Source organism: Atractosteus spatula, chromosome 9 (genome assembly GCF_055471065.1).
Source record: "Atractosteus spatula isolate fAtrSpa1 chromosome 9, fAtrSpa1.hap1, whole genome shotgun sequence".
Lineage (NCBI taxonomy): Eukaryota > Metazoa > Chordata > Actinopteri > Semionotiformes > Lepisosteidae > Atractosteus > Atractosteus spatula.
Genome location: NC_142714.1, coordinates 38,716,537 through 38,860,715, shown reverse-complemented (window position 1 = coordinate 38,860,715; position 144,179 = coordinate 38,716,537). Strand labels below are relative to the sequence as shown.

Genomic DNA, 144,179 nt, shown 5'->3' with positions numbered 1-144,179 from the left:
ATACTCAGCACTCCACCTTACCCAATACATCCATTGGTACAGCCAGGTCTAGGAGTAATCAGCCCTCACTGCAATGCACATACTCCATGTCTTTTCTATGGTTGCTACTTGGCCCCACAAGTCCAGAATATTTAGATGGGAGAGGTATTTAAAGTATATCCTAAAACAGAAGAAAATTGCAAACTGAGCATTAAACCTTTGTTAAAACTGATAGTCGTTGTATATCAGGAGGGGTCAATGACAATGATGACAATATCAGATGACAACATAAAAAGTTTTTTTTCCAAAATCCAAAACAAATATTTTTGACTACTATTTGAAATTATCGTCCTAATTTGTGCATACTTGCCTTTTCCTGATGAATACTGATGATCACTGCCCCAAGCTTCTTGCAACAGTGAGGGAAAGTATTTTTGATCACAAAGACGAAACAAAGTAAACTGAAAACACGAATAAGTTAAAAATAAAAAGGAGGGTTTTGAATGCCTTAAAGGACTGCTGTATTGTAATTTCTGTATTCTGTTGTTTATTTTCTCTTCTCAAAAGAAACAAATAATAAAATCATTTGTATTGTCACGATACCTCTTGGTAATACAGTAACAACATCTTCTTTGATTTCAAGTTTAATGTTCAAATTGCATGTTGTGATTACTTTCAATTTAGAAGCAAATTAAAATCACTGAAGTATCCTGGAACTACAAGGATAAAAAGCGAGGGAAAAGAACCATGTACACTCTTTGAATGAGTGTTCAGTGTGTGATCACCAACATATAATAGGACCAACTATATACACTATTGAAAAAAGGCATAAGCACGAGATCTTTCAGAGTATTTTTGGTTTGTTTTTAATGTGAGATTGCCAATTGGTTTTATACCCTCCCTAATTGCGATTCACTGGGTGTTAATTAATTATGTTCACCATTAGTAATCTTGTACCAGCACCGATGTGATGAAGACAATATGCACACACATACTTGTTTTCAGCTGGCAAACCCACAGCACAAACAGCACAGACGGTGCATCAGAAGGTGCACACAATGTGGCTCTCCCCGATCGCAGAGCAAGCTCACAGGTGTTCAGTTAGCCACAGGGGGTTGGGAGAAAATAAGTAAAGGACTCTTGACTAAGGACTGACCTGAGAGGATACTAGGGCAGTTGTGATTTCACTTCAAGGGGTCCTGAACACTATCAGTTAAAGGGGAAATGCAACTCTAGTTTTATATTTATATCAGGGTTAGAAAAAATCAGCATGGATAAGTGCATTTCAAACCAGAATAACAATATAATGTACACAGTAACTTGTAAAACCTCCAATTTACATCACAAAGTAAACAAAATCTCCATTTATGTTCAGCGTAATGTACTGTGATTCAGAAGGGGCAACAAAAGTAAGGCGGTCCTATTACATTGTAAACAAGCAAGCTTGTGAATACATCTTTTAATCCAATAGAAATATTGCTATCAATTTTCTAGATGGTTTTGCCAACAAATACTACTTATTTGTTAACTGCATGCAGATCACGTTGGAAGATTTCTACAGTGAAATGTCTGCTGCATAAACCTGTATTTATTCATGTGTACATAACATTACATTAGTCATTACAGCAACTAGTGAGCAGGAAGGGCCGCCTCACGTCGCAATGACGACATGGAGGCTTACAGTACTTTCACAAAGTTTACAATTTTGTGTTTAATTTGAAATTTGGCAAATTTTTCTAGGATGTCAGCGAATTTATTTTGTTACCGAGATTTCATAGCTGGTCTGAGAAATGCGGAATGCATTTCCCCTAATTTAGCATGTCTTAGTGAGCTACTCAACTGTACGTGACAGCTGAAGCGTACTTTTTTTTTAATCAATAATTATTCAATCAGCCTCACCTACGACTGCAACTCTTCTACTGCAGGAGGAGAATGAGGACCAGTGCATGCCTTCCTGATCATCATAAAATGACATTTGCCATTTTATTAGAATATGACCACACCAAAAACATATTGCCCAGAAATCACAAACAAAATTCCAATAAAAAAGATTTGTATGTCAGGATGCAAATTTCAACAATTTTAAAAGTCCAAATACTAAGAAATAAAGAAATAGAAAGACTGCATAAGCACTATCCTTTAACTGTGTTTATGTTGTTAAGATGCAACTGGAATACAGCAGGACATCAGTAGGATTTGATCACAACTTATCAGAGGGTAAGAATAAAGATATGTTTTTTATAACAAGCAATACTGCTGTTTTATACTAACTAGAAATTATGCAATTTTCTATAAATCATAGAGTGAGGGAGTAAGTGATATTAAATATACACTCTGCTTAACTGCTTGCTTGATATTTTTAAAGAAGTTTTGCACTTGCTAGCTAAGGGGATAAACAATGTGAATCCCTGGCTCCTGAAATAAGCAAATTGTGCGAGAGAAGTAAAATGTTTCCAACTCTTACTCACTGCTTATAGCAACGTTCCACAGTGCTCTGCAAAATGTTTCTACCTGCTCCACTATTTCAGAACATAAGAAAGGTTACAAACCAGAGGGGGTCATTCGGCCCATCTAGCCCATTTGGCAGTTAGTAGTTAACTGATCAAAGAATGTCATCTAACCATTTCTTAAATAAAATCAGTGTCTGGCTTCAACAATATGGCTGGGTAGCTTGTTCCACACTCCTACAACCCTTTGGGTAAGGATGTGCCTCCTGTTCTCTGTTTGGAAATGCCACTTCTAGTGAGTCATGCATTTAACAGGCTACTGCTCCCTACCAACCCTGAACAACAGACCTCTGCACTCTTTTGTCTAATCTCCAGGTTTTTTTTAACAATCCGATTAGCAGAAAACGCAATAAATGGAACACAAAACAGCAACGCAGGTGCTCACCAAAGACCACAGAAAATCAAACCAAAAGGGAGAAAGGTGGAGCTGGTCAAACAGATTTTGTAAAAAAAAGAACGCATCGGTCCTGGATGATACAGCTTTAGCACTGTTCTTTCTTCTACAAGTATACTCTCTAGAAATGAATGCAACCATGTTTGATAGCGCCATCCTGGTCTTCTACTCTCCTGGAAGAAAAGATTATTTAACGAGTAACCCTCTACGGAGCAGAAAAAGCCTAGGGCTCACTAGTAACACACAAATACAAAAAACACACAAAAAGAACACCACCAGATGTGCAAGAACACAAAGGTATGTGCCTGTTAAATGGTCTACATGCACAATGAGTGCAAGTTTACAATGAATTGTCTAATGTGGTAATCATTTGAAGACAATATAAAAAAAACAATTCTCCTAGACCAAATCCCAGTCAGGGGTGCTATATAACCTTTCTATATTCTCTGCCATTTATAAAGGTGATGGGGAAAGGACTGACCTTAAATATTTGAAACAAATTACAGTACTGCACATAAAGACAAGACTAGTTCACTAGTAGCTTCTGGCATGATAATTAAATCAGCCACTGGACAGGAGGGCACAGCAGTGTCCTGTAGCAGTCAGTAGGCATAAAGGGCTATGTGGAGCTTCAAATACATAAAACAGAGAAACATAAACAGTGAAACATTTCTATTAGGTTCCTACCAATTGTGTGTGCTCCTACCAAGTGTGGCCATTAGGTCTGTACTGAAGACATTTAGTTAAAAACCACTTAACATGGTCAGCTGTCCATGCCTGGCTTTGGCACTGAATGTAGCAATTATGAGCAGCAGCCAGTAAAGTCAATGGTTACTGCCTTAGTTGAAACTACGGGGCAAAAAGTCTCAACTTAAGTGCTCACCTCCTATATTTCTTCCATATTCAGTGAAAATAATCTGCTTTAAAACTGATATACTCACATTTCATCCATTATCCATTTTCTAAATGCTTCTTCCAATTCAGGATCATGGGAGAGCTGGAGCCTATCTTAGAAAGTAACAGCCACAAGGCCGGGTACAATCTATATCGGATACCAGTCCATTGCAAGGCAGACACAGATACAAACACAGACACGCATATACACACACATCTAGGGCCAATTAATCTACCAGTATGTCGTTGGAACGGTTATTTAGCCGACTGTTGTGACTATTGATGACTAAATAAAAAAATTAAAAAAGTTCATTATCTCCCATTTCAATTGGACGCTGCTTCTCACATAACTACAGCATGTAAATGGACTACAGGTTGCATAACATGACTCTGGACCATTTTTCAGTTTAAACAGCAAGACTGCATTAAATACTGTATATGACACATAATAATAATTAATAACTGCTAACACTTATATAGCGCTTTTCTGGACACTCCACTCAAAGCGCTTTACAGGTAATGGGAATTTCCATCTACCACAACAAATGTGCAGCCCCACCTGGATGATGTGACGGCTGCTATAGTGCACCAGAACGCTCACCATACATCAGCTATCAGAGGGAGGAGAGCATAGTAATGAAGCCAATTCATAGATGGGGATTATTAGGAGGCCATGATTGGTAAGAGCCAATGGGAAATTTGGCCAGGACGCCGGGGTTACACCCCTACTCTTTTCGAGAAATGCCCTGGGATTTTTAATGACCACAGAGAGTCAAGACCTCAGTTTTACGTCTTATCTGAAGGACAGCGTTTGTTTACAGTATTGTGTCCCCTTTACTATACTGGGGCATTAGGAACCACATGGACTGCAGGGTGAGCGCCCCCTGCCGGCCCCACTAACACCTCTTCCAGCAGCAACCTTAGTTTTTCCCAGGAGGTCTCCCATCCATGTACTGACCAGGCTCACACCTGCTTAGCTTCAGTTGGTTGCCAATTGTGATTTGCAGAGTGATATGGCTACTGGCCACATCTTTTTTTGATTTCAGTGATTTTCCGTTTTATACTTGCTATATTCTTGTAAATTTATATAAGTCTAAAGAAAAGAGATTAAAGAATTCTGATCGGGTTAATTCCTGGCCTCAAGGAAAAACCGTACACAGGTTAGTCTAACTGAATCCCTTTGGTTGTGAAAAGAGTAGCTTATAAGGAGTTTTTATTCAAAATCCTAAAAGATTGACAAAAGCAACATGAAGGACTACACAAATGGCTCAGGGATCTGTCAGGAATCAGCTTGATGAGATCAATAAGCTGCTAGCTACAAGATCAATAAGGTACTAGCAAGCAAATGAGCAAGATGGGACATTTGGCCTCCTCTTGTTTGTACCTTTCTTATGTACTTAAAACACAGGGAAAAAATATTATCACTAATAGTTTTAACAAGATGTTTTTTCTCTGCATCTTGATAGGCCTTTGTATAGCAAATCATAAACATGGTAATATGTTGATAAACGCTTCTAGGTCAGAATGAAATTCTACTTAAACCAATCTGTAAGTGAGTATTCTAAAGAATTAATTAAACTATGGTATCTCCTGTGGTTTAAAAAACGCTCACATTTTTAGAAGGATTACCATGAACAGTCATGAACCGTTTTCTAATGAACCCAAGAATCATTTTAATTCCACCGTAATTAACCGTCTGTAACTTAAAAAAAACAAAGTTTTTGCAGGTTGCTCCTGGACAGCCACCTTATGATGTGGCTGGCCTTGAAAACAACAGCAAAGTGGGACTGTGAAAAATGCTTCATCTCTTTGTATGCATTTTGAACTCTTACCACAATTTTAAGAGAATTCCAAAACACAAAGCACTGAGCTTTGATCTTCTCAAGGATTTACTCAAAAACACAAGGAAACATGTTTAGTAATTGTGGAAGCAGATAGTAAAGCAATAAATACTTTTTAAACTGTATAGTATGATTTTACTCTGAACCTGCAGTACAGTATATTTGAGGAGGAGGTTAAAGTGATTGACTGAGGTGATTAACACATAAAACTGATGCTCACCTGCAAAACTCAGTATTGATTAATCAGCACTAGGAAGAAATAAATAAAAAAAACAATCCTAATCATATTACATTATCATTTTATTGTATATTACATATAAGATGGCACTAACACAGATGGGATAGAGTTCACATATTAATTTTCATATCATTTTAGTCTCTCCTAGTAAACAATCAAAAAAATATTGTGATGTTTTATAGTCTTCAACGGTGCGTTGGTCAATATATACAGGTCATTTCACCTTCCTTTGGTCTGGTGTACATTATGACACAAATAGTTCCATATCTACGGTTAAAGTCTCCATGTAGGTTTTTAGCAAAAAACATAATTGCACAACACAGCTATATCACTGCTACTGCTATATAACCTCATCTGTCGTGCAAATGTCACGTCTTGTTTAGGGAAAGATCTCCAAATCTGCAACCTTAAGTTTGAACAACCTTTGTTTCAGGGTAAAAGCTTTTGAAACGCTAACGACTGAAATCTATTAATGTAATGCAGGATTCAAAATGGAATGCTGTGTTGTGTACTGTTATCAGGCGTAAGGAAAAGCAGCCCTCTTCTCCACGGGGAGTGCTTTAGTGTGCTAGGGGTTAGTTAGCAGAAAGAAAGAACAGCCTCAGAGGGATTATGTATGGAAAGCAGGAAGGGACAAAAGCCTGACAACCCCATGAAGAATGTAACTGTGCCAGGTGGGAGGAAAGAGAGGACTTCAACAGCAATTTACATTCTAAAGAATAGGCAGCCAAATTCAATGAAGTGTGGCTTGGTCATTCATGGAAAGCACTACTTTACAGTAGAGAATGCACATATAATCATGCGTCAAGAAAAAGGAATGTTAAATCACATTAGGTGCTCAATTAGAAGGTACAAGTGCCTGAGAAGTCAGTGCAGCTGTAGGAAAGCAAGGATTTTCAGCACATTCAACTTTTTGCGAACACCTTCTTACGTAAAGCCACCTTAAAGCACTTTACAAAATGCAGCCAAGATTCACCTGTACATGGATTACAATACAATAAAATTGAATAATTGAATGTTCTTTTGATCCTTTAAAAAGCACACTTTGTGGCATCATACAATAAAACAGAGCCATCACTTAGACACATACTTTAGAAAGCCATAAAAGTAGGTCTCTTTTGTACATGTGTCAAAGCATAAAACTGTTCACCTTATATTTTTTAGAAACATAAAAATATAAAAGGGTAATGCTTTTTAAAACAAAACAAGACACAAAAAAGGTCCAGGGATTAAAATAATCTTCCAACTGCGAAGACATCCAGCATAATACAAAGCACACTTTTGTGCAAACATTGCTCCGATAATGGAGAAAAGTAAATATACAGTATACATATTAAAACACAGCTGTTTTCTTTGCACATTTCTTTAAAAAAGTAACAGTTATGAAATATCCAGTAGATGATCTTGATTTACGTACAAAAGCCTGCAGCTAGTAAAATATTCCCTGTAATGGGAGTCTCATCTTCATTGCCCATCATCAAATGGCAATTATACTAAAGATTTGTGGAGGATCTGTCCAATGGTAACATCTTTCCAGCAATCCATTTTCAAAGTAGCAGTATAATAATCAGGAAATTTGCTTTTGAGAATGCAATAACTTGTTTTTGCCTACTGACCATCCATGAACAAGCACTGTCTACACTATGTAGCTATGATCTACACAATACATTCACAATCACAGCCTGTTAAAGAAGCCACAATGCTGTCTGTAAGGAGTCATCATACAGTATCTCCCTTGGGATTTGACTGATGAGCTATCAGAACTTCCTGTTTTTTTTCCAGCAGCCTTTAAAATCATACTTTGTATCCTTTTAGTTTTTTTCCATGACATTGTCTGTTATACATTGTACATGATATGCAACTGCCAACTGATGATTAAACACATGCAACAAAAATGTTATCTTTGCAAATATCCAATAAATACAGCGTACGTTACCATATGCCCTGAACAAGCAAGCAAAAACATTTTTTAAAAATGAGGAGGGGATCCAGAGTGGCTAAGCTGTCAAATTACTCTGGCAGTGCAAAATCATTCAAGTACCTTCAGGACAAGGTGAGCTGCAGTCAATGAAGAATGAGACAGTGGCCTAGAGCAGCTCTCCTCTGTTGAATGGTCACCCAGAAACCTGGGCTGTACTGTATCTGGAGGTATCACATCTCTTCTGAAACTGAGAAATACAGTACATTTGTAATGCAGAATCTCAGCACATGACAAAGCAATAAGACTGACAGCCCAATACCAGTATTTGAAGCTTTCCTAATCATTCGTTATGTAGTACTGTTACAATCTCTAGTTTGGAAACGCAGCTGAAGTGTAGCAATGATGATGGCACAGCCAAAATTGCATAGAAAGTACAAAGGTGTTTGTTGTGTGGAGCTGTGTTCCACACACAAACACTGTGAAAAATCGCAATTAACCAAAGAAAAAAAACACAAAAACTATATTCACAAGAATATGTACACCGATTACCTTCAAAAAGTATATTGCTGTAGGCAGCTCCTACTAAGAAGTAATACACAAGCTTCCTCCTTTCCAATGGAGCTTTTTTCCTAGCTGAAGCTCCTCCTTCTAGAAGGTTCCATTATAAAGCAGGATGGCCGAGCAGTCTAAGGCTCCGTGTTAAGGTTGCAATTGTCTATAGAGGTGGAGGTTCAAATCCCACTCCTGAAACCATAAGTACCAAGACCTCAGGGGTGAAAAAAGTTTATATCATTACAGTTTCTGAAGCTGTTCTTGAGAACACAACCATAATAAAGACATACACAATATTAATCAAATGAAAGCAAGACTAAATCTGCAGCCTTTAAAATTCCCATTTGCTTATGATCAAACTGGAGCACAGAAACTCAGACATACCGACTACTTTTGATCTGATCTAAATGAAAACTTGTAATCAGAACTTGTAATGACCAAAATCATGCTACACAACCCAAATTACACATTTTTGCATGTATCTAATTTCAAAACTTTTACACTCAATAAAAAAGAGCTTTTGATTGATTTCCTGGTATCTTTAATGTTGTATTTTTTTAAATAAATGCTTTTGGAAGTCATAAGAAGTAAAATGCAAAAATAAATAAATAAAAGACTACCTGGTGACAAAGAAAACAAAAAAAGTGATTTCATTTCCCCTGCAGTATCTTTAGCAGGCTAGCAAATCACTGAGAAAGTTTCAGGGGCCTAACACAGCTGTTTAATTACCCACTTGTGATTACAAATTATGGTATAAAAGGGGAAGTTTAACTGCTGATTATAACATTTAAATTAAAATGCCGACTGTCAGAGGGCTGGAAAACTCCCGAGGAATTTGAGATGAGAGTCAAACAAACACCTCGAAGGAAGAATATTACTGGAGCACCACAGAGGAAAAAAGAATAACCAGATAGATTAATAGAGCAGTGGACAAAAACACAGACACACAAATATACAGACATTTTACAAACAAGCAGATTGTCTGGTAGTCCCAAATGCATCACACTGGCTTTCCAAAAGTATCTGGAATTCCAGCAAAGAGGAATGCTAGTTTTAAATAATATTTAGACAACTGTATTTGCTAGTCTCTGATTTTTTCAGTAAAATATTTCTCAGGGATTTTCTGCCTATATCTTTTATTAGTCTGCATCATATTTTGCAACAGTATCTGTCGGTTATAGGAAGACAGCTTCACCTAAATCAGTCTTATCTTGCTCATACAAAATGCCGGCTGAACACTACTTTCAATGAGAAGAAACCTTTGCTTTTACTGGACAGTTAAGAATTAGCAGAGGGTGAACAAGCAGAAAACAATATAAAGTCCATTGGGCAATAAATGTGGGATTTAGGTTGTGTTAAAAGCTTTTTTTAGAAGTCTAGGGCTACTTTTAAGAAAATGACAGGTTGAGAGACATTCAACAAGTAACTCTAGAGCAATCTTTTGTTCAATGCCAATAAATGCACAGCTTCTTCTCCTATCTCCTCCCCCAAATTGTGACACTAAAGTGAACTGCAGCCTCCCTGCATTAAGAACTGCACTATACAAAAGGCAGTCTGTTATTGGAAAGCACTGCTCTCACAAGGGAACTGACTCCTTCAAATTGCTCCTGGGAGCCGCTCAAAGAATACAGTACATCTATAGCAGAGAAGATTCATAAAATGGAACTTTAAAAAAGGATGATAATTTCATAGTAAAATATAATTGTTTCTTCTGCAGGAAGCCTGTTTCTCATGCTTGCGAATTTCTCCATCAAATCTTTGTATTCAAAATAACATGCTGTCTTTTTAAAAACAAAAGCTACTATCATTAATCAAGTTTTATGTAGCTGATGCAAATCAGTAAAAGTAAAAACATAAACCCATAGCTTCACTAGGAATTAATTAGATGATTATTTTAAAAGGCACTATATACAATTTATTATAGCCATTAAATCAGTAAAGAACTTTAGGTTCTAGAAGGATGATGGTCAATACAACAGCTCATTTAATTGTGGGCCATCATCCACAGTCAATTTAACACAGCATATTATGCAAACAAGTATAAAGCATCACATGCAGGTAACTAGAATATTGAACAACATGAAAAGATCCAAAGAAGTCTTGAACTGACAGAGGTTATTGCAAATTTCATAATTCCTATTATGATAAGAAAGCTTAAAAACTTAAGTACGTCCACAAGCGCATTTATTACTTCAATTTTACTTTTCTACAAAAAAAAAGCACTGGCCAAAGTTCAAAGTTGCACAACCACAGTGGTTCTTGAATTGATGGCTACAGCATGAACTGAGAGAACACAATGAGCTCTGTTTTCAATGTGGAACAGAAAAGGCTTTGTGAAAATTTGATACAGGTATTCAAACTACTGGCAGAAAGTGAAAAAGGGTCATCTAATGAGCTATTCTGAGCTCAGCTAGGACACTGGGACTAGAAGAGACAAATCTAAGTGAAGTGGAAGCATTTTCAGGATAGAACATATAAAGCACTTTTTTATATAAAGAGTTTTGGTATGTGGAACGGTGCCTAATCGTGCTGCAGAAGCCAAACAATCGGATCCTTCCAAAAGCACCATGACAAGATGAGGGCTTTGGGTCAACAAGCTCACTGGAAACAAAAGAGCAGGATGAGCCAATGGCCCCCTCTCATGTGTAAACATTTCATGTTCTTTAATGGTCTAAGAATAATGTCTCCTAAAAGCCCAAAGGTTCCTGAAAATGCTTTCTATAGAGTGCAGTATACTGTATACTATATGCAACTGGCTAAGAAGAAAACAAAATCTGTTGCAACGAGGTATGTAGACCCACCCCCAGCAATCCTCCACACAGCAGGGTCACTGAAACCATGCTTCAACAGAATGCTAATTCTTCAGAATTGCTTTCTTAAGCACAGTTATTTTGTGAAAGCAACAAAAAATTTAACAAGACTGATTAATTAAATCAGAAAAACAACAGAATTAAATATCGGGTCACCAATTCTGATGACTACAGTGCTATGTAGAGTTAAATGCAAAGAATCTCTGTGCTGTTGTATTTGTTTAATATTAGGACAGTTGTGAGTTCTTATTTAGGGAAACTTTCTAAAGCAGAAGCATCACCTTCCATCTTCTGAACACTCATAAGAACATGGAAAAGGTTAAAATGACAAGCTTCATTTGCCGAGAAGCCCTTTTCCTTAAATAAAGATGCAAAATAATTTTCTTCAGCAATTACAGAAAAAAGATTGAAAGTTTGAAAGGAGGAATGGAAGACTGCTTTTGCTGAACAGTCTAAGTGGTTTTGTAGTGGACCAATAATTTTGATGTCTAAGCTGAGTAAGACAAATTGCAGAGATCTCCAGCTCCTGGAGCAGGCAGTTAAGCTTAGCGCTCAAACTATCCCAATGGAGTAGTCTCATTTCCTTCCCTGGGGTCATGAAAAGCAATCAAAGTGTCGAGCCGGCTCACTAGAATCTTACCTTTGTGCCTAATTACTCTGCACAGCAACTCCAAAACCTAAACCTGCATAATGCAGGACAAGACAGCTAAGAGAGACCAGGTCATAAACTAGCAGGAATGTTTCAATACTCCACTTGAATGAAAACTTGATTTGTTACCTGCCTGACTAAAACTGAGTTTTCTGAGCTTGATTCACAGAATTACCATTACTGAAAAGCTCCTGGTGGCATGGTGGCGCAGTGGTTAGCATTGTTGCCGTGCACCACTAGGGCTCTGGGTTCCATTCCAGACCTGGGGTATTAGCTCTGTGGAGGTTGTACGTTCTCCTTTTGTTCGTGCGAGTTTCCTCCAGTGATCTGGTTCTCTCTCACAGTCTAAAAACCGTACTGGTAGGTTAACTGACTTCTGGGAAAACTGGCACAGAAGCCAGACGTTTGAGTCTGTGTGTGCCCTGTGGTGGACTAGCGTCCCATCCAGGGGGTGTGCCACCTTGCACATGTTGCTTGCCAGGATAGGCTCCAACCCCTCCACATCCATTTAGTGGATAAAGTGGTTTGAAAATGGATGGATGGCTAACGAGCTCTAAAGGAGTTGCACTCAAAGTTTTTCCCTCTTTCACTACTGGAGATATGAATTCATCCTAACTCCAAGACATGGCAACTCATCATTGGCTCAGCTGCACCAAAATTACGATCGGAGACACTGATTTAAGGAGAGCAAAACATATTGTCCAGATTGGTTCCACTACTGGTTTTCTGTCTAGCTTTGCGTTTCAACACAGTAAGGTGACAAAGCTTCTCCACCTACTGTATTTAACTGAAAGAAAACATTTCAACCTGTTCCAAACTCAGAAGCAGCCTGACCACTATTTAAGACCAGAGGGAGGCTGCAGCACAGCCTGAGAAGCTAATTGCAATAAAGCGTTAAGCCTGTTTTTCTTCCCCACTTCATTTTTCACTATCATATGTGTATTCAGATCTTAACATCAAATTCCACTAATGTAAAACACCAGAGTGTGAAGGTCAAACTAGGTATTGAAACTGCAGTGTAGAAAATCATGGCAACAAGGTATCTTGTTTTATCTCACCATTTACACTAACGGCTCAAACTAAAGTGTCCATATTAAGTACAGGGGGGAAATACTTTTACTGCAGTTTCAAAAGCATACAGCAATTTCTGAAGTGAAAAGATTTTTTTTATAGACATAAAATACTATCTGCACAATAGCTATATTCTGTTCTCTGCCTGCATTCTGCTTCAGGGCAGTACCTTTATGGCAGATTGTATTTGATCCACAAGCTATTGCTGTCAAAAGTAATCCTGACCCTTTTGTCTATAAATCAAACTTGTGTTGACACATATATAATTAATATGTAGCAATTTTCACTATTATTTTGTAACTTTTTCATTTAATTGTGAAATTTTCTATCCAACCCTACATTACACCCCGTAGGTTTCATTGTTTAAATGATCAAAACATATGAATACTGTAAGGTGAACAGCTCTTAAAACAATACTAGTGGTATAATAAGCAGATGAAGTCTCTGGAGGAGCTGCGGACTTCCATTCAAAGGAGCACAGGTTCAATGAAAAGAGGGACAGGCTTTATAGAAATAAGGGCATTTATCATCACACAGCTGTCCTTCATAATCATGTATGATTCCTTTAAAAATACGGTGCCCTTCACTGCCTCAATGTTAGATTTAACTATTTCTCTCCTAGACTGAAAAACTAGCCTGGTTGTATACCTTGGACAGAATGTTGTATCTCAGCTAACAAAAACTTTCACACTCCTCTTTCACTCTAACACATCAAACTCTAAAAACTCCATCACAAAAAAAAGAGATGTACATTCTTACCCAAATAACCTATTCAATGGAGTTCATGTGAGCTCACTATTGACCCAAAAATTAAATGTACAGTTTTCATGAACTGCATGAAGAATCAAAGTGAAAATAACATTCAAAACTGATGTCTCAGTGAGATGAAGCTGTTTCTTGCATGTACAACGATCAGAAATGAAAGCTGGCCGTTTGTCTAGTCTCAGTCATTGATTTATTAACAGGTTAGTGATCAAAGAACCTTGTCGGGTGGTTTTGTAAAGGATCTCCAGAGAAAATTCTCCCAGAAGATATTGGAAATTTGCTTTAAAGAAATCGAGATCTTATGTCTGTGGATAAACTGAAAGCATTTTTTTTATTTCTGAGAACTATTAATCACTACTTTTCTATCCATCCATTTTCTAGCTGCTTCTTCCAATTTAGCACCACAGAGTAGCATATCCCCGGCAAGCAACAGGCACAAGGCAGGGTACACACTGGATGGGACACTAATCAAATGCAGGGCATGTACACAGACACAAACACAGATGCTCACACCTAAGGTCAATTTTCCCTTGGAGTACTTGGACTACGGGAGAAAACTGGAGCACCCAGAGGAAATCCACTTGAACACTGGAAGCACATGCAAACTCCACATTGATAGCATACAGTACCAGGTGTGAAAATGAACCTACAGCCCCAGTGCTACAAGGCTGCAATGCTAAGCACTGCATCAGCGTGCTGCCCTTTACAATTTTAACCAACAATTCCTAATTACAAACATTTTATAAAAAAAGTACTTGAAAGATAAACTTGACTTAATTATTGCCTCACTTTAAACAATGAGTTTGTCTGTTCCAAAACTCTCCCAACTTGCATTTCACTCTGAATAATCTATGAAATTTAAAATACCTAATAGTATGTATTCAGCAGACTGCATCTGCAATAAGGGGCAAGTTCAGATTGCAATACAGCAAATTTCTGCAGTGCAGTGTATGAGACTATTGCTGTGAGACACACAAACTTTTTGTATGGTTCCCAAAAGACACAAATGGTACATGAATATTTTCCCAACACAAAAAGTTATTCTTGAGACAGGTGCATTGATATATTCTAAAGCATTGTGAAATTGGAGCCAAAAACATAATACATACTATAATATCTAACATTACTTAAAATATAATAGTTTGAAAAAAACACTTCATAACTATGTGTTATCATAAAATCCCTAACTCTGGATTACTCTTTAACCTACCCTGTTTTACTACAGCCTTCTACTTCTGCCTTTAATTATGAAAGGCATCAAAATGTATGATTAGAATAAATAAATCATTCTTGTGTATCTATAGCTTCTCCCACAGGAATCCCATTTGGCTTCAATCACGAAACATAACCCTACTGCCCACACTTATGAAACTGCATAACCATATTTAACCTATCCTTGCCCTACCTAGAGAAGAATTAGGTATGGAGACTTAAGAGCACAGGCTACTGCATCTAACTCCCTACCTTTATAAAACTAAAACAGGGAACCTGTACAGGACTGTGAGATGTCTTCTTATTTCTAAGAAAAATTAATGTTCCAAGTTGTGTTCCCCCACAGTTTATCCTGAAAATTTAGTACACAAAACATTTTAAACTTCCTTGACAGTTTTTCATTTTTTGCCACCAGGCCTTGAATAAACCCCAAACAAAAGTGAATGATCCAATGCCTTGCACTACTTGTATGATGTTCTTTCTTAAATCTTAGAATTAAGAATTCCTTTGAAGCCAGGTAACATTTTAAATCCCATTAACACTGCTCAGAACAAAATATCACGGCATTCATCAAATATATTGAATGAGGTACGAAAATGAATTTTCTGAGCTTCTAGTAATAACATATATGTTTGTAAAATAAACATTAGTATTCCAAGAACCCTTTATTTGTTGTCAAATTTTCGCAACACCAGCATTTGTTAATTATCAGCTGGTTCTACAATACAATTAACCAAACAGGCTCAAATGCTAATTTAAAACATTTTGGTTATGGTTCATGTGGACTTTTGTATTTAGTTGCATTATTTCGTAGCACTTTTAGTTATGTAGATTACATCCACATATACAATATGGAAAATAAGTTGATTTAAAAAAAAAGACAAAGTATGACGCCACAAACACCCTGTAAGACTAATGAATAATACTGCTATTTTCACCCCTCCGAAATAAAATCAATTTATGGATCATAACAATATTGAGTACTGATGGCCATCTAGCAAACCACTTGTATATCATTAGATTTTAAGGAGGATTAATTATTGTATTTCACTTTTCAAATTACTTAGACGGTATTAAAAACAGATGCCCTTCCAGAAAACAGATACATTCTGACAGTATCCAAACCCATCAGACAGACACTGAGGACATTCCCTTCAAAAGGAGGAATATTTCCACTTAACCACAAGAGTGCAAAAAAAGTTAATTATTTTTATACTTACACTTATTCTAACACCTGCGAGCTACATTTTTGAAAACTGTTTGAATTTTACGGAGACATTAACCCATTATAAGAAAGATTTTATATTGCACAAACCCCTGTAAAGCATTTTTAAAATAAGTGGCAGAATGTAACGAATTTTGAAAAGAGCTTTTTTTTCCTAGAACGTGTAAGCTTTACAGTATTGAAAATTAACACCTGCTTTCACTAAAACAGACTTTTTAGTAAAACTTCTGATGATATAAGGGGTGACGACATGCCGTTTTCATAAATAAGACCTCATATCTCCTATCTTATTGTAAATGTTTGCACAGAGCAATTCAGCACTGGATGTTTTTTTTTAAATGACTTGCAGGACCCCTTTATAAATCATGCGCTTATGTGTCAATGCTTCCCGGTATTCTAAGTGAGCTCAACACCCCCACCAATATGGGCTGCTGGTCAGGAAAGGTCTCATTTCCCCCCAGCACCACTCCAGTTTTTCAATCGCTGGGTCACTGTTCTGCACAACATGCTGTGTTCACACAAAACAGGCACTGACAACAAAACCAGTCAACTTTAGTGCAAGGGAAGATGGACCTGCTGCAAGAAACGTCAGCTCCCTTTAATACAGTTCATTTTCTGGAATTTGTACAATGTTATCAAAGTTTCACAGTACGTTAATTTAATGTCTTAGTTTATCATATCATGTCTGTTACTGCTCTTCCTTGTTTGTTTTGAACAAGGATATTATTCACCTCTGGGTTTTACGGAAGTATAGGTATGTAACCACCATAAACTATAAAATGCACTGATTTTCAGACAGAATCACATATTAATGCTGTGGCAAAAACATACTTGTTAATCATGCTCCAACAACATGCTCAATTTCAAAATGCAGCCTAGAGCCACTGAAAGAAAGCATTTGAGGAGAAACTCATTGAGCACAATACTGCAAGAAGATTGAGGAGGATGTCAGCAGCAAGTCAAAGGATTATCCTTCAGTGAACACCATGAAGTCGATGATGAAAAAAGGCTAAGATACCGCATTACACCAAACTCCCTACGACTCAAACAGGTACCCACCCTGCCTGGGCCTTTGAGGCACGAAGTCTTGAAAAAGAAATAGTCTCTCACTTTAAACATCCAGCCCACTCCAAACAGGTTAACATAATGCCCACTAATATCTCCAACAGGTTTCAGTTACTGTAGGTTCAGATAGAGGTAGAGTCAAAGGTCCATACAAACATCAACACTAGAAATAAACAAAATAACCATACTTGTCCAAACAAGCAAATAACGCAGTGTAAGGAGAGCCTAGCCAATACTGCCTGAACTTTATTTTCGCTATTTTTAACACTGGTAAACCTCTAACTGTGTTTTTTTTTAAATTATAAAACAAAAACACGTGAAAACTCCCCCCGTTTTAGCACCAAAACAAGAACAATGGAGTAATTTGTATCCTTTATCAGTGCACTGAGAACTTGGGAGAGTATCACTACTTCTCCTACAACTTATAATCTCTACCGGTAAACGCTATTTTTGCTAAAAGTAACTTTTGCCAACTTAAACGTTTTGTTACTCCAGTTTGTTATTGTAACATTGCACGGCCATACAATTCACAAACAGTAACAGTTATTTACTCTCTTTGCTACGTATTGTATAAACAACATTTAACAGTTATCACAACCACTTCGCTAAAACCATAGAATCAACACCACGTTAATGCAGCATCTACAAAAGGCCAGCACACTAATTAAAGAACCCTGATAACTAGCCCTCGGATTGAACACATGATATACTACAGCAGCAATTAAATTTGGGGAACATGTACCAGAAAACGTGCTCGCTCTGGATTTGTTAAAATACCGCGTTTCCCTCTAAGCAAATGCAAAGACAAATTCTTGCCGTTTTACAAATTCCTGCAACATGGGAACTAAGTGGAAGAGTCTGTAAAATGATCGCTGATGATCAACGTGGTAAAAAAAAACAACACTTTCCCTGTTCTAACGCATAGCAAACATCCAGATGAAAAAAACAAGATAATAAACATCCGTATACACAAGTCATGGGTATCGGCACGTCTACCGCTCCCCAAAAGTCATTCAAGTTTTCCAAGATAACCCCATTATTTGTTTTTTTTTAACGTCCCGTGATTTAAGCGTGTACAGCATGAAATGATACATTCAGCACTTCTCACATTTTGCAACAATTACGGTGATGCACAGTTCACTGAAGTGCTGCATTGCAATCATTAATAATCGCATTCAGAAAAAAAGAAAAGCATGTGAGAACTGCATAGCTGTATCCGAAATTGATGAACGTGCTATGTGTATTGTTACAAGATTTTTTCTTAAAAGGCCTTTTTGTCCGGTGTAGCTGTGGTAGGCATGTATCGTGCTGTAGCCGTAGTACTGTATCTGCAAGCTCTTCCAGAATAAAGCAACCCATACTCTCAATGGCACCGCATTACCCGACTTACCTCTCAATGCACCCAAACTGCGCTCTTTCTCCCTGTCGCCCGGATCCCCCCACCCTCCCCCCTCCTCTTTTCACAAAATGGGAAATTTGTCTTTTTCCTCAACGCAGCCACTTCTCCATGTTTTTTTCCCAGCCTGGACTTCCAGTATCAGCAGGTGGACGCGCCTCTGAAATGATGGAGCCAGAGCTCTTTTCTCCCCCCTACAACTCCATTTTTTTATTTTACGGCATTCTTCATATTCCACGAAACAAACAAGGACTTTAACCGTTTCATTTTTCCATGCGATTCCCACGTTTCAAAGTAGTGTCATGTTTTTTAGACCCCAGATTCCTAATTCATGGCGCCCCTTCGGCTGTTCTCCACCATCTACAACAAGGTGCTTGATGCTGCCATTGTTACGCGTTTCTCTTTTTTTTTGCAGCTGGGTCCCCCCCCCCCCTCTTGATAAACGCACGCTCCCTTCTCTCTTTCCTTCTCTCCGACCTGTCATAAAGAGCGCGCTCACCCCGTGCACGCGGGGCCGCGCATTACATCGGGAACGCGCTCAGCAGAACAGGTGCCTCCTGAACGAGAGCGAGCGAACTTCGCTTGATGCCAAGGCTCACCAGGAATAAGCCTTCCTGTGTGTCTAGGGTGGGGGAGGGCTGTTAAAATGCCGATCTAAGGGCAGACTCAGGGTCACAGCAGCCCTTTGTAAGAAAGATGGTGCTTTGTTTCTAAGTGACCGCTTATGGTGACACTCCATAGTATTACTTGGTGAAATACACCCACATCAATCACTGTAACCGTGACATTTGGGCACACTTTTTAAATGTTTTAAAAGTTACCTTTGTACATGCACATACCTATATAACATATACATGTTAAGGAGTGTATATAGTAGCACACAAAATTATTAACACCTGTGAAATTTATTCACTTAGTCCATTACAAAAAACTGATGGCACTCAGTAATTACCACTAAGTGTGCCTAAAAGCAGTAGAATTTTCATAATAATTTATTGCATTTATAAACTGCCTTTCAAAGTATTCCAGCCCTTCCTATGATGCCCCATTTTATGAAATTAGAAAGTGATGCGTAAATGTTTTTCTGAATAAATTTTAGTGAATTTTGGTTCACGCAGGAAAAAGAACCAGACAACACTCTAGTTTGGCACACAAGTACCTTTTATTAAGCCTCCGTCAGCCAGTTATGGGCAAGGCACACCCTGGACATGGCGCCAGTCTATCACAGGGCAAGTGCAAGCCAATCATACTGTATATGGGGACAATTTGGAGGCCAGAGTAAAGGCCGAGGGGGGAGATGTGGCCCAGACACCGGGATAACTCCCTACACCTATCGAGAAATGCCCAAGGATCTTTAATGACCACAGAGTCAGGACCTTGGTTTAACATCTCATCCAAAAGATGGCACCCACTACAGTATAGTGTCCCCACCACTATACCAGGGCATTAGGACACATATAGGCTCAGCTTAGCTTTAGTGGGTAGCCAATTAAGAGCTGCAAGGTGACATGGCAGATTCTGGTTACACATTAAGGGACAATAACACAGGTAAACACTAAACTGCTGTTTACACAAATGCAATTGGGATTATTTACATTAGCTCTCATGCACCATCCCCTGGCTACAACTTCCAGCCTGCTCTGCAGTGCATGCTCTACCCGGGTGCGCCTCCTTCTCGTCACCCAGCGAGGGCGCTACACTGCCCCCACCTGAGGCTTCCAGCATCTCGCCGACGTCAAACAAACCCCACAGGCTGTACTCATACTCTGCAAGCTGCGGGGGAACCCTGTGTGACCGCCCACTGAGACGCAGTGAAGGCTGGCGACCCGCCAACTCACCGCCACAGGGCAGCTGTGGGCCAGGCTGCTCCCCAGGCTCCTCAGGGGCTTCCCCACCAGTTATCTCCACCCAAGCTCGATAGGGTGCCAGGCAATCCCAGGGCAGGACCACCACTCTCCCCCGCTTTCGCAATTGGACCCTGTAGCAGACCTCGCCCACTGCCCCCAGGACCTCGCTGGGCCCCTCACATGACAGCGCCAGGCTGGAAGGCAGGCCTCCTGCAGCGCAAGTTGTAGTACCTCTTTTGCCAGATTCCCACCTGTGTCAGGTGGGTCCGGGCAAAGCTGTGTACCCAATGCATTCGCTGCTGCAGGTCCCACTCGTAGTCCGGTCCAGCCGGTAGTGCCAGCTCATCCTTTTGGGGGCGAACCAAAGGCCAGGTCCACCGGGGTACACATCTCCCTCCGCAGCATCAGGGACGCTGGAGTGTACCCGGTGGACTCCTGGACCACAGTCCGGTACACCCAGAGCATGAGGGGGAGATGACGGTCTCAGTCCTGCTGTTGCCAGGAGACCAGGGTGGCCAGCTGTATGGAGAGCTCCACCAACCAATCGCTCTGGGGATGTAGCAGGGTGGTCCACGTCTTAGTGATCCCCAGGTGCTGGCACACCCTGGCGAAGACCTGGGATTTTAAATTCCGCCCCTGGTCGCTGTGCAGATCCTCCAGCACTCCCAGCCAGGCAAACATCCCCTCCAGCACAGTGTCAACCACCGTGGGTGTGCTTGGGTTCAGCAGGGCATAGGCCTTAGGCCACTTAGTACAGTAGTCCATTGCCACCAGGACGTAGCGGTTCCCGGCCCTGGTACGTGGAAACAGACCCAAAACGTTCACCCCTACCCACTCCATGGGATCCCTCACCTGATGTTGATGGAGAGGGGACCGGGATCGCTCATGGTGACCCTTCTGTGCCACGCACATCCCAGTGGCACAGCCCCCAATAGAAATGCCCCTGGAGGTGCCGTAGGGTTTTTGTCGAGCTGAAGTTCCCCACTCGGAGCACCACCTCATGGAGCGGCTGCGGCACCACTAGCTGCCACCGGATCTCGCCACTGGAAGGCACCCGCAACCCCTGGTGCAGCACCCCATCCTTCACCTCCAAGGCCTCCCATAGAGAGCAGAGAGCCTTGACGGACTTAGGGTAGGGAGCAAGCTCCTCCTGCATAGGCCGGATCCCCACTGTCCTCCAGCGGAGCACTGGCCCAATGTTGGGGTTCGCCCTCTGCTGCTGCGCCATGTCCGCGAACTCCACCCCCAGTTGCCCCTCCAGGTCCACAGCCGCAGTGTTCGCCTCCGCCCCAATGTGGCCAGCCTCCTCACGCTGCTCCCACTGGGTGCAGTAGTGGCAGTCTGCTGCCTTGCAGAACCAATGCCAGAGAGCGTCTGCATTGTGGTGGCAAGACAGTGAAGTTGTACTCCTGCAGGACCTCAATCTACCACATCTTCTGACCCTTTGGCTCTTTAAAATTTTGCAGCCAGGTAAGGGATGCATGGTAGGTCCTCAACCAGAACCAGGTCCCAAACAGGTATGGCTTGAAGTGGCAGACCGCCTCCACCACCGCCAGCAGCTTGTGACAGGTCACGCAGTAGTTCCGCTTGGCTTTACTCAGGGCCCTAATGTAATACATGACAACCTGCTCCCCATGCAACCCCTCCTGAGCTAACACCACGCCCACCTCCGAGTCCCCAGCATGGGGGCTCCCACCAGAGCCTCACACAGCCGACAGAAGACCGCATCACAGTCTGAGTCCCATATGAATTTATGGCCCTTTTCAGCGAGACGGTGCAGTGGTGCAGTGATGCTGGCGAAGCCCCGGATGAACCTCTAGTAGTACGGTAGAATCTTTGCAACGGTGCCAGGTGACAGCCAGTCCCTCACGGCGGCGACCTTACCTGGGTCCGTAGCCAGCCCTTGCAGTCTGACGATGTGCCCCAGGAAGGACACCTCCCACTGCAGGAGCTTGCATTTCCGGGGGCTCAGCTTAAGGCCGGCGCATCAGATGCACACCAGCAGTATCCAGAGGTTCGGCAGGGCCTGGTCAAAGCCTGGAGCATGGACCAGCAGGTTGTCCAGGTAGACAACACAGCAGCTCATCGGGGTCGACGTCAGCACCCACTCCATCAGCCGCTTGAAGGTCGCCGGGGCATTGCACAGCCCGAACAGCATGACAATGAACTGCCAGAAGCCTTGGCCGATGGAAAAGGCCATCTTCAGGCGAGCATCGGGAGCGAGCGGTACCTCCTAGTAATGTAAATAATCCCAATCACATTTGTGTAAACAGCAGTTTAGTGTTTACCTGTGTTATTGTCCCTTAATGTGGAACCACCCTGAATCTGCATTTACCTCCCTAGTGTATGTGTCAAGCCTGAGTTCGAGTTTGTCTCTGTTGCCCATAGCAGGCTTACGGAGGCTTAATAAAAGGTGGTTGTGTGCCAAACTAGAGTGTTGTCTGGTTTCTTTTTCCTGCACGAACCCGAATTTGCTACAATTGGTGTCAGAAGCAGGGCAGGATGGACAGTGCTTGGCACAGCCTTGCAGACTCCGTCAAACGCCAGCTGGCTCAAAAAAACGAGTGGGCTTGCGGACACCTTTTGGGAGCCAGCGACAGTGACTGCCCAGAGCCAGAGCAACTCCTGGGCACAACCGGTGGCCACAGCCTTTTCAAGGGCTGCCAAGCAGTGGTCAGCCTGGCAGAGCTTAAGCAACTCCCCGGGACTCCCTGCCAGCAGACGCCGCAGAGGGAAGACGCCATCTCCCTGGCGGCCAGCCAGCAAATCCTGCACCTGCCGACGCTGGTACTGCCCGGCCTCTACAACGGGGATGTGCCGTGGGAGACGTACGAAGCGCAGTTCCAGGCTTCAGCGCTGAAAGGGGCCACCTGCTACGCGATGCTGGCGGCGGCTCTCTGGCTGTGCTTTGGGGTGGAGGAGGTAATGCGGGAGAGGTTGGCTTTGTGGTGGCACCAACCAGCGCCACCAATATCAAACCCGAATGTTCAAACTGAAGACATCTAGGGACAAGATAAGTTACAGCAGATGTCATCAAAAACTCAAGCAAAAGAAAAAAAAAGAACCAAATGTATCCAACATTGCAATCTAATTTCTTGTATGGTCTGGAGGAGATCAATGTCTCTTGTTTTGTCCATCTACACAAGAGATCCAAATCACTAGTCCCTCATCTGGCAAAAAGAGCAAGAAAATGAATTGTAATGTGGTCCATCATGTAGTAAACCAGGCAGAGGACCATCTAATTAAAGAAGGTCTATTGATAGAGAGGGTTCTCTTAAATGGACATTCACTCAGGCCTTAGTGGACTTTGAGTGCAATGTGCCTCGTTTCCCTCTCGATAGTGAACCCTGCACAAATACGTCCTGACCAAGATATCTCTGTCTCCTGCATACATGGAGATCAGAAACGTCATCCCGGCGCCAGCCTGAATTTACGGCAAGAGTTTCATTATCAAGGCAACTGTGGTTCCAGGTTTGCTCTACTCTCTCATTCTGGGAAGAAACTTTCCTAAATTCTCCAAGATATTACAGCTACTGGGCATCTCGCCTCAGGATTCTCTACCTATGAAAGACATCACCACAATCCCATGGAAAACAACCAGAAAACCACCTCAACCAGGAAGGGTAGTCTGTGCCATCAGAAAGAGAGTAGGAAAAGGTTTGGCCACCCAGACAGAGTCTAACTCACAGGTCTAAGATTCTCTGAGCTATGGAACCAGACTGACCCTCTCAACATCTGGGAAACAAGACTTATGACTCAACACTTCTAACGAGATCCATATAAGGTCTTACCTTGACCCATGCTTGTGTGCTGGTAGTAGAGATCAGTGGTGTACCTGTCAAGGGGCACAATAAACTATCATGCTTTTATTATTAAAAATGATTTAGTATATCAATTGAACGACCCAAATATGGAAACACTACTTGTGCAGCAAAAACACCTGCTTGTCACCGACTTTTGAAACTCTCCCACTCACACCTATTGGGGGGGTATTTAGGGGCTGACAAAACAAAAGACAAAATACTAAAACTGTTTTTCTTGCCTGGGATTTACGCTGACATCAGCATTGTTCTATCAGAATTGCCCTGACTGTCAGCTAAGCTGCCCAAAGACTAGGTACTGTGCCACATTACTACTTCTCCCCAGGATCTCAAGGGAGCATGAATATATATTGGTAATAGTGGACTACGCCACCTAGTAACCAGGTTTGGTTTTCCTCTTATTTGTTCAGTCAGTTGGTTACCCTGTTCACATGAGTCGGGCTTCCACAGGAAATATTAACTAATCAGGACACACCTTTTACCTCCCATCTCATGTGGGTTCAGACTCGGACCTTTCAACCTGAAGCGAGGGTGATGCTCCTATTACTTATCCTGGAGTGTCTGTTATATGATCATTGGCAAGATCCCTGTGAGGTCCTCGAAAAGACAGGCTGGTAAATTATAAAATCTATGACTCAGAGAAAAATCTTGTCATGTCAATTTACTGAAACCTTGGCGTGACTTTTCTTCAGTGGAAGGGACCTCCACCCATTGTTTCTGCACAGCTACTTGTTCTGTGGGTACTCCTGTAGCACTGTCTCCCAATCTCTCTCACAAAGAATGCAAGAAAGCTTCTATATTATTGGACCGTAACACCTCAGTCTTCTCTGCATGCAGGTACATACACCACATCGAGATGTCCCCTTAATTTGCTGTAAGGCCTCTCCCTTACTGCATCCCGGAAGCCAAACATAAAGAAGTCCACCAGGAGGTCCAGAAGATGCTGGACCTGGACATTATTGAAAAGAGTAATAGCCCATGGTACAGCCCTATCATCCTGGATCCAAAACCTGATGGTTCCTGGCATTTCTGCAATGACTTCAGGAAGCTGAATGAGGTCTCCCGATTTGATGCATATCCATGCATATCCTGTGCCCTGGGTCAATTAACGTTTGGATAGACTGTGGAGAGCAAAATATCTAACTACCGATGATCTAACTAATGGTATAGCCCTCTCTCGGAGGAGGCTAAACCCAAAACTGCCATTTCCCGCCGAGTGGACTCCAGCTACCTTTCAAAGAATGATGGATCACCTGCTTCGACCACATCTACCCATATGCCTCTTCTTCCTTGGATGACCTGGTGATTTTCAGTGACAACGTCCTGGCATTTACCTCACTCATAAACTCCTTCCCTGGGAAAGAAATTACTCAGCCATGGAAAAGGAGTGTTTAGCTGGTAAATGGGCTATAGAAATCTCAAAACCCTGTGGTATAACCTCCTCAGCAGGGAATTTACCCTCATCACGGACCATGCACCATTGGATGAAGACTAATAAAGACAAGAATACTGGTTCCTGGCACTCCTGGTTCCTGGCACTTCAACCTTATAGAGCAGAGCAGGATCAATGCATGGGAAAGCTGATGCCCTCTCCAGAGTCCACTGTCTGGCCATTATCGCCGCTCAAAGGAGACCTGTTTGAGTTGGGAGGAAGGATATGTGACATAGCAAGCCGAAATTCTGCTGGTCACCACCAGAGGGCCTTAAAGAACCAGGATTTTGGCTCAACTCTCACCTCCCTCACAGTAGCATGGGAATGCAATTATAAGATCATTGCCAACAGCTGCTCCTATTCAGAGGAGCAGTGATAAATTATACCCATGCTGATCTTGGTTCATCACAGAACCTCATCCATGGACAATTGTCTTCATTGTGTATGGGACAAATGTTTTTTTGAAACAAAATATGACTAAGGAACAATGTTCCACATAAACACCCTGAAGGAATGGGAGGAGAGAACACAGGTATTACTTTGTTTGGATCATGAAAGATGAGAAAGCTGAGGAGCAATTCTTCCCTGTGTGCAGTAGCTGAAGTATTGCTAGACATGTCTAACTTGAGTTCTATGTCCAAGTTAACAGTTATCCTAAGCCATACATATAACTCTTAGGTTAGCTGCTAGTGCTAAGGACATGTTAAGTTCAGATTTGAACAAAGGCTACTGGTAAATACATTTGACCCCAGAGACCAAGAAGTTAAAAGCATTTTGTACCCATTCTGAAGATTTCAGTTCTGGGTGGTGCTCTAAGGATTGAATGGCAATCCAGCAATGTTCAAGGGCAGTGGATCATATCCTGGAATTATTTCAGAGTTACGGTATTGGTATTTGATATTGATATTTGCAGAGTTATGGTATTGATATTTGTGTTAGTTAAAATTGCCATTCAAAAATATATGATTTTAATAAAAACAATACCAGTGAAAGATAAGCCCTTCCCTCACTCGAGCAATGAAAATTGTATGCTTGCCATCACCATCATGATTGGTGGCATCCTGTTTGTTAAATGTTGCCCAGAAAAATCAGCAGACTCATCCAGAGAAACCAGGAAAATGGCTGTATGAGGGACAGGTCACGTTCTGAGAAGTAGATTGCTACACCAGCCGTCACATACATCTGAGCCAACTGCATGATCATTTTCAGACAAGCAATGAATATGACACAAGAAACATCAGAAAAGAATAACCCCTGCAGCAGCAGAATGACTAATTAACTATCTACAGTATATACTCGGAGGCTATTCAGGAGTAATGCTGACAGTTAAGAGATGAAATTGCCATTTTCTGTGGGTCTGGGAATATTCGACGTGGACATTCAGTGAAGATCGGAGAATTTTATTATTTGCTGAATGCCATTTAGTTTTTGACAGATCTGACAGATACAGCCTATGTGGACATGTTCATGGTGATCATGATGCTGTAGGGTGGACTCTTCTTTAATTCAAGAACAGTTTTGGTGCAGTTTGAGGGCAACCTTACTGCTCCTGCAAAAGACCAAAGCACAGATTTTCCCACAGGTCAATGTAAGATTAAACAGCACTAAGTTTATGATGGGTCAAGAGCAAGAAAGTAATACTGAGGTCTTGCTGTGGTCCAATAAAACATATGCTCACTAATTGTACCAGGAGTTGTCTACCCAGACTGGCTAGCCTTTGCCAGCTGATTGCATCTGCATGAGAAATATCACAAAACTCACACACAATCAGAGGCTAATTAAGTCTAGACATCATCTCTGCCAGTATCGTGATAATACTCAGATAGGTCATACTCAACACTCACTTTGTCATATTTTCACCTTGCCATTGTCCCTAAACTTGTAATTGTTAAACCATGGGTACCTGTAGTGCAGTTTGCGGGCGGTCTGACAAGCTGAAATCCAAGTGCAGGGCTTGTCAGTTCTCAATTCTGAGAACAGCTGAGGGAGATGGTACACAGGGGGACAGGCTAGATGTGTTGGGCTGCCTGGGGGTCTAGTTGCAGACAGGCTGGAGGGAACAGAGCTGCCAGGGAAACAGGCAGACGGCCTGGAAGGAACAGGGCTGCCAGAGAAACAGGCAGATGGGCTGGAAGGGACAGGACTGCCCAGGGAACAGGCAGACGGGTTTCACTGCTGGACCGGTGCTGGAAGTGAGAGACGGTCTTTGGTTGCTGTGTGCAGGTTTATCGAGTTCAGAGCTGATCACCAGACGGCTCTCAGTAGCTCAGTATCAGAGCACTGGTCTAGAGGTGAATCCAGCCTTAATTGAGATTGTTAATTGGCGGCTCGATAAGAAGATAGGCTGCCTGATCGATAGGACTTGGCTTGAAACAAGCACTCTTGGGAATACTGTAGTTACCTGTGGCAACTGCAGTTAGATAGCCACTCCCTGCCTGGGCATGACAATTATGATTAACTAAGCTCTTTGTTTAAAATATTTCATTAAATCGACTAGATCTGGAGTGTTGCACTTCTTTCATACATCATGGAATATTATTCTCAGTTCTGAACACCATACCATGAAAAGGACACTGCTTCTCTTCAGGCAGCACACAAGCAGGGCAGCCAGACAAATTCCACTGTCTGAAATACTCTGACAAAATAAGGGAATTGAATTTATTCAAACTGTAATAGAGAAGATTATGTGGAGACTTGATTCATGAATTTAAACTCCTAAAAGGTTTTAAGAAGCCAGTCTAGGGCATATATTTAATGTTAACAATAAAACAATGGCACACAGACTGAAGTACAATTGTAAGTTCAGGGGCAATCATGACAGACAACAGGAAACATTTCCAAACACAGAGAGTCATTGGAATAAACTTGGTGGCCATGTAAGTGAAGCCGATTCAGTGGGTGTGTTTAAAAAACAGCTAGATGGTATTATTGGATCATTAAGCAACTACCAGCTGGACAAACTAAATGATCCAAACGATCTCTCACTTGTACCATAACTTTAGATATGTTCTTAGCAAGTGACTGTGCTGAACAGTCACTTACTGAGTTCAGTCACCAGCAGAAAGAAAGGTAATCTAACTGAAGTATTTTATGAGGCCAACATAACAGAATATAACACATTTTCTGAAGTTTCTTTTAGCCACACTGCAAAACATAGGTTGTTATCAAAGTATCTGGGACTATAGGGCCTCTTTACAGCCCTAATGATTACTACAGTTGCAGAATCTGTTCCTGGAAGGTGCAGCATAATTATTCTCCCCAAGTTTGCATTTATTTCATTTAATCACGCATTAGATGAAAACTATGATTTGAATTAAATTCTTTATTGTTTTTTGTTGGTCAGTATGTCAGCATATTTATATGCCAATGCATCTTTCTAAATCTCAGATCTTTAAATTCCATTGAGAAAAAAAAAACAGAACCTAATGGAGAGCCGCAATTAGAAATGTTAAGTAGAACAAAAATACTTCATAACAAGGCCAGACTATGAAAGGGCTATTTTCCTTTAAAATTAGGTAATTATATATACCTAATAATATATAGTTCTTTTCATTTTAAAGGGCCAGCAATCTCTGGTAGAAGAGTTTCTTATCATCCATCCATTTTCTAACTGCTTTATCTAATACTGGCTCATGGGGGAGCCGAAGCCTATCCCATCAAGCAAGGGGAGCAAGACAAACACAGACACACATACACTCACACCAGGGCCAATTTTCCCAGAAGCCATTTAACCTGCCAGTATGTCTTGGAGTCTAGGAGGAAGCTGGAGCACCTGGAGGAAACCTGGGGAGAACATAAAAACTCCATAAAGTTATCACCTCAGGTCTGGAACTGAACCCAAAGCCTCAGCTTTCTAAGCACTGTGCCACCAGCTCATTAATTTTCATCATGTACCACTGAACCTCAGCGTCCTCATGGTTTAGAACCATATTTAATTTGAAAAGGACCTCATATTCTTTAATGGGCATCAGTAGTCTGGGCATGAATTTCTTATATGCTAACTTTATTTTAAGTAATCTTTTAGAAAACAAAAATATCTCACGATACCTATGTATTTTATCATTTTAAGTTGCAAAAATAAAAGTAAAAAATTAAAAAAAAAATAAAGTAATACAGGTCACACTTTCTCTTCCATTTGGAATGTGAAGTTCCAAGCAGCATCTTATTATTCAGTCAGATAATCTTCACACAATAGCCATTTTGTTGAGTTATGAAGCCCTAAGGCATTGTCTCAGCCTAGGAAATTTGTTTATGAATATATTTTTTCTGTATTAGCTTCTGAAAGGGGAAGGGGAAGTTCAAGTAGTTTCTTAATTTTTTAAGAAAAGAAGATTTTAACAACAGCAATGAGAGTGAACCTGATGTCGAATGTCTTTTTAACAGTGACTTTTTTGGTGATTGTGGGTGAAAGTGGTTCAGTCCAGATACAGTATATTGTTAATAATTTCTGAATCTATTTATGACAACCAAAAGAACCATCTTTTCACAATTTGGTCAGGAGGCTAACTTCTTGTTTTTGTAAGTATTGCATACCATGTTTATCCAAGGCTATAAACAGAGACAATGTGGAGTTAAGACTGAAAGCTTTCAACAGAACTGTCATAATGTTGGCCACTGAGTAAGATGGGATACAAATAAACAAATGAAGGGTAGTATGAAGATATGATTGTTAGCACTGAGTTCTGAATGTAGGTATAATTTCAAATTAACTTGCATTTTTAGTGAAGTAAATTACTATTCTTGTTTTAATCTGTTCAATGAGCTAATAGTTAACAATAATTCCTTTAAATAGTGCTTTTCTGGACCCTCCACCACCACGAATGAGTAGCGCCCACCTGGATGATGCAACGGTTGCCAAAGTGTGCCAGTGCACTCACCACACATCAGCTATCACTGGGGAGGAGAAGTCAATTCATAGATGGGGATTATTAGGAGGCCATGATTAATAAAGGTCAGGGGGAAATTTGGCCAGGACACTGGGTTTAACACCTCTGGGATTTTTAATGACCATGAAGGACCATGAAGGAGTCAGGACCTCGGTTTTACATCGCATCTGAAGGACAGTGCCTTTTTTACAGTATAGCGTCCCCATCACTATACTGTGGCATTATAACCCACACAGACTGTAGGGTGAGCATTCCCTATTGTTTCCACTAATACCTCTTTCAGCAGCAACCTTAGCTTTCCCAAGAGGTCTCACATCCAGGTACTGGCCAGGCTCACATCTGCTTAGCTTCAGCTGGTTACCAGTTGTGAGTTTCAGGATGATATACAGTAGCTGATATATCACCATACGATGATATAGATACGATTATACTGTGTAAGCTCTGAGCCTGCAAGAGACAGTGATTAAAGTGATCTGAGTAGGTGTCACGATCGCAAACCCCTCCTCTTAAGGGCGCTCCAGCCCTTCCTCGTTTGCCTCATTCCCTGCACCTGTTCCTTGTTCCTGCTCCGTTTCAGTTCACCTTTAAAAGCCAGACGCTCACTTCACTCGATGCTCTGCATCTGATCTCCGCATCGTGCGAGCCCGGGTCCTGGTTGCGCCTGGCTCAGTTATGTTTTTAGCTTCCTGGGCCTGGGCCTGGGCCTGGGCCTGTTCCTGTTTCTCCCGCCGGTCCCGACCCGGCACTTGTTTTTAATTCCTGGTTTTTGGATGGATTACACGACCACGGACCTTTGCTTTCGTTTTGCATTCCCCCTTTGGATTTCTATTGGATTGTCAGCCTCGGCCACACCTCCCTGGATCACCAGCACTGTATGGACACGCCCCCCTGTTTTCATCTCCGTATCCCTGCATGACTTTTCCCCCAGTGTTTCTTCACTATTTCGGATTGTGTCGTCCGCATAGGGTCCGGAAAGAACTGTTTCGTTACACCGGGGTAGGGGGGTAGGAAAAAGGATGCATCACACAAATAATCATTCAAACATCTTGAAGTGCTTTCTATCAGTTTGTGTATTTACCAACAGATTATATTTTTCAACCCTAGGTGTAAGAAAGACTCCAAATAACCTAAATGAATATCCTATGTGTTCTTTGATTTCATGGTTGAGAATTATTAATTCATAAGAATGAATGCAGCAACGATTTTCATTAAAAATAATGGTTTGGTGTTAATATCCTTTTCTGAGATATGAAACCTCTGTTCAAAGAGTTTGTTCCATAACCTTGACAAGATGGATTGGTGCCTGAAAAACTCTGGAATCAAATTCTAAATTGATGGCTGCATTGCAATGTATTTATCCAATTTAAGATTTACATTAGGGAAGAGGTACTTTAAATAAAAAAGAGGGCAAACTCCCTTGGTGTTCAAGGCCAGGAAGTGACATAATAAGAAAATAGGTAAATTATTGTTTTCAGCATTTTAATCAGGTTTTTAGATAATCAGGGGCAAAAATGAAAGCTGTTAAAATGTAACATTTCAACAGATTTGTAGCACAGGGACATAAATAACTATTCTTTCAGAATTATTGATTTTTTTTTGCAAAATCACCAACTCAAGCAAGCAAAATGTACACAATATAATATCTTTGGAAACCTCCTTTGAAAAATAACTGAATCCCTTTTCCCTAAAAAGGAAATCGATCAATGACCTACTGTACTGCACAAATACTTGTTCAGTACTGTTTTGTTACCTGCTGAACAAGTAGTGAGACACTATGACATACTGTTGAAAACACCATTCAGACATCCAGGTTTTACTTAGAGGTACACACAGTATAAAAAGATAATAACTAAAATAATAACTTTTTTTTTTTTAGCTGGGGCTTGATTGAAGGACTTAAGTCCCTGACAAATTTAAATTAGATTTACATTTTAGTGAAGCCTCAATTATGGGAACTAGAATTTTAACCACCAATCTTGCCACATCTAACTCACATTCATTGCTGAAATTTATTAAACTTGTTATAAAGCAATCAGTACATTATTAACATTTAAGAAAACCCTTTTATCTGACCTAATTTTCTTTTTCCAATCTTTAAATTAAATATCAGGCTTTCTGCAAGTATACAATGAAAGAATAATATCTAATTAATTGCATCATGAACCAATAAGGGTGGCATTGTGGCACATTGGTGAGTATTGCTACCTCTCAACACCGCGACTCTGGGTTCAGTTCTTGGGGAACTATCTGTGTGGAGTTTGTATGTTCTCCCCATGTTAGCATGTGTTTCCTCTAGGTGTTCAGGTTACCTCCAACAGTCCAAATTCACACTGGTAGATTAATTGGCTTCTGGGAAAATGGCCCTGGTGCGTTTGTGTGTGACTTTTGCTAATTTCTTGCTGGAATAGGCTCTAGCTCCCCTGTTTACACTGGACTGGATAAAACAATTAGAAAATGGATAGATAATTTACAACATATGAGTGAAAGTTGAATATATGGACTTCATATATTGAGAGGCATTAAAAAAATAACAAATTCTGATGATTCCATTACTTATTTGCTGTGCTTTTAATACTTCTCATCATCTTATTATCCTTGCTTTATTTAAAAAAAATAAAATGCTTTTACACAATGGAGATCCAGATAATCAATGGAGCAACAGCAACCTATCACTGCTCCTATCTTTAAACCAATATCATTAGAAGAAGGATTGAGGAGAGGACCCATTCTGATTGATTATCTTTCTGGTGTCACGGACGTCCAAAGGGACTAACCGTGGAGAGCAGGGGAGCGGAAAAAGACCCATATGCGTAGCGGCAGAACGGGAAAAAGGCCCTGGCTCGTTAGTGCAAAGAGCTCAGGAGTGCAGTATAGAAACCTATGCCCTCAGGTAGCGGATGTGGGGCGACCTGGTGCTAGGCGGGTCTCAGGACATCCAAACGTCATGCTGAGCGAGGTTAGAGTGCAAGACCTGGAAATATATAGCCCAAGGGAAAGAGAGGGACCGGAAGGCCAGTCAGGCAGGAAACTAGGGACAGGACAGAGTAGGAGCACCCTCTGGCTGCCGAGGGCGTGACATCTGGCTGCTGTAAGCTAAATGAAGGCTGGCATCCGATGTTTCCAGCTGCATTTAGGTCCTGGCACCTCCTAACAGCCTTCACTTGGATGTAAAAGTGCTATTAATTGAACAACTGGGCAATGGCTAGAGGGAACATTTTTACATGAGTTTAGGTTGTTTGCATATGGAGGTGTCTAACTCGGACATGGTTGTTCAGTTGTAAGTCATTGGTGAAGACGTCTGTGCTTTAGGGAGGTGAAGGTGGAGAAGAAGAAGATTATGATGCTGTAAAATAGTCTAGTTTGTACTAGATAGAACCAGTATCAATGGAAGGGAGGTGAAAGCTTTTGTTTTCATTTTTAAGCAAAGGCCAGAAAGCGTATTAGACGTCTGACAGGGACAGTCTTCTGGGGATGAAGGTCCTCTTGAGCTGAGATCTTTCACACACTCTATGGGATTTCTCCATAATCCTACTCCACAGAACTGAAAGGAACCAGTGTTTTTCTTACACTTCTAAGACCACTGTCTTGAATGTATGCAGTACTTTGCTACCTAATGGATCCCAGAGAACTTCACAAGAAAGATGGGACCCATTGGAGCGCTGTGGGGAGACAGATGCAGTCATCTAACACCATGAATATAGGTCACCACAGACAAAGGCAGACAAGCAAGTAATAAGCTAGTAAATGAAAAAAAAAAAGTCTGTTGGATCAGTTCTATTCCAGGCAATGTAACCAAGTTTAATCTTATTTGAAAACCATTATCTTGAAGTGAACTGGACCACCTGCTGGTTCATCAATGCCACTTTGTGTAGGAACCTGACTTTCCTTAGAGGTCAGCCACTCAAGCCCTGTCCACCACCAACCTTCAGCAGCTGCTGTGATTTGACAGGAACAGGCCTTGTTACACTTGCATTTGATATCAAGGTTTTTCATAAGGTTTCCTTTTTGTTTATAAATACTGACATCCATTACATACTGAGTAATGAAGCACATCAGGTAGCAAACAGAAGGAATTACGCATTGACTGAGTTTTTGTATTGTACGGTGGGGTACACCCACTGTAGGTATCACCAGCTGTGTTGTTTCATCATTGAGCTCAAATGGATTCATGAATGCTACTCTTTATTTTCAAATGATAATCTTTATTGTCAGCATGTCCTATTTTATGTGGAGCACTGGTAGCTCAGATGGCAAGGGTGTCTAGTACCTGACCAGAAGCTCCTGGGTTCAATTGCAGGTAGGGGCAAGTGATGCAGCTTGCTCTAATTCCTTCCAGACAGCTCCCAGGTCCACTCAGCCTGCTTTCCAAATGGGTACTGGGGGTTAATCCTTCTGGGAGTAATAGGCCAGCCGGAGTGTGATGCTGACCACATCACCTCCACCTCCAGTGTTGGATGGTCAAGAAAAATAGTGTCCCTTGCCCCCCCATTCCCCCATGGGCCTTTATGACATGAAAGGGGGACCTAACCTATTTTATGTATGTGTAACAGTGCTCAATGCAGTTAATATGTTGCAGAAGTGAAGCCATTACCTCAGGTGGCAAAAGACATGCTCTTTTGGTATAGTGGAGTTTACTGCTGTCTTGAAGTATTGGTGTAGACAGTCATAGCAGTGCTACATACTGTATGTGACATATGCAAAAAAACCGTTTTTTTTACATGTGGCATATGTAAAAAATTGGGGTTTTTTACATACCGACGTAATCATATAACTGTAGAGGCTAAAAGTTTCAGTGCTTTATGAAAAGCTCTTCATCTGCCCTGTTGGACTAATTGAATTAATTTCCAATTACACAGCCGTCAAGCCCACAAAGTTCAACGAATCCCCACTGCTTGGCACAGATGGCCCCTATTCCACATAGCTTGCACAAAGCCGATCAAACAACACATTTCCCTTTTGCACAACACAGCTAAAAAAATTGATCAAAAACCAATTTGAGTCCATTTTTCCATTTCCACTTGTTAGACCTTAAAGGTCATTCAGGCCATCACACTGCCTGTGTGTGTGTAAGAGGCCATCAATGCTTGTAGTTCACCTTGTGTATAAATGATAACTGGTAATTTCATGAGGCAAATTTTACACTTGATTGAAAGCTTTGAACAAGGATTAAATTATCTCCATAGTAACAGAAAAGACAACAAAAGGGGTTTCAAAAATAAATTTAACACTCTGTGAAATGCTTTTAGGTCAACAGTAGTGTAATGAATAACAGGTAACTGAAGATATACTTAAAAAATGCCACTACATCAAATATTAATTTTTATGCCATTTATTTATTGAAGAATATGTCACGAAGCGTTGGTCAGGACCCTATGCAGATGGAATAATCCAGAAGGGAGTGAAGCAGACACAGGGAGAAGATGACTAGGAACTGCGCAGGTTGACAAAAAGGGGGGCGTGATGACTGTGCACTGGTGCTGGAGGTGGGGGGGGGCGTGGTCCAGGCGAACAAGTCCAAGGGGGTCCAAAGGGAAATCCAGGGTGAAGTCCAAAGGTCCAGTACCGGATGATCCATCCAAGACAAAACAAGACAAAGTTGAAAACCAGAACTGGATCCGGTGCAGGGAGAGGGAATAAAAATGGGGATGACAGGGTTCTGAGCCTTGGACTCAGCTGGTTCAGGACGCCGATAGGAGGCATACGCCCTCAAGCCGAGGACGTCGGGTGACTTGGTGGTAGACGGGCCTCCAGGCGTCCGTCTTCCAATGCAGAGCCCGGAATAGTGTGAGCGTCTGGCTTATGTAAGGAGGGGCAGGATTGTAGGCAGATGCACATAATCAACTAAAATGTAGAAGAGCCGGAGCTCCCTTAAGAGGAGGGATTACAATCGTGACAGAATATCACTTTTGTTGGTGGGTCCTGTGACCTGTGATGTGGGCATCCCCTCCTGTTCTGTTGTGTACCATATACTGTATTTCTAGGCTTTGAGTTGCTGTGACCCCTACTAGGAACAAGTTGTTTTCAGATAGTGGATGTGGATATCTGAATAGACAGAAGCCTCTAAAAGAACTTTTTTCAAGATTAATCCCTTGGTACAGATAACATAGCAAGTTCTTTCTATGTTTTCTTTCTTTGCTGAAAACATAATCTTGGTCAAGGAGAATTTCTGTGTTCTTATCACCTGTGATGTTATTGCAGCCTGTAAGTAAAGTCCAAGCAAGTTAATAAAACAAGATCAAATAATCATTCCTCAGCTTGTATTTATTTCAATTTGATTGGGTTTGTCTCTGTTATAATTATACTTCACAATCCCCCAACATTGCTATCAGTTTGTTCTCAATCACTTATTTGTCCCCTGACAAATTTGTAACTGTTATCCTGTCCAATATTAACTTTTAGGTGTCCAACATTAGGACAGTTTGTGACAGCCAATCTCTGAAATGTCCTTTTAAATGAAATACAAAAATAATGTTTTGCTAAACTACCATGCCTGTAGTAATTTGACATTTGCCACAAAGGAGCATTAAATATAGTAGTCTAAACCCTATTCTTTTCCAGTTATTCTTGACGTTATAAGGCTACTGCCGCTATAAATATCAAAGACTCTTTCAGGACATAAATACTAATAAGCTGTTTGCATTATGGCTTGGTGCTGTGTTGTTTTTGCTGAGATGAGTTCTGTATATACAATATAAACCTGGCGTTCATCTTGTGAAATAATCAACACAAATTGCAGGTTTGAAAAATTTGTACAATTCCTCTCCTTGAGCAAATATATATTGTTGCCGTAACAACATCTGAAATGTAAACATTTGTAACCCTGGTAAGCTTTATTCTTTATCTGCTTCTTACATCAGTAATCAATGACATACTGTATTGCTTAGATAAGGGTGCAACAATCCATCAAGGAAAAATTGAACAGAGTTACATTTTCTACAATTCTTTACAACAATGCAACAAAAAGAGGGTATTTTAAAACTAAGTACAGAAAACTGTTAAAATTGTTTAATTCAGAAAAATATCCAATTACGGGATCAATGAGACTCCGGAATTAAAAAGCTTGTTTGAAATGAAAACTAGAAGAGTCAGTGGGTTGCATGAATCCGAAATAAGAATCCCCAAACAAAGGTTATTCAGCTGATGGAAACTGGGAGTGATGTGGGGTCATAAATGAACAACACTGAACTAAAACTGGTCGAGAAGTGTTGGATTATGTTAGATACAAAGTTCACTTCAGTGGAGCTGCTCTTCAGCAGAGCTTTTATGCCTTATTTTAAATATATTAAATATTTAGATTTGTTTAAAATATCCATTATAAAGAAAGAACTAGTTTTATTTATATTTACTTTAACACAATTATCATGAAGGGAAACAATGGGCTAATAATGATAATGGGCACAACACACAAGTGTAAAGCAAAAGCATTTTGTGATTTTTCAATTTCTGTAATAAAAAACAGTAAACAGGTGCTTCCTAGCACCAGGGAATTTAAAGCCGTGTTCTTTTCACTGCACAGTTCATAGGTTACTAATCATGGAAATACTAACATTTACCAAGGGAATATTTACATATCCTAAAACAATATTAGAAATAAAGACACTTTTCCAGCCTTATGTAAAGAACGCTAGTAGGATAACTAAAGGATTTTTTTCATCATAATCAGTATTCAGGTGGCACAGTGGTTAGTATTGTTGCATCAGAACACTGGGGTTCAATTCCCGGGGTGCTATCTACTGTATGTGAAGTTCAAATGTTCTCCTCGTGTTTACATGGGTTTCCTCCCACAGTCCAAAGACATACTGGTACTGTAGGTTAAAAATCCTGATCCTCAAAAGAAGACTATAGTGTCTTTTTTTCTCAAGGAAACTTAAGTATTTTAAGGTCAATGATTCATTGTTGATTTTGTTCTTTCGGTCCTTCCTTGAATCTGTTCTAATGTTTACCTTGATCTGTTAGTTTGGCAACCTGAATCTGAGAGGCAAGAACAAACTGGGCAGCCTTGTGAAAATATGTCAGGAGGTCATTGGTGCTGATCTTCTAGCCCTCTCCTCCATCTATCATAGACGTGTTTTGCAAAATCTGTCTGTGACGATCCATCACACCCCTTGTTTAATAATTTCTGGTTACTCCCATCAGAATGCAGATATCGACTGGGAAAATCGACCCTGGTGCGAGTGTGTGTGTTTGGGTGTGCCCTGTGAAAGCACACTGTCCAGGGTATATCCAGCTTTGCAGACGTTGCTTGCTGGGATCAGTAGAGCGTACCACTTCAGGTGCAGTGTGGGACTATAAAGGGTTGTTAATCAAATTTAGTTAGTTTTTATTATATTTTTCTGCTCAGTGAGATGTAACACGAGCATGTGCCAGGTGGGAGTTTAGCGGCAGGACATTTGCATCAGTTGTCAGAGGGTTTTTGGAGGCAAGCAAAGTCATCGATCTCCCACATACACTGAGAAAGACCTCATACCAAAGCCTTAATTTAAAGTTTTTAATGATCTTCAAGTGAAAAATAAAGGCTGCCAGGGCTCAAAATATATTGAAAAAGCAAATTGTGGAGTTCCAGGAATTAAAGTGCTATGTATCACCACATGTTGCCTCAGCTGTTTAAGTAAAAAGTATGCAAATTTTCTCGATTTTTTTTATTATAACAATTTATTTGTTTAAATAAATTGTGTGTGGAATTGTGCTTAATTCATCCTCTATTTGGAATATTCATTTGTTACTCATCATGTCTTAAAGGCTTATACTTGAGTTCTAAGGAGAGAAATAAGACTTGTGCAAGATTTCATCCAAAACATTCAACTGTCAGAGCACTTCACCATTCATTGTGTATCGTAAATCCTGTAGTACTTATTACTGAAAACCAGAGCCTGACAAGTCAAAGGGCTTGGCTTTGCATAGCAAGGCAAAGATGCACTCATCAAAACAGGCCCTCCATTCTTTTCCAGCATGTTCCTGGTCCTGCACAATTGCCTGGGGATTTCTAGTTATAGCCAGCTAATGATATTGCCCAGACCAGAACAAGTCCGAAACTCAGGGCTTGGCCTGCACTCCAAGAAAAATCATCTTCATATTGAGTCAATTCAGAGTTATTAAAATATGTCCCTCACACCGACTCCAGGTCTGTGTAAGGAGGTCTTCACAGGAGACCCGTTTGTAATCAGTCACAGCTTTTTTAATAGTTATAAAAGGAGCCAATGAGCAAACCAGAGGGACATACCACATGCCCTTACTGGAAACACACTGTGTGAGAGGAGACAACCCAAAATAGGACAAGATCGATTTTTTAACATTAAATAAATAAACAAACAAATAAAATGCAACTGTAACAAGAAAGAAAATAGTTAAGGAGTAAGACTTCAAAACGTGAGAACAAGACTGAGTTTTTTAGAGCAAATAAAACATAACTGTGAAAAGAAAGAAAATAATTAAGTGTAAGAAGTCAAAACTATAATGTTATTTTTATAAACCACCACTGCATCCTCTTTCATTTTATTTTAAGAGTATGACACATTATTTATTATTACTGCCTTGGCATTTCCTTACTCTGCTTCTAGTTCCGTATTTACTGTCCATTCATACAAACTATAGCAGAAAGAATTCTCTGTTTTTGCTGGAAGGTGTCACATGGATTTGCTTGCTTGAGTCCCAGCTGGGCTGCTGCCTATCTGGGCTTTGGTCCAGCAGAGAACACAAAGTTGGCATCCTCACTCCCAGGGGAAACAGGAAGGAAATTATCTGTGGGCGATACGTCCCTGAAATGTCACATTTATCTTTGTTGATTTGGCAAGGCCCAACGCAACCCCTATTGGTCTGAGCAAAGCCCTCTAGGGCTTCATAACTGTGCAAAATCACCTGTTTAGGAATGCTGTAAAATCACAGGATGTGTTTTTTTGCAAGGTTATCATCTACATCCATTTCTTTACAAACTAAATCTCCACTCCAAAATCCGGCTCTTGCAGGTTAATTCTTCATTATAAGGCTATTCGTCCTCCTCTCCACACCCCCGAGCAATACAAGGGCATAGAGGAGCACCAAACATTCTGTCCCAAACTCTCGAAGTCACTCATCAACTGAAATGCTGTCACCTCCTGAGAGTCTAATAAGAGAGCTGGCACTGAGAGGCGTGTAACCCCCTGACATCAATGCAAGATTGCAGGGGCTCGGTGGGTCTAAAAAGTCTCTATTGTAACGATAGGCAGAGAAACATATTAAACAAAAACAAAAGTGTTTTTTACAGTCTCCTGTCTTTCACTGTGCTTATCTTTTAATCGGTAGCTGCTCATTTGCTGTTCCACAAAAGTCTGCGCAGGGAACACACAATGTTGCAGATGTATCAGATGGTGGAGAGCTATGCACATTCCAAAACTTGCAGGAGCCTTGCAACATTCCAGGATCTTTTTTTTCCCCTGTATCTCCGCCTGAGAGCCTTTATTCATGCCTATGGGACTCCCTGTGGTACAGTACTTGTTACCCATTCACTATCTAAGATATTGTATAGAAAAAATTCAGCCAGTGAAATTTCTTCTTTTTATTCATTTCTATTACAGCATTCTCACGAGTCATTTTCCATCACATCAATTTGGCGTAGAGATCTATCCCCTTTGGAGGACATTATTTCATGAGAGCACAATCAACATGTGCTTCTAAAGGCTTAAATCGTCAAATGATACACCACAAATTGATTACTGGGATCCATTTAACCCCACATAAAAGATTTTAATGGGTCTGTTTGATTCCCTGCATTGTGTAGCCAGGGCATAGTGAGGTCCGGGTCCACTAAGGTCCACCTTTTAGAAGAAAAAGGGTTCCTCTTTACCTGTGATAAAAGACAAAGTTGCCCCTTTTGACCAGTTACCTTTATTGAATTATGATTCATTTTCGACATGGTTAATTTCACAAAAAAAGGATATGCAGGTACTAAAATAATGGCTTTACATTAACTGATGTCCGGTGTTCTCCCTCTGCATTAGTGTGTCTTTTTGGTTTTGGAATTTATTTCTGGAACTTCCCACAGCCCATATCCATGATGCCAAGATTCTCATGATCTAATTGCCTGTTAGCAATTGTCTTAGTTAAATCCATCCATTTTCTAACCACTTCATCCAAGACAAGGTTGCGGGGGAGGTGCAGCAAGAAACAGGTGCAAGGCAGGGTCACTCTGGACATGATAACAAACCATCACACCAGGGCCAATTTTCCCAAAAACTAATTAACCTACCCGTCTTTGGACTGTGGGAGAAAACTGGAGCACCCAGAAGAAACACAAACATGGGGAGAACATATAAATTCCAAGCAGATAGCACCCCAGAAATAAACCCATTCAATTGAACTCCTGAATTGAACCCAAGGGCCCAGCGCTGCAAGGAAGTAATGTTAAGCACTGTGCCACCATGCCAACCCCTTAGTTAAGTCCTTATTTTAATTTTAGATATTCGTCTTTATTGTTGCAGTGGTAGGCTTTTTGATTACGTTTTTATTCTCTTCTTCTCTTAAGACATTTGTTGCCATTGTGGGTGAGAATGTGAGGGAGGGGTCAGGTTGAAGGAGGAGTTATTTTGTTCAAATTCTTGATTAGTGTTATTCACAAAAGTAAATAATAATTATAAAAAGAGAGTCAGTACTGACTGAAAGTAAATCCTGGCAATGAAATCTGAACCGTTGGACTAGGCCTGCACACAGTTGAAAAGATGCTGCAACACTCATATTGACTAGAAACACTACATGGAAACAAGTAATCTCTGCCAGTTTAAGAAGATGGCTGGAGGAGACAAGACAGGGTTCTTGTCTGGAAACACATTTCCCGGAGAGCAACAGAAACATGAACTTCCAACCTCAGTCACCTGACCATCTGAAGGAAGACAATTGGTCAGGTGACATTTAATACTAGGAAGCTGAGGTTTCCAGGTTGGGCGTCGATATCTGCAGCTAGGGGAGCTGGCAGAACATCTGTTAAGTGCTGCACCAGAGGAAGAAGGGAGCAGAGAAGCGACTGCCTGACAAGCTCATGGACACATTGGAGCATGTTTCTGAGAGAGAGACAATCACTGGAAGAAAGCCTTGGATTGGAGTTTTGGATAGGAAAGTCTTTGTTTAGTTGCGTCTGTTTTTACCCAAGACCTACTTATTTAAAGATCCCATTTGGCCTCACCCAGCCTCAGATTCCATATAGCGTAGTCCAGATTCAAAAACATTTTGGATCTTGGAGTGTATCAACCGCTGAGGTGGATGTCTGATACAACATAAAGCTTCAAGAGAAACAACCTTTCTACAAACACTGTGCAGCAGAAAAGCAAATAACTTTCGAAGTGCTTTCATTTTTGCTGAGGGTCATTCAAGTGTTACTAGATGTTGGAAGTTTAAAGGAGTATACCAAAAAAAAGATAAAATAATTTAACAATGAAAGACCCCTACGTCACTCTATTGATTCACAGTAACAGCCCATCTCCTGTAGCTGCTTTTCAAAGCTGTGCTGTGGATGATCGCACTTTACAGAGCTGTGCTGAAAAAGCTGTGTGAATTCATACAGCAACCTTTGACGAATGTATAACTGTGCAGAATTTCAGAAAACAGCACTAAAGGTATGCATCTTTGAATAAAATTGATCTTATTTCCATCAAATAGCGCAAACTCAGAGCTTTCTAGTGTTAAATTATGCTCTCAAAAGACATACAGGTATCTGTTGCTTTGACCTCCAGCAGTTTTTTTTTTTACAAAAGCTTGTTGTAGCAGGGAAGGATTATTCTGCTGAACAAAATTTTCAACTTTTTGTTGCAAAGGATTAACTTTCAGAATCTGACACTTTAAGAGGCAATGAGTTGTGTATCTTTACTCTCCTTTAATCTATAACATTGTTCTGATGGTAAAATAGAGTAAAGCAACCAGAATGTGAAGATCTGCTTCTAGGTTGGTTATTTGCTTTAACTTTGAGTCCAACACAATGTGCCCTTTCAGGTCAGGTTGCTGGAGAGTCAAGTCCACGATCTTTGAAATGTAATTCACTTTCCAGTATGTTTAAATATACTGTATCTACTGCTCATGCATCATCACAAGAAAGCAGAGATACTTTGATGAGAAATGTTTCCTGGAAATAGATATACAGTGTTTTCTCTATGCTTCTTCTTATTTAATGTTGTATTTCAGTAAATTGTCAAGATGGCTATTTATAATTTACAATATTTCAATAGAAGCCATTTAGTAGTCATCACAATAACCTTACCTTCTGACTCATAAACTGGGAATAATCTATGACAGCCTTGTTGCTTAATCTTCACTGTTCCATATCATCAGAGTGAATCTATTGGTGTGTGACCCTGGGGATTGTAATTCTGATACAATCAGGCAAGCTTATTATCATCTTGTTGGCTAACAAAGAGCTTCCTCTAAGAATTATGAGCATGTAATGCTCTTGTCATAAATTCTGTAATAATTTAAAGGTGCATACCAGCACTTTACTTTTAGTATTGCAGTACATCTGTCTCACTGATGGTACTGTGTGTGATTCTTGGCAAGCTTTAGAATTTCACCATGTGATTTCTTTTAAAAAGGAAGTCCTACTAGATCTCATTGAGCTAGATAATTGAAAATGAGGCAAAATACATAAAATGGAATTAAAAAACAATCTGGAAAGTGGAAATCTTGCACATAAATCTGTAGCTTTAAAGATATTCAATCTTCAGATGTACTCACACCTGAAGAAGGCTCCATGGCCAAAACATGTTTTCTTTCTTCTTTTTTTCAGCATGGAATAAACCTACTACTTGTTCCATTTTTAATACTGGATGAGAATACACAAAAACTTCTTGTGTTCAAAACAAAATAGATCCAGTTCCATTACCTTTTATATTACACTGAAGTTAATGGATGTTTTTAAATTCCAAATTTAAAATATTGGAGGGCAGACAGGAAAAAATTTCAGAAAGAGGAGGAACAGAATATTTCATGTATTAACATAACTCAAAAGGGCCTTTCCACTAAAGAATATATACTGTAGTTAAGACGAAAATAATAAAATCAATATCTAGACACAACCTGGGAGTAAAATGACATGGCCCATCCACTTTCCATGTGACCTCTCCGACTTAAGTCACCTAATTTGGACTGGGATTGTTCATATAATCTATAACAGGTGTTGCCACTTTCAATATGTGCTGTATTTCCCGTATTTAACTGAGTAGATAAAGAGGTCAGGCTGTGAATAAAAGAATGCCAGAACTCTAGAACTACCATGAAATCCACAAAACTTTCATTATATATCTACAAGAAAACATCTGGGAAATAGATTTGTCTTTGATATCCTGAGTAGTGCACAAAGATCCACTGCTCATTGAGATTCACAATCATTTCGATCAGGAAGTTTCAAAATCAAGACAAATCACTTTCAAGTTCTTCTGGGTGGTATGCAGCCATTAAAACTCAGTTCTGCAAATATGCTACTAATTCTTGTTAAATTCTTTTGATCCACACCTGCCTACCATAAATACTATTTGGCCCATTACTGGAGAGAAAGGATAGAGATACGCACGTTTTTCAGGCCAGGAGATAAAAATATACGGCGCTCTCTGAACAATGAAGATATAAGGAAATCCTAAAAGGAGGTTGAATGAGGCCTCTCAAGGGATGCAAAAGTCACAGCACAGTTTTTAAATAAGATTTCTTTGAAGGCCCCCAGAGATTCAAGCAGAGGTAGTAACTTAACTTAGATGTAATTCAGTAGTGTACAATGCTGAGTGCCTTTAACACGTTAACTGCAGCAGTGGCAGAGTTTTTTGTGTTACCCTATAAGGAAAGGGATGTTGCTTCAGGAAGAAGGGATATATTTGTTAACTAGAATGTGCACAGGTGGTCATATTCCCCATCAATTACCCTATGGACAGGTGTGTTTCTATCAGGAAAGAAAACCATGGGTGGACAAAGATCTTTGCAGTAAACTTAAGGTGCAGACTGCTCCCTTTCAATCAGGAGACCTTCAAAAAGGAAAGGTATGACCTGGAGAAAGGCAGCAAAGTGGCAAAACAGGTATACAAAGACAAATTAGAAAAACAGCTTGGGGGCACATAATCAAGGCACATGTGACAAGGCTTGCAAGCTATCACAAACTACCGTATAAAGGCAACACCAGAGGAATGTCTGCCACTGACACATCTCTACCAGATGAGCTGAACAACTACACCAGCTTTGAGGCTAAGAACACCGAGCACGCTGTCAAGGCTCCCAGTGAACCATGGGACTTTGTGTTACAGCTCTCTAAACATGAAGTGTGTAGACCCTTAAAGAGAGTGCAAACCAGTGCAAAACAGCTGGCCAGATGGTACTGTATTTCCCTCGTGTCCTTAATACCTGTGCAGGTCAGCTATTTCCTGCATAGACAGACATTTTTGATCTGTGTCTGTCCCTGTCAGTCATACCAGAGTGCTTCAAGAAAACCACCTTTGTGCCATTGCCGAAGAAGACCAAGGTAACATGTTTGAATGAGCATCTTCTAGTGGCACACACTGTGGTCATAAAGTGCCTGAAAACCCTGGTATTGTCATATATACTGTAAATTGCACTATCGCAGATTCCCTCGACCCACTTCAGTTTGCTTATCATCAACTGAGCTATTTGAGCAGTGCCATATCACTAGCGCTACATACTGCCCTCGAACAGTTAGACAGGTGGGACACCTCTGTTAGGATGCTATTTATAAATTACAGCTCAGCCTTCAATACAATTGTTTCCGCCAAGATGGTCCCAAAACTCAGGTATCGGGGATTATGCAACTGGACACTGGATTTCCTGATGGGCAGACCATAGGTGGTGAAAATGGGCACCAATATCTCCTCACAAGTGATCTTAAATAGTGGAGCTCCCCAAGGTTGCTATCTCAGCCCTAGGCTTAGCTCCTTGTTCTCCTATGAGTGTAACCACAACCACATTACGAAGTTTGCTGATCAATAACGATGCGTCCCTATATAAGAGTGAGGTGGAGCATCTGACAAAGTTGTGATATGACAACAACCTGGCCATGAATGTCAGCAAGACTCATTGTGGACTTCAAGGGAGCCCAGAGGGAGTCAGACTGAATCAGTTTGGAGGGCACAACAGTGGAAACGGTCAGCTGCAGATCTTCGCTAACTTGGTTTGGTCTCACAACATGAAAGCCTGTCTGGCACAACAATGCTTTCCCTTTCTGCAGTTCCTAAAGAAATGTAGCATGGGGAAGCAGCTACTCATAAACTTTTACTGCAGCATCCAAGAAAGTGTCCAAACTAGTGAAATCACTGAATGATGTGGCAATACTACCATACATGACAGACGCTCATCAAAGGGTCGTGGCAATGGCACAGAGGATTATAGGATGTGATTTACCATCAAACAATGAGATCCAGACCAATAGTTGTCACAATAAAGCCTGATCAATTATTAAAGATCCCAACCACCCCGGCCACAAACTATTGTCCCCCTTGGCTCTGACAAGCAGTACCACAGCATTGAAGCACAGACCACTAGGCTTAACAATAGCTTTTACCCTATGACAGAGACATTATCAACAGGTAACTGTATAATCCCACAGAATTCGATGCACCTCCACACTCTGCACTTTTTACTTGGCTACCACGTATTTATTGTTCTGTCTCCTTATTGTTCTGTACTACCCATTGTATGTTGTGCTAAGTTGTGCAAAATGCTCACCCATGACTATCATTATTTACTGTTTTGTAATGTACTGTTCACATTGTGTGGTGTTGTCTATTTTACTATGTTCCAAGAGAATCACGTGAATAAAAATCCCAATCAATATGTACATATGGCAAATAAACTGCCCTCTCTCAAAATGATCAGCTATACAAAATATCCAGCTAGTAAAGATATGACAAAACAGTTTCTTAGGGATCCACCCTTGTCAGTGTCAATAATGGTTTTACTGTGACAGATGTGTAACCTCTAAACTTGAGGAAAAAACAAATTTGAACTATATTCTACACCCCTAAGGCGTCTGAAATCATCAAGGCAATGGTGTCAGATGCCTGTAAGTGGGAAAGCAAATTCGAACAAAATTCTATAACCCCGGGGGGACTGAGGTTCTCATGGGAAATAATGTCAGGTGTCTGCAAATGAGAATGCACAGTGAGAAACATGGGGCACACCTAGATACTGATAGTAATGCTTAATATGAACCGTGGCTCCCTGTGCAAATGCACAGAGAACAGCCAATAGGTTATGATTATTTCAAGTCTTGTCTAGGACTTCTCATCTTGTATTTCGGAGTGGAGGGTAAACCTAATTCTGTTTAAAAATGACATCAGTAATATGTCCATTCTGCCTGGCTTGCCAGAAGGCAGTCGCACCATAGAGGAGCAATCTCTGGATGGCAAACAAACGGAGAATAAAATTTAACTTCATACAACAAGTTCATAGTCTCGCTGGATTCTTAATTCAAAGACATCTCCTAAGAGTGTTGGATTTCTCACTGTTTGCACAAGACAGACAGCTGAGAGTTTGTAGCAGTAACCTGAAAACACAGATAAGTCCTCAATATTGATCTGTTGGTGAAACGTATGGCTAAAAGAATCGAGCCACTAAGAGCCGTTTTTAAAAGTAGATTCACTGAAGTGGGGTAAAAAAGTAAAAATGTCACAGCACTCAAGGGCGTTTTCTTATGCTTTGCTAGAAAAGTGTACAAAAGAAAGCACCTGAGAGATGAAAATCAAATTGTGATGTCCTGAGAAACGAAAAAAGCACAGAACTCGTAAAGGTTCTATTGTTCATCTCATATATGAAAAGCTTTTGCCCAAATGTCTTCATGAGGAATTGATGCCATCTGACAGACAAGCTACATGTTTTCTAAATTAGCACCAATAGTTTAACTGCTTTAGATACTGATAACCTTATTGTAAAACCACAACTTTGGGCACTATTCACCTCATTTTACACCTCATGATACAAAGACTGTAGTTCTCTGCAGGCAAACTCAAATTTATTTACTACATGCCATTTGTTTTGTATATGGGAAGTCATCTGCCCTTCCAAACTGCACTGTACTGAAGAATTTTGCATAAGCAGGTTTGTTACAGCTGGCCACAGTATCAAATAAAGGCAATGCACTCATCGAGTTCGTTGTTTTACATAACTCATTAACAGAATTCAGGAAATGTCTTTTTATGACTGGAAGGAAACTGGTGTCCAAGTCTGAAGGGAAATACATAACATTTTTATTCCCCTTAAAACATTTGTGAACTTTCTTGTCAGTTTAATGTTTGCAATCTTCTAACTCCCATCTCATAGCTCAGATATCCAAAATCTGTAGATGGGCTGTTTGCTTACAAGGAAAATCATATAGATGTTTATAGAACAAGACACTCCAGTATGTTTGTACACTTAACTGCCCAGAGCTTCTGAGTCTGATTGTATGCCTGTGAACTACTGAAAAGAGAAGCATCAAGGCATCTGAATTCAGACATTTTTAAAAATAGATAATTATCTCTGAAAAATAATTGTTCATGATGAGCCATCAATACTGTGATATTTCAATATTGCTTAAACTCACATACTGACATGATGACAGTAGATACAGCGAATCCAGGTCTCTTCAGAAAAAAAAATGGAGAAACTGTTGATATAACACTTTAATTGCAAAATATGTTCACTGAAAGCCAAAATTGAAGGGATACATGACAATCTTACTGAAAGAAAAGACAATTGTAAACAACTGTACTGTACATATTTTGGGGGATTTTTACAGACCTTCACAAAAGTAAAAAACATTTATTACTTTGTTCTATCAGTCCTAAAAGTACATGTAAAAGTAACTAATGTGTTTCACTCTCTTGCCAGGCTCATTCCTGTAACATCATAACAGACAGGACAGAGACTGGCATGGCCTGTGCATCTGTATCCTGGATTCTGGGTTCAGTAATGTTAGTCTATTTAGAGTCCCCAAATGAGGATATTACATTACGTTAAAGAATTTGATGAACTGTGTGTTTGCAAATACACAGTCTATTCGTACTATATCCCCTGTTAGTCCACCAGCTAAGCAACAGCCCCACATTTTAACAGTACCTCTGTTTCAAATAAATCTAAAAAGTAGGAGGATTCTTGCTTTATTTGTTGATTTCAATTCAGATTGTCAACATCTCCCCATAATTTTGAATATCACTGTACACTGATTATATTAGTACATTTTGGAACAATCTCGCAATGCAAACACCTCCCATCCCAATTATAAATTTTTAAAAACATTTTATCAACGCACTCTACTGATATGTTCACATTAAGCAGTGAACTGAACCCTTACCATTTTAGCAAAACAGCTTTGGCTGCTCTTTACCATTATCTATATAACATGTAAAACTCTGAAATTCCAGTATTAATTTTACTTCCAATTTAGGATTTAAAAAAATAAACTGAGGTGCACCTTCAGTGCACTGTCAATAATGCACCAACAGCAGTTTTAAATTTCAACTCTCACTTAAGTGAAATGGTAACCATCCATGACTGTAAACCCACAGACAGCTTTGCTTTTCCATTTCTTCTTCTTCACAGAAACCCATGGTTGTGTTCTGACAATTGTATGGATGGATACACTTATGTTGCACCTCATCTACAATTTAGCCCCCGTTGCATTAGTGTCTCCGTATAAGAGAAAATATGAATCAAAAGTGTCACTTTGGAGGCAGGGGGCAGATTTGAACAATCTGTCTCTTAAATGGGAATGTCCCTTCAGACTGTTCCAAGGCCCATACTGACAATCCTGTAAAGCCAGGATACAAAACAGGAGAAGGACATGTAATCCTATAAATAACTCACTCCTGAGTCTCAGTGCAAAATACTGCTGTATTGTCCATTAGCAGACACACCCCTCTCAGCAGGAACAGTTCCCACAACCCTTCACGCTGTTGAGGATCTCCTCCTGGAGCTTCTTCCTCTCCTCCTCCTTGCGGGAGAGCCTCTTCTGCTCCTCGCTGGGCAGGCTGTTGCCGTTCAGGACCTTGCTGTTCTGCGTGTGCCACAGCTCTGAATACAGGCTGTTGGGGTTGCTCAGTAGAGACTGGTGACTTCCGCGCTCCGCCACTCTCCCCTGGAAGTGGGGAAAAAACATAAAGGGCTGATCAACAAGGGCGTGTGATGGGAGGAGGGCTACGTACAAAATCCTGAAAAGTGCCAGGCCCCGAAAAAAACGACTTCAGAAATGAATTCCATTCATCGGCTCTTTAATGGCTCTCGGAGCAGACTCGTGCTGCTTGAACATTTTGTCCTCCATAGTAAATTCCAAAATTCCAATTAAAATTACAGCAAGATACATTTTTAAGCCATCGCTGTGTCATATGTTCACTTTCACAGACTGCAACAGTTGACAACAAAGCACTTCCTATGTTACATAGGCAGAATTCTCAAAGTTAAAAATCAAAAAGATATCACAAATACTCCAGGCGCCCAAGAGAAATGTCTTTTCTAGTTATGGCCTTGCTGCTGTTCAGTTTGTCTAGGTTTCTAAGCCCACAGAAAAATTTCACTCTTTCCACGTGATGCTCTGCTGTCTTCCTCCAGTGTCTTCCACTACAGCATCACTATACTTTACATGAACATCACTCTTCTACAACTATCTAGGGGGCTTTGGAACTAGAGCTAGAATTCTAGAGGAATGTGACACACCAGTAAAACCTTCAGTGGCAAACACTTCACTGTGAGACCACACAGCACTGACTGATCCCCTGATTTACTTGTGAAACTGGCTGACATACTGCAGGTGTGTTAAATTTATCATATAAGTTAAGGTACTGTAAAGAATACAGATACATGTACCTTTACAACTGCCATAGTCTGTTTTAGAAAATACATGATTAAAGCTAAAAAATAAGGCTTAAAAGTCAGCATACAATTAAAATAACAGTTGATCATAATCAGGTGATATTAAACCTGTGCAAACAGTACTCTTTCCTACTTTGCGAATGCTGGTTTCAGACAGAACAATCTTAAGGGAGATTGACGTCCCCTGATCAGAATCCAGAAGATATGTAAATCTGTTATTGAAATTCTAAAATCCAGGTAGAGAACTATGTAAAGCAATAAAAATAATACAGATAAAATGTGACCTTTATATCTTTAAAATAACATAAAAATGCAGACAATTCCTTTCACAGCAGTGAAACATTATCATCATTACCTAAAGGCAATTAAGTAATTCTAAGATCAACTTCCACAGTGGTGTGCCAACAACACCCATATTACTTCTATCACGATAGCCTAAGAAAGTGTTTATGGGGACAAAAATTTGCAAGAAAATAATACATTTTTAAAAGAAGTCAGGTGGTTTCTGCCATGGGTAGGTTTTTATGACTTTCTAAATTTATTCGCTGTGGTGTCAGAAGCAAGACTACATCAAATTACAGGTCCGGTAAAGATAATTCAAATTCAATGTTCCAGACAAAAACAATTTAAATAAAAGTGATTAGTGAATTAATATTGCCTCTCAGCAAAGTGTAACTGCTTGTAAGTAAGGGAAACCATGTGTCTGCTCTTAATTTACATATGCCAACACAGATTGAAAGACAGGAACAACGACTACTAGTACTGATGTTACCATCTGCCTACAAATAAACCTTCTGGACTTTGGACAGGTTGGATAGAAACTTTCTGCTAGCCTATGAGCCTATTCCTGCCCTAAAATGCCCCAGTTGCTGTAGGATCCTCATGTATGTGTTTTTATTAATCCTGTCTTGGTTACCACAAAAAAGCATAATGCTTTCGGTATAGGATCAATACTATAGATACAGTACAACCCCACTAACAACTCCTAAACCTAATTTCAGCTGTTTTTTAGACAGATTGCCATGTTTACATCCATCTCTTAGTGAAAACCAGCCCTTCAAATGACTGCTGCCTTCTGACAAAAACCTTGTGTTGATCTACTATAAACATATTGCTACTGCATATAAGATATTTTCCAATCACCTTGGGGAGGGGGATACTGCATAAACAATCAGTACCTGTACCCAGGTAAAGATTCCAGTTCAAATCCACAGCTTTGTGTTTGGGCTTAAGAAAAACAATCATTAACAGTATTCTAAAGATGTGAGGAACAGACATTTGAAAGGAAAGAAACGTGCTGTACAGACTGTGTGTGGGAGGCAGCAGCAGGCCTTTCACAGAGAAACACATTTAATTGTTTTTTAATGTCCTCTGCTTTCCTTAGCTATGATCCTCACAGGAATCTGCCAAGAATAATTCAAAGGCTGCATTTTAAAATAGAAACAGCTCACGTTGTTGACAGTGAATACGTATATCATTGTCTCTGACAAGTTGCTTTTATCTTCTGGGACTTATGTGGTCAAGCAAAAAACCTCAATCTGTTGCTGTACAAAACACAAAAGCAGACGAGTGACAGAAGGCTTTGCAGAAGTTTGAGGGATAAATGTGTTCATGTAAAGCACATACAATGTGGAATCGAAATGGACGAGGTCTAACAAACTAGACTGTCACTTGAGTTGGTGCAAAGCTAATGTGCACGTGTTTTCCTTCATTATAACAACAAACAGGGACCTAGTAATCCAACAAGCCAATACCAGTGAGTTGGGCCGAGTACACCCACACATTAACACACGAGCGCCCTTCCCCCCCAACATTATAATTTGCTTCCCAACCCTTTTACAGATATCCGCCCACAGAATCGTCAAAGACAAAGTACACCACAGAGAGAAGAAAATGGAGGTGCCAGTAAGGGCATGTGTAGATTAAGACCCTTTATTTTAATGAGCAAGGAAGAAAACCTTACTCCTTCTGTCACAGAGTTCCCCATCCACCAATATTTCTTCCTTTTAGGTACTTACTCTAACCATTGGATTTGAAGCCCAAGAATGTATGTAATTAATGCACTATACACATCGACTGCTCCTCAAGACAAATTACACCATATGATAAAGAAAGAAAAAAAACAGCAATACCTACAATACCTGGAAGAAATTCCAAATTCACTCCTAACTAATAAAAGATAAAGCTAGGGACTTGTGCTCACCAGACCCACAAAAGGGTGCAAACATCATCAGTATCTACTAGAGGACATATGCTATTTTGGATACCAAATGCAGTCACACTGAGCTGACATAATGCCCTGTTGTGTGTATTGTTGCTGTCCATAGTCCCATTTGTATGAAACATTTGTTTGCACTGCACAGGTGTCTGAAAACTGCTGGCCGACAAATTGAATCCTAATGTTTTTGGACTCCTATGCTTCTCTGAAAGCTGTTCCCCTGACTTCTCAGGCTCTCTTCTGGACCAGAAGTTTTAAACAAACAATAGCTGCCAAATGCTAGCTTGGATCTACAATTCAGACAATGTACCTTTCTATTTGTAAAGCATTTAGGATTTTTTGGGGCTGAAAAGTCCAATATTAACATAATGAATTATCGTCGTGTAAACATCAAAAGCAGAAATTCAGTTGAAACAATCCATCTTGCACTAAACAACATACACTAAGTATCTTGTCTCCAGGTATAAGCAGTTGAATTCTGTCACTGCTTCCAACTTATTCTGTGGTTTGACATCACAAGTAATGGGTAATGTTCCATAAAATCGTTTGTGATCTTTTCATTATTCCTTGACACAAGTGGTACCTAAGCACCTGATATAACAGTCGATAAATATAAATGTAAACTTTATGATAGTGTCATTAGTGCTATATAAAATCAAATATTTAATTAAAATAATATTTTGGGTTTCCTTTACAAAGAAAAAGGTCATAACCCTAAAGTGGAGAGCAAAAACTCCAACATGGCACAGACAAACACAGGAAATGCATCAAAGACTGACTGTGAATTTTCAAAGATTTAATCATCAAATGATTGAGGTTTACAGCCATTTACTTTTAATAAAGTCAAAAACAAAAATATTTTTTAAATGTATTCAGTGATCTCCTTCAGAAACACTGTAATTAAAATTTTAATTGGAACCAAAAACGTTAGATCACCAGCTTTAGTAATTTGTGTCTTTTTGCCTTTCTTTACAGCTTTCAGACATTAATGATAATTCTCCATCAGAGGATTACATCTGATCTAGGAAGTCTAGTCCCTTTTTATGTTGCATTTTTTTCTTTAGTTCAGGCAGATTAGAGATCAAAAGTTTGGCTATAGCATTTTCAGATCAGTCCAAAGTAGTTGTAGTAAGCTGATATCTAGGGATGGCAAAGTTACAGGTGAAGGTCAAGAACATCTATTTCTTCAAGAATTCCAGAGCTGAAGTTTGGCTGTTGTAGTGCTGGAAACTAATTTCTGCTATACTGCATGTCATACAAGCAAATGACTGCATTTATTTGTTCTTTGCACACAACTAATAAACACCTGCACTGCTGAAAGGCATATTCTGCTTTCTTCAAATACACCATAGGCCAGTTTTAGGGTGAAGGTTAATTGCATCAGGCCAAATATTTCCTAGCCAGCACAGAGGGTGGGTGCTGGTGGGCTGTGTATTTGGCCTCTGGCTTCTTACACTTACATAAATGATTTTATGGTTCCAGTTAGAACAATTGCCAGCGATCGTGGGTTTTTCATCTATGTAGATATTTGGGATGATCACAGCTAAGGATAGGTTAGGTCACAATCTTTCCTTGAACAGTATGCTGAAATTAATAATAATAATTGCTTACACTTATATAGCGCTTTTCTGGACACTCCACTCTTAGCTTTACAGGTAATGGGGATCACCTCCACCACCACCAATGTGTTGCATCCACAGCAATAGTGCGCCAGGACGCTCACCACACATCAGCTATCAGTGGGGGGGAGAACAGAGTAATGAAGCCTATTCATAGATGAGGATTATAAGGAGGCCATGACTGGTAAGGGCCAATGGGAAATTTGGCCAGGACACCTGGGTTATACCCCCTACTCTTAACAAGGAATGCCCTGGGATTTTTAATGACCACAGAGAGTCAGGACCTCGGTTTTAGGTCTCATCCAAATGACGGCACCTGTTTACAGTATAGCGTCCCCGTCGCTATACTGGGGCATTAGGACACTCATGGACTACAGGGTGAGCGCCCAATGCTGGCCCCACTAACACCTCTTCCAGCAGCAACCTTAGTTTTTCCCAGGAGGTCTCCCATCCAGGTACTGACCAGGCTCACACCTGCTTAGCTTCAGTGGGTTGCCAGTTGTGAGTTGCAGAGTGATATGGCTGCTGGCTGCAAGGAGACATGTTGATTAGCATTCCTGGCTCAGACCAAGAACTGCAGCATTCTGCTGTGTTCTGGTTAGACAAGGATCAATTTCCCCTCTGTTTCAATGATAGTGATTTTAAAATGTATTGTAGATAAAGAAAATGGGACTGTCAGCTACAAAATATAATCAGAAAATTTCAAAACATCCTTGTGCACACCAAAATAAACACTGTTACTATAAACATTGCCTTGCACTATGAAAGACCATGAATTCTGTTCAATACAGGCTATGAAAAAGACCTTTTCTATTCTTAACCTAAAAAATTGTTTTACAGTATTTGCGGAACATGACGTTGAAGTAGAATTTATGTAGCTGTTAGTGCTTTTTCAACCATAGTAAGTCTTTTCCTTATCTCCCTTATTTTTTTTCTAAATGCTTTACAAATGTTTGCTTTTTTTAATGACCCCATTTTCTGTCAATCATTTTCAAAATTCAAGTTAGGAAATTACCATGTTTTTGTTAAATTCTATTTGGTAGTAAAGTCCGATTAATGTCTATACAGAACATGACTGCAACTAATTACAATTCAAATTTTCATTTACATCCAAAAGGAAGTCAGGCACTTCAGAAGTAAGGCAGAACACACCCACCTGGGTGATATGCTGCAGCCATTCTGCACCAGAGGCTTTGCTAAACAGCTTGCCAACCCTGAATCGTTACCATTGCAGCAGCTGACTGCAAACCAGGAGTCTGCCTCATAACTATAACCAACAACTGTCTGACCAGTGACCCTCCCAAGCTTCTCTCTCCCCATCTGTGTGCCTGTGTGTCTCATGGAGAGCAAGCTGGGGTATGCGAAAAGACAAATTCCTAATGTAAGAAATTGTCTATGGCTAATAAAGTGATCTTATCTTACTTCAGTATTCACAGAATAACAAAGATGCATTCATTGAATGACTATACAATGATATAGTACAGCACAAGTCTGTCACGTTCAGTTCCGGAAACAAAAAAAAAACATTTTACCTGATTCAGGACAATGATTTCATCTGAATCAACTGTGGTAGATAGCCTGTGAGCAATGAAGACAGATGTGCGGTCTTTCACCATCTCTTTCATGGAAGTGAGAATGTTCTGAAAGCAAGCAGCACAATGATTACAACACAATAAGACTTAAATATTAAGCACAATTAGTCCCTGTTGTAAAACAGAAAAAGTCCATAATTTTAGGCTCAGCCCTTCCCTCCATTCCAGCAGTTCTTTTAAGCATATTCAGTTTTTTCTCTTGCTTCCCTGGAGAGTTCTTTGTTTGCCTTAGTAATATGCTGTTAGGACATGAGTGACAGGACAGATATGAAAAATGCCTTTAGACATAACTTAAGAGCTCCTATAAAAAATGACAGAAGACCAGGTATATAAATTTCAGCTACAGAGACAACTTTAATAAAGGTTTACCTACATATAATTGTTATTTTATATTGGATTAGTTTATGTTAGACTGTGAAATACAGAGAAGAAAGACATGTAACTGTAAAGACACCTGAATATTCCCTATCTTGATTCTCATCTGCTGGTTGCATATAAGTTTGATGTTCTGGGTGAGTGGATATTTCACAGGAATCCTCTAAGGACATTGACAGATATAGGAATGACAATTTAAAGCTGGATTCATTAAAAATGTTACATTAATAAATAACCAATAGTAGTTATAGTTTATCAAAACCAAAAAGTGTTGACCAGTTTTATAATGTAATGGTAGTATGGACATTTTCATGTATACATCTCAGGTTATTTTTTTCTCAGTGAATTTGTGTTAAAAGGCAACATCAGGAAAAAATAAATAAATGGTGCTAGCCATTAAAAGCACGAGATGCCTAAACATTATTGCGACACAGTGTTTCTGTACTGCTTGGTTGATAAAATGTTAAATTAGTATGAACTTGACTAAACAGGTAAACAAAGCATTCCAAACTCCTAGTGTATTTAATTAATCACATGACCATCAGACGTGGTTCCACCTGTCTTTCACATAGCTCTGCAAAATCTTTTTGTGGTTCACCCTCAGAAGACGCTTCTTTGCATCCTTGCCAAGAATGCCACATCCATGCAGGAGATGTCTATCAGTAGTTTTTGACACTTTGCCTCTTGAAGATGCCAGTGTGTGTTGGAGATCTCAGTGTGTTGCCTTTTCAATATATACAGTAGTTGCCACCCAATTCACAGGCGTACGCAGAGCTGTAAGTAACTGTAACCCTTATGGTTTCTGAAATTCAATTATTTATGAGAAACATGACTTTGCTCTGAAATGCAACTACAATTTCTGTATATATTTTTATAATTGATTTAAGAAAGACGCATTATCTGATACACAACTCATTCTGTTAGAGGGTGCTTTTTGTTCTTACTTCAATGGGGGTATGAACGCATGTGAAGGACACTATTCATGGAATTACAATACAGTATGCTTTCGCTTTTCTTGGTTAGGGGATTATTATCATAGGAGAGGCTGTGATGTGAACAATTGTTATATTTTGCAGTGATACTCACTCCTAAAGGACCTTTTATAGGTAACTTATAATTCTTAATAAACTTTTGTAATACAGACCAACTATGTGAACAACTGATTCAAATAAGGGAATAAAAATCCAGAGTTTAATGAAAACCATAAGGCAACGGCAGCCCTCCAGGACCAGGACTGAGTACAATATTTAGTGCTATGAGGTTGTTAAGCAGATTTTACTAACTGCTTTGAACCTAGAAAAGGTTAATTGCATTAAATTACCTAATGCTCAACTACAAAACAGTTTCTTGTGTGCTTTGTTATTCACTTTTGTATGTCAGATTAACACCTTCAGCTTCACCACAGGGGTCCCCTAGACTGAATTATTAATGTTTCTTTTAATTTAAAATACATTTAAAATCTTCCAAAGATGACAAGGTGCATCCACTTTTTATACACCAATTAAACCTTATGATTAAACACATTAATTACAGGATTGATGCATGTGTTCCTTGTTATGAGAAGATGTGTTCTTAGTAGTTAATAACTGACATGTTGATTCCTTAAATATATAAAAGTGGGTGTGCTTTTATGGTTGTTTTAAGGTTTAGTGATGAATTAATAAACTGATGGTCAGCCAATTACCTCTAATTCACCTATTGGATTTACAAAAGCCCTAATCAAGACCTCCCAGATTAGAAAAATATATCTTATCTGTTAAAAATAAACATTAAGAAATGAAAAAAAGCTTAAAAGTCTGTAATTTGACTGGTGAAATGTTAAGTGCGTCCTGCTATGTTTTACAGAAAGACATTAAAGGAGTGCAACAGCACTTGGAGTATATTTTTATCCCCTAGTCTCTATCGGCTGTTCTGTATAAAAACACCATTAATCAGGTGATTAGCCATTATCCAGGACTATTAAAAATAAAGCAAACTTTTATGCACATACCTCCTCGGTGATGGAGTCCAAGGAGGAGGTGGCCTCATCATACAGCAGGATGGGGGGGTTCTTCAGGATAGCCCGGGCAATGGCCACTCGTTGCTTTTCTCCTCCTGTGACAAACACATGATAACAACATGACAAATCCACCCTTCTAGTGCAGTGGTTCTCAAACTTTTTGGACGAAGTACCACTCCTAATCCAACCAAAGCATCCAAGTACCACCTACAAGTCATCATCTCATAGGAACCCCAGTAATTCTCAATGACCAATATGAGCGCGAGTGCACACACACTCACACATACATATAACAAATATTATAATAATAAACTTTGTTTGATATAAAAAATGTGGCTTCTCAAAGTGTTTTACAGAAAAAAAACAACAAATAAAAATAAAAAAGCACCATTTCAGTGAGGGGGTGAGCCTGTTTAGTCGAGCAAAGCAGATGTGAATTAATTTTTCGAGCCTTGATACAATTCACAACAGAGTCTAATAGATTTTAAATGGTCAGGCATTTTCTTGACGGCAAAGGTCTCGCGGTGGATGTTGCAATGCATCCATTAATTTCTGGAGCAACCTCTCTAATTCGTGCAACTACACCGCTGTGTCGGCTTGTCATTGCTCTAGCACCATCTGTACAAACTCCAACACATTTTATCCAGTCGATGCCATTCTCTTCGATAAATTCATTCAGAAGCTGAAATACGTGCTCTCCTGTAGTTCCTGTGGGTAGCGGCTTACAGAACAGAAAGTCCTCACGGGACGTACCCTCAAACTCGTATCTAACGTAAACGAGCAAATTGGCCAAATCGACTACAGACTCATCTAATTGCAGTGAAAAACATCTGCTCATCTTAACGCGCTCTGTCAGCGTACTTTTGATATAATCCTTCATTTCAATAATTTTATGAATGACTGTGTCTTTCAGGGGGGGCAGCAGGTCGAGCTGTTCAGCAGCTTTTTCTCCACACATAATAGTGCGGGGCTTACCTGCTTTAGCAATCCGCAAGCTTGCATTTTTCCACGTTTCCGTTTTTATTTCAGTGTTTATTTTAAGTTTTTATTTCATGCACATGGGAGAGAAACACAGAGACGCTCTGTGTATTTTTCTCAAATTAAATTAGAACAGTTCTTAAATATTTTTCTGTTATTTTTCACGCTTTCCTGTGCTCACAAGATTACCAGTGTTCGCAGCACGCATTTCTATGCATTCCTGTGTTTACAACGTTGGCATTGTTCCAAAATCACGCACATTCTCTTACCTCCCTATTTGCTGGAGATACAGTAGCTTTTTTTAAATACAATTGGTCACTTGCGTCCGTAGCGCGCATTCCTATAGAGTGGTATAGAATTACAGAGTATCTCTTGTGTCCACTGAAGTGTTAGCGCGCACTGTATCGTAGTACGTAGGCTGCGTATTCGACACGTATAAAAATACAAAATATGAAAACGTGTCCCAATTTTTCAGCACACACAACACAGTTCCAGGGTCTTTTGGCATACCACCTGGCGGCACGCCACGTACCACTTCAGGTACGCGTACCACAGTTTGAGAACCACTGTTCTAGTGCATTGGAATGCCGTTCCATTACCTACATGGTTCTTAGAGCAGGGGATGCTAACAGGCTGAACAAGCTCATCAAAAGAGCAAGCTCTGTCATTGGATCTGACCTGGACCCCCTGAAGGTAGTGGCTGAGAGGAGAATGGTTCCAAACTAGAGGCCATCATGGACAATGTCTCCCATCCCCTCTAAGACATGCTTGTGAGAATGAAGAGCACGTTCAGCAATAGGCTGATCCATCCACGGTGCGACAGGGAGTGCTACAGCGCTACATTCTCGCCTTCTGCCATAAGACTTTACAACTCATCCACTTTGTGTCTGGGCAGGGGCAACATTAATATTGACCTGTTTTTGGACTAAGCAGTAAACTCCCTGCTTACATCTGGCTTGTCCTGTTAACAACTGTTTTTTGTGCAAAATAAGCCAGGGACTTGTGCAATATATTTATATTTATAATGTGCAATACAACTTTTTGTGTACTGTTCTGGTTTGTTCTTTGTATATTCTGGACTGTGAGCAACTCTTTTTAGTGCACTTCTCACTGACTGTACTGATTGTATTGTATGTATTGTACTGTTGTATTATTGTATCATTTCGTTACACTGTTGCTGTGTTGACTGTGTTAAGCTGCTGTTGCACTGCAATTTCCCTCAAGAGATCAATAAAGTATCTATCTATCTAACTGCCTGTATGCTTCACCTTTCAAGTAGTAATCTATTGGTAAATATCCATATACATTTTCTAATCAGCATGGTAATGGCTATGAAAAGCAAAAGATGTCTAAGCATTTTTGCTACACAGTGTAAGACACTGTTAATTATTCCTGTACTGCCTGGTTGATAAAATGTTAGATCTGTATGAACTGACTAAACAAAACGTCAAACTCCTACTTAAGTTAATTAATCGTACAGTTATACAACAAAATTACAGAGAGGTGTACATGAAGTGAAACAAATCAGTGAAGGAAAAAACAAGGATATCTGCATAACAGACAATTTGAACTGGCCATGCCAACATCATTCCAACATTTCCACAATTCATAACATCTACAGTACTATAGGACAAAAGGATTTTGGGAACCACACTTCAAAAATGAACATCAGGTTGTGATACCTTAGTCAAATTGTGACAATGTCTCAAGTATGTACATTTGCAATTGCTACAAAGAAGAATAGATGCATAAGAAGAGTTTGCAGTAAAACCTATTCTTTGCAACATTTTGTTTTGAGTATGTTAATGATTTTTTAAACAGTCTTCTGATTCCTTTCAAAACTTTTAACATGATTTCCAAGTGGCTTGTGATTGCCACCATAAAGACGTTAATGATGAGTACTAAAAAGGATGTTTAAAAAAATCATACAAAACCTAATGCATACCATTAGCAAACAAAAATAATAAAAAAAATCTTCAGTCAAACTGTCTTGTTAACCTGAAGGTTGCAGGGCCTAATAAGCAGCAGAAGTTTCTTTGGGTACATGTCTAAGCTTAAGGCCATGGCGTACCAGGTATATGATGCTGTCTGAGAAGCACTCTATTAAAGATAAAAATAACTCATAACAGACCCATGAGTCCAAATCTAATTGGTGCTTAGGTGACCTGTAGCACTCTCAACATAACATACTAATTTGTTACACTTGCGGGGGTACTATCATGGATAGAGAAGAACACAAGGGCTTTGAGCTGCTGAGTTCCACTATTCAGATCATCCCTTCAGTAGCAAACTCACTGCTGCACTTAACTTAATATCCTCATTTAGTTGAACATGCTTAAACTACCCTTACACCGACAAATGCAGCAATTGTAAAGCAGGCACTAGAGGAATTTGTTCTAAGTCTGAAAGCATTAGGTTTCTTCTATTGCCTTGCAGATATTTCCCCAAATTGCAAGTCAGACTCATCACATTACCTGGCACATACAAGACCTGAAACATAATCAAGCTATTAACTCACACCTCTTAGAGAGAATTCCTCACAAAAAACAAAGTAGAAACCTAGGACCCTGAACCTTTTGAATGAACTTTAAAGTGCAGAGTTGTCTTGAGGTGAACCTGACTCACCAGACAAATGCATCATTCATTATATTTTGAAACAACGTCCCCACTGAGGTAAAGGGAATCACTGACATAGAAAGATTCACATTTCAGAAGCTGTTAAGCTAAATTTAAGGATTACGGGAAAAAGATCCATCTTCTAAATTATTTCAAAAAGCTTTGTTTCTGACAGGTCCTTTGACCAGCTCTGCATTGTTACTGTGCGACTGCCCTTGCATAAACTCGACAGAGCTCTACCACAGCTATATTGCTCCCAGTGGTAGAAATGAACAGGTCTAATAAATCACTGCAGAAAACAAAAATGAGCTTGCACTCACCACAACAAAATAAGATACAGTACAACCATGAGCAATGCAGATGCTTTATGAGTGTGTGGCAAATGAATCTTAAATGATGCAAGTAGGCATTAAGAAGGTTGCCAAAAACAATACTGATCTTGTAGTGTTACAGAGGATTAGTTTAAAAGACACAAAGAGAGAGGTACAGAACAGTAAATGAAAACAGTTACAGAGCAGTAGAAGATATAAACATAAGGATGTTTACAAATGAGAGAAAGTCATTTGGCCTATCAGGCTTGTTTGTAAATTAGTAGCTGATTTATCCAATGTTGTAATTCATTTGTTTTTAATTGTGTACTACTATTGCAATTTATTTCCTATATGCAAAAAGACAGTAGAGGTGATGTTAAGTATTAGTGAATAATATTAAAAACAGACACACAAGCATAAAACAAGTTCCCAATAGCTTGTATTTGATACAACAGTTAATATTTCTATCAATTTATGGTAAATTAATATGAAATGTAAACATTCACATGCAACCCTTGTTCATTGTAATTGTTGTGAGCTCATAAGACTCTTATAAATTAGAGGTTTCAGATGTCAGAAAGACAAACTCTCTACCCATCATTTACATCCTGCAGTGTTTTGCTTCATAGCAGCAGACATATGTAGCTGCAAATGGCAGCAGGAATTTCACTGCTTTCCTAATAAACTCAGGATATTCTTCATTTAACTGAAAACTTGAGATGTTTCATCCACAGCTCTTATACTTCTGCAACAAAAAGTGTCCATTGGTCAGTCTGTCAATTGATTTATTATTTTGGAGTACGTTCAAGCTGTGCAGAATTTCCTTACTAGTGTTGCTTGTGAATGCATGTCTGATACAGTCTCGTTACACTGTGCTGATGTTTCAATTTCAACACATTAAGGTCATCAACCACCTCAATTAAACCTACATATTACATCTAACATATCAGCAAACTTCTGAGGCTCCGATATTCCCATGCTCATCTGTTTGTAACACTTTATGCTTTTGTGATGAATCCTCCCCCCCCCCCCACCACACAGATCTATGATTTTGGCATCTGGACCCTGCATGCTGATGTTGAATCTGTTCAGTTCATCATGTACAGTATGTCTGCCAAGTATGCTAATTTTGCATTCCACTGGTGGTCTTTGAAATAATCTACCAGCACAGAATTCTGACCTGGTCACTTGATTCTGCACACAGATCTCCCTTCTCCATACAGACCCACGGGAGAGCCAGTGACACTGGTATGTAGCAGGTGGCTGTGAGGCTGTCACCGCAGCAGAAACCCCATATTTCTGAGGCCTAGTTTTTAGGTAGTTCATTTTTACAACAAAGGGTAAAACATTCAATTCAGGGCTGTAGTGTTTTCAATGTCAATGTTTCTCTCTGCAAAATGCAATGGGTTTTAAATTTTCTGCTATCTGTTCCAGTCTTGTAATTAGTCCACTTTTGTTGCCAATCATAGCCCTTGTACAATCTGTGGGTGCAGTTATCCCGCTAAAGGCCATTTTTACTTATTTAGAAGATATACTGTTTCAGCGCTTCATACATTTCTTCTTTGATTGACTGTTTGTGTTGACAGTGGAGGACAAGTAAGAAAATGTTCAACTTTGTTACTCAAACAAATATCAATTAACAAGTTAAGCCTGGTTTCCAATGTCCATAAATCTGTATACCTGAAGCACATGAGCCATTAAGGCTTAAGTTCTTTCAAACAGATGTACCTCAATATCCTCTGCCATCTTACTTATCCTTCGATGAAAGGTGTTGTCTTAAACAGTTTTTGTTCCACTTGCCATTGCCAGAAAGCGACTTGCAGAAGGAACAATTAATGCTTCTCTGTATGTGCTTCTGGTAATGTTGGGAGTCAACACTTGCTTTTGACATTTGAAACATTTGATCTGCCATTTAGAAGATTTAGTTGATTTTGCAACCAAATTCGCATGCTTTGCTTCCGTGCATCTTCATAATAGAGATGGCTTCATACGGCCACCAATGGAAGGCTCATCAAAGCAGATAACATTTTAGTCAACAACTGTAAATCCTAAATCTAAATATGAACCTTTGTATTTGTGAGACTTCTATTATTTTGTTTTCTTTGGCCTTTTTATCTTGACTGTGACAAACAAATCCATTTTTTATAGAAGAGCAACCTAGTTAAATAGTTAACCTGCTCAAAATAATTCAACTTCTGTTCTGCTCCGTAAAATGCATGTATACAACTGATAGCCATCAACACACAAGTGCAAGTTGAAAATGTATTTTTTTTTAAAACTTTTCAGTATCAGAAGACAGTTAATTTACAAATATTTCATTATATAGTACATAAAGAGAATCATGAAATGTACAATTATGCAGTTTAAATGTATATGAAACCAAAACAATCATTTCTATTTATTTGCATATTTGTTTTATGTACCCCCAGTAATAAACCACAGAGGCAAAATATTCCTAATGTCAATTTTTTTAAGTATGGTTACAAAAATGTTCGTAAAATGGCTTAATTCTGTCTTTTTAAAAGAGAATTTTAAAACACAATTCATGTAATTTCTTTTATTAGGACCATACAAAACCTGATATTGATCTAAATAAATCAAACCAACTGCTAGGATTGGTTTCCTTGACTTTAGAAGAGGAATGCATTTTAGTATGTTACGATTTTTTCAAATTACGACCAACGGTTTCTGGATGTTCCACATCAGTAATTCTTAATTTTGACATCCATTATAGAATTCTGTGCTGTAGAATGGGTTCTGAATTAAGCACTATAATTGTAATTATTCAGAAAAGCTAACAGCGAACAAACTGAATGAAATTACAAATGGAATTAGACTTAGATGGAGGTATCCAAAACTGCTTATGCGGTCCTACTAGGAACAGTTGTGGCTTTCATAGCTTACACAAATACGGTCTTTAAGTGATGTGCTGCTTTATCTCCTACTATTCAAACTTCCACTAACTCACATCTGTGTGGAAAAGAATATCAAAACTAGTATTTTAGACAAATGGGTTCACACAAGGGCAAACCAAAAACTGACTAAACAAAAAAACTACCAGAAAGCACAACACACAAAAAAATAAACCATCCAGTTTCTATTATTTGGAACTCAAAGCAATTTGTAAAGTCTTTAGCACCACTGCAGGTTAAAGAAAGTTTAAATCAATATTAAATGTCAATCACTGACTGACATGTAATTTCCAGGAAGACATCAAAAACACTGCTGCAGTGATTTCTGTCTTACAAAGACTTACATGAGACATTGGTCACAGGACAAATGGAGCTTCACTGACTGAGTTTCAAGTTTATGGCCAGATGGCCAGTCACAGGAATTACTTTAAATGTAGTTCTTTGTTGGTTACATTTTACTTACAGTACCTAGTGGTGCTCAGACAACTATGGACATGGTTTTAATGATGCTGCCTGTATTTGAATACACAGTCTCATGACTATAGCACTAAACATGTATGCATCCTTATTTGTTAATGGGTTCATGTCGCATTAATTGTATTATGTGCTGTGTTTTACTTGCCTTTACAGAGAATTTCCCACCTGACACAACAAAAGAAATGAAGTAAAAAGGAAGTAAGTAACATGCAGTCAAGGATGATGGCCATTACTGATTGAGCTCCTTAAAAGGAGGATTTTGACATTCTTAAAACATCAGAGGCGTTCTGGGGTAATAAGGATAAACAGTTACGTACCCGAGAGCTTCAGACCTCTCTCTCCAACCTGAGTTTCGTATCCGTGAGGCATTCGGAGAATGGCGTCATGAATCCCTGCTAACTTTGCAACTCTGTACACATCCTCAAGTGAGGCATGGATATTTCCATACTGAAGATTATATAAAATTGTGTTGTGGAATAGCACAGCATCCTAGAAATAAATAGGCAGGGTTCAAGACATGTTGCATTTAAACCACATGCAGCATTCTAAAACACCAGTCCATATGGCAGAAAAGAGACCGTAAATGACTAATTCTGCATGAAAACCATCAAAAGCATTTGGCAAAACAGGAGAAATATTTAACATCTGTATTCTTAACTGATAAAAAATGTATATAGATGATAACTAATTTAATAAACTTCCCTTTGATCCACATAACGTTCACTGTGACTAGCTAAATCCTAGCTACTAAAATAGGAAAGTTTCAGTATATGATAAACATCCCTATTAAAAATAAATATATTTTTAGAAAAAAACTAAAATGCCATAAAAGGATGTTTCTAAATGCAAAGTGCACATCTGCTGCTTAAAATTCAGGCAGTACATCACTGGTGTAACACGTGATGATATCTGGGGTAAACTGGAATGCCTTTCCCTTGGACAAGACTGTCTCACCTGTGGTACAACTCCAATGGCCTTCCGCAGACTCTCAAGGCTGATATCTCGAATATTCTGGTTGGCAATGTAAATGCTGCCTTTTTGAGGCTCATAGAAACGGAACAGCAACCTTACAATTGTGCTCTTCCTAAAAGAAACAGAGGAACACTACAACTGAAGATTTACAGTCTGAAAAACCACAGCAACCTCACTCACTTCTTTTACAAAACTGCACATATGTTTTAAGTTTCTGCTTCTGCTCTTTCTAGCGGGCAGAGAACAGTGTTCTTGGGTCCAAAATGACAATCCTGATCCAATGTTGTTTCTCCCAAACCTTACAACTGATGTAAACCAAGCTTTAATAAAGCCCTAACTGAACTGTATATGTATGTATTGCCTGGCTTTGCAAATTTACACAGAAACATTTCTTACAATTTTAACTCCACGACACAAATTTAGCAGTTGTCAAATTTGGGGAAATTGCCCATACAACAGATTTTAAAACTGTTCATATCATCAGTTGATTGTCCGGGTTACTTCTCCATCATTAAAGATAGAAAACAAAAATTTGTTATTTAGACAAAATGTTAGAAATTTGCATATTATTCATCTAACTGTTTTATCAACATTATTTTCAATACTTAGAACAATACAAATCCTGGTAGCTTTGATTTTGAAGTGTTAACGAGAACATCCTCCATAATCTAATTCTGCCTCAATACATCTGTCATATGTGGATAATGAAATGCTGTATTTAATCATACTAATTTATTTTAAATCACTTATTTTATAAAGTGTGTCTATATGTTTTATGTAACTGTTTCTCTTTGAAAATTTATTTATTCTGGTAAATGAAAGTAAAATATCTACACGTATGCACTGGCTTCCGGTCAAATTCCGTGTAGACTTTAAAATCCTCATGCTCACCTATAAGGTTCTGCATGGCTTGGCACCTCAGTACCTGTCTGAACTATTATCGCCCTACCCCCCACCTCGCAACCTTTGCTCTTCTAATTCTGCTCTCCTTACTGTCCCCCAAGCCCGTCTACATTGTATGGGTGACAGGGCCTTCTCCTGTTATGCAATCTCTCCCCATGGATGTCAGAGAGTCACCTTCTCTAAACTCCTTCAAATCCAGACTCAAAACCCTCTTCTTTAGAAAAGCCTTTACTTAACTGGTTCCATTCTTCACCCCTCTGCTTTTCTTAGTACCACCATCCACAGTCTCCTCTATATATCGCAATTGTGTTTTATCTTGTGTATTCTTTTTATTTATAGTTGTTGTCATTCTGTAAAGCGCTTTGAGAAGCCACCTTTAAAGGCGCTATATAAAATAAAGTTTTTTATTATTATTATTATTATTATTATATACTGTACCACATGTTTTGAAAACATTCACCAGGTAATTCCACAAAAAGATTGTTTTAAATGAACTTTTCAAATTCTTTTTTCATGCACATTTAAAAAATGTTAACAAGCTTAAGCTCTGGTTGACAAAATGTTCATCACTCACCCAATAATTTTAATAAGTTCCCATATTTCTTGCAACATTTTGTAAATATATTCAAGTTATTATGAACTGCTGATGCCACTGTTGAGCAACACAGGATTTTGCCATGGACAAGAAGAAACCCCTTTCTCTACGATTTTGTCAGCTAGTGCTGTCACATCTACATTATTAAAACACTGGGTAGACATTTTCACTTATCCTATTCTGCCTCTAAAATTCAAAACTCTAAAATTCAATTAAACCCATTATTTGAGCTCCCTAGAGTAAGCCTGGGTTCAATTTGATATTGCAAAGCTAAAAAAAAAATAATTGTTATGGCTTAAAATGAAGTAATGTGCAGTGAAGAGAAAAGTGAGTTATTTCTTTTGTTGGTGATGTTTCTTAATCCCCAGCAGGACACAAAAGGATCAACAAAGAGCTGTCAGTGTTCAGCCTGCCAACTGCTCTTGCAATGCCCTAATGGTGATTAGGTCACTTTATTCTGCACACAGAAGAGGTCTCCTAATAGCAGCAAGAGTTTTGGAAAATTGTCTCGATCTGGAAATGGACTATGCTCCTATAATTGGCAGCTTTACAGTGGGGAAAAAAAGCATGATGCTTATGACACAAAAAGTAGCACTGTGTTTGAACAGTACTGTCACTCCCCAGCTACCTTCCTTCTGCTTCACTGCTTCTTATGCTTTCCAACGCCTTTTACACAGCTAGAATACTTAAGAATCTGTCCTGCCATGAAAAGCATCACGCCAGCACTTAAAACAAACTTGTTTTTCGGAAAACAAAAGGCCTTTGCTTTGGCATCATCTGAAATGCAAAAATGAAAAGATTCATCGCTGGCCCATGCTGTAGATATCAATTCATTGTCTAAAATGTTACTGAACATGATAAATAACTTATGTGGCTGGTATGTTGATAGGTTATATGAGGAGCAAGTTCAGTTCCCCTCCTGTGCAGGAATGCATAGTTGTAGGACTCCAGGAGTCTGGAACGAATTGCCCAGCCACACTGTTAAAGCCAACACCTTTGTGTCTTTCTAGAAAAGGCTGGGTAACACCTTTTGATGACATGCCTACTAAAAACCAAATTAAATGGGCTGAAGTACCTCCTCTCGGTACCCAACTTCATGTTTTTATGTAATTACTCCATAGATAATTTTGTATCTGGAAAATGTGACCTTACCAAATGAACACCTGATGAAATTCTTTAAGCCCCTCCTGTGATCCCTATCGCAGAAGTGCTACTGAAAGCAAATGCAGATCTTAACTTTAAGGACAAAAACAGGAGCTTAAGAATTCAGTTTATTTACAAGGTAAACAGGAATCTTTTTTTTCAGGATTCTATCTGCATAAAATAATGCTAACCCTCAGACAAGGTGATTTCCTTGTGGCAGATGACAACTAAGCGCAGGACTGTAGCTGCACCCATACTAGCCTGTTTCTGGATTAATACATACCCAGACCCGCTGCCACCGACAAGTGCCACTTTCTTCCCGGCTGGGACTTCAAAGGACACACCATTGAGAACTTTCTGCCCTTCCAGATATTCAAAATATACATCCTCAAACCTGATGGTGGCAGTCTGAGGTGGGATCAGCAGGGGTGGAGCCATGTCTTTCTCCTAAGGGGAAAGCGGACGAGAAAGAACCAAAAAAGCTAAGACTATGGGACTCCACAAAGCTTCAACACTTGCAGCTCAAAGTGATTTTGTATTAATATTATTGTAGCGTAATGTTTACAACAGAGTAGTCTGGGTAGGGACATGTTCAGAATAATCATCTTGTTAAATTTACATGCAACCAATGTTCCTGTTTAACAAACACACTTTAACATTTTTCTCTTATTAAATGAATGTGGTATCTCAGTTACATACCAAAGATAAAGCAGAAATTGCTTTACTTCAACTTAGCTACAGCAACATTAAATAATAATAACTTTTTTTTTATAAAGCACCTTTCCAAACCCAGGAACACTGTACATAGAGAATAAAAAGTACAACAAAAAGTACAAGATTTTTTTTTCCAACATCATAGGAAGTAGGGTCAGACATTGGCTTTAATTAAAAAGGTGCATTTGAGTTTAGATATGAAGAGAGTCAATTTGTCTCATGAAGAGTTTGAGGAAGGGCATTAAATGGAGCAATGACGGAAAAAGCACAGTCACCAAAAGTCTGAGATTTAGTCCTGGGTACAGTGAGCAGAGGACCAGCCTCAACCTGGTCCCCCAACTGAATGGAGCTTATAGGAGGGAGTGTAATCATGGAGGAGTTCAGAGATCTACAGTATGATGGAACCAGATTTTTTAAAGCCTTAAATGTCAGTAATCGGTTCTTGTATTGAATACTTGATAGGCAACCAATGTTTGTTGAGGGTTAAGTGTAGGAGTGATATGCTGCTAAGGTCTGGTGTGACTTAGAAGTCTAGCTTCAGAGTTTGGACATATTATTGAGAATAGAGTTAGGGAACCCATAGAGTAAAGGATTGCAGAAATCAAGTCCTGATGTTAGAAATGCAAGAATCAGGCACTCAGCATCAGACACTGATAGAAATTGCCTAATGCGGGAAGTTTTAATGCAAGTCTATCATCAGTATCATCTGCATGGCGATGAAACTGCAAACCACTATTGCGTATAATCTGACTGAGAGGAAGCATATAAATAATAAAAAGTAATGGGCCCAAAAATAAACCCTGTGGCAGACTGTGATTGACTGGGGCCTGGGAGGATTTATGAGGACCAAGGGAGACGACATGCTGCCTGCCAGTCAAATAAGAGCAGAACCAGAACCATTAAAGATCACAGTATGTTGGAATGAGAACATAGAATAGATACAAGAAGATCTAAATCTTCAATACTGGTTACATTATTCTTGTTTACAAGAGAAACAACGCTACACAGTTAGAGGAATGAACTAATTCAGTGGTTCCAAACCCTAGGCCACCAGGGGACAACACCTGGTCATGAAAGACACCTGTTCTTAACTTGCAACTAAAATGTCTGTTACAGATTGTTCCCTGTGAAGGAGGCTGCCGGCGAGACATGCATGTCTGATCAGGCGGATTTTACTCACTTTACCTGTTTCTTATCTGCTGCACAAGCTGTACTTCTAACAGAAAAAAACTCCTTAAGAATGAGCTGATCATGCAAGGCAAAATCAGATGTTCTTTGAACTCTGTTGTTAAACAGCCATATCTTGTTTTTAAGAACACTGTGTCATTTAAGGAAAACATATTAGTCGGGAGAGCGGAAGTCTTGGTGAGAACTCTCTCGCACCCTGAGTTTCTGTTCTGTATAAAAACTGTATACTGTACGCAAGCCTTTGAGTCTCACCTTTCAGATCTCTTTAGTCTGAAGGTGCACCTTTTGTATGCATACATAATAAAGGCTTTCTCTTTATCTCTCTCATGGGTGTCCTTCTTGGAGACACAACACCTCTTACAAATTATATTTGTAAATGTGTATAAATTGATAAAAAATAGTGTACCTCCACTTTCACTGTTGGAGGTACAGGTCTAAGTACAGTCAGTAATTCAATTCAAATTCAGGAGGTAAACATGTATCTTTTTAACTAAAGAAAGACTAACCTTACCTTAATTTTGGTATCGACACTGAGGAGTGTGAACAGGGTGTTCATATCTATGAGAGCCTGCCTGGTTTCTCGGTAAACAGTTCCCAGGAAGTTCAGAGGAAGTGAGAGCTGGAAGAGCAAGCCATTGACCATCACCAGGTCTCCCACTGTGAGGGCCCCTGAGCACCAGAGGGAAAAAAGTGTAAAACTTGAAACATTTCCAATCCTTTTGATTCATCCATTTGCTATTTTACTTGAGTGATCAATAAGTTTTGCCTCAGATATCTTCTTAAATACAAGTTCTAAGTTCCATTTTTTGTTCACCTGCATTAACCAATTCATGGATAGGTCTTAAAGGCTTTCATCCATTCACATTAGAAAAAGGTGAAAGTCTACTTTTGCTTACAATATGTGGATTTCAAGGTTAAAGCCTAAGTAGGATTAAGTATTTTACAATGTTTGTTTTTTACAGTACTGTACATCTTGTCACATCTGTCACCACCTGCACTGTGTGCTTTGATTAACATCAATTTAAGCAAGTCTGTTATTTTAAGGCTGAGTTAAGGCACATCATACATGCTGCTCTGCAGTCAGACACCATCTGACATAGTGTTGATGCCATGTTAAAGCAAAAGCTTAATTTCACCACACTTGCATTACAAAATTAATTTCCATTTGGTTAAGGTTTGATGTGTTACATCAATTACATTTCTTTACCCAAAGTGTTGTGGTAGTGAACATGGAATGAGCTACACAGCCATGTTGCTGAGCCCAATATCCCAGTTTCTTTCAAGAAGTGGTTGGATGAGATCCCTGGATCCACTTAACTACCAAACTGGCAGAACCTCTTGATTGTAAGCCTTCTTATGTTCTTATACTACATTTATAAAAAGCATATTTAAGAAGCAGAGAAAGGATTTTCCACAGATACTGTTTTGCCTTGTGTTTTCCTTAGCCTTCAGGGAGTTTCTTCATGTTGGGTGTTTCATCACTCAGTTCCTATTTCTGTTTGAGATAATGCAGAGGCTACTAACTGTCAGATATAAAACTAGCTCTGTTTAAAACAAGTGAGAACAGACTTCATAACATTTTAAAATAATTTCTTGCATTTATTTTTGTGTATTTTATTTAACCAAAAAGAAGGAGTTACATGGTCTCCTGAGTATGTGCCTTGGATATGCTGGGTAAGAGACTTATGCCATAAATTAACACCTAAGTAAATGTGCGATTCTTTTTTATCTTCTGCATAATAACTCAAGATAAAAAGAAGCAAGAGCTTCTTTCTCGGCTGTTTTCAAAAACTCATCAGAGCTCAATGAGGACCAAGAAATCGAATTCTTAGGTTTCTCATGCATGACAAGAGAAATGTTCTACTTCTTAGTGCACAAAACACCTTATTTTTTAATGAGAAAAAGATATTCGGTTCCTCACCTGTCATAACACCCTGACTTGCCAGTACCATAATTGCTGTGAGGCCAATACTGAAAATAGCATTCTGTCCAAAGTTCAGCATCGCCAGTGTTGAGGTAGTTTTTAGTGAGGAAGATTCATAGACCTTCAGAAATCCATCGTATCTCTCAGCTTCATATTTTTCATTGTTAAAATACTAAAAGAGAAAGGAGAAAGAGCAACATCTTGAAGGAATTAATTGAAAAATAAGAGTTAAACCTGTACAGAAAGATAGCTTAAGTCTTAATTCCTTTCCAAGCCTGCAGGCACACAGGGAAAATAGTGATAGAGGTATTTAATTCGCAGGATTTACAATACACCAGAAAGATGTGGGCTGCTGAATTCTGACCAAATTTTCTGATTTGACATTCCTAAGTCCTTTACAGATGGAGACCAAGAGTAATCACGTACTTAACAGAGCAGACAGGTGCTCCTTTAGTGAGCCGTCTGGTTAGAAAAAGAGGAATAAACTTCAATTCTTAATTTAAGTAATGATACATAAGTATTTGGTTCATGGAAAAAGGTTAAAGCTCTTTCCCATGGCTGCTTCTTCACCTACAGCAACATTTTGTTCTATTTATAGATGTACAACAAGTCAAATAAAAACGTGTACACAGTGATAAAACAAGAAAAAAACAAGGAGATGGAATTTGAGTATAACATTCAAGTAAAAATATGCCACAACTTCAATTTTATTCATCCTCAATCAACACTTAAGCCTGGTATCCTCAATTACTAAGGTTAAAGGATTGGCTGACATAAGTGATATGAAGAACCCAATAAAATGCCAGCAACAATATCACCATGCAACTCACAACTGGCAACCCACTGAAGCTATGCAGGTGTGAGCCTAGTCAGTACCTGGATGGGAGACCTCCTGGGAAAAACTAAGGTTGCTGCTGGAAGAGGTGTTAGTGGCGCCTTTTTACAGTATAGTGTATAGTGAGCGCCCCCTGCGGTCTGTGAGGATCCTAATGCCCCAGTATAGTGACGGGGACACTATACTGTAAAAAGTACACCATCCTTTGGATGAGACGTAAAACCGAGATCCTGCCTCTCTGTGGTCATTAAAAATCCCAGGACGTTTCTCGAAAAGAGTAGGGGTGTAACCCCAGCATCCTGGCCAAATTTCCCATTGGCCTTTACCAATCATGGCCTCCTAATAATCCCCATCTATGAATTGGCTGCATTACTCTGCTCTCTTCCCCACCGCTAGCTGATGTGTGGGGATTTTTCTGGCGCACTATGGCTGCCATCGCATCATCCAGGTGGGGCTGCACATTGCTGGTGGTGGAGGGGAATCCCCATTACTTGTAAAGCGCTTTGAGTGGAGTGTCCAGAAGAGCGCTATATAAGTATAAGCAATTATTATTATTAAAATAACCTTATTCATATTACAATTAAGATGCAAAAAATCATAGCAACAATATTTATTGTTTGGAACTTTTAGTATTTTTCAACTGTTTCAGTATGAAACACTATAACTGCATTAGAGGAACACCTTTATACACAGGACGCTGATAAAAAAAAATAAGGCCCCAAGACACACAACAAACAAATGCACTTTCAGATTGTCTTTGCTTTGCTTCCAAAGGGTCAGATGTTAAAGAACTATATTGAGGCATTTCTTCAGTGATTCTAGGGAGATCGGCCTCAACAACATGGCTGTTTGTCTTAGGTACAGACAACTCCACATACTGTGCCTAGAGAAATTCTACACACCCTTTCCAAAGCACATTTTGTAGCCTAAACAGCCTAAAGTCAAGACCCATTGTTATTTATTTTACTTTTACACATTGTAACACAGAAACTCCAAATGATAAACCATTCTGAAAAGTAACAAACCGCCTCGCCTTCCAAATCACACAAAAATCTAGCCTCCACCTCTATGCAATTTTAGTGATTCTGATGATTTCAGAATAAAATCATCTGGGTAGTGCATCTCAAAGTAAACGGTCAACTATGGCCAACAAGGGGCTATCAAATGACTGCTGGGTTAGGGCTAATTAAAGATGTGGAAAGGAACAGAGCAGGAGACAGGTCTAAAAAAACTGCAAAGCCCTTAAATATCCCTCTGGAATATGCTAAGAAGAAAGAAATGCAACCCAATTCTTTAATTAGAAGCTTTTATAATAATTTTAAAATAATATTTAGAATAACTATTATGGAGACAGGAGAGGAAAATGGGGAAGTCTCAACCTTACCTTTACCGTCTCGTAATTGAGTAACGAGTCAATGGCAGCATTTCCAGCTTCATTATCAGCTTTGTTCATTTCTATTCTGAACCTTGTCCTGATAGGGAAAAAAGGAAAAACCGTCATGAGGGAGAATTCAGACCCTGTCAGCTTTGAGTATCAGAATGAAGAGATGAATACCTCCACTGCGTGATTGCAATGGTGAAGGCTGTGTAAGCTGACAGTGTCCCCAGCGTAACCAAGGCGAAGTGGCCTCCACATTTATAATACTAAAAGGGGAAGAAGAAGAAAAGAACTTGTTAAGAATGACAAAATTCAATAATGGTGTGCAATTCAAACAACTTTCTGCAATCAAGTCTGATTTGTTTTCCTTCCTAGCCTTCACACTTTTTTCTTTTCCCCTCCTTTTGCTGTGATTCAGTCTCTGCAACATTTTTATTTTATTTCAGCGTGTGTCCAATCACTTGTCCCGTCCCTTGATTCAATCACCTCAAGGCTACAATACAGAGCTGAGGGTCAATTTAGTCTTTTCTACCCCATCGTCTTATTTCCGCTCACAGGAGGATGCGGCTCATTTCAGCTTATCCCCCTCCTGGTCTCAATAGCGGCCGCTCGACAGGAGTGCCGTAATGTCAATCAGTCACAGTCTGTTCTCAGGGCCCGGGACTGCCGGGGCCAGCAGAGTGACCTGTGGGTCGAAGCTGAAATCTGCATCGAAACCAAAGTGGGTTTCCTGATTGCACACACTCCATAGTGTATACCTTTTTCTCAGCCTTTCCCATCTCACTACAAACTTACATACTGCCATCTTTCCCAACAGCATGTTATTAATATTATAAACAACAAAGTTATTAATATCATAAACAAACCTAACGCTTAAGTATTACTTGGCATTTAACACTAAAAATTAAGAGAAAATATAGCATGGTAAAACATAAGGGGGTTTTGTCTTTTGACTGGAAGGTCAAATTAACTTTCTGTTTGTGTGAAACAGTTCATTACTGGGCCTCAACCCCCTGCAACACATCACAAAAATGTAAAGATGACAAATTTCAGCAAAATCAGAAGATCAACATAGAATCGCATTGATTGCCAGCCCTGTGTACATTTTTTATGTGTGTTATGAGTAACATTGTAAAAGTATAATTTAGTCTCTCAAATATTATGTACATTTCTTACAAAATGTACAGCCTAATGAATGGGTTGAGTTTAGTTGTAAACAAAGTTATGCACTCTACCTATTTTTCTGATTCTGTCAGTTTAGGATATGGATTGCTTTGGAAGTAATGGAAGTAAAGTAATGATGTAATGAAAGACACAATGTTAACTATTTTATTATTTTTATAATTTTACTATTTAAAGAAATAAAACTTATGACTATGAATAGCAAAATGAACACTATAAACTACTATATAAACCAGGAAAACATATAGGAGATCTATTTCTAAACTTATTCTAATGTTACATTTTGACAATAAATGTGAAGCTGTAATATACCATATACTGAATTTTAGTGCTGAATTACTGCAAGCTGAATTATAAACATTCATGCTTCTGGATGCTTTTTACATCAGAGCTTGCTATACATTCAACTTTAACAAAAATGGCAGGAAATTTAGTGTCTGAATATATACAGTACTTTAAATCAGAACAGTCATATGTAAAAACAACAGCACATTATACAATACAGTTGGTCGCCATAGTCAAAAGAAAATCAGAAGACAAACTGTTGAATTATGCATTTTATATACATTTTAAAAATGTACTTGAATTATAATTGCAGACAGGATTATTTCTAAACTCATAAATGAAACTGAATTACTGGTATACAGCACTATGATACTGAAACAAACTGCTCTATTCTATGCATTCTGTATAGAAAGTACTCAGTCACATCCAGACCTCTAGTACAAATGTATCTATACATTTGTTTTACAAAGGTAAAACCATTTCTGCAGCATTTTTAAGTGTAAGGTGTGGTTTATACAGCATATTAAAAAACATAAGGGATCATGTAGTGGTTATTCAATCTGAATATACTGAAAAAAACACTGAACTAGTAATTCTGTTAACTTCACACTTTGCATAAGTTATTTTTGCGTGGAGTACAATACCTGCTCTCATTAAGCCAAGTGATTTAATGGCTCCACAAGAGGGAATGCTTTCTAAGTTAGATATCCACTTACGGCAGTAATGCCATGTGTCCCTTCTAAAGTTGAATAAGCCTGATTTCTGATTGATAAGTCAAAGTTACCCTGAACGTTATTTTGTAAAAAAAAAAATTGTATTGCGCATTTAAAAACAATTCCTTTAAAAAAACAGTATTAGAATAAACGCATGTAGTTTTCCTATTTTATGGGCATTAAATATAGCTCATTAGCTGTGCTGTTTATTCTATATGCTTTTTTATGTGCTTTTTTTGTTCATGTTTATCAAGTTTTTATCAAGTTTATCATGTTTATGTGCCATTCATTCTTTAGCCCGCTGTATATTTTAACAGCACTGTACTGATAGCCCTGCACTGAAAATGTATAAAACTATCGGATATTCAGCAGGATAGAAAATAGAGGTTGCATTATAAAATAGACAGAAACAGGTTTATTTTCTTTCTAGGTTAAAGGTCCTATATGTAACTATTAAAACCTCAAGCAATCTGTTTTGAACTGAATTACGCAAACAATATTTGGGGACGCATACCGATATTTAGGTAACTGGCAAAAAGCACTGTTAAGCTACAGACATGGTTAGTGAGAAATGAGAACAAAAATTCCAAAGAAGAAAAAAAAATGGGCTGTATTTGAAGACTTTCTCTTGGTGTTATAAAACATTGATCATTTTCTTGGAAACTGTACAAGAGTACAAAAGTGGGATTAAACAGCAGTGCTTTGGAAGGGATGATGTTTTTACACATTCTTTTCTCATTCAATCTGTTTTTTGTTGGAATAGACAAATAAGAAATGAACTGTGATATATGGAAAAATACTAATAGCCCAAACATGACACAAGATCACATACGATTGTGGTTTAAATCACTGAGGTGAGTAGCAGGTTTGTAAAGCTTCTTACATAATATGGTCATAGTATAAACAAAGTCAGGACCAATATTTACTATTAGATCTCATGTAGCAGACCTACAAAGAAAATGACTTAAATCTGAATACTTTTTTGTATCTTTTTCACAGAAAGGGTTTACCAGGTGATTCTTAAGAAGTAGGGACCTTGGGTTGCTTTACAGTTGGTGTGACTTTGTTTCCTTCATTTTTTTCTGCAATTAAAACTTACAACTAAATCCTTATGAAACCACCACTCTACAGCAAACATACAGTCGAACTGGGATTCATATAAAGAAATGCTTTTAAAAAATGTACAGAATAGTCTACAGTAAAAGGGGGTGTTTCACGATTTTTTTTCAAGACTTTCAATAAATAGCAATCAAAATAAACCAGGACAAACCACACAAAAAATTAAGTCAAATATATAAAATATACCAACAGAACACAGTTAGTTTCTGCAAAACTACAGCTCTTAGAAAAAAGCAAACCTAAATGTACAACATAAAACAGCACGATATTCCACAGCTACATCAGCCAAAAACAAACATTTTGTGTATCATTAACTGATGGATAAAGACTATATGAACTCTGAGTGTAACATGCTTCTTCAATTGTCTGGTGTTTTTGAATTAAACACTTATAGCTTGACCAACTAATACTTTTGTTTAAACATTTGGAACAAGATACCCAGCCATATTGTTGCTGTTGATATGCTGTCTTATTTCAAGAAAAGGATGGATGAGATCCTCGGATTATTTAGATACTAACTACCAAAAGAACTAGACTGGACATATGGCCTCCTGTCATTTTACCGTTTCTGCAAAGAAAGTTAAAAATGTAAGGGTCTACATACATGCATAGTGTCAGGCTAATATAGGCTATGCATCACAAAAAGCAGTGCAATTGTATAGCAGAAACAACAGGCACGTTATTACATCTGTGTCCCTTTGTAACTACTTTACCTGTACAATACAGCATAGCGTAGCATAGCACAGCAGAGGAATAAGGAAACGCAACAACTTTAACCCTCAGTTACATGAGGTTTCAGCATCATTGATTGCTAACAATGATAACAATGGTACAAATTGCTCAGCTTTGTGGTGTTATCAATGTTACTCCAATTTAAAAGGATGCTACCTTCATATAAACATTAATAAGACAGCAAATTGCTACAATATCACTATAACATTAACTATAAGACACTGACCAGCTGTCACAGATCTCGACTTCAAAGCACCGACTCACGTCCCTGATAAAAACATTCTTTGTGCAACTAGATTTTCTCAACAACCACATTCTGCAGTTTGTTTGCTAAATTCTCTCTTCCTTTCACTCTTTTGCTGAATGAAAGTCATGTGGCACAGTTATAATTAAATAGAGAGCCCTTCAAAACAGATAAATATTAGTACTATACAAAGACAGATTTCTATCAGAAATATTAATTGCCTGAGAGTCATTCTGGAAGATTAAGGTTCATGTAATCAAAAGATCATTGCTATAGTGCATCTTTGTAGTTAAGCTGTTGAGACATACATTTGCATAGTTATAAATCATTCAAAATAGTGCTTGAGGGTGTAAAATGTTGCACAAAGGGATATTAAAACTAACAAGGGCAATGGTATGCAATGATATACATATAACAATGGCAATGGTTTTTGTTACTGACAGAAAACACTCTGATTTAAAAGTGAAAACAAAATTCTATAGATCCTCCTTAATTAATTATACAGTGCCTTGAAAAAGTATGCAGCCAATTTTTCACATTTTGTTGCCGCAGATTCTGAATTTGAAATCGATTGATGTTGGATTTTTTGGCACTGTTCCACGCCATGTCAACACAAAGCAAATGGTCCAAAACCTTTCCACAGTTTACTAAAAGTCAAAAACTGAAATGATAACATTCGAAAAGCACGAATGTAATTGCAATTTGTCACCTTAAAAGTCAGCCAATTTGTTGATTCACTCAACCTGTGTAATAAATTAGTGGATCACCTGTTGCCAATTCTTTTGTAAATATAAATATCCCTCTCTGTGTGAGCATGGTAGACTACAGAATGGTAGAGACTCAAAATGAAGAGGAAAGAGCATTTGAAGCAAGTCAGAAAAATAATTATACAGAGGCACAAATCTGGGGAAAGGTACACAACCATTTCCACAGCACTGAACATCCGTCGGAGCTCAGTGTAGTCAACTGTACAGAACTCGAAGAATTTTGAAACTATAGCCACACTGCCTAGATCAGGCCACGCCCCTAAACTTAGTTGCCAGACAAGAAGGGCACTTATCAGAGAACGTACTGCGTTCTAATATTAATAAACTAATATTTTACGAGCTACAAGTTAGTGGCTGTGATGGAAGATAATATACGTGGGTCAACAATGTCCAAAGCATTCCGCAAAAAGGGCCTTTATGGGAGGAAAAAGGCTTGGCTGAAACAAGCCATATCCTTGCCTGCAAAGAGTTTGCAAGACGCCTAGAACTTCTAGTAGAAGACACTGCAGAGATGTGGCAGAAAGTCTTGTGGTCTGATGAGACTAAAGTGGAACTTTTATGGCCCGAATGCTAAACAATATGCATCGTGCAAATCAAACACTGCACACAAGCCAGGTAACACCATCTCCCACCGTGAAGTATGACAGTGGTAGCATCAAGTTGTGGGGAAGCTTTTCAGCAGCAGGGACTGGCAATCTTATCAGGATTGATGGGAGGATGAATGATGCACATTACAGACAAATCCTGGAAAGAAATATGCTACTCTCTGCCAAAAACAAATCAGACTGGGGAGGAAGTTTGTCTTTCAACAGGACAATGATCCAAAGCACAAAGAAGAACACTGGAGTGGCTTAACATGAAGAAATTAGATGTCCGTGAGTGGTCCAGTCAGTCCTTACCTTAATCCCATTGAAAATATGTGCCAAGACTTCAATACTGCTGTCCATCACCTCTCTCCAACTAACCTCACCCAGTTTGAGCAATGTTGCAAGGAGAAATGGGTAAATATTGCTCCACCTCGGTATACAAAGTTAATAGAGACTTATCCAAAAAGACTACTGGCTGTAATAGCTGTCAGAGGTGGTTCAACTAAGTACTGACCAAGAAGGACAAATACTTTTTTAAATAATGACATTTCAGTTTTTAAAATTAATTTATGGTTCAATATTATCTTTCTTTTTTGGGGGGGAATCTGTGAATACGAATGTGTGACTTACAAATAAAAATTCCCATTCTAAAATTTTTTTCCCATTCTCCAGGCTCTGAGATTCTTAAGTGTGAAAAAAGGGATGGGGCTGAATATTTTTTCAAGGCACTGTAAATATAAAATAGAAAATAAATTATTACATGAGTTTTGGGTAGAGGTAGGTTTTACAGAAATTACAGCCATAAGACTTGAATAAATTCCTACCAGCTTTCCACATTTGGACACTACAAGTTTTGCCCATTCTTGTTTGCTAAACTGCTCAAACTCTCTCAGGTTTGATGGGAGCTGTTGGTGAACGGCAATTTTCAATTCCTCTCACAGATTCTTGACTGTATTGGTCGCCCACCACCAAGGTTGGCAGTAGGGGAGGGTTTCTCAGGATGATGTTCACTGTCACGCATACACCACACATAGCGCTTACCATTGAGGTGAAAAAGGCCAATTTTGGTCTCATCAGACCACAGAATCTTCTTCCACTTGTCCTCAGAATCTCCCACATGCCTTTTGGAAAAGTGTAGTCGAGATCTCATCTGAGGTTTTTGTCACTCTCTCATGAAGTACCCAGGAAATTGTGCATGACTGTGTCATGCACATTCTCTCCCATCTCATCCATGAAAGACTGTACTGTAATTTCATTTAGAGTTCTCACAGGCCTCTTGGTGGCCTCCCTCCCTGACACTAAACTGGAAACTCAGTTTTTGAAGACACCCTGTTCTTCACAGTTGTGCCATATTTTCTAGATATGTAATTGCCTTGGAAATTTTCTTATACCCTTCCCAGATCTGTGTTTTTCAAAAACCTGATCCCAGATGTTCTTTCACAGTTAATTTGTCTTCATGATGTAGTTTTTGTTGGGAGCTATGAGACCTCCTAGAGTTAGGTATATGTGTCCTGAACTCTTGTGAAACACCCAAATTGTACAAAGACTCCATTTAACAAATGATGTGACTTCAGAATACATTTGGATGCACCAGAGCCTGTTTTGGTGCGTCAGAGTAAAGGGGGTGAACATTTACATATTTGCTTATTGTTTTCATTTTTACACTATAGAGCGTTTTGTGTCCATCAATGGCAAAATATTCCATATAAAACCATCCAAGGTGATGCATACATATCCATCAAATCCAAGGTGGATGAATAGCCACTGTACATGCAACATCACAAAAATCAAATTATTTTTTACATAATTCAAATGTTAGCAGGAAATAAATGCAGGTATCTTAAGACAAGAATCTAAGGTTCTAAGGTGAGTCAGCAGTACACACTAATGGCGTAGTAAAATCCTCGAGAAGCAGTACTTACTAAAATCCCACTGACAAGGGCCACTTCAAACACAGTGGGCCCCAGGTTGAAGACCAAGGCACTGAGCACGAAGCTGATTCCCCTGGTCCCGCGGTCAATAGCCTTAGACAAGGCCCCGGTCTGTCGGCTCAGGTGGAAACCCAGGTCCAGGTTGTGGAGGTGAAGGAACACGTTCTTGGCTATTCTCCGAATGGAGCTCTGGGCCACCTTTCCAAATACAGCATTCCTCATCTCATTGAAAAGTGCAGCGCAGGCTCTTGACACGCCATCTGGGAATGGAGCAAAAGTGGAAAGTCCCACACATAAGCTTCAGGGTCCAGTATGTAAGCAAAGAGCTGCTAAGTAGTTCATGCTTGTTCTGAGCAATTCTGCACTGAGGTAGTGTTTTAATTATCCCTGTTATACCTGGGGACACAGATGGGAGGAGTATAAATTCCTAAAGGATGGCATGAGCCACACACTTCATAATGCTCTCAGCCTTCTTTAGAAGGTTGCTCTGATTTGCCCCAGTGATTTTGCTACTTCACCAATTTTCCCAATCTATTACAATTAAATGTACTGATGTTTCCAAACCAATGAAATAGGTCTTTCTACCTTCAAGTAACAGATTCCTAAGGAAAAAAGTCTCTGTTGGCCTATGATTTTACCAACTGAGAATTTTTGGAATTAATATGACAATGTTGAAAGTAAGATTATTTCAAGAAAAACAATGTCAAGATTATGCAGGGACCTACACTTACTGCAGGTGATAATACATGCAGCTCTTAAAAATCTCTATGCAACAATAACTGTCCTGAAATTCAGACATAATGAAAAAGCACTTTACTTATGTGTTTACCAAATGCATTATCTTGCAAGAGAAGTATAAAAATAGTACCCAGAATCAAATTATGAGGACTGTAAAACTGTAATGTTTTAATTTAAAAAACTGACAAAATAATAAAATTATAATGCTATAATGCACAAAATAATGCTAGTTGCTTTGTCAAAATCGCTGACATCTCCCCTCTCATTATTTAGCTGGGATGCATGTTTAAAAGTCATAAGGATTTGAATCACCGTTATGTGTACAGTAACAGTACAATTTACAAGAAAACTTCAACCCCTCTGTTAAAGACAGTTCTCAACCTTTACCAGGTGGATGCTGCACATTCGTGGTGGTGGAGGGGAGTCCCCATTACTGTAAACAATTATTATTATTTACAAGGTTTCCCCGTCAATCAATTAACTATTGGATGCCTAATCTCCTTGGGTTAATTAATGACTAACTACCAAATGGACTAAAAGACAGAATGGCATCCTCTCACTTATAATCTTTCTTGTGTTCCCTTGCTCAGGGAACATACGTTGCCTTGCAGAGGATGTTCCTCAATCTCTGCATAGTTTTCTGCACTCTCCAAATGTCTTATTTCTCAAACAATGAGTAATCTCTTTGTCATATTCAAAGGATCTACTGAATTCTTTCAGTATCACTGTGGACTATTTACTTAAGCCTATGGTGCATTTCCTTTTTGACAACTGAACTTTGCTGTGATTTAAGTGTTACCCGAATAGATCAGCTATGTATTTCTCTGCCTTTAATTGTCTAAGTATGTATTATGGGTGACATAGATGCTCTTTTTCATTGTACATTTCCATGAAATATAGACTCAGGATGTTACACATGGCTTTGATTTCAAAGTAGCATTAAAAAGCTTGCTCCACTACATCAATATATTACAAGGATGCCAAATTCATGGAGGGTCTAGTATTTTTCCCCAATTTGAGGTTTCAATTAAACTACTATGTAACTGAGAGCTTGGGTGAACAAAATCCAGAAGAAGGCCAGCCCCCCCAGGAAATGAGTAGCCCACCTTGTTGTGGTATTTGTGTAGGGTGGTTAGCACACTAATTAACCTTCCAAAAGAGAGAGGAGAAAGAGAGAATGTGCAGCCACAGTCTCATGCAGATCAATCCCTCATTTAGACACACCTGCAATAATCTAGAGAAGTAGGAGTTGGCATTTATATTACAGATCTTTCAAATTCCTCTTTGATTTACCCTATTGGATTACATTAATTTGAATACTTCAGCTCTTGACCACAAATAGAGGTACTACTAGTGAGAGATAATAAACCTTGCATCTAAATAAAAATGCTTCGTAGAACGTAAGTCCCACTGTATGCATATTTTGAAAACTTTCTCTATTTGCTTTCACCACACAGAAACATAAAATGAGTTACTGACTGCACAGATGTATCATCTTCATCTTACAAAACAATTCTTACAGCATTACTTCTTAAAGCAGGACATTTTAATTTGTATTTGGAATTTACAAAACGAGGCTGTAGACAAAAGGATAACAAAAGCTATTTAATTTGGTTTGCAAATAAACTGATACATTGTTGTTCAACGAAAAAAAGCTGGACAATTCTCTTGACACAAAGACACAGGTTACCATTAATTACAGAAAAGGATGCATAACCGGTCTTGTATTTATTTGTACACAATTATTTTATTATAATCTCCTTTAGAATTATACTTCTAAGCATTAGCCTTGTGGAGGAGGAAGATGAAAAGAATAGAATTGTGAAGAAAAACTGAGTGAATTTTGACCCTTCAGAGGCCCTTAGATACTCCTCTTAGTTAAGCACAAGTAATCAGTATAGATTAGATGTAATGAACTCAATTTGTCATTAACTGTGCTTATATGTAGTATCGGAAATAGTAGTGTTGTACTATAAGTCTTTTGAATGAAAATGAAATCTTTGTGTCACTATTATACTGATATCCTACAATATCATTGGTTGCCTGGCAACATATCAGAAATTGACAAGCTCAAGGCCTACATAAGTATGGGCAATAACAGGACTGTTTTAAAAATAATACTTATAATTAACTGCATTTAAATAGAGCTGTTGATCCCACAGGATTCCAAAGTGTTGTTCATACAGGAAGGTACCCACTTCATTTACCACTGAGGTGCAGCACCTTGGTTGCAAGCAGTAGCCCCACTGTACTGCAGATCGAGTGGAGAAGTGTTTACTGCTTCACTAATTAAGTGAAGAGGGAACTTAAGATAGGCCAGACGGTGAAACCTAGATTGTAATTTAGGCCAGACACCATGGTTAAAACCTTTAGTTCTTTGAGCAATGCCAATGTCATGATGTTTAATGACCTGGGTTCCCTTGAAAGTCTTCCATCCCAGTATTGATGAGGCCCAGCATCTGTGGTTTAATAATAAGGACATTGATAATACTGCTGTTCATAAATGATTGGAACAATTTGCAGAGCAAAGTGAAACTATCCACCTTTGTATATGAAGGTGTTTCTAATGGCATATTAAATACGTGGTATTAAATGTGTGAGCCAAATGCTTTGGTTTCTGGGAAGGAAATATCATAAGAGCATAGAAAGAGCAAAGCTCTAGGTAATGAAAGCAATATCTTTCTAAAGATCACAGTACAAATTCATATTTCATTTACTGCTATATGTAAGAAAGAATTGGCTTTGTAAAGCTGGTACTGCTCACAATAGAAGAGATAGAGGGGAAAAAAATCTCCAAATCTAATGCAAAGCTTCTCAGCATAAATTTTCTAGGTGACAGGTGACAATCCAATTGAGAATAACCTTGCTGTTAAGTACAAAAGTCAACATTTCTTCAAGAAGAGTGAAATGCAAATCAGACGAGAATAGTCTCAATATACATTTAACTTATTTTTACCCATAAAAGTGTTTGAGTAGATGCTTTTACTTTAAAAAAGATTCACTTTAAACAATGTGTCTACATTATTTGTACAAAATAGGTGTTCATTGGGAGGAGAATACAGAAGTATAGCTGCTATGAAACTCCTGTTTCATCTTTTTCTTTTCCCTCCACAGTTTAATGTTTCCAAGCAGCTACACATGAAGATGTTCAGCCACCTCAAGATTTCTCCTCTGTAAAAGCCTTGGAACTACAATGACTAAAGCAAGTAGAGGCAAGAGCAATACAGAAACGTGCAAAGTAAAATAATTCCCAACAAACTGGAGTTGTAGAAGTTGAGTTGAGTTCCATGGTTTCTTGCTCAAAGTAGAAGGATGTACTAAAAAAAAACTTACAGATGGGGAAGTATAGATTTTTTACAAACCTTCACTGAAAGGACAGAATATCGTACCTCTCTCAAGTGCTTGTTAATATTTCGATTGCTTGTCTGTAGCTCAATACCAGACCCCTCCATCAAAAGAATCATTAAGCATTAAAGGTGCTCTCCAGGCAAACATCTTTTCAAGATGAGAGTATTGATTCAAAATACCGAAACCATGTTCCCCTTGCTCTGTTGTTACTGGTATAGCTGTGTGTGCGAATTGCACATACAGGTAGGAACTGCTATCTTTTAAACTTCCATAGACAAGCCATACTAGCCTGAACTTCACTTATACAATGTTGACATTTTAACCATTACTTTAAAAAATAAAATATATTTTTTTTTAAATGCAGTTCTCCCAATGTCCACTTCTACAGTACAGTGGACTGAAGTGACCACTTCTTAAAACTGCAGTCTTTTTAACAGAACAAGCCTGACGTTGAATTAAAATGTAACAGACAACACAAATTCAGCAGCATTCATAGTCTTTAGCTTTGATTTTGGAAAAAATAATTTACTTTACGGCCAACACAAGCCATGACACACAATGCTACATCACAGTTGCAACAGTAGTGATTACTTTGTACTGTAACCATCTAAACAGTATCTGATTTAATGACTGTACAGTGCACTTCATGAAATTCAATCGCCTGGCATGTGACTGACTTTACTATTAACGTGTCTATGCCTGCATAGAAAGCATATACAATGGGTAAAAACCCAATTTTAACACATTAGTAGAATCATAACATTACATTTATTTTTCTTTGAGCTCATAAATATATCAATTCTGTGGTAGCTAATATCTCACTAATTTGCATTTTTTATTAGAAGAGTACTTTAGAAACACTAATTAGTGGTTTAATCATTGTGATTAGCAGCTGAAAAAAGCTAAACTCTTGATCATCCTGGAAAATGTATGATCGTTTACGAGTTTCTTTTGGCCAATTTAAGGGAAAACATAAAACCCAATGCTGTTTCCTGGTGTCTTCGGGATTACAGAGCAATTTGATCACTGTAGTAATAGATAATGCATATTTTCTCTTGCAATTTAAATTACAAAGTAGCTCCATTTATGTCATCCATTCATTTTCTAACTACTACTTATAATTTCATATCAGTATGTTTTTGGACTGCGGGAGGAAACCAGAGCATCTAGAGAACAAACACAGGGAGAACATACAAACTCCATGCAGTTAGCACCCCACATCCAGAATTGAACCCAGGGCATCAGCGCTGTGAGGCAGCAATGCTATCCGCTGTGCAACAATTTCAGTCCAAGCAGAAGAAAACAAACACTCAGAAAACCGGAAAATCAGAAAACACGGATACAAGACTATGGGAAAGAAATTCCTTGGGTTTAGTAAGATGTCAGGCGTGTGGTTTTAATAATGTGCTGTAATGTGCTATTCAGATAGGAAATAAAAATATGAGATTGACCTTTTTAATGGGAACAAGCCTGGAACAGGAAGGCTGTGTGCAGTACAACAGGAAATGAAGCGGTGTCATACTATGGAGTTCTGTACAGACTACTGTATCCCATATCCCATGGTTAGGAATACCCTACACCAATCCTAGTGCTCTAGGTTCTCAATCCTATTGCTGTAGTAAGATAAATTACTTCAATTTCTAATCTGAGGCCTGTTTTTAAAACTGCTTTCAGCTCTTAAACCTTTTAAGGAGATGCATACTTGGCTCGAATCCTGTCCTAATTAGTCAGTTTCAGTGCTTTCTTCACTCAGCTGAAATATAACCAAACGGACTTGAGTAGAAGGAAAAACACTGACTCACTGTGGGAGTACCTGATCATTTCATTCCCACCTGTGTCTGTTCATCATCAGCGGATCACCTATTAAGAGCCGTTTAGTCAGAAATAAAGGAGAAAATCTTAATTGGCAAGTTGAGGAGAGACTGCATAAAGTTCTTTGTGCTGTAGGTACTGAAAATAATGTACTTTAAATAAGGTACTTGTGAATACCCCACATTTTTTAATATGACTGCAGAAAAAAAGTTTTAACAAGCAACCAGATGAGTAACAGGCACCAATTAGCACTGGGAATTAAGGTCCTAGTAGGAACAAAACCCATCAGGACCAGGGCTCCCCCAGAATGACAGCAATTAATACCTTATTCCGGCTTCACCCTAAACATTACCTGGTCAGAAGTTTGGGAATTTGTTTTATTTTATACTTAAACCAGTAACTCCAATGTAGTTACAAACAATAAATTGGGAATCTGCAGTTTCAATTCAGAAGTAGAGAGTAAGGGAAAAAAATACAAAAGTTAAAAAGAAAATATTCAATACTGAAAACACAGTTTAATGAAAACACAAGGGATTATGAGTTTGCATACGTACATATGCAAGCCCTGCTGGCTGTAGAGTAAATTCAACCTTATTATAACAAATGTACAGTGATGGCAAGCCTTCAACTGCCAATTTAAGGATGAGTGCAGCCATCCAAATACCCGAGAAGAACACAGAGGTATCATAGAAACGTTGCTGCCCTTTCTGCGTGTATTGTCTTCACTGGAAATGCAGAATTGTTAACCTCTCATTAAATGAAGAAAGTTCTGACACTTTCATGCACAGATCATGGATCTTTGCACCTCACTTCACTCTCCCAAGCCAGACAAGCCAGAGAGACACTGATCAGCCTACAAAACAGCAATTTTTTAACTTCATGGTTAAATATATTAAAAATATATTTTATTACAGCTATGAATGGATAGTCTGACCTCCAAAAGCATGAGAGGAAGATGACCTTGTTTCTCTTCTCTATAGAGGTTTAATCAGTTCCAAATCCATTCATGAAGGAGACTTCAGAGACCACCACAAAGGAGCCTGTGAAGATGACTGCAGTGATGTGGCTTTGTTATGTAATTACCATTACTAAGAGAAGCTTTTTCTTTTGTTTTCCAAAATAAGGTTGACAATTGCAAGCAAAACGCTTGCCTTGGGAGAGCTACTGCAAAGCGAAGGTGAATAGCTTTAGGAAAAGGAAAAAAAGCATTTTAATAAATGTTAATGAATGAGTTCTGCTTGAGGCATATTACAAGGGAAAGATGACGGTGAAAATGGACATGAATTTTGCTCCAAGGTGAATTACATCACAATTAGTATTACTAATACTACTAATGATGACAATACATAGGATGGGATCTCAAAAGTAAGTATGGTTCACTAAAATATATACATTTAAAATGTAAAACCTGTCAGGATTAAAGTACTGCTAGTATTAATACTGACACACAACCACAGCATATTGCTACATTTATTCAGTGCCTCACTACTAAGCTTTTAAGCACTATTGCTTACCATTTCAGACTTGGGAACTAAAAACAGAAGTGGTAAAAGACACCCAAGGAAAAGCAGGTTGCTGCTGTAAGTAGCTCTAATTCCTGGACCAGATTTTTCAAAAGCAATGTTTCAGGACATTGACCTGAAAGTATGTGCTTTAGAAAGTGCCATCTTTGAGATGAGATATTAAAGTAAGGTCCTGATTTGCCAAGTTCAGATTAAGAATTACCCACTATGTCCTAATTCCTTTTACACTCTGGCCTCCCAAAAGCCCTCCATCAATCATATTGGTGAAGCACTTTCTCCTTTCTCCAACTGATGTGCTGTGTGATGGAACTGCTGGTTTGCCCCCAAAGTCCAATGATGTACTGTCAGATTAACTGGCTTCTGGGAGTGTGTGCATTGTACCTTGCAATGGACTGGCGTCACATCCAAGGTGTACCTGTCTTGTACCTACTGCTTGCCAAGACAGGCTCAAACTCTGCCATGACCTTAATTGGATGAAGTGGTTAGATAATGGATGGATGGATGAAGTTATTGGAGCAGAATGATGTATGCTACACTGCAGAGGTGGATGAATACATGCTTCCTATATGTGAAACAGTTTGGGATCCATTAGGATGAAAAGAACTATGGAAATGCAAGCTATCATTAGAAATTACTACATTTAAGTAGTTGCAATTTATTTGTAATTAAAATATACATAAATGGGAAGTAAGCTGCCACATTTACATCCTTCAGTCACTCTGATATAACCTTGCAGTGCTACTGTATAGATTTTGAAAAGTAATACTGGGAGATAATTGTATTCAAACTCCCTTATATCATAGTAAAATTGTTTCTTATGCATCACAAAAAAAACTTTAAATCAACTGTTTATACAACCTGAGATCTACAATTTTTAGAAAAGGGATATGTACCATTTCCTTATGTTCTCTGCAAGAGCCAGACATAGTACCAATTAATTCTGCACTTTCACACACAGGACTTAAATGGTCTCATTAAAATGTGAGGCTGGAGGGAAAATGAAGGGCAAACCTCATTCCTTGGGAGAATAACTAAAATGAATTTATGATGCATTTTTTTTCTGTGTTACAGCAGGAACATATATCTAAACAAGGGCAGGAAAAGGTTTTATCTTCATTTATGTATAAATTGTACCCACAGCTCACTTGCACCTTTTTGAAAGTGTGCTTGTTATCAGCAAAAAGAAGACCACAGGCGTGAATACAAACCGGACCAGATGCTGTTCCTCTGAGACTTAAACAGCACTGGCAATATAATTTACCCTACTCCGCAAGTAAGAGCTAATAAACAAAATATAGGCTAGCACGAGTCCCAAATTGTTTAACACACTAGACAGACTTCATTTAGAAAACTGTGCACAATTTTATTCACCATGTTATAAAAAGACATTGCTGATCTGGAATCCATCAAGATGAGAGCAAGCCCTACATTACGGGGCTTGAATACTACACTGGTGGGCTGAAGGGACTGAATCATTTTAATCTTGAACAGAGAACACTTCGAGGGGACCTGATACATGTGCTCAGAAACCTCAAATGCACTAACAGCCAAATCGCAGCTGATTTCTTAATAACGAACACTGAAACATGAACCGGAGGATATAACTGGACACTACATGGAAGTGCAGTTAAACTGAGAACAGGAAGTACAAGTTTGCCTAAAGGTTTGTGGGAGTGCTCCACAATCTACCCAGCTATGCGGTTGAAGCCAAAACCCTGTTTTCTTTCAAGAAACAGCTGCATGAGCTCCTCAGATCAATTAACAACTACTAAAAGGACTAGATGGGCTGAATGGCCCCCTCTCATTTGTAACCATTCTTATGCATGTAAAAACAAGGCATTATACTTCTCCACAATATGTTCTCCATAAAAGCCTTCTAAAAAACGTTCATTTTTCTCTCCATTCTCTTTATGTCTTATAGAAAATATATATTTTATAATATACATTATATATATCTCACTCCACTGGTGGACACTTTGGTACCTTGCTAAAGAACAATTAAAAAGGCAACAAGACAAGTGGACTGATATTGCACAAACTGCCTAAGAAAAACATGCTATGACCTAGGAGGAAAAAAAAATAATAATTGTACACTGTTCTTGTGGAGGACATCAAAGTACCACAGAAATATGGTACACAAGTGAAGCCATCTTAAAAAAGGAGGGAGACTTCCAAGTGGAAAAGGTTTAGTATGGATAGAAAAATCAGTCATATTCAAACTGCAGCTTATTAAAATGTTTATTTTTTCAGATCTAGCTCCTTGCAGTCAAATTGTCCTAAAGTCCCATTAATATTGTCAAGAATGTGGGAAAACACCCTTTGGGGAAACAGCATTAAGGTAAAATGATCACTTTCACGGCCTTATATCATTTTTTCTTTCCATCTTTCTTCGATTTCACTAAATAGATGCATTTGTTTAGCATCGATGAATAAAGTCAATGCCAAACACTGCACGAACAGCAGGCACTCCCATACTGTGAAGCCCTGGTGCAGACTCGCAGAAGGATTTACACTTAGTGTGACTGAAAAATGCCCAGTGCCACTCCCCTAATCCTGCTTAGCTTCATCACAAAGAATTTCAATCAGGCATGTGAACAATTAGCTACCTCCATATGTCTGTTTTAATAATCCATTGTCCAAATTCCCAATTCTCTGCAGGGGTCTCCCCCGAAATTTTCAATTAAAGTGATGCTGTCGCTGGGGAAGGGTTAGGAGTTGCCATTTCTGCATAATATATTGCATAATATATATTGGATTTGAAATGTAATCCACAGTTTTCAGTCTACTTTGCTCAACGGTATAGCCCTTGTACCACCCCAGGGGACAATGTGCATGGCTCGGCAGCAAAGATGCTTGCTTAGAACACAGGCTGAGCCCTGTGGTATGTGTTGCATTTCATGCCATGTTAGCCAACTGTAACCAGGATTACCAAGTAACTATATACAACTAAATGTTGCAGGGGTTAGGAAGGGATCGGACATTTGGCTTTACAGGGACTCCTAGGACACGTCAGACAACTGCATAGTAACTGTGACATGAGTTTGTCTGTGGACATTCCTATACAGCACTATAGAGCTGTTTAACTATGTTAAAAATAACAAGTATGGATGTTAATGGAGCCTATCCATAGGTTCTTACTTTCCTCGTGCATTATAGGTATAAAGTTAGTTAGAAATGACTGGTTATTCCAGAATAAGTGGGTATAACATCAAAAATATCACTGGCCATATTTTCACAAAGCCACTGTGGCAGATTTCCGCATTAAGTTTCAGACTGATTCAGTGCTTAGAGAGGGTATTATAACACATTACCAATACAATTAGTTCTATTGTTTGAGCTCTGATGGTAATTTTACTTAAATTTCATCAATTTGCTTTCAAAGCAATTTATTATCTTCTCAGAAGGTGTGGAGGAAGAGACAAAGTACTGAATGACCTAATAAATTATTGTTCAGATCACTAAACTTGAAGTGTAGATACAGTCTGTGCTATTTTTTCCAGGAGCCTAGGTGACATGACATGTGCAGGAGTTAAATAAGAAAGCATGAAAAGGGTTCAGTTTTATTACAGTTTATAAAACCTTCCACTACATACACATCAGATTCTCAGGAAGTAGTTTCAGAGAGCAGCTTACAGAAAATCACTTGACTGCCTTCAGTCAATGCAGTCTTTTATTTGTTCAAGGAAATATAAATGCACTTGTGCCAGCCAGGCTTCACAGCACTATGTACAAGATATTGTGGGTTGTATGATATTGAAAAAACAAAGACGAGATAACCAAAGAGACATATAAAGATGCAAAACACAGTGATTCATACAGGCTTCTTAACTCTTAAAAGAATGCAACTTTTGGCAGGTAAACAGCTTGCCACTGCCGTGCCCTAGTCGAATCTCCACGACAGCCAAAAACTCGATTTGCAACAAGGAACAAAAAGACGTTAAAGATCGGCATTAAAATTAATCTCTGCATAAAGGTCAGATGCTACATAATACACGGTAGCCTTCCAAAAAAAGTCAACACCTGCCAAGAGATAAGAGAATCGTACTCACAGCCAATCAGGACAGTTGTTGCCATGGTTGCAACGGTACTTGGCGCGTCACTCAGGTTCAGCATGTTTCCCGACATCTGGTTGAGGTTGTCTACTGCATATTTAAACATGAAGGGAACCACGATGTTCATCATCTGAAAAAAATAGAAGCATTTCCATTTCACCATTATCATGCAAGGCCTGGAAATCTGAGAAATGACCTCCTCCCGTAACAGGTGGTCAATAACCACAAACACCTGAACCCCAAGTCTTGCCCCTGACAACTAAAATAAGCAAAGGAGAAATTGAAAAGCCTGTGTGGGATTTTTCTGCTTTCAGAAGTCCTTGTATTATCTAACCAACAGGCATTTTGATGCACAGCTTGCTCTGGAAATAAAGCAGTTTGATCCATTTTCAGCTGCAGGCTTCAGTATAAATTATACCAATGAAGCAGAAAAGAATATCAAGTTTTTTTTTCACACCACTTGTCTAAAATTTACTCAAAACAAGGGGATAAGCAAGATCTCTTCAGCACCTTGTATTGCTGTATCTACAAGAGCCTGCAGTCTTTTACATATTAAATAGCTACTATGTAATGGAAGTCTTTACTTCTGTTCCTGCATGCATAATTTTAGGTGAATGTTAGCTTAGATCACCTTGCTGCGAAAGACTTCACATTTATATGATCAGCACTGCTCCTAAAGTGTCCCTAAGGTGAATAACTGAGTTAACAGTAAGAATGCAACTGACTTCGTTTAAGAAATAATAATAAACTCCTGTATCTGAGTATTCCTGAATTTTACAAAGACTGTGTGAAGCACAAACACCCCACTGGGCACCGATTATTTTAGTAAACCTTTTACAATATAATACAGCACTTTAGCAATTTGAGAGTATAGAGTTTTTCTAAGTGACAACAATAATTTACCACTGGAGAATGGAACAGTAATACTCATTTATGGAACAATGCAGACTATGTATAAACTAAGGGCAGTTTGAGGGATGTTAACTGTCAGTTTGGATTTTGTCCCTTATTTCACCAAGCATACTGCAGACCTTTAGCATTTGTATTTCATTTTCTCGCCTCTTCCTTTGAGGCAGGAACAGCCTACAAACAGCATTTGGACTATACACTCAGTGAACACAAAACTAATTCTTCAATTACTGGAGTAGTTGTCTGGAACACAAAATAAAACATTAAATAATCTTACTTGCAAAAGCTGCCTGAATCTCTTATCTTTACAACAAAACAAGGTGTTCCATGCCAGACTTGTCCACTGTTCCTAAATAGGAAATTCACTTGTGATAAGCGCCTTCACAAGAGAGCAAGCTTGTTTGTTGGCACGGCACCTCATAAATTCAAAGCCAAAGAACACACCGTGAGAGTCCTTTAATCTCGTTGGCTGAAGTGAACACTGCATGATGAACAGAAACTGCAGTCTTCAATACCAGAATCAACTTTTAAAATGTGGCCAAGCAGTAAAAATAACTATTATTTTGCCTCAAAGCGCGTTTCCCATGATTGGCAGGCAAATTTTTCAATGTTGATTTCTGGCTGTGAGGTTGTAATGTAATGGCTCACCTTAAGGAAACAAAAAGTGGAACACCTGATTTTAAAAAATGTTTCCTGGCACCTGTGCAATATAATAGCTTGCAACAATGGTGGTCATATGAGAACTGTTCATACACGTATACCCGAGGCCTTTTCTAGTCTTTGCAGAATTCGTTCATATTCATCCTTCTGGGTTAAAGGCAATTACTATTTTTGCACCAGCTGCCGTCAGCATAATTCACACCCAAGGTATTACAATCCTATAGGTATTTAATTTGTTCCAATTGTTAGTACCAATGTATCCAGCATTGCTACTTTTTACTAACACTACTGCATTTACAATGCACAGAAAATTGAAAACACTTGGTGCTAGGATTTTTTTTCTGCTCAGTTTGATTTTTAAAATTCCTTTAGCCAGAGGCGGCTGTATAAATTAAGAAGGAAATGCTGGATTTTATTGGCTCTTCTGTGCTAATAGTCTGTACATACCACTTGCGCTCAGTCTGCTTGCCTGACCTGTAGCATTGTAAGTTGACTTGACAGCAAAGTTAAAGAATGAAAGATCACTGTAATCTTGACAGTGTTCATCAGGGCTGGGTACAAAGAGTCTGCTGCTAGTACATTTTGACAGTGACATTATACTTTCTTCTAGAATCAGCATTAAGAACAGCAGTGCGTGCATTAAAAAAAATTGATAAAGGATTTTGTAGTACCACAGAAAACCAATGACATGAACAGTGCTACAGCAAATACATCACACTTTAAAGATGACCATTTCGAATGAGGGTGCCATCCCCAAAACAAAAAAGCAGCATCAGCTCCTGACAAGATAACGTTCCCATTATATCTGTTATTACTACTTGGTGAAGTCTACTTTCCATGTGGTTTCATAAAAATTTTTGGCTAAATGGTTTGACATTGAAGGTGCTTTATTACAAAGAAATGTGCTAATGCTTTTGGTATTAACCACATTACTAAAAACAAGGAACTCCATTGCTTTTCACGCCTTTTAGAATGTTTATTTTGTATATTTATTTGATATATTCTGAATCTGTATGTTGTACTTTCATATAAGATTTCTAAACTGTTTCATTTAAAAATATGGAGCATTAAAATACAGACCGCTTCAGGGCCTCATGTTGATACCACAATGTGAAACAGCCACACTTTCATTTTCTAACCGCTTTATCCCATTAGGGTTATCGAAGAGGCAAAGCCTATCCTGGAAAGCAACATGCACATGGTAGGAAACACCCTGAACTGAATGCCAGTCCATTGCAGGGTACAGTGCCTTGCGAAAGTATTCGGCCCCCTTGAACTTTTCAACCTTTTGCCACATTTCAGGCTTCAAACATAAAGATATAAATTTTTTATTTTATGTGAAGAATCACCAACAAGTGGGACACAATTGTGAAGTGGAACGAAATCTATTGGATTTTTGAAACTTTTTTAACTAATAAAAAAATGAAAAGTGGGGCGTGCAAAATTATTCGGCCCCCTTGCGTTAATACTTTGTAGAGCCACCTTTTGCTGCGATTACAGCTGCAAGTCGCTTGGGGTATGTCTCTATCAGTTTTGCACATCGAGAGACTGAAATTCTTGCCCATTCTTCCTTGCAAAACAGCTCGAGCTCAGTGAGGTTGGATGGAGAGCGTTTGTGAACAGCAGTTTTCAGCTCTTTCCACAGATTCGCGATTGGATTCAGGTCTGGACTTTGACTTGGCCATTCAAACACCTGGATACGTTTATTTGTGAACCATTCCTTTGTAGATTTTGCTGTATGTTTGGGATCATTGTCTTGTTGGAAGATAAATCTCCGTCCCAGTTTCAGGTCTTTTGCAGACTCCAACAGGTTTTCATCCAGAATGGTCCTGTATTTGGCTGCATCCATCTTCCCCTCAATTTTAACCATCTTCCCTGTCCCTGCTGAAGAAAAGCAGGCCCAAACCATGATGCTGCCACCACCATGTTTGACAGTGGGGATGGTGTGTTGAGGGTGATGAGCTGTGTTGCTTTTACGCCAAACATATCGTTTTGCATTGTGGCCAAAAAGTTCGATTTTGGTTTCATCTGACCAGAGCACCTTCTTCCACATGTTTGGGGTGTCTCCCAGGTGGCTTGTGGCAAACTTTAGACGAGACTTTTTATGGATATCTTTGAGAAATGGCTTTCTTCTTGCCACTCTTCCATAAAGGCCAGATTTGTGCAGTGTAAGACTGATTGTTGTCCTATGGACAGACTCTCCCACCTCAGCTGTAGTTCTCTGCAGTTCATCCAGAGTGATCATGGGCCTCTTGGCTGCATCTCTGATCAGTCTTCTCCTTGTCTGAGCTGAAAGTTTAGAGGGACGGCCAGGTCTTGGTAGATTTGCAGTGGTCTGATACTCCTTCCATTTCAAGATGATCGCTTGCACAGTGCTCCTTGGGATGTTTGAAGCTTGGGAAATCTTTTTGTATCCAAATCCGGCTTTAAACTTCTCCACAACAGTATTACGGACCTGCCTGGTGTGTTCCTTGGTCTTCATGATGCTCTCTGCGCTTTCAACAGAACCTTGAGACTATCACAGAGCAGGTGCATTTATACAGAGACTTGATTACACACAGGTGGATTCTATTTATCACCATCAGTCATTTAGGACAACATTGGATCATTCAGAGATCCTCGCTGAACTTCTGGAGTGAGTTTGCTGCACTGAAAGTAAAGGGGCCGAATAATTTTGCACGCCCCACTTTTCATTTTTTTATTAGTTAAAAAAGTTTCAAAAATCCAATAGATTTCGTTCCACTTCACAATTGTGTCCCACTTGTTGGTGATTCTTCACATAAAATAAAAAATTTATATCTTTATGTTTGAAGCCTGAAATGTGGCAAAAGGTTGAAAAGTTCAAGGGGGCCGAATACTTTCGCAAGGCACTGTACATACCCAGACTGACACACATACTCACTCGCACCAGAGTCAATTTCCCCAAAAGGGAATTAATCGATCATTATGTCTTTGGACTGTGGGAGGGAAGTTGAGCAGCCAAAGGAAACCTATATGTACATGGTTAGAAATTCCATGGAGATAGCACACTGCGTCTGGAATTCAACCCAAGGCCCCCGTGTTGTGAGACAGCAATGCTAACCACTGTACTGCCCAGTGGAAAACAGAAAAATAAAAAATATCTTAAGATCAACACTTAAATTACCATAACCCGCACTCCAATGAATATTTTTTACTGGCTCTGAAAGGTAAAAGGTGTTTTATCACCTCAAAGGGCCTCAACGTACAAACTATGAAACAACCTTGTAGGAACTTCAGTTTTAAATTCATTTGATTTTTATGGCACAGTATTTCAAATAATTACTTAAAAGTAAGCATAAATCACATTTTGAAAAGGGATTTTCCTGTAAGAATCTTTGAATTTATAAAACACTATAAATTGATGATACATAATTGAAGAAAATCTGTGAATATGAGAAGAGAAAAAAACTCTCCTGAAGTTCTCTTTAATCAAACTGCAACTGCATCAAACTGTTAAGTCATTCTTATGTTTGTAATTCACACCCTATGTTAATAACGTTGGCTAGACACTTGCAAATAATTTAAGATGAAAATGTGTCCCTCCTAATGAAAATATTCGCTACAGTGTCATAGAAATGAATTCAGACCCTGAAATCCACATTTTGTTTCTTTAATGCTTGTAGTCCTGATACTTTGAAATACACACAAATAAAAAATTAAACAGATAACATGAAAGACAAATGTAAGTTATGAATGTGTAAGTATTCAAACCTTTTGCTGTGGCAATCCTAATCTAGGAGTAAATAATTACCTTAATGGACCACACAATTAGCTGAGTGACCTTATAGTGGTTCATATGATTTCAGAATGATTCAGAAGATTCAACCAGTCTAAGAAGTAGTTAGGTCACTGAAAAGCACAGATTGGAAGAAGGTCCTAAAAATATTTCTCTAGTCCATGAATATCCCTGTGAGCACAGTCTATTGAATTGTCAAGAAATGGAAGGTGCCTTGTACCACCCAAAAACTGTTTAAATCAGACTCTCTCCAAACTGAGCAGCCCAGAAACAGGCAAGGGTTTTTACTGAGCTGCGTTTGACAAAAATTAAAGAGCTACAGAGATCAAAGAATGAGATGGGAGAAAATGTCCGTGAGTCAATAATAAAAAAGGTTACAAAGGAGGACATTTAGCCCCTCTAGCCCATTTCGTATTCAGTAATTAACTGATCCAAGGATTAGTGAATGAAACCAAAGTACTCGTTTCAGCCAATTAGTGGCATAATTTCCCAAAATGGGACACCACAGGAAGGGTCTGAACACTCTTCAAGGCATTGCAGTTTTGAATGAACCAAGTGTCTTTAGTTACCTGGTGACACACAGAAACCTCATTAGTAATCCCATCAGGTTTTCATGCTTAGGGTAATTAATGCGTGTAATCCTGTCATCAGTTACTGAGAATAATAAATTGGCAGCAATTTTTTTATCCGCATTTGTCATCTTATCACTGCCAATACTGTTAGGATGTTCACAGCATTTCAGGATTTCTTTTACTCGGAAAAGAGGAAGGTTCCCAGATTGCATCCACTTGGTTTTCAGCAATTCAACTGAATACCTAGATGAAGAATTTTCAATGATAGTTGTAGCATTGAATGACCATAAATATCAGTAGCTCTTGACAACAGTTCAAGCCATTGCTCTACTGGGCAATTTGCCAACAGGCAATAAGGAAAGAATGACTATTACCAAGTCCACAGCCATCTTTGGAGTATAAAATTCTGAAACAAAATAGAAAAGCAACTGTTTATAGTCACCAAAATAATTGTACATATTCTATGCTTTTGCACAGCACCTTGGGATAGTTTTTCAAGAAAAAAAGCTATACAAACCACTATATGATGAGCTCAAAAAACATTTGGAGCAGCCGAACTCAAAACAAAACTCAATGCTACTTTGTGTTAGCTTTAAACTTAATAATTCATTCACGTAGTTTTGGTTGCTTGTTAGTACAGATCCAAAGCTCTTAATCAAATACGATGGAGATACTTCTAGAACTTGTACAGTACAGTATGTTTAGAGTGAGCGTAGCTCTCCATGAAACACGCTATACAGACATTAAAGGAGTGTTTCTCAACCGTTTAAGATTGCTAGGACTGGCTTGGTAGCTGCATAAAATGTCCAGTGCTCTTCCAAACATTGTTTTATTTTTTGTTAGATTGTAGGAAGGAACAAGGCCAACTACTGATCTACTAATATCACTGAACAAGCAACAACCTGGATTTCCTTAAAGGTCTCACATTCCAATGCTGACCAGGCGTTGCCTTGCTCAGCTTCCAAGATCTGAAGAGTCCAGGCTGAGAGGTGGTAAAGTTGCTGTCACTAGACACTGACATTGACCACATTGTGTGCTTTACATTTCACTGCATCTAGCTTCCCAGGTGTCCTCTATTGAACAACACACAATACATTAAGCAGTCTTTTACTTTAAGCAATGCAGGTTAACATGATTATAACAACAATAATATTAAAAACTACCAAGCAACCACCAACAGTATCCACCTAGTCCTCTTTATTCTCAAGGGATAAGGTCCTGAATTTTCTGTGGATAATGAAAAAAGCATATACTACGGAAAAGCTCTCCTACACCACAGAAAACATGGGTATGCCTAATATACCTTGCAAATCAACACAATTGTAAAATAACCTTGCAGAAAATACAGTACTGAATGAGATCAAACTGTGAAAACTATTAGTCAGATTCGGTATTCATCTGCTGTGAAGGACAACCCCAATGAGCAGATTTTTCCTCTTACAAGCTGGGCTCTCGTAAAGCATTGCCAAGATTCTTCTTTTCTCACAGCTTCTTTACTTTAGAAATGTCAATCCTGATAGAAGTTTAGTCAGAGAACTGAATAATTCAGCCCTGAATGTATCTGGAGCATAAACGGATACGAAAGTGATTTTTCCCCATACATACTCCCCATCACCCACCTTATCAATAACTAAACTGCGAGTTGCAGCATAGTAGAATCAGTGATCCCCTTGATTTATGCAAGAAGGAGGAAGCAGCTACATCATAATTTACTAGCAAGTCTTGAGGTACAGTGCAATCCGTAAATATTTGGACAGTGACACAATTTTTGTTGTTTTGGCTATGTACTCCAGCACACTGGATTCGAAATGAAACAATGACTAGTTAGACGTTAAGGGCCAGAATTAATTTGAAGGCATTTACATCTATATGATGGAAAGAGGAAACTGTGGAGAAAAAAAAGGAACTGCTCATGATCCAAAGCACACCACTTCATCTGTGAAACATGGTGAAGGTAGTGTCATGGCTTGGGTATGTATGGATGCCACTGGAACAGGCTCACTTGTCTTTATTGATGATGTGACTGTAGATGGCAGCAGCAGGATGAATTCTGAAGTGTACAGAAGCATCTTATCTGCTCGGATCCAACCAAATGCCTCAAAACTCACTGGACGACGCTTTACCTTGCAGCAGGACAATGACCCCAGACATACTGTTAAAGCAACTATGGAGTTTTTCAGGGCCAAAAAGTGGAATGTTCTTAACTGGCCAAGTTAATCACCCAACCTGAATCCAACTTAGCATGCATTTCACTTACTGAAGGCAAAAAGCCCCTGAAACAAGCAGGAACTGAAAATGGCTGCATTACAGACTTGGCAGAGCACCACCATGGAAGATACCCAGTGTCTGGTGATGTCTATGGGTCACAGACTTCAGGCAGTCATTGACTGCAAAGGATTTGCAACCAAATACTAAACATGACAATTTTATTTAACATTGCTAATGTGTCCAATTACTTTTGGTCCCCTGAAATGGGGGGACTATGTATAAAAAAGGCTACGATTCCTACAGTATATGGTTCACCCACTAGAGACGTAAATACCCTCGAATTAAAACCGACATTTTGCATTTTAACTTCTAACTTGTCATCGTTTCATTTCAAATCCAATGTACTGGAGTACAGAGCCAAAACAACAAAAATCGTGTCACTGTCCAAATACTTATGGACTGCACTGTATCATTACGCCTTCAGAGACTGAAGGAAAAGGCATTCTGATCGTTTATGGGTACAAACTCTAGGAGAATTTAAAACATAGTAAAGTCACTCCCAGAACAAAACTGTCATCAATGATGGGGACAGTGTGGTACTATTAAAGCACTAAATGTGTATGGTTTCTAAATGTTTTTCCCTTTTACTGAAAGTGGAGTGCTACTGCAGAGAGCTGAAAAGAAAGACGAAAAAGAAAAACATGACTTGTACAAGAAAGTTAACAGTAATACACTGACAAAAGGGAAAGAGCCTCACTCTTAGGAAAATTGCTTTGTAGAACAGTCCATGTTAAGAAAGTCAAATCATAGATCTTTCCTCGCTGAAGAAGGAGGATCTAAAAGCCTAATAATAAATGCATCCACTTCAGAAAGAGACCTAAAAAGCTGCTTCTCACCTCAGTTTGACACCCAGAGAGATGCTAGGTAGATCAGAAAACTATTTTCAGATCCCTTCTGCTGAAGCTTGGCTCTTACTCTGCTGTGGTTGAAGGATAGTCAGCGAAGAAAGAAAGTCAACCTCCCTCTGCATTGATAAAGAGGGCTATCAGAGCTTCCTACAAAAGAGCTCAACAACCTACGAGGAATAGCAGTTTTGAAGATCAGTGTGCTCAGCCTGTCGGAGCTGTCCGCAGAACTGCTTAAGACCCAGTAGGCCCTCATTACTTCCGTAGGAGGAGATGTAGGAAGTGAAGGGATCCAATGAGGCAGCATCTTCTGGAGGAACTGAACTGTTCCTTTGCCTTTAGCACCCTTGGGATGCCCCACCAGTCTCACGTTACAGCAACACCCATTATCTTATAGTTCATTCAGTTTGGCCTGGGGCGTGCTCAGATGTTTGACACTGGCATTGAATTCTCTTTTTTACCAACTCCACAGCAGCATTTAGTGTGTCCACCATGGTAGAAAACTGTTCAACAGTTTGAACCTGTTTGTTATATCAAAGAGGCTACAAAGCTCTTTAATGAGACTCAAAACCTCAGCTAAAATTTTTATCATACTGCAAAGTGAATCGTTTTGTGCTCCTAATGCCCTCTAAAACAGGCACAAGTTCACTGTGCCTTGGTACCGATCTGAAGCTTGTCCCCTCGGGCATTGCGGCCAGAGATGAGCCCTCCTTCTTCGTTGATAGCATGATCAATAAAAAGAAAAATTAAAAAAAGAGGAAACAAAATCCACCTCTGAACAGAATATAAATGAAAAAAATGGGGGTTATAATGCAGGAGCTCAGTGCTATGGCCATTACACACTGACTGTCCCCAGAAGTCAAAAACAGTCTTAATTCAGAATTTATTTTACTAAATAGGCTTTTGTGTTGTCTAAACAAAGAGCAAATCAACTTTAACCTTAAGCTAGCCTTCACAGCCCACACAAGACATAGAATGACAGCATTTCCATCATAACAAAGCTCTTCTGCCCACTGATGCTTTCCTGGAACATAATACTGGAATGTCAAGGGCACATAGAATATTTAAGACTTCAATTTACAGAACACCAATTAAATGATTATGAAGGAATTGAGGATATAAATGTCACAGACACAACATGAACAACCAAATTGTGGATACTGATTAAATGGTTTTGGGGTCATTTTGATGAACTGATCCCTAGATGACTGACCGAATGAATGTAGTGCAGACCTGCAGAACACACTAACTGTTGTGAAGAACATACCAATCAGCAGAGAGGTCCAAGGAGGTGGGTCTAGTTGCTACAGAACTCCACTTGTGGATGAATGGCAACCTGACTGCTTTTCCTGTAGGCTCATGTTGACATGACATCATTCCAGCTGAACAACTCATATCCTCATACTACTTGCACAACAATGGTTTTATTGCGAGATGGAAATAACACAGTGCATCTATGGCATAATTAAGCACCAGAGCTGAGCCCAGAAGCCAGGCACATGCCTGTACAGGTTTTAGGAGAGGAATTGGACAGAATCCCCTAAGACAGCATCGACAATCTGGTGCAAAGTGTGCAGATGTTATAGGAAGCTTATTAGAATTGCTCCTAATGGTGGTTAGACTACTAGCCTGTAACTTTCATAGTAGAAGCTTCATTGACCAACCCAGTTGATGAGAAACTTGTTAATCAAAATAACAAGCTTATGTCTGTAAACAAGACTTTCCAAAAATAACTTTGTTTTTGTTTCAGTGACAAGTGATGTTATCATTGATGTTCAATATATTTGGAACCATTTGTTCGACCATCGAAATGGAAACCTAAGACAGATGCATTCATTAAGAGAGCTCATGACTACAACTAACATTTTACAAAATATGCAACTCAAACATTCCTTATTGGGGCAAAACAGTTATGTAATGCTTAATGTTTTTGCTACCTCCATACAAAATTGGCACTACATAAAAAATGTCAGTCTTGAACTTTATCAAGATTTCTTGGAATTTGATTTACTGCTTCTGCAGTGCTTGCTTATCCAACTAATTTGGTATAGTCTTTGGTGTAGTCTTTACTTACTTATTTACCATAAGAGGGTGTAGTTAATTGAATAAGAATTATCAAAAAATAATAAATTAGAAAGGGCTGTGGTTCTACTACAGATCCTTGTTGTATAACACTAAAGATGTCACCCCAGCATTCACCTTTATCTATTTTCTATTAACCAAGTCTCATCCAAATTCTCATATTGCCCTGAATGGTTATTGTTTGTAACGAACATTAATGTTTGGTCATGAACTTAATCAGAAGTCTGCTGAAAATCTAAATACACTGTATAGCATGCCCTCTATGTATCCACTACTGTTGTTAGATTTCTTTGAACATCCAATAAGCTGGTTACCCATTGGGACCACTTGAGTGAAATGTTCATTACCTAAGCCATTTTTCTTTCATATTGTCATATAAGCTTTCCATCACTGATCATTTTCCCAGATATATTTTACTTCTTTATTGACAGTAAAATAATTTATTTTAGCCAGCATTACAATATTTGTTTCAGTTAATCTCTTGGCCTTTTGATGACTTGTGCTTGCAATTCAATTCAGATGATTAAAAACCACTCTTCCACATATCATTTTAGATGTACATTTAGATGTCAGTTCTGTACAGATACATTTTCTCATGGAAAGGTTTCCAGTGTCCCAGAAAACTGAAGTCTTCTTCTGCATCTTCTGTCATATTCATATTTGCAGATGTCCACCTTTGCCCAGTCTGGTAGGATTACGCAGAAAAAACAATGATTTAGTCTGTTTTTTCTGCATCTTGCCAAGTTTTTTGGGATGGAAACTACTGTTTATTCCAACGTCATTTGTACCCAAATTTATCAAGTACAAATAAAGATGGAAAGCTGTTATATTATACAGAACACCCTGAATCATAGAGAGAGGCCTAGTCTTAGACAAGACTGGATTCTTTAAGTTATGTCCTATTCTTTTAAAAGAGGTTTTGCTGCTTTGTAAATTTCAGTCTTGCAGCTGAACAGGACAGAAGTACAGTACTTCGATTAGAAGATAAAGCTGGTTATCTGTCCCTGCTCACTATTGGCATGTCAATCTTTATCTTAATCCCCCAGACATTGGTTTCTTACAAAAAATAAATTCCTCACCAGCCACAAATCCATATAACCCTGTAAAAAATCATTTAGAAACTTTATAAACTACAGTATCTGAAAACTCATAAATGGACTAAGGGTTCAAAGATCCTGAATTTCTTAGTTCAAACTTTTATACGTTATGGCAGCATTTCAGCTTCTCCTAAGAATACTTTGCAAATTTGCAGTTTCCAACAAGTTTTGATTTTTTTTCATTCTATTAAATCAGCATACTTTTAAAGCTACACTATTTTACTTAGTTTTCAACTGTGTTTTTTGCACAAGGTGGTAGGTAATGTATGCATTAATGCAAATTAATTATCAAATAGTGAGCTACACTGGGTTACTGAGTTACGTATTTTGACAAGTGATTTGTTGAAAATGATGTTTGCAGAAATAAATGTAAAATCTCATATTTACAATTTACAATGTTTTACAAATTCAATAATATGCCCAAGCTGCAATACCACTGCATTTGGTGAAGCAGAGATGCCTATGCAAACTGATTCTATAACATGAATAAAACTTGAAGCAGTCAGACAAAGCTGGAAAAACTGTGTGGGCTTTAGCACTATCAGCAGATGGGCCTGATGGGTAGTTTTATTTGCAAAACAGCTCTTTCAGTAAAAAAAACATGCTTCACGCAAGCCATCTTTAAAGAAAGAACTTGTTAGAAGTGTTTAACATAACATAAGCATCTAGTACACTTGGTTGCCAACTGTGTTTCTTGAAGGATTTTAGGATACTAGCTTTAATGATAATAATGGGTGACTTCTTCCAGACTCAATCTTAGGTGAAAATCTGGGTCCTGTACTAAGGGTCAACAATGCTACCAAATGACTTTTACATTTCATGGAACTGTTAACATTCACAGTAATACGTAGCTGTGTGAAAGGATTAATCAGTATCAAAACTGTTCAGACATGCCACTGCTTCTCTTTTCTTTCAGAAGTTTTCTCTTGTTTTTTTATCAAGTGGCAGAGACACACAGTAGCTTGATAAAATTGATTTTGATGTAATGTGCCAGCAACTGACCCTCCATACATAAAAGATATTTTGTATTGTAGTTCTTGTGTGTCTCAAATGCAAAACAAGTCATCCATTTTGTTTTGCATTTGAGACACATAAGAACTTAGTTAAGAGGTATACATGACCAGTTCTTCCAGAAAACACAAGACTGCAGTGGTAGACTGAAACAAAATACACTTGAAAGTGGAGAGGCCACAGTTAACCACCATTACTACTTTTTCTCCAAGTATCATATTACTACCTACAACCAAAAATATTTGTCTGCAAAATACAAATCTATATCTTGATATACAACTATATAACAAATCCAAATGTTTAGGTGTAATCATTCAGCAATTTAATTGTTTTTTTAAATTCAGTTGTGCATAAGGGAATCCAAACTGCAATTACTTTGTAGTATAAATTGTGCTAAAACAAAAGATAATCTAAAATCTAAAATATGAGATCTTAGACTACTTATAAACAGACATACTCAATTCCATGAGAAAATACTGGTATTCCAGCACCTGTTTAGGAGAAAGTGGAATCCGATCATGCTCTGTTATTGAACAAAGCTCCCTGCTGATCTTAGCTCTGTGATCTTTCCTCTCTGCCTTACTGACCCTTGCTACATATAAGACCCTTAAAACAACAGTAAATATTAATTAGACCCCGTAGAACAATTTCGAGATGACATGCATGACATATTACAGTCCTCTTCTTTATTGCAAAGTGCAAGACTCAGGGGGTGGAGTGGTGGCTCTGTGGCTAAGGATCTGTGCCTGTGGCTGGAAGGTTGCCGGTTCAAATCCCGCGGCCGGCAGAGGAATCCTACTCTGTTGGGCCCCTGAGCAAGGCCCTTAACCCCAAGTGCTCCAGAAGTGCTGTACAATTGCTGACCCTGCGCTCTGACCCCAAGCTTCTCTCCCTGTCTGTGTATCTCATGGAGAGCAAGTTGGGGTCTGTGAAAAGAATATGAAAGAATCTGTATATGGCTAATAAAGTGATCTTATCTTTTCTTATCAGATTTGGCTGTTCTCAAAATCTCAACTGGTTGGTTGTTACTTATTACAGTTTGCAGCAGCCACTGATTGGAAGGAGCTACCTCAGAAAGTAAAAGTAATAATTAATAATTACTTACACTTATATAGTGCTTTTCTGGACACTCCACTCAAAGCGCTTTACAGGTAATGGGGACTCCCCTCCACCACCACCAATGTACAGCATCCACCTGGATGATGCGACGGCAGCCATAGTGCGCCAGAATACTCACCACACATCAGCTATCAGTGGGGAGGAGAGCAGAGTAATGAAGCCAATTCATAGATGGGGATTATTAGGAGGCCATGATTGGTAAGGGCCAATGGGAAATTTAGCCAGGACGCCGGGGTTACACCCCTGCTCTTTTCGAGAAACGCCCTGGGATTTTTAATGACCACAGAGAGTCAGGACCTCAGTTTTACTTCTCTTCCGAAGGACAGCCCATGTATACAGTATAGTGTCCCTGTCACTATACTGATGCATTAGGACCCACATGGACCGCAGGGTGAGTGCCCCCTGCTGGCCCCACTAACACCTCTTCCAACAGCAACCTTAGTCTTTCCCAGGAGGTCTCCCATCCAGGTACTGACCAGGCTCACACCTGCTTAGCTTGTTCCTTTGCAGCCTACGCATGCTGACGCAGCTACCCACCTGAAAGTACATTCCTGCCTGGTGATCCTTTTAATCACATAGATGCCATCAGTGCCTGTGTTTCAAGGTGTTTGATTACCACTGCTGTTAATTTACTTCATTAATGCTGGCATTTCATAGTTTGAGTATGCCATTTAAGTGAGAATCATTCTCAACTGCGGTTACATAAAAGGGCTTACATGATGGACTGAAAGGACTTACTTCCCTGGGAAACTAGGAAATATAGAAATGTAGAAAGTTTCTATGCATATAGCTCTGACTGCTTTAGTTATAACAAATGACACATTGAATTTACAAGGTAAGTGCCAAAGTTCACAGTACATTTATTGACTGGAACTACAACAATCTATTGCTCAAATCAGATCCTGTTTGATTTGCATTTTTAGGTCACAAGGGTCTTTCAGCAAAATTCATGGAGTGTAACGTAGCACAATAAGGGTATACAGAGAGAAGTAGAGTGTTGAGTAGCACAATATGGGCTTAGTTTGATTGAAGGCTATAAGCCTACAGGTGAAGCAGTGGCCACAAATATTAACACCATTACAGTGTGTAGTGCCACTACACATCAAATTCATCTTTTAAAACACAAGAAGTCGCTCATCAAACTAAAGCTTTCGTTGATCTCATCACTGTACTGGTATTCATATCATGGACATTTCTTTTTGATCATTCATAGAAATGTTATATTGCTTAAATATTATTACCAGAAGCCAACTGACTTAACTTACATTCTATTTAAAGTATAACTTCATATCTAATTCTAGACAAAGCTGTTCTACCAGATTTCTCTCTCACTGCACAATCCAATATCTCTTTGCAATTTTAACAAAGATTTTTGCACACATCTCTAAAATGGAGTATGGTCACCATTTTGCTTTGAATGGTTCACAGACAGATTCACAATCATAAGCAACAGCCGAGTCTCAGCTTCTCCAGATCTTTTACACACTCCTCCTCCGACAGACCCTAATCCCTGCATGGCCTGTTGACAGTTCACAACTTGCCCTCTCCTCCCAACACAGGCTTTCAGTGAGGTTAATATTCCTTAATTTTCCTCATTAACTGAATTTTATACTAAAAAGGACCTATCAGCAAGTTAGGCGTTCCCAGCTGTGTCAAAACAATATGTCCAATATTCTCAATGAATTAAAATGTCTTTACAAACGTTATAATCTGGGATTTCAAAATTCAAATTATGCCATTTAGAGGAGCTGTGAAGAGCACTGTACTTAATAAAATGACTTTCACTCTCAAATGCGTTCATTTTGGATGCACACTGATTCAGTGATTAATTTAGCAAACAAAAAAAAACGGCAATGATGAGCTAAATGTCACCTTTAATGCAGAGCTAACATTTTCTGGATGCATCAATAAGAGAGCTGTTTCAAAACACCTTTCGCTAGGGCTAAGGGAGTCTAAGGGAGTGAAATTAGCAAGGCCACTGTGGAGCACTGCAAGGGGAAGGTAATTTCCTTGTGTAAAACAAGTGCAGCACGCTGGGCTGAATAATAAGTCTCATATAAAGAAGGCTGCACAATTGGAAAATCAGTTAGTAGCTGTAAATTAACGCATGTTTTCTTGGAGCGTAAAATGGATGTTATTGGGGATGTACATGGCCAAACAAATCCCAATTCCTGTTATTCCGCATTGATGGAAGAATCAGTTTATAGAGGACAGCCCATGAAGCACAAATCCCGTTTGCTTTGTGACCATTTTTCAGACTGCTGATGGGGACATCAGCTTCCCTGGCTATTCTGGGTGGTATGTTTCATGCTACCATGTTCCTCAACATTACTGCTGACCAGAAGCACTTGGCAGTGCCCACCATCTGTCCACATGGGGATGGCAAATTCCTCTGTGGACAGATGGTGTCGGCTCCTGCTGGCTAACCGGTCCTATATCTCAATGGCCATCTGTGAACATCTGGAGCAGTGCTCCTGGAGATCAACTCCTGGAAGGCCTAGTGTCTTCTGGTTTTTGTTCCAACCTGAGCTGTCAATTTTACCTAATCCTCCGATGCATTTCTAAGTAAAAAAATATCTCTTAAGATTTTACAGTTCATAAATGAAGTCACTTCATTAAAATTATAGTTTCATATAAAATCATTTGAAACCATGTAAGATATATTACAATCACAGTTAAATAATTAGACCCATTATATACAGTGTAGTGCTCTGTTACAAGAGCCAAATACACTAGTTTGGACTATAAATTAGTTTTACTTTTACTGCTTCTACAGTCTGGGAAATCCTGTGAACTTTTTATTGCAATCCTCACTCCTCTAAAACTGCACTAAGGGAGTGGAGGTAGAGTAAAAACAGTGTTTTTGTAATGTGTTTACTTCTTGTATTACCCTCCTCAACATTCTTCTTTGTCTTGAGTTTGCATTCTTGTTGGCTTTGGTTTTCTTAACTGTCCTGTCCAAACCCAAATCATTTTAAAGCAAGTATAATTTTTTGCCATCTTATTTCATGTATCCCTTCTCCGTAAAACTAACTTGGACAAGACATGTCAGGTTGGATTATTACAAGACAGATATCAGTCTTCAATGCATTCAGATATAAGAGAATCAACATTTATTTTCTTGCTTGTGTTAAAACAGCGGGAAATCGTTTTGCATCTTTAAGTGGTGTGCAGCAATCAGTGTCCACAGCTCTTTGTCTAACAGATACAAGGTAAAGCATTAATAAAAACATTTTCACATTGTCATTCTTTTTCCCCACAGCTGTTCATGCTATTTCAAGAGCAGGTAACAGGGTTCCCTAGAGGAGCAACATGCTTCCCACATGTTGCTACATCTGCTGAAATGATATACCAGTAGTTGTTTCCATGGTTAATATACTGACAAGCTTTATTTTTACAAGATGTCAGCTCTTACGTGCTTGTTTTTTGGCACAGTTGGTGTGTCAATTAAAAACTGTAAGTATTCTGGTACAGATGCCTACATCCCTAATCTACAAGCGCTGTGGTAACAACCCTTGATTCAACAAGGAATAGAAAATTTTCTTCTGTGCTATACTGTTGTTGAAGTGGGCATAAGAAAAAACAGTAACATAGTACCAAAGGGCAAGTACCTGTAACCACAACAGTAAACCAAAAATCAGGACTTTACTTTGCAGTTATTTACCTGAAAGTTGAAAGGTACGATTATGGGCAGTCTAAGTAAAAATGTTCAGAAGCACAAAGTATATGTATAGTGTTTTGCCTTGCCCTTTTTATCAAGCCTTCTTGACAAAGCCTGTGAATATGCATCTTGGAAAAGAATAAACGGATTTCAACCAAGATAATTACATTTCGAAGAACATTACAAAGTACGGTATGAAAAGCCAAGGCAGTTCCAGGGCTTTTAAACAATATCAAAACCACCCTTTTCTGTCAGTCAGTCAAGCCTTCACCCTTTCTCATAAAGGCAAACATATATGCAGAAATAATGAGGGTAGAGGATTTTTGTGACCATTTTCATATACAATGAACCTTGGGTTATAATGAGATTTACTGATCCTCATAAACAACTCAGCATGGGTGCAGAAAATGAAGATCTTATCCAGTGTGCTAAAATTCTTTTCAGAAAACATTAAAGCAATTGATAACAGCGTAAAAAAATATTTTGATGCAGTTCCACATGAAAGATTAAGCCTTTAACTCAAAGCTAAAGAAACCCAAGATAAAGTGTATGTGTAGAGTCGGTTAACACACAGAAAATGAATGGTTCTGATAGGGGGAGAAATGGTAAAGTGGCAATGCTTACCAAGATTCATATGGAACAGAACCCGATACCACTCTTTTTAACCTATTTCACATGGCTAGACTCGGGTATATTTAGCACCTTTGGTAAATTTGCAAAAAATGAGAAATTGTAGCAGGTTTGACAAACCTGCTAAGACAGTTCAAACCAACTTTGGATATATGCAAACTACTGAATCTACATCAAACTGCACAATGTTCAACTATACAATGCATTTGTGTAACATTTAAAAAGCAAGTCCCAAGTTGATCATTGCAAGGCAATAAACAATTCTAGCTCTATGGATCTCCTGTCTCTTCAGATTTTCAACCTACAGTACCTGAACTACTAATGACTAGTAATTAGGCTATGATTCTAGTAAGTACTGTAGCTACCATTACGTATTGACTTCTTTTAGCTTGAAGCCCTTGGTCTCAACATAACCCAAACTTTGATTCAGTTCTTTACTGAAGGCAGTTCAGCAGTCATCAGCTTGTTAAAACTCCCTAACAATGGGTGTAAATGACTTTAGATTGTGAGTTACACACCCTGTTTCCCATTAAAAACCAAAATAACATAGACGCTCCACTGACTGAGACTCTGAACAGATGCGCTGTGTAACACCTTTTACATAATCTAATCACCCCAAGTTGGCCTAAGGAGATTTATAAACTTGTATATGAGCAATTTTAGTACATTACTAACTGGTGGGAACTAAAGTGAAAATACTACAGTATTGTTAGTTATGCAATTGCCCAGGTCTAGACGTTTTTCTGCAGACAAAATACCCAGAGTATTCTTAAAGTAATAAAAGGTAAACGTATCTAAAACTCACCACTAAGTTGTGCAAATTTTTAACACCACCCCACTATTTTAAGAGCTAAAAGGACATTATTCATGATTTAACAGGATACATAAAACAAATTAACGAAAAACGCAGAGGGAGCAAAATGTAGCAGATGCAGAGACAGGGAATCTGAAATGATCGGCGACACAAACTCTGCCCTACCAGAAGAATGGGCTGAAATGGGGCCACAATCATACCCACCTTGGCGCTGGCAAGAAGTCCCAGAGAAACAGCAACGCGTGCCCGGAGATCTGGTCTGTCCTTGGGCCACACGTATGAAAACATGGCGACCAGGATCTTCCTTGCATCAACTTCCTTCAGCTGTTTAGAGGAACACAAATGTACGTTTACCTTCTAATCAACAAACTCTTTCACGGAACATCATCTCGTCTCTGCACTTCCTCTGTGTAGCACACACCGAGAGGGACACACATTGTCCTAAATGACGACATTGTTGGATAATTTTTTCCCCGCTTCCCCTTAAAAGACAGTCAGGAGTCCGTCTCAGAAGTTATTTAATGCGCATGGGAGCGAAACACACAGAGATGCTCTGTGTATTTTTCTCAAGGTAATTTAACTAGAACAGTCCTTAAATATTTTTCTGTTATCCATCACGCTTCCCTGTGCTTACAAGATTGTCAGTGTTCCAAAATCACACACATCTTCCTATCTCCCTATTTGCTAAAGAAAACTTATTATTTTTAATACAATTGGTTACTTAGGTTCATAGCACACATTCCTATATAACGATATAGAATTACATAGTAGGCCTTGTGTCCCGCATTCTTCAAATCCAGTTCAAACCAGTTCTGAATGTCCACCTTAAAAAATATTGCATCTTCTGCAGGAAAAGTGAGACCCTCTCAAAAATATTATAGGGAATATCTGGTGAGAGGCAACACTCAAACTATACTGCACTGGAGTTCAGAATGTATTAGTTCATCTAAAATTAACTTTTTTAACATCACAAATAAGCTTCACAAATTTGTTTCTGAATTTTGAAGGTTAGCATTCGTTTTTATTTAATTCCACAGCTTAGATTTTAGTTAATACTACATTGCCAAGCTCAAAAAATTGTGTGCTTTTCTCAAATGCAGCCTCCAGAACAATGTGAAGTTGCCATCCATACCAGCAGGGGCATGACTGGCAATCCCCCATGCCATATCCATGGGCTTCAGGCCTTGACTGTTAAAGACTGTATAATCACAGGGAGTAGATGATTAAATATTAAGATTAAATATTGCTAATTTACTGCACAAACTTTTTAATGTGTCTGTGGCTATTTAAAGTGTTAACGATATCAGTAGAAGATCTGGCACATACAAAAGACATCTTTACGTGTCCCAGAAGCCTACAATGGCTGGTTTGTGGGGTTGGTGGTATGGTATTACAGAGTGTTTTGAAACATACAGGGATTATACAATAACGTAACTTAAATGAAATGCAGTTTGCTGTGGCTAATGTATGATTTTTATTGTGTACCAGATGTACATTTCAGCATGTTCATAACCTCCTAATAAAACGAGAACTGATGACAAAATACAAGTCTCCCTCCCTAAAGCAAGTAAAATCAATCAGAAGTGTATTAGTATGTGCATGTATGTAGTTTGAAGTATTATGAAATAGCAATATAATGTACAAAATAGATCAAATACAGTTTTACAATAATAAAATGCAGGGAACACAGATGCACAGTTCTCACAAATCAGTCTCTAACTGCACAGATCAAGATTCACTCTTGCTGCATGATACAGAAAGCAGCAGTGTGTTAGAGGCTCTATAACTATCTCCCAAAGTGTAGCTCAGGTGTGTGCCACGAAATTTCCTGCATTATTCAATTTTTTATTTATTTTTTTGCCGCCAGCCACGTTTACACAAATTTGCGTACATTTAGTGTAAAACGCAAATCTACTGTATGTTAGGAGTGCAGGCTCATAATTCAATTTTAAAACACATATACCATTGTTTCAAGTAATACTGCTTATTTTCTTCCCATTTTTTCACCCATTCTAAACTAAATATGTTAAGAACAAGAACTACATAGGGACTTGGATACAAGTTTTCAAAATCCTGACAAGTTCTAACAGACTGAACCCAAAGTACTATTGCAGATTCCACAACGAAAATAGAAACCAGTTTCAGAAATTTATTGGAGCCAATGACTATGATGTTGGGGAAAATCTGTTGCCTGCAAAAACAAAGTGCAAAGAATCCCCCAAGCAGCTTAATCAATAAAGGTGCTTGATCAGAGCACAGGTTAAGCTATAAACCACAGAGTACTGACTAAGCACTGATGACTACTTCACCAACCAACTGTGATTAGGATTGCCATTGGCTGAGTGGTCCTAGAAGCTGACCAGGATTTTCTGAACCTGCTACATAATAGTGTCTCCTGGAAACTGTCAAGCGCCTACAAGCGTCCAGTATCATGACGGAGATCCACTGCTCCACCAGGTGGTGTCAACTGCATGTGTAAAGGCCTGTATACCTTGAATGCCTTTTACACCTGGGCTGTGGAAGAGTGCAGACAAAGGTCTTCAGGACAACTGGATACAACACAGAAAATAATTCCCAATTCCCACTGAAAAAAAATACTGACCTCTGGAGTGTGTATTTGACGTTGAAAAAGTAAAACTGGTCTTTTGAGTCGAACTTTCATGAAAATTTCCAACTGTGCTGTTAAAAACATGAAGGATAGACCCAGTTCCTACCAATAAAACAACAAGCTCTTGGGTATGCAGAGGTCGCTGAATTTGACCAGGACCAGGTTGCAGAATCTCTAAAATCTTCAGGGCACAGACCTTTTTTCTTCTGCTTTTCACTGGGCTGGATGGTGATCTGTTACAGACTATGGGTAATTTTAAAAGTTTTGTACAGATGTGATCTGTTTTGTTACTGCATCTTTCCAAACCCTGCTGTCTGTGTGTATTATGGCAAGAACAGAATGACAAGTGGTCCAGTGGTTAACATTGCTACCTCATAGTGTTGGGGACCTGGGTACAATTCTAGACCTGCGGTGCTTTTTGCATGGAACTCCTCATGTTTACATAGATTTCAGACATGTATTCCGGTTTCCTCCCACAGTTCAAATGCCTTTGTGCGAGTGTGTGTGTCAGTGTGACCGCCAAAGAGTGGCATCCTGTCCAGGGTGTATCCTGCCTTGCCCTCTTTGCTCACCGGGATAGGCTCTAGTTCCCCCATGACACTCAACTGGATGAAGTAGTTAGAAAATAAATGGATGTCAATACCATCACCCTTTCATTTTTATACTGGAAGCAAGTGCTGACGCACTTCCATTCTGTAATTTAGAGAGATGTTTGCTATTTGCTACCATTTTTAAAAAATAACCACATTTTTTATCCCCAGTTTAATCCCCATTATAAATGTTCCTTCTCTCAAAATTCTTCTGGTCTCCACAAACATCTTCAACAGACATTGCTCCAAACAGGGCTGAGGAAAGGTATATCTCAGGCAGCAGAACTACATGAGAACCCCATGGTGAATTGGTTAAATTTCACTCAGTTTTCATGTAATGCATGTTTGACTGTTTTGACTTCACAATAACTCTTCTCAGTGTTTAAAGAGTGAGACCTCCCACAAGCCCAGAGGATCTGTGATAAGTGCAAAACAGACTCTAGTTTGCTGAGTTTGACAGACTAGCAGTTTGTTGCCAGTGTAGCTGTTTACCTTGCGTACTGCTCACTACCACCTGCTACAGGGACAACTGTGGTCTCAGAAGCATGTGTAGGCTCCTCTATTCCACCCAACATGATATCCTCTAAGAATATAATATGGCTTCAAGACAACCCTAACTCAAATCAAAACCACACACAAAAATTATACAGGGCACGCTCTGCATCATGTATTGTGACTTACACAAAGTTACTTCCAAGACAAGCCTACAGTATACAAAAATAACTGCCTCGACATTTGGGGTGATTTTTTTTATTTACAGAAAGTAAATACAAAAACAGATAGCAAAGATTTGTCGAGGGATAACATATATTCCAATGAAGCTTTTGTTTGTAAAAATGTTAAAAGATTATCTAGAAAAATCCCACAAATGAAAGGATATTCTATACAGCCAAGTTGAAAGAGCCCCATCTTTTTTTCTTAGAACAAAGGACTGACAACCCAAGCTGATAAAGTGAACAGGACAACTCACAATTAAGCACCTGCAGATCGCAAATAAAGAATAGAAGGAGCCATTTACGAAAAACTAAACTGCAGTTGTGTAAAACATTCTGCAAACTATTCCGAAGAATACCTCAATAAAACCCACTAATAAGACCTTAAAGTTAAACTACTGGCAGACAAAACCTTTAAGAGCAGCCTCTGAACTACAGACAATAGGTTTTCAAAGTAACACCCACCACCCTGAGGAATGCACCTGTTTTTTCTTAAAAATCCAAAGGACGACAGTCTTACCACATTCTTTGGATCCGCGTTCAGACCTCCACCAGCGTGTCCATGCCAGCATGTTCGTTTGTCTGCCACATCCCACCACTTCAAGCCCTAAAGCACAAATGAAGCACAATGACATTTAATGCAGTGCCAGTAGGAAATACAAAAATAGTCAGTTACTTCTGTATTATCAGTGTTTTATACTTGGCTACAAATCAAAATGACATTGACATTGTCTTGTTTGTTGCCTTGAATAAAGATGTCTTATAAACAACAATAAGACAAGGCAAAAAGGTGTCGGGGTTAAATTGTCCCTCAGCAAGCAGTAAAAATGCTTTTAAACCAACGGGAAAGAAAGATCAGACTACTGTAGTGAAAGATATCATGACAAATTCTTCAATCAAAAAGCCTGCAGGTGTTTACTTTGTGAATAATACCAAAAGAATGAAACTAATTCACAGCCAGATGTTTGAGGTGAAGACTGAAGAGAATGTACAATCCTGATGTACATAAAGCATAACTGTAATAACCTACATAAGAAGCAGTTCCGTGCAGAGACAAACAGACAGAAAAGTCTCCCGCCACTGTATTTATACTTTCCTTTGCGTAAGAAATTTAATTACTTTCTACTGGTTTGCCACATTCTAATGTCCTGTATAGCTTTCAAGTTACGACCTCCAGGGAACCAGATTCTTACCAAAAGAAGGAGAACACCTTACCTGGACAGGCTCACAAAGAACAGTAGCACCTTTTTAAAACTTGATGAGGTCTTAAAAATAATAACTGGCCACCAACCTCTCCTTTGTAGGGTGTTGTAGCCTTTAATGACATCTTATTTATATACTGTATACTGCATTTATACACACACTGCTCTTTTGCTCCCCAGACTAACATACTGCATTCTCCTCTTTTGCCACTTGGTGCCTTCAAACTTCAAAAAAATGTTGCTTACAGACTGATTGCAGAATGTGAAAGTGCATTAAGACTCACCTGAAGGCGGCTGTCTGTAACCAAGCAACAGAGACTAAATGTTTTTTTGTACAATGGGAAAACAGCACGTCCATTTACCTTTGGAAAATTTGAGCTGTCTGACAAAGAAAAAGAGCCTTTCTTTCCCTAAACTCATGAACTCGGTATAAACCACCCTCAAGAATTCATTAATCTGGTACAAAGGCAAACTCGCAGGGCAGGACAGCAGGTCGAACAGAGGTTGAAGAGGAAGACGAAGGGAGGGAATTCTGCTGTCTTTGCCCCCAGATAAAACGTTGCATCTAAGAGAACTCCCCCACCTGCCCCAAAATATCACATTTTTTTTCTACTTTCTCATTTTGATTTTATAGCATATAGACTGGTTACAATTCCAGCCTATGTGGAACACATACCAGTGTGAAACATGGCCCTTTCTATACTTGCTCTTCTGTCCTAATTTCATAGAGAAGATGATAAAAGTTGACTCCCACAGCACTTCATCCATGATGGAAACTGCAGCTGCAGCCCTGGTGTGCACTGAAAACACCCAGGCTGTCAGATGAGTGACAATTACTACAGAGAAATAAAATAAGCCCCAGATATATACAGGCACCATGGGATTCCAAGCTTAACTGAGCAAGGTCAGGTTGCATCAGAAGAAAACATATGGATGTGTAGAACATCAGCTTACCTTTGCAGCTTCCAGTAACTGCCTGTGACTGTCCCTTCCTATGTTTTGCCATGCTGCTGCCCTTGTACATGTGCTTGAAACCTGCAGAAAAAAAAAACAGGTCAGCCTTATTTTAGAAAGTGCTTATTGGTCAGTTAATCACAAATATTACCAGTGCTGAAGAAGCTAGAATGTATCCTAAAATGGGTTCGGGTATCTGGATTTGAGCTGCACAGCAGCTTGGACACTGAAAACTGCTTAAATTTTAGGATTGCCAGTTGTATGTTTCTCACCTCATGGCTCGCAGCTATGAATCCTGTGACCACACACATGCTAGAATGAGAATTATTAGTATAGGCAGACTTCACTAACCTGCCAGCACTGAGCCACAAGTGTTTTAAGGCATTAATGGCAACACAGCCCCGCAGTGGAGGATGAGCACTGATTGGCAGAGTAGCGCATCACTCACCAATAGCACCATGTGCCTACAAGCGTCCAGGTGGCCACAGCACTGTATCGCTAACAGACAAAACAGACCTAGCCAACTAATCCCTCCCTAGCATCTGCAGTGCTCAGCTCAATTGTGAACCACTGTTCAGGGAGTCCAAGTCCCAGGCGGCTATTGACATGACCCAGGCTCGAACCTGTGGCCATAGAGTTCCAGCTGCACTCAGGAATGTGGGTCTATCAGTTGAGTCTCTCAGGAAGCTCCAGAAAAACTCACTTCAGAAGCAATAATAGAAAATATAAAACTCAAACCCCACACAGAATTTACATTACAACTATATCAATACAATCAAGGAAAGTCAACTCTATAATTTTGTTCCAAATCAAGATCTTAAGCTATATTTATTGATGTAAAAAAATACCTCAAGCAGATGATTTAAAAAAAAATCTAAACGTGATTCTTTACAGCAGCTTTTTTCCACCACTGCTGGAACCAGCACAAGTTGTCCAGGACTAGTGCTGGAAAGAAGTAATTCAAAGTTTACTCATTATTCAGGTTCCTGCAGCTAAACCAGTTTTTTGTTGCCTAGACATAAGAGATATATAGTTCAGGTGGGTAGCTGCGTCAGCATGTGTAGGTTGCAAAGGAACAAGTAATAGGTTTATTCCAAGCTGAAGAGAGAAGAAAGGAAACAACGTGTTGGCTGTGGAGAAGAAGGATATTACTTGTTCCATAAGAGTTTGATATACATACTGTACTGGAGTCTATACATAAACTGGTCTGAAGAAATAATTGACCCAACAGCTCTATGGGACTAGAAAACTGCACGCTTTCAGAAACAGCGTCTGTCATGCGTTATACAGTATAACGCCTGTAGGTAAGTACATGCAATACGAATTTCATCACCTCGGAGCAGTAGCTCCACTTTTAGGAGTGCATTGTACCTTATCTCCAATTACAAGTTGCAAAATGTGAACAAGCCTTGTTGTGATAGGAATGTCATGTGATACGAGGTCGCCTGACCACCTACACCGGTGGTAGTGTAATATTACATTTTCCACGCTTTTCTGTTTCGCAACACGGATCGGATACTTTCCTGCACCGGAACAATCAAGTGTTATAAAGATGATCTATAGATGACCTATAACAACCGGAAGAAAACGGCATTTCTAATAGCGTTTTTTCCCTACCACCAAAATAAACGCCAAGCCAGATGGCAAAGTCAGCGCAACTCTAACACTGGTCAGAATTACATTATTCTTTTTTGTAAATAGTGATGACGGACACACATTGCAAACACTGCGGGTCTAATTGCGGGTTAAGGATTTGAGGTAAAGAAAATTACACCGATGGTAAAACGTTAAACAAACACCGAATGGTCCGAAGGGCAACGTTAAACAAACACCCACTATTAACAGCCAAGAATCTCCCTGATAGAAAAAACTTTTTCTGAATAACTTCAGATAATATACAACTGGTTGCATACTATCAATCCCTTCCTACACAAAAATATTAGTCCTCATATTTAATAAATCGCAACACTGAGCTAAATAGTAACAACTTTTAATTCAGCTCTAAATCAATTTAAATGCAATTGGACCCCAATGTTCCTCATACGTTTAACTCACACTTCTTGCTTTGTAAGCTACGTAACAATTGCTATGACACGAAATTATGTTGCACTTCAACATAACTTTACAACCTCATTTGTTCGTCCCTGTGTTACTGTCCTTGTGAATTCATGCTGCCCGTGCTGCTCTTACCTGGCATGTCTTCTGCTGTAGATTATATGTCCTGTTCTTCTGGCCGTTGTGATGTTTTAGAACATGATAGGAGCTAGTCTGTTGTAGTAAAAGTGCCAGTTTTCTCCTCTGAAAGTAAAATCCACATTTCAGTGAACCTACCAACAGCGCCATGTTGAACGAAAAAGAGGCAATTTAGGCAAGTGACTGAAGTATTATGGGATATGGTGTAGCTTGCCCCTATCAAGAAACTGACTCCATGTTGGCTCAATGGGAGGACGAACAGTCCGTGGAGTGTTTTTGATGAAAATGAGCCAAGATGGCGACCCATCCTTTGTAGTTTCCGATTATGAAAGCGACGAATTTTGTCAATGGAAGATATGCCGGTGTATTTATGTATTTAACGATAACGCTATTTAATCATGATGCTAAAATTGCAGGATCAGTGAGGTGGTAACTATTTTAAGGTGTGTTATGAGTTCAGTATAGGCTGTCCTCTAGTTAGTTTATTCCAGACTGAAGGATTGCGTTAGGTAGAGGTAGCCCTGTTCCATGTTTTTTGGAAACCAGGGCTGGAGGTATTATTCAAATAAAATCTCTTTTTTATAAATCAACTAAAATATATAATAGCAATACAAATTATAGTATTCATTTAAAATTCAAAATATTAAAAACGTACCTAAAGGTCAACAGATCCTATTCCAAGATCATCAGAAACTTGGAACTAACCTAGTCACAGTGCAAGGACTGTCTTTGAGTGGTCCCATTTTTATAGTTATATAACCTTAATTTAGCAAGGATGTCTCCTTGAGATCAAGTTCTTTTTTTTACAGAGACATTCCTACTGGAAATTCCAGTTGCATCCAATATAAATAAGCTAATGGTTTCTATTGGTCTGAACTGGGGTTGCAAGGTGCCACTGTGGTAAGCATTGCCACTTCATTGTGCTGAGGCCCTGGGTTCAACTCTGGACCTGGGGTGCTGTCTGTGTGGAGTTTGTATGTTCTCCCTGTGTTCACATGGGTTTCCTCCCACAGTCCAAAAACAACGTGGTAAAATGGGCCCTGTTGTGAGTGTGTGTGCACTTTTACACCAGTTTTTCCCAGGGTGCATCCTGCCTTGCACCCTTTGCTTAACAGTATAAGCTCCAGTTCCCCCATTATCCTGAACTGGATAAAAGTGATAAGAAAATGGGTGAATGCTCTGAACTGATATTTATTGGTATGAACTGGTTTAAGCTATTTACCAGTTAACCTTATTACCTTACAGATATAATTCAAAGTGTCTCCTTAAAATATAGGCTGTAATAAACTGGGTTTTAAAAAAATCGGAACTGGAAGTCAACAAGAACACACTATACACTTATATATATTTAAAACAATAAGAATAATACAAAAAAGTTATTATGATCAAACATGGTTATGACAGGACAATAAACAACACTAGTTTAAAGCAAGAACATGACTACATGTAATCTGACAATAATCTGACAAATCTAGCATTAAATTAAACATCTTTTATTCCCAATAACCCGGACAGTTTGTTGCATTCACCCTTTATGGAGTGGGATGTAACTTACTTTACTAAGTGATGTCGCCATTTCTGGAGACTGTAACCACACGTGCAAAACGACTCTTTGCACAAAGGCATGTTTAGGCGACACTCAACGAGGGCAGAACTGTCAATGCAATCGACAGGAAGACAGAGCCAGCTCATTCCAGCGCGATCGATGCGGTGTTCCAGTTCGGGGTTTTAACGTAGCTTGTGGTATTCATGCATATCTATTGGAATAGTGCTGTGTTACAAGTGAAATATTGCACTGTACTATCCTCTCTGTGTTTAAAAGTACGTACAGCATTCCTCTTTTTTAAAGAGCGACTTATTTTATTATATTTATTACCAAAACTGGGTTCCCCGTGATTGACTGGAGTCCTAGCCACTCAGAGAGTATTCTACACAGTGATCGCACATCCTGTTACAGCCTGTACTGCTCTCTAGCTACGCGCTGCCCGCCGCATTGATGTCACCGAGACCTCTTCAATGGCTGCGGGGACACGTTGTTTTATTTGTTGCTATTTGTCTTTTTTATTGAAAGCCAAAACCCAGTAGCACGGCTACACAACAGACGGGCACTAGTTCCTGTTCTATGGAAACCTGTACTGACATCAGCATTGCCACGGAGAAGATCATGCCTTGCCATAACCAGCAGCTGAGTAGCACTGCTAACCAAGAGAACGCTGTGATAAGCAGCACGAAGCAGGTCAGGTTTGCTAGCAGTAACGGCAGCTCCGGCAGTAGCGACTCGCCTGTGTGTAATACAGAGGCTGAGGAAGTCCCTGACCCCTGTCAGACGGATATCAGCGGTGAAGCACTTCGGCAGATCGGGCCGCAGTTGAAACTTCTACCTCTAAATGATCAAATCCGAGAATTACAGACCATCATTAGAGATAAGTGAGTATTCTAGGATGTGCTTTCGGTCTGATTCTCTTATCTTGACGCGATTGTGAACGTCACTGGTCGGCCGGACGGTAGCAGGGTGAGCAGGACTCAAACCAGGGCATTACAGTTGAGACAGGAGGTAACCAGGATGCGAGGATGGGTTATGTAGTTTTTGTTCAGGTAGACCGTCCTGTAGGAACCTGTGAATTTAAAGAATAACCTTAAACTCGAATAATATTTTCTATGTCACCTCAAAGTCACGGTTAACAAAGTCACATTTATTAATGTACCACTAGAATCTAATGCCAATTCATTTTTTTTTTGTAATTGGTGATGTAGGATTCGATATTGCAATTTAATGTCCTTTTGTGTCTTTTGACAGCCTCGTTTGGTCTAATCTATAGCCGACGTCACCTGTATGACGCGCGCACACAGCTGTGTCCACCGCTGCCGCACGCGCTTGGCATACTGATACCACTGTATATCTTTCTGGGGCTGAATTGAAATCCACCGAGGAAATCATTTAACCCATTGCGAACAGAGTATGAAAGACTTTACAAGAGTTAAAATTATAAATGCACTACTGGCATCATTCCAGTATAATAAGTAAACATATTGTTTTATAAAGGAGCTAGAACAATGTACATACTGTAGTCATTCTCACCTCCCATAATTAGATCACATCCCGAATTTCACATATAATAACCACTGCCTAAGATCACATAGTACAGACATTTTGGTGGTTCTGATACAGTACATATTTTTTTTTTCTTTTTGCTCATGAGCCTTGCATTGCCTTTCTATAAAGAATGGGCACTATATAAATGGTAGTTTACTATATTAATGGTACTGTAGCTGAGTGAATCTCTCATTTTGGCCAGAGTTTGGGCATCAATAACATGTCTGGGAAGTCTGTTCCAGACACTCCTTGAGTAAAGAAGTGTTTTCTATTCTCCATCCTATATTCTTCTTGAGTTTTCAATTGTGACCCTGTGTCCTTGTTTCATTACCTAGTGTGAAAAAGTCCCCCATATTGAACCTACTGTATCTCTGCCTGTTAGGATTTTTGTGTATCTGGATCAAATTTCCTCTGTCTCCTCTGTTCTAAGACTGAAGAGATTTAACTCCCTCAAGCTGCCCATATACAACAGTTCCCCGAGAGCAGCATTAGTTATTGTTGCTCTTCTTTAACTTTACAAGGTTAAAATATCTTTACTGTGTTCTTTTCTATATATAAAAAAACATAATTCATACACACTGTGAATTTGTTCTGAACGGGCTAATGAGCGTTAAAGTAATCATGGATTTTAAGGCTTGTTTCACGTCTCATAACTGAATTCAAATAAGTTTGATCAACTCCAGTCTTTTGGAAGCTGGAGTTTTGCTGGTTTTACAAAACCAGTTACAGCGTCATCATTAGTTGATGTTAATTAAGATCAGAAGGGGAAATGAAACAAGAGGGCTCTGCAACTGGAGAAGTGGAGCTACCCACCCCTGCCTAGCTAATGACTGGACCTATCAGTGAGATATAAATAAAGGAGTGTGGTGGGGAGGCATGAGCAGTCCAGATTGTGTAAGCTGTTCACAGTGACAAGGCTTTCATGATTTTAAACAGGCTTGGCATAGTGGCACAAAGGTTAAAATTGCTGCCTCAGCACACTGGGGGCAGGGGTTCGATACATGGGGTGCTATCTTTGAGGAGTTAGCAGGTTCTCCCCGTGTTTGCGTGGGTTTCCTCTGAGTGCCCCAGTTTCCTCCAACAGTCCAAATAGATTGTGAGTGTTTGCTTGTTTGCGTCCGTGATCCTGTATTGGATGAAGAGGTTAGAAAATGGATGGATTTCGAACAATTGTGTAGCCATACAACTTCGAGGTCTGGCCCATCCAAGGACTTATTAAAAAAATGGTTGTAGACCCCCTTTAACACTTACAGCCCCACCTGTGATCTGGACAGGCATGGATTAGGGGGATGCGTACAGCATCTGCCTTTCCCAAGTTTCATTTGCTATAAAAAAGTGGGACGACGTTCTCTGGAAAAGGCCAGTGAAAAAAGTTTTGGGATTAAAGAAATATAGATTTTACCATCAGAACATGATTCACCTAGCGGAAGACGTGCCTTTGGGAAAATTGAGATCCTGTGAGAATACATTATGGCAGCCTCGAAGCCTGATGGCCATAGTAGACGACAGATTTTACCTGTCAAAAGTAAGTGAAAAAGAATAGACATCCAATTATCTGTAGACTGTCATCTACATCCAATTGCATAAAACACACCAGAGAGAGGGTCAGCTTCCAGATACTTGTCTGGAAACATTAATTGCAAGTAATTAATTAAGAAACTTTGCACCTAAGCGCGAATGGGTCATTTTTTCTAAATAGGGCAGCACCATTAAAATGTTGCTTGTGCATACATTAGAGCACTGTAATATTGATGCTGAAGCTAAAATTCCTGTGCTTGTCATTTTTAGTTTTAGAGGCTTATAGATATACACTGTTACTGGACTGCATTATTTTATGGTACAGCAGGAGTAGAAATGCTACTTAGTTGCCATCAAGAAAATTGGGCTTTGGCAGTTTCAGTTTACAATAAGCGCCTTAGTGTTTCAGAAGCTCTGTAACTCGGTTGTGCTACTGTAGAGCTGGCCTTTCACAGAAAGCAGTGTAATGGTTCATAAGGTATATTTAGAAATGCCTCGGGACAAACCAGCATTCTCTTGACATTACCCAGCTTTCCTCTTACACCTTCATTCATTTAAAGCCTTGGTAGTATATACAGTACTTTACGAAAGGATCTCTATTTCCCTCTTCCGCTCCCACAACTACAATTGCAACAGGCTCAAGGCAGGATACACCCTGGATGAGATGCCAGTCCATGACAGTGCACACATAGATACAAGCACACACCTACTCACACCAGAGCAAATTTTAACTACCATTATGTCTTTGGACTGTGGGAAGAAACTAAAGCTCCTGAAGGAAACCCAGTTGGGTTGGAACTTGGGGAGAACATCCAAACTCCACACAAATAATATGCCAGGAACGGATGAGCCTGATGAGCCTTGGGCTTCAATGCTTCAAGGCAGCAATTCTAACCACTGCACTACCGTGCCAAAGTAAGATCTCTTACAAATTACAGACTACAGCAGTTTAACTATGTAATGAATCATAAATGCAGTAACAGGCAAAATACAGCTTCGACAGCAATGGATTAGTGACAATACATTAAGGCTGGAGATAAGGCATGCTGAAGAAGAGAGTTCAGCAGTCAAATGCTGGAGGAGTAACCTAGGCAGCAGGACATAGAAAGACAACAGGATTTGTAAGTGAGTGTGAAGATGTCAGTTATGAGAAGTCACTGGGCAGTACGACAGAGGTGGTACAGTTGTGATCTTTACTGTTTGACGTTGTTGGAGGAGAATGAGCAGATGTGGCAGAAAGGGTTAGAGGTGGAATAGGGAGAGAGGGTAGATTGGAGACAGGAGGGGGCTGAGTGATGGAGATGCTGGACATACTGTAGAGATATCAGAGACAGGGAAGTAACAAACAGTTTAAACAGGAGCAGCATGGGAGAAGTTGCTGTCTTCCAATAATTTTTTTGTTCCCTTATAGGACAACCAGCAGAGGGGATTTTGTATTTTGTGCTGATCGACTGGTAAGATAACAATCAGTATTTTCAAGTTCTTTCGTGCGTTGTAATGGTTGTCACTTGCTTTGATTTGAATTAAAGCTGACAGCCTCTTGAAGCAAGGATTTCCTCCGAAGTCTTCATTTTGGTGGATGTCTGATCAGTAGCTTGTTGCTTACCTGGGCCTCTTTAAAAATCACACTCGCAAGGAACAAATTCCTCCATTTCATCTTTCGCTAAACTAAGAAGAAAAGTTGCATCCACATGTCTGACAGGAAAGAAAAGTGGAAACTGGTCTAGACCCTGTCAGTGCTGTCAGTCACACCCCCTTTGTTTTCCTTATCATATAGACATCATGAACGATGAATTGATAAGCAACCAAAACCAGCAGATTCCAAATGTCTATACATTCCTGCAAACAGCTCTCAGCATCAGATCTTTTGGTTGTGCCTGTCTGATGTTCAATGGTAGATCTTCCCCAAAACACCACATAGCTATTCACCATACCACACTTGCTGTAATATTTATTGCTTGTTTTTTGTACAACAAGAAAATTGTATTGTTGTTTTAAATCTCTCATAAGAGCAAACTACAGAGTACATAACTTCTTATACAGAAATAGCTTGACCTATTTGAAATCTGAACTGACAATCAAAGGCAGTTCTACCTAACAGTGATTCTTCAATACTGAATGTAGTGTAATGTGCAGTACAGTACTGTACTAGGGTGAGTTAATTGAAAACAACAACAAAAAAATGTCCCTTGTGTAAAGAAGCAGGAGAATGGATATCTTCCACAATATAGGAGGGTTTACCTTTTATTGTTTTATTTAGGGGAGGAAGAAGATGAAAGGTCAAAGTCTGGGTACAGATATGGTTGCAGTGATGTCATGAGAATATTTTAATAAGTTAAGCACCCCAGACTCTGTGAGTTGCATCTGTCCTGCCTCATCACACTTTTCTTTTACTAGAGTGTTGAATCTGTTTCTTGTCCTACAGATCAGGCTAGTGGTGGAAGAAGGACTCAATCAGCTGCCCTACACTGAGTGCACAGTCACTACCCCAACAGGTGAGATGGCACAAAATCGTCCCCACTCACCCTACAGTGTGGGCACAGTCACTACCCCCACAGGTGAGAGAGCACACAATCAACCTCACTCACCCTACAGTGTGGGCACAGTCACGACACCCACAGGTGAGAGAGCATGCAATCAACCCCACTCACCATACACTGTGGTCACAGTCACTACCCCCACAGGTGAGCCAGCACACAATCCGCCCCACTCACCATACACTGTGGTCACAGTCACTACCCTCACAGGTGAGCCAGCACACAATCCACCCCACTCACCCTACTCTGTGGGCACAGTCACTACCCCCACAGGTGAGAGAGCACACAATCAACTTCACTCACCCTACACTATGGGCACAGTCACTACCTCTACAGGTGAGACAGCACACAATGAACCCCGCTCACCCTATACTTTGGGCACAATCACTTCACTCGTTTTTGGGTATATATAAAATTCTGTTTATTGAGCCAGTGATGCAGGATCAGTTTCTAAAGTAAAAAAAAATGGAATTGTTTTTGCTTAACCTGTCCCACCTGTGGTGGAAAGCAGTTTCTCAATGCAATTTTTAGATGGTGAAGTGAATCATACAGTAGATGTAAATGTTCATGGCTAATGTGCTCACACAAGGTGTCTTCAGACATGCATTCAGAAAGCACCCTCTAACCATATTTTCGCATGAGAGGAGTTTACCTTACCCTTGTGATTGATTTGGTTTGATAATATTCATGTTACTGAAAAAATAAGTGGATTGCCTGACTTGCCCAGGATGGTGAGTGGTGAGGCTGAACATTAGACTCCAGCACCTCAGTTCACAGTCATCCTTTCTCTTTCCTTAGGGCACAAGTATGACGGGGTCAAGTTTGAAAAGGGCAACTGTGGCGTCAGTATCATGAGAAGCGGTAAGATTTTAGTCAACTAGAACCTAAAGGGAAAAGAGCACTGCAAGCTGATAGCCTTTATTCTGTCTGGTCTTGTCAGTGATTGGTGTCTATTCATCCAAGGTCAGCTGGAAACCAAATTAGTCCGACCTGCTTTCTCATCGAGTATAATCTTGATGCAATATTATAGCGATGGAAATAAGGTGATCCCGTGATCTTTTTGGGATTTTAACATTCTGCGGGTCTTCATCAATGTCATTTTAGCGCCTAATTTTAATGCAAAAAAATCACCATAATTAATGTTCAGCCACCAAAAAAACTTTGGTAAATTCTAAACATCAGTCATTTTGAGAGCATCTGAGCTGAAAGAAAAATTTTCTGGGTTTCTGGAACGCGGTTATTGGTCTTGAATAATCTGATCTGGCTCATCCCTTCTCTATCTTTGTCTTTAATACTGAAATTGTGGTGAATGAACATAAAGAAAAAGGCCATATTGTGACAAAATAGGGACAGGTTTTTTAGCAAAAGTGGAAGATTTTAGATTTTTTCTAAGCCCATTTTGTTTGCTCCTACGTTGAGTTTGCAGCTCAATGCCCAAAGCAACATTTTTCTCAATTTTACAGTTCCTGCACTGACAAACCGAGAGAAACTTAACCACAAATAGACTTTTTGGCAACTCCTGTATTTCCCAAATATCTCATATGAATGAGAAATGTATAAGGAAGACTTGTGAGGGGTGTCTTGAGTATTTCATCCAGTAGAGGTTTTAGCACACAGTGAAACTTTGACTCTGTAACCTAGAGATCTCATCCATTTCATTCATTTGCTAAATTTGAGATTCCTTAAGTGCCACTCTCTAATGTGAACTTCATCAAACTGGTAGCATAAACATAAAAATAGTTCTTCATTCCAAATTTTAAGAAAGAAAAGGGACAAAAAGGTTTGTCTCTCACAGTTCAGTACATGTAAATGAAAGAGCTATAGTATCTGCAGCCTGCGGCTACAGATGTGGGAAACCTTATCTTGAATATCTTGCCTTTTTCTTGGTTACTTAAGTATGGTTTGAAGTGAGAATTAATGTTGCATGTTTGTCTGGTTACAACCACTGTTAAATTCATCCTTTTTAAGACCTACCTTGCTATTAGAGGATAGAAAACCAATTATATCAATTTGCCCTTAATGAATACAGAACTTAAAATATTAATTCAGAAAAGGAGCAATCTCCTTCAAAGTGTTTAGTTACTAAGTGAGAGCTATAATAAACACACGACACAAAAACTGCCTCTCCATTAAAAGTAACATCAGAGGTATAAGATCAAATAATTGTTAGTCTATTTGTAGTACATATATGACTCGATAAAGTGGTCATTAGTGCAAATAACTGCATTTGCACCCTCCCAAAAAGGATCCCAGAGCATTTACTAGTAATTATAACTATTATCTTCCATTCCAAATCAATTCTAAAGGAACCCAAGGCACTTCTCAGACAGAAAGGGACTTATTTTGTCCACCAGTAAAATTGCTGTCCCCTCTCAGAGGTACATGGCAGCCATTTTGTGAAGTTGTTCAAAGCAAAGCGAATAAGGTAGAGATGTTAGGAATTACTTGAATTAAACTACAGTGGGAACTTTCATTAGACCTGGAACCAAGAATTGGTTCATTTTCATGTGTACTCTTTCAAACAGTGACATGAATTCTTACATAACTACAAGCTATTAGGATACTGGCTTAGCATGTCAATTAAGAGAGAGTGCCTTATACAGCACAATAGACGAAAGACCAATTGACTGATCTACTCCAGCAACTGTCTGATTTTTTTCTGAAGAAATTCAAACACTGGTTTAGCTTTGCTGATACCAGGTTTAAAGGTGACCTTTTAAATTCGCAGGGCTGGCAAAGGCAGAACACTGGTTGATCAGTTTCCCTCTTACAGGACAGATTTTGAAGGCTGTGAGGCTTGAGCTCTGGTTGTTACTGTCTGATTTCAGGTGAAGCGATGGAACAGGGACTGCGAGACTGCTGCAGATCCATCCGCATTGGCAAGATCCTCATTCAGAGTGACGAGGAAACCCAAAAAGCCAAAGTTTACTATGCCAAGTTTCCCCCGGACATTTACAGGAGGAAGGTCCTGCTCATGTACCCTATACTGAGTAAGTATCACCCACAGCTAGAGCTTTAAGCAGAGCCTATACTGTGCAGAGCTATAGGGATACAGAGAAAAGCGGGAATGTCTGGACTATCACTCACCAACCCTTCACACAAAATTACAGAAATCACCTATTTATCATCATCCTGCACGCGCTAGGGACAAAACCTAAAACTTTGAATTCATGTCTTAATTTGTGCTGGTTTTCTGAGGTTAAGGGTTAAACCCGAGAATCTTATCAAGCATAAAATGAGTAAAAAGTGACTTGGGAATTTTATTTGTTAATGAATCGAGCAAAAAGAAAATAGCAATTACTATTGTAATCTTTGAGTACAGCAAGATCCATCATGAGTGTCCCTGGAGACAGGCTTAGCAAGAGCGAATAAGCTTGTGTCAGGGACATGAGAAGGGACAGAACAATGTAATAGGAGTTGTCAGACCCAAATAGGGGACAATATGAGACACGATTCCACTCAAAGGATTGGGACACTGATTTTAGAATACAAGATATGACTATCTGGACATACAAACAGCATAGGAACTGATTCCTGTTATAAGTAATTAGAATTTCATATGAAATAGTGAATGTGCTTGAAATATACGAGCAGTGAACTGGGGCTCACTCGTTGGTATCAAGAGGGGATGTGGCTCAAGACTGCTTGGGCTCACTCAGGGGCAGCCTGGTCCTGTTTACTTTAAGATCCAACTTTTGCTTTCATTTCATGTTTTTCTGAGTGTTAATAGCCCTTAAAATGCCTAAGAAAAGGAAGAGAGTAATGAATGTCAAGCACAGAATGTACTGTGTATTAGCTAAAGAGCTATAACAGTACAAATACTGTTATGGCAATATGACTCACTTTGTGGAAAAAGGGATTCATACTGCTATAGCTTCATTCAGATTGCTGCAAAAAAGGCACAGCCACTTAAATGGGTGCAGTCCAGTGATCACCTTAGTCAAAACCCTGCTAATCAGGATGATTTGCATCATGAGGGTGTTTGGCAATGACAGATCTCCTCTGAGATCAACGTTTTGACTTCTCTGTCCTTGTTACCTTGCTTTTTTATCAAAGTAATGAAAGACTAACCACTGGCTTGTTTATGCGCATGAAGATTAACAGTTAAAAATTACTTTCCATACATTTTCCATTGAATAAAATGTTAGTACATGGTTTCACATGACACTTTCCTCATCTGTGCGAACAGCCAGGTATATTTTCATTAGATTCATCACATTGCCCTTAGCAGCTCATTTAACGACTTTCAGCATCATTTACTCAGGCACATAATTACAGCAATCTCGGGAAATTATACAGATCATGTTGGTTGGCCATTAAGGTGATGAATATTTAAATAAAGGACATTTGGACTATAACATTTGAATAAAAGCCATTTGGAAAATAACACTAACAGCAAAATTTTATTCTAGTGTTTTAGCCCATAACCTGTTTTTCTTTTTTCCAAAAGAATTTTGTTTACTTTTAAACTTAACCAAATAACCATTTTAAAAATGTGCTACAAGAACTGAATTTTCTCCTCAGAGACTTTATGCAGTTTCTAAGTCTCAGTCTTGCTGATTAAATGCTGAATTTCCAAAATATATCTGACTATAAGAGAAGAGTAGCAGATACTGTAACACATTTAATATAAGATATTCATTCTAAAGTTTAACGTGCAGTTGACAGACAATTTTCTTATGATTCACTGAACAGAACAATAATACTTACTGTACATGTGTATAAGTGTGATATTTCTTCTCAGAGATTGTTTCCCTGTAGCTTTTAAAAACGGTAAGTAAATGTTGAAAATCTGACTTTCAATTCAATGCTGGAAGTGTTCAGGCAGGGTCAGTGACTTGGGAGAATATCATGATTAATTACCTGCCTTGTGGTGGTAAAATAAATTACATATTGGAGTGGGTAATTTTAATTGAAAAGGTCCCTGATGCATCTGACAGAATTTCATTCTCCTTCACTTTGCGTTGGACCAGAAATAAGAGATAAAACAAGATTCTATTGGCTACAGGTAGTGGACAAAAAAAAGGAAACACCAAGCTACTACAGCCTGCAACTCTCAGCTGGCAACCCAAGCAGGTGTATGCCCTGTCAGTACCTGGATGGGAAAAACTAAGGTTGCTGCTAGAAGAGGTGTTAGTGGGGCCAGTAGGGGGCGCTCACCCTGCTGTCTGTGTGGGTCCTAATGCCCCAGTATAGTGACAGGGACACTATACTGTCAAAAGGCGCCATCCTTCGGATGAGCCGTAAAACCGAGGTTCTGACTCTCTGTGATCATTAAAAATCCCAGGGTAAAGAGTAGGGGTGTTACCCCGGTGTCCTGGCCAAATTTCCCATTGGCCCTTACCAATCGTGGCCTCCTAATAATCCCCATCTATGAATTGGCTTTGTTACTCTGTTCTCCTCTCCACTGATAGCTGATGTGTGGTGAGTGTTCTGGTGCACTATGGCTGCTGTCGCATCATCCAGGTGGATGCTGCACATTAGTGGTGGTGGTGGAGGGGAGTCCCCATTACCTGTAAAGCGCTTTGAGTGGAGTGTCCAGAAAAGCACTATATAAGTGTAAGCAATTATTAATTATTACTAGTGCCATTACAGGTATCCTATACGGCCTATAAGTGCCGTGGCAGAGAGTCTTCCATTGTCTGGAATTCTTATCTGATGGATGTGTCACCTTTCTGTCAGTCACCTCATGCCTTGTTGATGGAGGGGGGAAAATGTTGTCTTGGGCATCATTCAAGCATATCCCATAAGTGTTCGATTGAGTTCTGATCTGGTGACTGAGAAGGCCGTGACATTTGGGTAACATCAAAGCCATGCTCTACAAACCACTAGGTGACCACATGTGCTCTGTGGGTGGTGCACTTTTATACTGAAAGACACACTCCCTGCAGGACTGATCAGCAATGACCTTGCCCTCAGAAAGAATAAGTCACCTAAACCATGCCAGGAAAATGGACCCCACAACATAACAGAACCACTAGATCCAGAAAAACTCTTTGGGTTGGCACCACATATGCACTCATCCATGTGTCAAGAGCACAGTGAAGGATGATTCATATAACCATATGACATTTCTCCAGTGTTCAGTATCCCATTGTCTGTGCTTTTTGCACCACTACACTGCTAAATGTGCTTTGCTAGGTGTGAAAAGTGGTTTGTGCTCTGTAACCAGTGTATATAACCACTGTAACTAGGGTATCCTGTTCTGGAGTTCTCAGAAGACAGTTCTGATGCAACTGGCTGCTCGTGCCACAGATTGAAATTTTTCAGTTAGTAAGCTATTTTACCTTACACTTTGAATTCATGCACAGATATCACTATTTTTCAGTATGCCTACTGTTCTGCCTACTGTTGCCTTTTGCTGACAAAGTCTTATCCTTGGATTTCCATGCTGACATCACTGATGAAACATCAGTAGATTGAGCTGTCTTGGTCACCGAAGCTCCTGCCAATATCCCCCTCTTTGAATGTCACTGAGGTCTCTTCTTGCAGCCACACTTGCCTAATTATAGACAAACAGGTCTGTCCTGCATTTGTATATATGACCCTTAGCATACTGGAATGTTTGTTGTTTAATTAACATGAACCTTCTTGTATGGAAGCCCTTGTTTTCAGTATACTGTTTTGTCCATCACCAGCACTTGCTACTTAAATCCAGATGCTGCTATACAACCCTACAGTATAAGTTTTTTAATATATATACACTGTATACATAAATGCTAGCATGTCAGTCATTTATTTGGCATATTTATTCTGAGGGTGTTAAAACCCAAACTGGGAAGACATAAAGGTAAAGTATGTCAATAAAGTTTCTTTTAGATTTTCAGATGATCTCCAATAAAATTCAAAGTTCAAAGTTCTTTAAATGAAAGCTGCAGTATACTGTATCAAGATGATATATCAGTATGGGTCAGCAACATAAGTGTGCAAAAGAAGGACAGGACAAAAAAAGGTGTCACATCACAGAGGCCTGATGTAACAAGTGGAATACAACTGTACTAGGCTGGGATGTCTTCCTTATTCTAATCAAAGACCTAGATATGTGGCCTTTGAATTACTAAGCAATCAGCTGAGTATGACAGGCCTAATGGCCTAAATCTTATTTGTAAACTTTTATGTTCTCTTTCACTCCGCTGCAGGTACAGGCAACACAGTGATTGAGGCTGTCAAAGTACTGATTGAGCATGGTCTGCAGCCTAAACACATCATACTGCTCAGTCTGTTCTCTACACCTCATGGTACGTAACTATAGATCTGATTTTGTCAATCTTTTTAATGTCCCCTAAGAATCTGCTTAAAAGTTTTAATTTTTTTTTGTAATTAGGCATAAATCTTGTATCCCTATTTTTTTCACAAAACAATCTTTTTAGATATATTTAATAGGTGTTTTGTTTTTGATATTCTCTAAAGATTTATTTTACTCCCCGGAACGTTTCAATAGAAATCCCACTGTGCTTATGATAAAATCTTCAGGGACTCAGTATGTTTAAAGGCTGCTCACAGCAAAAATAACTTAATTTGTTGCATTACAAAATTATGTTGTGACAATGCCTGCACAAATGCCACCACAGTTACAACACTCCCAGTCTGTTACGTTAGTTTTTGTGTTTAAGTGGTCCTTCATCTTTCAGACTCCCTCTTGGATCCTAGTTCTCTCATAGTGTTTCCCTTTCAGGGTGACCTGCACAGTTTTCATCTGTCTGCTTGTCTTTTCCATCTTTTACAACCAACTCACGACCCTTTACACTTATTCTGGTCTTCTCACTAGCTCTTTTCCATCTTCTTTAATTACCAGGCATGAGAGCATTCATATTTTCGCCATGACACCCAATTCTTAATCTTCACTACACCAGTCACTACTCACTAACACCATCGGGCATTAGAATATTCAAGTAGACACTAAATGTCACCCAATCGTGAAATCATCATTATTAAAATCACTTCTAACTCAGTTTCTTGCTCTTCTGCCTCATTAAGCACCAGATCTTACTAACAACCTGTAACTCTTATCATAACTATCTATCCAGTCTGATCCTGTTTGGCCAGGGATGCCTCTCTGTAACCAACACTTGTATTCCTGACACAGCTGCAGCTGGCTTGCTGTGTTCTCCCTCTCACTTCTCACACTCTGAGACTATCAGTCTGTCTGCTGATGGTAAGGCTCAAGGAGTACTCTGGACTCAGCATGTGCTATCTCATCTCTTTCATCTATGGGGAGAAAATACGCTGCTACCTTGCCAAGCACTGCCCTGTTCCTCCAGGTGCTAATGCCTTCAGTCAGCCATGCCAACTCTATTCAATAGCTGTGAATTTCATTCCCATTAAACAACACTCTCCTCTGCAGCTCTCACTCTTACTCCTTCCAGACTGAAACCCATTTCCTCCTAACCAGTCATATAAGCCTCTTAATTAGCTGTGAGATGTGACTCCTAATGAACTGACTCCGAAAAGAGCCTAACCTGACAGCTCCTTCCCCTCATGTGGGATTTGCCTCCATCTTAGTGCTAATTACTCAATCAGAACAGGTGTGGCTCATTCCAGTTTTTTCCCAGTAAAGGTGGTTTTCTCTCAAAGTCACCTCTCACTACCTCACAGATGTATAAAAAAAATGGAATGAGCTTTATTTAAACCTCTGCCCACAGTTGCACCCAATGTGCTTCTCCAGTAAAGGTACCTGTGTAGCAGGCCTCAGTGCACTGAGGAAGTTATGGCACCCTCTTCTGAAGTCTTGGCAGTGTTTAACTCTCCTGTAGCAGAGGACCCAGGCTTTTGGTGTGTTGGAGTTATCTGCTGTCTAGGCAGTGGCACTGTCTGTGCTGGGAGCCTACGACAAGCCGGGATAGAATCCCACTACAAGCTGCATTTGTCACTGTACATCCTGTACCCAAGCCTGTGCGAATCTGAGTTTGGGCTCGTCTACTGGCACCACAGTTGTCTAAGCTTCAGCCCCCAGTTGGGTCAGTTGGCTCTTGCCAACACCTGCAAAGTTGTGCTGTTGTTAATATTTGTGGTACATCTGTCCTGTCATTGAGGCTGTAGCTCTCCACTTGGTTCAGAGGCAGACGGAGTGGCAAGTTATACGTTGTATTTGATACCTAAACCATATTTATCTGTCCTGAGGGACTATGAGTTATTGCAGTTAGCTGTGCTGATTAAGAAATTCTGATTGGGCTGGAGGATGTTAGAAAAAAATTAATCAAATCTAAACTTTTTCAACAAAAGACAGACTATTACTGCCACTTAGCATAGCACTTCTATGTTGTAACCCAGCAAAACGGTCACAAGGTTAATATTTTTATCTTCTGTTGCACAGGTGCAAAGTCAATCATACAGGAGTTTCCAGACATCACAATCCTCACCACTGAGGTGCACCCTGTGGCTCCCACGCATTTTGGACAGAAATATTTTGGGACAGATTAATAAGTGATGCCTTCTAGAAATGCACATGCCATTATAACTCTGTTGACTGTCTGCTTTTTTGTATTATTTTATTGTCCTTAAAAGAAGTTTTTTTTTAACTTGATTTGGCATTTCTTTGGATTTGCTTTTTATGACTTACCTTCTCATATTTACTCTGGAACAACGTTAAGCATTTCTCATAAGCACATTCCATACAAGTGTTCAGGAAATGGTGTGCTTTGGTGGACTGCTGCATACTGTGTGCTCTGATCTTATTTATTGCTTTCGGTAGTCTTATATAGTTGATTGCGACACATTAAAAAGTTTATTTATAGCTCTCCACTACTTTACTTCAATCCCTTATCATCACCAATTTTAAATAAACAAAGTTTAAAATCATGCCAGCCATGAAGACTATACTGTCTTTCAAAAGATAACTTCTGCTGCATTCTTAGTGTTTTCGTTTGACAGGCTCCTGGTTAATTGTATCTTAATTAATTGCTTTTATCTGTTAATGCAGGCAGAGACAACAGCAGAGCAAGTTTATATGTTCTGCTAGGAAATATTGCTTTAATAAAACCAAGACATTTTATTTCTACAAAGATATCCTGGCATACAAAATAAAGAGTTGGTACTGTAGTTGGTAGGAAGAACTAATTTGGTAATGATAAGAGGCAACCTTTAGAATATGATTGGGGACACAGCAGTTGTGAGTTCATTTGTGTGTCATTTGCTGTTGTATGGAATTAAAACTTCTGTAATGAACACGTTCTATGTATGGATGTTGTTGGGATTAATTACAAAGCACAGATAGCACAAAGAATATTTTAAAGAAGGCCATTTCTTCCAAAGTTGCCATCAAAAATGCAAAACCCATCTAAATACACCTAATAGTAAATAAAACTGCCTAATGGTCAAGTTATAAATGGCACTGTGGAGATTACTGGGAGCAGTGCAGAGAAATAAAGGGCTGCTTCGTTATCTTGGTTCAGTTAATGCTATATAAAATGGCATTTACTTCTGGCCTCAGGTGTTCCTAAGCTCAAGTATCTACTGTACATTACCACGAATAGCATCACTGAAGCAATCATGAATGTCACGTCAAAATGAATTCCTCGTTTATGCTTTTAAAAACTACGTTCAAGAAGTGATTAAAGGATGGCAGTAGAAGCAGAACACAAATTCCCACTGGATGAAAGTCCAGAATTCCAGAACCTGGATTGTGATTAGTTCAGCATATCCAAAGGTGGGGAGACAAAATATTTTTCCACCTTTTCCGAAGTGGCATTTCAGTGTAAGGTACTGTATATAGCCTTGCCCACAAAGACAATCCAGTCGATGCATTAAGAAAACACAGTACGTATGTTTTATTAAGTAATACCCTCAATATTTTATTACAAATGTGATATATTGGTTTATGAAGTCAGTAGGAAAGCCTCCATAGACATGATTATTTATATTTTGATTTGCCTTGCATCATTAAAGCTTTGGAGAAAGAAAATCTTGCTATTCTTATACCCCCATTTCAAAAAGTGTAAAACACCACGTAGAAGGAACACCACACTTGCATAGCCCCCAAACAAATAACAGATGTTTACATACTATACAGTAGATTCATACAGAACAACATGCTAAAATTGCAGTGCCTTTCTGGGTAATCAGGACAAAATAGGTTTGCCACATGGACACAGATTGAAGCCTCTGTGTCATGACCCTGTTACTCAAATACAGGGCTTAAGTTCAGGTCCAGCCTTCTTCCTGACAGTTAATTTTTAAGGTAGACAGTTCCCCCTACCAGAAATTGCACAAATTGTTAATTTTTAATTAACTCAGTTTTAAAGACTATATCCTACAAATCAGACGTTCCTGAGGAAACAAAGGAACTTGCAGACTGAACAAAACTTAAAGTCACTATCACTTTTATTCAGTATTAGTTGTTGGTTACATAATATGAGTCAATCTGGTTCAATTATCTAGTGAATTGAAATTGCTTACTGTTTTCTTATTGGAGACAAGCTTTTCAGTGGTGTTGATTATTTTTGTACTGTCTTAGCTCCACTGGTCCCTAGAAATCTGTCGGCATTCACACCATTTAAGTAATCATGTGCTTTGTAAAATACAGTGGTTTATTAAACTGGAAACTGACAGACACCACTGGAACATTTTTTGAAGTTATTTAGATACAAAAGGCAGTATACTGGTATAAAATCAAATAACCCCTACAATAGTTTCAACTTTAGGAAACATATGGAATGGTAAAGTGCTAGACTTGTGTCATACAATCACAAATTAATCTATTTTAAAATATATTTGTAGACCAAATGAAAGATGCTTGAATACTTGCCAAATCACTACATAAACATCATATCAAGCTTTTCATACATGCACAGCACATACAATTTCTTATAGTGTCCATTGCTTGAAAACTTTTGAGCTCCAGTCAGATGAATATCTGATTTAAGTTCTAAAGCCATTTTCAAATAAGTGGTACGTGATTTGGTATATACTACTGGGTATACAATTCTAGCTTGCTTTTCAGTCATAAAAGCCTACTGTAGTTATCGTCATGTTTCTTAATTAACACATCCCCAGTCAGAATAGTGGTCTTCATATAACAGCTGCTTTTGTCACCAGAAGTAAGATGGGAAACAATTCTTCACAGAATGACACAGTTATAATTCTTTGTTTGACCACAGTGAAAAGGGAAAACCAAATGACATAAGAAAGGCAACCTTCTATAAAAGCTGAAACATTTACATCCTCATAGTGCATGTCATAATACTGTCCCTACATTATGACACAATAACAGCGTACTGCAATTTGGCAGTAGTTTGTAACCATACAGTGAGAATAACAATCTGGGAAAGCTTCAATACAAGGACTCAATCCCTGCGTCACAAATCAAGCAAAAGAGCTGCCAATCACTCCAATACTAGATGTAACAAAAAGCATTTCTCTTGCGAGAGTGAATAAATGAGCCTAGTGATGCAGGGCCAGGCTCTGCAACAGACGGTGACACATATTTCAACCACCTTAAACGTCTTTTTCCAGGTCTAGTAACAAAAGGTATATTGAATGTTTACATTTTTTGCAGGATTCTCATTTTTGCTATATCTACTGTAGCTCTGACATATGAAATATGTTTGCTGTGAAACCAGTAGCAAAGCATACAGATATATACTGTTATTCTACCACTACCTTCTACCTCTGAGTGTGTCAGAATTCAGGTTATCTTTCCCACCTTAATAATTCCCTGTCTCTTTTGGGCTTTGCTGACATTTCTTGTTATTTCATTTTGGTAAGCACATTTAATTCCATTTTTTTGGATTTGTGTTTCAAATGTGTAACAAAAGGGCTAGGAGAACATTTGGTAGGTGTCATTTCCTGAGCAAGTTGCATGAAAAAGATTTTGTTTTATTTTCGAAAACAGTGAGCAAAGCAAAATGAAAGATCCCTGCAGTGTTTGCATTTAACGATGTTAAATGAACAAAAAAAACAAAATGCCTACAGTTTTTTTTTCAGTTCCTTCTCGCCCTTCTCCATTTATTTTAAGTTCAAAGGATATTGGCTTCATAAATCTAAACTGGAATGAGATTAGAGGCTGCAGTTATTTTACTACCTCCTCACATATTCATTCTCTCGGCAATAATACAGAATGCTTTCTTTCCAGCAGATATCTCACAGAAAATGGTTCCCTAACAAGTGAGATTCCAAGACATTGACAGCTCATAAACCTAACAGTAATATTTCTTAATATATCTGATGATCACTAATCTTGCAACTTTATTTTTTAAAAATATTTGGAACTGCTAATCATTTTTAATTACAGTACAGTATATACCCTTTGTGCGATGACTGACAGTGATGATGTCCACTAGATGGAGCCATTTGCCTTTTGGCTTGTTGCAAGCTCCTCAGTGATTGACAGGAGAGTTAGCAAAGACTGGGGGACATTAAGACAAGCCTGCAGGGATCTGGCAAATGGCAGGAGAAGCTGTTGCATGGAAAACCAAGTGGAACCTGGTGAATGGCCAGCGATCTTTATGTCAGTGCATGGCAAATCAATGAGTGAAACCAGCTCATTCCAGTAGCACACAGCTTACGTGCAGCTATGAACTTATTTCACTATCTCTCACACTTGTGATGTGAGCAACACATCTCTTCACTTTAGCATAAACGAGCCCAATAATTGTGTTCAGGATTACATCGTAATTTATTTTCACACTGGAGTCCTTGGCCCTGCTTCACATATGAACTAAATGGAAACTACCCATCCAAACATTAAATCAACACATCTAAACACTGCCCTAACTGTGCAGTACTAACACACATGCGATGACTAAAATTACATTCATCTGCTGTTCATTTTTTAGTGACTACCAGAATAGTTTTTTTGTCAAATATCAATGTGTATGACCACACAATTTTCATTCAGAAAATATTCATTTCCAGAAAAAGGACATTTGTGGTTAATGTGTTCTATTACCAAACTGTTCAACTTTAAGAAAATTTCTCAGAATTCATGTTATTCTGAACCCTTTGCAGTGGTCAAGATAACGTAACTCTCTAGATGGATTTAAACAAGACTGTGTCCACTGTACACTAATAATACTCTTGTTGAGTTTTCAGTATTGAGTTGTTTTAACTTATATTCTAGCAAGTAGGAGCAGAATTGAGAAAGGAACAGCATAAACCCAGAAGTACACCAGAAGCATTCTCTAAAATCATTGTCTATTTACACCAACATACCTCCCCTTTAAAATATATTAACACTAATCGTGACTTCAGTATACTCCAATTTGGCAAAACCTATTCATTCCCCTCTAATTAAAGGACACAACCACAACTATTTAAATATTTTAGTTT

At 39.1% G+C, this 144,179-nt stretch overlaps 2 protein-coding genes across 4 annotated transcripts; one reads left to right on the top strand and one right to left on the bottom strand.

Annotated features, from left to right (window-relative positions):
* Nucleotides 1-49,098: 49,098 nt before the first annotated feature.
* Nucleotides 49,099-122,931, bottom strand: abcb7 (ATP binding cassette subfamily B member 7). Its single transcript, XM_088925752.1, has 16 exons — nt 122,763-122,931; nt 120,573-120,653; nt 118,937-119,023; nt 114,710-114,829; nt 95,078-95,210; nt 83,599-83,867; nt 76,225-76,313; nt 76,054-76,141; nt 73,832-74,006; nt 72,422-72,579; nt 70,292-70,455; nt 67,350-67,479; nt 66,713-66,884; nt 59,093-59,196; nt 56,668-56,775; nt 49,099-50,567 (listed from the first exon to the last, which is right to left on the bottom strand). Exons 1-16 carry the CDS (start codon nt 122,913-122,915, stop codon nt 50,352-50,354), a joined length of 2,247 nt encoding a protein of 748 aa, XP_088781878.1. The 5' UTR covers nt 122,916-122,931; the 3' UTR covers nt 49,099-50,351.
* A 1,786-nt stretch (nt 122,932-124,717) lies between these two features.
* uprt (uracil phosphoribosyltransferase (FUR1) homolog (S. cerevisiae)) lies at nt 124,718-140,091 on the top strand. Of its 3 annotated transcripts, none has more exons than XM_088925308.1 (7): nt 124,718-125,192; nt 128,789-128,831; nt 129,803-129,872; nt 130,713-130,775; nt 132,743-132,904; nt 137,054-137,152; nt 139,228-140,091. In XM_088925308.1, exons 1-7 carry the CDS (start codon nt 124,888-124,890, stop codon nt 139,332-139,334), a joined length of 849 nt encoding a protein of 282 aa, XP_088781434.1. In that variant the 5' UTR covers nt 124,718-124,887; the 3' UTR covers nt 139,335-140,091. The 3 variants fall into 3 exon arrangements, with proteins under 3 accessions (XP_088781434.1, XP_088781433.1, XP_088781435.1); XM_088925307.1 differs by having other exon boundaries at nt 124,719-125,192; nt 137,051-137,152; XM_088925309.1 differs by lacking the exon at nt 137,054-137,152 and having other exon boundaries at nt 124,719-125,192.
* The last annotated feature ends 4,088 nt before the right edge of the window (nt 140,092-144,179 follow it).

What these genes read in the sequence shown, in the direction of transcription:
- uprt (XM_088925307.1), top strand. Translation starts at nt 124,888, where the DNA reads ATGGAAACCTGTACTGACATCAGCATTGCCACGGAGAAGATCATGCCT. An exon ending in TATTTTGTGCTGATCGACTG is followed by an intron (nt 128,832 to 129,802) that starts GTAAGATAACAA and finishes CTTGTCCTACAG; the next exon opens with ATCAGGCTAGTGGTGGAAGA. An exon ending in GCTCATGTACCCTATACTGA is followed by an intron (nt 132,905 to 137,050) that starts GTAAGTATCACC and finishes TTCACTCCGCTG; the next exon opens with CAGGTACAGGCAACACAGTG.
- abcb7 (XM_088925752.1), bottom strand. Translation starts at nt 122,915, where the DNA reads ATGGCGCTGTTGGTAGGTTCACTGAAATGTGGATTTTACTTTCAGAGG. An exon ending in GACTTCTTGCCAGCGCCAAG is followed by an intron (nt 95,211 to 114,709) that starts GTGGGTATGATT and finishes TATTTTTTTCAG; the next exon opens with ATGATGAACATCGTGGTTCC. An exon ending in AAATCATTGTCCTGAATCAG is followed by an intron (nt 50,568 to 56,667) that starts GTAAAATGTTTT and finishes CCCCACTTCCAG; the next exon opens with GGGAGAGTGGCGGAGCGCGG.